General features: G+C 41.3%; 4 protein-coding genes across 9 annotated transcripts; 3 read left to right on the top strand and 1 right to left on the bottom strand.

Moving 5' to 3' along the window:
* Positions 1-23,408: 23,408 nt before the first annotated feature.
* AP1S2 (adaptor related protein complex 1 subunit sigma 2) lies at positions 23,409-54,417 on the top strand. Of its 6 annotated transcripts, XR_009485478.1 has the most exons (7): positions 23,410-23,574; positions 24,542-24,720; positions 31,865-31,973; positions 32,773-32,910; positions 40,743-40,836; positions 41,160-41,375; positions 48,724-50,182. XR_009485478.1 is itself a non-coding variant. In XM_059839815.1 (6 exons), exons 2-5 carry the CDS (start codon positions 24,542-24,544, stop codon positions 40,785-40,787), a joined length of 471 nt encoding a protein of 156 aa, XP_059695798.1. In that variant the 5' UTR covers positions 23,410-23,574; the 3' UTR covers positions 40,788-40,836; positions 48,724-50,182. The 6 variants fall into 6 exon arrangements, 5 of the variants coding, with proteins under 5 accessions (XP_059695795.1, XP_059695798.1, XP_059695797.1 ...); XM_059839815.1 differs by lacking the exon at positions 41,160-41,375; XM_059839814.1 differs by lacking the exons at positions 41,160-41,375; positions 48,724-50,182 and adding an exon at positions 52,495-54,417 and having other exon boundaries at positions 23,411-23,574.
* Positions 54,418-54,483: 66 nt separating this feature from the next.
* Positions 54,484-73,468, bottom strand: ZRSR2 (zinc finger CCCH-type, RNA binding motif and serine/arginine rich 2). The gene is made up of 11 exons (XM_059839811.1): positions 73,375-73,468; positions 71,503-71,582; positions 71,252-71,348; positions 70,841-70,949; positions 70,450-70,536; positions 68,208-68,246; positions 65,967-66,082; positions 62,763-62,976; positions 60,450-60,505; positions 60,163-60,272; positions 54,484-59,520 (listed from the first exon to the last, which is right to left on the bottom strand). Exons 1-11 carry the CDS (start codon positions 73,419-73,421, stop codon positions 59,033-59,035), a joined length of 1,443 nt encoding a protein of 480 aa, XP_059695794.1. The 5' UTR covers positions 73,422-73,468; the 3' UTR covers positions 54,484-59,032.
* A 6,158-nt stretch (positions 73,469-79,626) lies between these two features.
* On the top strand, positions 79,627-103,676 carry CLTRN (collectrin, amino acid transport regulator). The gene is made up of 6 exons (XM_059839810.1): positions 79,627-80,084; positions 80,442-80,500; positions 86,650-86,735; positions 93,757-93,873; positions 96,982-97,176; positions 101,242-103,676. Exons 1-6 carry the CDS (start codon positions 80,018-80,020, stop codon positions 101,390-101,392), a joined length of 675 nt encoding a protein of 224 aa, XP_059695793.1. The 5' UTR covers positions 79,627-80,017; the 3' UTR covers positions 101,393-103,676.
* A 4,506-nt stretch (positions 103,677-108,182) lies between these two features.
* Positions 108,183-138,481, top strand: ACE2 (angiotensin converting enzyme 2). The gene is made up of 19 exons (XM_059839809.1): positions 108,183-108,327; positions 111,652-111,964; positions 114,925-115,083; positions 117,005-117,098; positions 117,728-117,871; positions 119,233-119,345; positions 119,844-119,952; positions 120,647-120,744; positions 122,253-122,422; positions 123,466-123,692; positions 124,488-124,632; positions 126,115-126,213; positions 126,850-126,972; positions 127,308-127,480; positions 128,376-128,434; positions 132,849-132,949; positions 133,901-134,017; positions 135,249-135,443; positions 136,081-138,481. The coding sequence occupies exons 2-19, from the start codon at positions 111,776-111,778 to the stop codon at positions 136,199-136,201; spliced, it is 2,436 nt and encodes an 811-aa protein (XP_059695792.1). The 5' UTR covers positions 108,183-108,327; positions 111,652-111,775; the 3' UTR covers positions 136,202-138,481.
* The last annotated feature ends 5,222 nt before the right edge of the window (positions 138,482-143,703 follow it).

Below are 143,703 nucleotides of genomic sequence, written 5' to 3'. Positions count from 1 at the left end.
AGAAAGGAGGATACATCACTCCACCGTAAGGGCTAGAGTGAAAACTCAGGCCCCCCACTAACAGCAGGGCGGGTAAATGCCCCTTTGTTTGTCCTATTACTTTTAGGCAATAACCTATTCACATAATTCTCTTCCAAGACTGGAGAAAGAGAAAGGACACAGCAAAAGAAAGGACATATTCAGGGACTGGATTTCACAGCTGCAGGTTCCATAAAAAGACAGATGTATGGCATAGTTAATTAGCCGTTTTTTTTTTTTTTTTCCATAGGAGACATAAATGACAACCCGCTAAACTGAAATGCCTTTTGTTTTTGTGAAAATACACTGAAGAATAGAGGGATTCTCTTTTCATTATGGTATTTTGGATGATGTGCAATTCCTATGATAGAGCTACTTGGGAGCTTCTGCAGCATTACCTAGTGAATTTACTGAGATTTTAATTTTTTACAATGGATAACCAAAGAATGCATGTAAATTATGAGCCTGACATGAATATAGTATTTAAGTATATTTAAAATTGGAAAAGTAGCCCGAGACTTTCTTTACCTCTGTTTTAGTTCATCTTTTGGAAAGAAATAAATTCTGATGTTTAATTATTTAAAGTCCTAATGGTGTTACTTGCCACTAATTGCTGAACACAGATAATATTTTATTTATAGATAAAAATATCTTATGTTTGTTCAGGAGTGGTAGAAAGCATTAATTAAATGAACTCAATATTTTCAAATAAAATAAAAAAAAATAATAACTGAAGTACAAAATTATGTTTATATTAGCAGAAGAATTATCTCCTATTTGTGACTAAATTTTCCCAATAATATATTACTATTGCCTTCACATTTTGAAATGCAAAATCAACTTGCCACTTCTGTAGTAATTCTTTACAAAAGATGTATTAAGGTCATGTCAGAATTTCTAAGTAATCAAAAATATTTCACAATGGCAATGATTAAGCATTAGAAACTAAAAAATCCAGCTACAGGATGACTTTACAAGAGCCGGTTCTGGTCACTGAATCCAGAGTGTTGGAGCCTGTTAAATATTAATAGACAAGTGCTACGAAAGGATTAGCTCAGACTGTGAGCAGGTACAGTGAGAGACAAGCCCTTCCTGCTGGGTCTGAGTAGGACTGACAGTGTTTGTTACACTTCTGAGCTGAAAGCAGAGAAGTGGATGCCTATTTGATATTCCAAATGGTCAGACTTTTTGTCAGAACATAAAATAAGTGGGAATAACAGGAAATTTTCCAGTTTGTAAGCAGTGTCCCACGTATGGCAGTTTTAACACTGTAGATAAATATTATTGAATACTTCATTTAAAATACACTTTAAAAAATTATTTAACAAAAAAATCTGAATATTGGTTTGTGATGGCTTTTTTACCCAAGAAATCTTACTAGTGGGAACAAGAATTCTGTTCTAGCATGTGGGAGGATGGTAATAGCTTATGAGTTTTCAGTTAATTGTTCTCTGTTTTGATCTTTCCAGGAGTGTCACTTCAGACAAAGTTACTGAGATGATACAATGGTGTTTTGTTAGTATCATCCATGATGTTAGAGTTGCAAAATAATCCTGACCAGCTTCTACAAACTAAACTGTAAGCAGGGAAGCAGGGCTGGGTCTGGTACAAACTCTGTGACTACACTGACACAGGTTATTTTGCCACAGGAATCTCCCCTGAGAGCTCTGGAGGGTGTCTGGATGCAAGAGGCTGTGGGTTCTCCAGGCTGCTGTGTGCTGGTGGCACACAGATGAAGCATTTCTCTCCATTTTTGGACTACTAAAAGCTTCTTAGGTTACTTAATATGGCTCGTGCAAATTTTCATACATCATAGAATCACAGAATGGCTTGGGTTGGAAGGGACCTCTAAAGGTCATCTAATCCAACCCTCCTGCCCTTGGTAGGGACAACTTCCACTGGATCAGATTGCTCCAAGCTCCATCCAGCCTGGCCTTGAACACTTCCAGGGATGGGGCATGCACAGCTCTTCTGGGCAGCTTGTTCTTGTGCCTTACTGTGGGAGGATGGATTGTAGGAGAAGAGAGATAGTGCTGAAGGCAACCTCAGCCCCGAGGAGTTGCAGCTGAAATAATTACCAAAGAGTAGGAACAGCCCTGCCCTTAACAGGACACAGCTATGTGCAGTAAGGATGGGTGTATAAAAGAGTGGGTTAGCTGGCTGAGGTGAGAGTTGGGGATTGTTGGCTGTGATGTGAGGAGGAAAGGTCAGGCAGTTGCTGTTGTGCAAGGGACACGAAGGAGTCAGCTGGCCCTGCAGAAGAAAGAGAAAAGGAGTCAGTGTTGTGAGGAACTGCCTGTGGGAACTCACAGAGAGAAGGTATGAAAGTTTTACATAAACTGGTAATGACAGCCAGTTTCTATCCACCATTGATTGCTGCCAAGCACTGATGCCAACACTTGGTGGCCCATAAAGGGATGAGTCCTGACACCTTACCACTTCACAGTTAGAAATTTCTTCCTAATATCAATGTATAAGTGTGAACTCATAATCAGTGACAGGATATTGGGATTCAGAGAGAAGCAGCAATGCAAACTTCAGGGGCTTAGCCTGTTAGAGACCACCAGGGACCAAGGCCTGCACTCACAGCTCTGCATGACCAGCCAAGGAAGGACTGAAGATGTTACAGCGCGAAAAGAGCTCCAGGCCTGGCCTGGGGACAACCACCCTGCTGCAAGGCAGCTCTGTCTTTGGAGAGACTTTGCACCCACCCTGTTGGAGATATGTCCATGAATCTGTGTCAGCGGAGGGAACAGACTGCTTCTCACAAAAAGCAGTGAGGTGGGAAAGGGCTTCATGAGGGCTGCAACACAGAGGAAAAAAACATAAAAAGAAATGTCAGGAAGGTTATATTGGTTCTCTATGTGGCAACTGTAAGGCTGCTGCTAGAATAGTGTATTGTCAAGGATGATGTTGGAGGGGGGAGATTCAAAGAAAGGACACAAAAAAGGATCTAGAATGAGGAAGGTATTCTTAGAACTGAGCTACTCAGCTTTTTTGAGAAAGGGTAAGATCTCTTACCCTCTTTTAGATATATATCTACATGTGAAAAAGCAATGGTTTGGGGGTTACTTTTACAGGCATAAATTAATGGAAAAAGGGAGGAGGAAAACTTTAATAGAGTTGAACCCACAAATTTCCCCTTCCTCCCTGGGAAAGTGGAGCAGCTTCCCCAGCCTGGCTCTTCCATTCTGCAGACAGCAGGTTACCAGGATTAAGTAGCTAGAAGCTGAACTCTGCCAGATAAACTCTGATTTGAAGTAGGACAGAATTTCCCTGAAATAAGGTAATTAACAGCTGGAATGATTTGTCAGGGGAAATACACAGGCTCCTAAAATGAAATTGTCTTTTGAAATAGGCTGTAATCCAGTTGGAGAGAACAGCTTTATGGCCTGTTTATGCAGAAGACCACAGTGAAAAAATACAGGGGTTCCTTTCACCTCTATAGTCTATGAAAAATGCACCTGATGTTTATAGACACTTCAGTTCCTGATCATGCTGACTTTGCAGTAGTGTGTGCTCCCAAGCTGACTTGAGGCAGGATGTGGTGCTGCTCTATTTGCTACTTGTCAGATTTGACAGTTATAGGGAGGAGGGGAATGGATCACTTGCAAAAACTAAATATGCATTTTCCTCTCTTTTCTTTTCAAAAACAAATCAGTGTAGCAGCTAGTTAAAAAAAAAGAGCAGAGAGGAAAAAAAAAATCTAGTGCAAAATTTCATGCCTGTTTGGTAAAATTTTTAAAATAAATGTGTGGATGTTGAGAAATTCTACAGAAGAAAGAGGTCAGTCAGATCTCAATAACCCAGCTCTGGCAGTTTGCATTTCCTTTGGTTCCATCCCCTTCTATGTGGCATGTCTGAGCAAAGCCCAGAGAGCCAGTGGCTGTGCCTTGGCTGACAGGGATGAGGATGCATCCAGGAGAAAGGGAATTGCCATTGGGTCCTCCACTTTCTTCTCTGATCCTGATGCCTGCTGGCTACGACATGGTGCTGTAGCGCTTGTGCTATACACATACACTGGCCAAGCTTTAATGTGCATTCAGAGCAAGCTGTTTTCCTTGGTCATGCCAGCTGCAATGCAGAGTAAAAGGGAAGGCAAACAGGCACTTATATGGGCTTTGAAGCCCTCATTGCAATGCAGTGAGAATAAAAGCCTCTTTGCTGCCAAAAAAAAAAAAAAAAATCAATTTGCAGCAGTATAGAGGCTCTTTCTTCACTGTATCCTCAGCTTACACTCACACTTATGTTCCTCCACATATTGACACCAGTTAAGATGTGGCAGCACGTGTTGTCTGGCGCTATTACATGGCTGGCCTGGGAGAGCATCCCACTCCTCCACTCTCCTAGCTTGCCTTGATCACCTGCCTTCCAGCATGGAGGTGGATATGACATGGAAGTGGCAGGACCTTCCTGCATCCCTCTGCTCACTTGGAGCGTGAGGTCAGGTGCTGATTGGGTCAGGGGCACCAGTGGGAGCTTGCTGCAGGTTCCACTTTGCACAGGTGGGTTTTGGTCACAGCACTGCCTCCTTCCCTGAGCCTTTGCCTTTCTCCTCTCATCCTGCAAGCTTCTCAGGTCTGGGGTGTCTTTTCCTGTGCAATGTGCAGAATTTCACCAAATAATAAATAAACAGTCTATAAAAATCCATGTTGCTCTATTCCTCCCCTGGCTGCAAACATAGCTCCTCTACTACTTGATGTTTTTGCACCAGTCAGTCCAAGCAGGTTCCTGAGCACAGGACCACAGATGTCTACCCTAACCTGCCCCGTTGTGGCTGAGCGAGCACTCCCCAGAGCTGCTTCCAGACATGGTCTGGCAGTGAAGGCAGCAGGGGGGCCCTGGCTAGCAGGCAGTGTGCCCACAGCCACCTCCATCTGCCAGCCAGATGGTGAGCTGGCACAAACATGGGCTGTCCCACAGCAGGCAGTCCTGACTCCCAGGGAAGTTTCTGGGCATGCTTCATTTTTGAGTCGAGGCACGTGTCCATGGTCAGCGTGCCCTGAGTCCGTTTAGCCCCAACACAGGCAGTGTCTGACTGCAGACTGTGCACAGCTGCACCCCACAGCAGGTCCAAAAGATGTAAACTGTTTTTTAGAATCAAGCTGGACTGAGCTTGTAGCCCAAAAGGAGTGGAAAGTAAAGCAGCCTCATATCCATGTTATTGCTTTCATTTCTCAGCTGTTCCAGAGACTGGAGTTGTTTTTGACATAATTAGGGCTCTATGGCTCTGCCTACAGAGCTTGTGGAGCAGTCCTTGTGAAGAAACCTTGATAGCAGCTATCCTCTATTGCTAGAAGATTTCTGCAATCATACCCTTGGCTTTTCCTTCATTTACTGAAGAGAAAGGAGTAAGAAAGTATATCTTTCTATTGCACAAAATATATGAGAGGTCTGGGAGTAGCATCTCAAAAGCAATAGATTTTAACTTCATGGGCAATATTTGAATAACCAACTGGACAAAAATCTGTGTTTAAGTAAGTATTCCCAAAGTCTATACTTTATATTCCTGGCAGATTTTGATTTTGGTATTCTTATTACTCAGCTTTGTACCTGAGGTTGAGAAGCTAGGTGGAAAATATGAGGTGGTCCTAACTGCTGTTTATACAATTTTAAATTATGGAAAACATAAGCTTTCTCTTGAATAATGCTTGCACTACCTTTTTCCAGGCAGCTGCACAAAATCATTACATTTTTCAAAATTAATATTTTTGCTCGATTTTGGAAAAGAAGAATTTGCCCATATCAGCATTTTGTTTCAGCAACTTAAAAATTATCTCCAAATGTCAGATTCTACATGATGATTAATAGCAGGCAATTTTACCTCAACACTGTCCAGGTTTTAGTGTAAAAGTCTGTAGGTCTTAGTGAAGGACTTGAGTTCATAATGAAATCCAAAAATGCAAGTTTAATTATTTTGCATTCTCAAGCTGTCAGGATAGTTGAACTTGTTTCTCGGAAAAGCAAGCTCAGGTTTGGGAGATGAAAATCCAGCCACAAGATGGCATCTCGTTCTCACAGGAACACCTAGCAATGGGCAGGAATATTGCTAAAAACAAAATGAAGCAGTGAAAGGCATTTCAGTAAAACAAAACCATTTTAGACAGGACATTTGCTGATAGTGCTGCCCAGAACAGGGCTGGCATGAGAATGAAGTAAAATGTGGAGCAAAGAGTGTATCTTCCTCTCACCCCACCCAACCTGTGGTTGTGATCCAATGTTTTTAATTGCTGCAATTGAAAGAGAAAAAAAGTCTGAATTCACCATGAACATAATACAGGCACTTCAGGGCTATTAAAGGGAAGGTGGATCACTGAAACTGGTTTGAGAACCTTTTGAGTTTGAACTACTCCAAAAGACAGTCTGTGGCTAATGTTCTGAACAGGAAAATATTTTGTCACTCTCAGGGATGAGACAACTCTTTCCTATAATTCTTTTTTTCCAGTACATGCATAATATGTGTGGTATGTTTCCAGTTATCAAAGAGTGATGAGACACAAAATAAAGCTATGGGCTCAGCTGAGAACTACTTTAGTAATATTACCACAGGGAAAATGTGACTGGCTCTGGAATTGATATCGTATAAAAGCTAAATTTAAAAACACACAAATTTTAGCTGACACTGCAGTTTAAAACAGACGGTTCCAAAACATAAATGTATTTTATTTCTTATGTGTCCTCTTAAGTAGAACCTTTGCAGTCTCAAAGCACTGTATTTATTAAAGACATGAGTGTGGGTCCTCTCTGGCCTCAGACATTTGTTTTTCCCTGAGCAGCACTACACACCTCTGCCCTAGAAGCAGGACCCCAGGGCCCCCAGTGCCTTGGGGAATGTGCCCCCAAGAGCAGAGGGAGAGAAAAGGCAGCAAGGTTCCCTCCAGACTGCCCTCTGCTTTATGGCAGCAGAAGCACATTCATCACCATCTGGTTTCAGTTAGGGTTTAAACGGGAGCCATGGGATGAGGGGCATGGTAGGGAAGAAGCAGTTGCCTGCTTAGCCAGAAGCTGCCCAAAATCTCCCTCTTGGCCTGGGTCATGCCTCTGTGCTGGTGGTGGATGAGGTTACAGGCAGCCCCAAGAGCAGGGGAGTGGGACCAAGTGGACAGAAAGCAGATGAGCTGAAAGGTGAACAGAGTGGCCTGTGATATCCCCAAAACCAGCAGCATATTTGGGCAAGAGAGTGCCTTGTAAATCATGGTTCTTCCAAAGGCTGTTCCTCTAAGGGTGCACGTATGTGAGACCTTGCTCAGGCACACTGCCCTACTTGCTGCTGCTGTTCTGCTTGCTCTGAAGTGAAATATTTTGTAAATGCTCTGTAAATCATAAGCTAAGACAATACTGCATCTGTCTGAAACTGCAGTGAGAATTTCAAGAGTCAGGCTGCTGTCATCTGTATTGGATTGACAGCACCTCTTAACAAAATTTTACATGGGCCCTCTAAAGACCATGGGAGGTCACAAACCCCCCACAATGGTTCATCAGGCAGACAGCACCATGATCCCCAGGAAAATACTGAGGCTTCAGCTCATCTGCTCAACCCTGAATATTGACTGCTGGAGTACCTTTGTCCTACTGAAGGCTTTCACTAATACAGTGGACAAATATCCTCTGCAATTAGCATCTGAAATCTAAGAAACAAAAGCACAGCTCCCTTCAGCTGTGGCTTGGAGAAATGCCTTATCAAAGTTCTCCCAAGGTCTGCCCCTTTTGTATCTGTGTAAGAGACAAAACATTACCGGAATGATTGTGTATTATTCCCATGTTTATTAATGGAAGGAAACACTTTCTAAAGCTTTGCCTGTTATTGAATAGAAAGAGCCATAAAAAAAAAAAAAAAAAAAAAAACAGTTATGACAGGAGTTCAGGAAAATATCAGGGAAAATATAATTGAAATTGTCCTTTTTTTCCCACATTGAATTCTGTCTTGTTTTTATTCAGCCTGTTTAAAAATGGATGTGTTCTGTTTGCAGTGGAAAAACAATAGCATAGATAATTTACTCAGAACAATCACTTATTTGAGATCTGTTATAGTCAGAGAGCTCCAACAAAACCTGTGTCATCATGGAAGCTCATGAATGCTATTACACATCTGCACACACAAAATGTGACATTCCTGACACTCCACTGCCATCTGAATAGATGAAAAAATACTTTAGGACACACTTCAGAGTTTAGAGCATCTTGCAAGAGCTTCCATGATTTAAAACATTGAATCAAAGGGGTTTTTTAAAATTAATTTTGAAAATTGTACTCAGAATTATTAATATTTTGTTTCAAGTACTGTGGCATAATTTCAGCTTTCTCATCAGCATTGCTTTCACCCAGGAGAGCGATGTTCCATCTTGTGCTGCACCAAAGCCCTGACACTTGGAGAAAAGCCCACACTGAATGCCACTATGCTGGCAGAGCTCCCCAGAACTGAATCTTGCTCAGGTAGACATGACTGCTTTGCCTACGTACCATGAGTCTGAACTTCCCAAGTCAGAGAGGAAGCAGAAAATGAGTCAGATTTGAGATTTTTGCTCATGGTCTTGCCAGCAGCTCCTCCATTTACTTGAGAGCTGGGACTTCACAATAAAACTGTTTAGCCCTGAAGATTACCCCTGCTTCCAGCTCTGTTACCAAACCTGGGCACACACTGTAGTTCTGGTACCTGAACCAGAGCAAGCACCAGTGATGAAGTGGTGTCTCTCCTCCACTCTGGTTCCCATGGACAGAATGTTCTGATGAGAGCTGCAATGTATCTGCAGGTAAGTACAGGTGCAACTTCAGCTTAAATAGCTTACATGGAATGTTGTCCCAGAGGTTCAATAATATGAGCCCATGTTCTAAAAGACATGTAACATACATAGAATAGAATACATGCAGGCTTTTCAGACTCCAAAATTAGTGGATCTTCGCTAAGGTTATCCAAATAATTCAAAGAGATAGATTAAATAACAAATGCAACATGTACATTCCTGACTTAGTATGTCTTCAAGTTCAAACTGGATCATTTAAGATATTCATACAAGTCCCATAACTCCCTTTCTGACCATTATGCTTCTTTTGCCATTGAACATTAGCCTTCCTGACATGGTGAGTTCTGAGGTTAAAAGATCTGCCTGCTCATCATAACTCCTGCCAAAACAAACCTCTTGACTCTCCCTTTATCCACAAACTCCTCCTGTGGCTCCACATGCTGCAATCTTCTATAGATTTTTGATGAGCACACAATGAGAACTATGTACAATGAGAACTGCCAGGGCCCAATGCAGCAAAACACCCAGCTTCTACCTTGGGCCAGAGTAAGGTCTGAATTGGCAGCTGTCAGAGGTTTGGGAAGGTTTGGGAAGGGAAAGGGAAGGGAAAGGGAAGGGAAAGGGAAGGGAAAGGGAAGGGAAAGGGAAGGGAAAGGGAAGGGAAAGGGAAGGGAAAGGGAAGGGAAAGGGAAGGGAAAGGGAAGGGAAAGGGAAGGGAAAGGGAAGGGAAAGGGAAGGGAAGGGAAGGGAAGGGAAGGGAAGGGAAGGGAAGGGAAGGGAAGGGAAGGGAAGGGAAGGGAAGGGAAGGGAAGGGAAGGGAAGGGAAGGGAAGGGAAGGGAAGGGAAGGGAAGGGAAGGGAAGGGAAGGGAAGGGAAGGGAAGGGAAGGGAAGGGAAGGGAAGGGAAGGGAAGGGAAGGGAAGGGAAGGGAAGGGAAGGGAAGGGAAGGGAAGGGAAGGGAAGGGAAGGTAAGGTTTGGGAAGGGAAGGGAAGGGAAGGGAAGGGAAGGGAAGGGAAGGGAAGGGAAGGGAAGGGAAGGGAAGGGAAGGGAAGGGAAGGGAAGGGAAGGGAAGGGAAGGGAAGGGAAGGGAAGGGAAGGGAAGGGAAGGGAAGGGAAGGGAAGGGAAGGGAAGGGAAGGGAAGGGAAGGGAAGGGAAGGGAAGGGAAGGGAAGGGAAGGGAAGGGAAGGGAAGGGAAGGGAAGGGAAGGGAAGGGAAGGGAAGGGAAGGGAAGGTTTGGGAAGGTTTGGGAAGGTTTGGGAAGGTTTGGGAAGGTTTGGGAAGGTTTGGGAAGGTTTGGGAAGGGAAGGGAAGGGAAGGGAAGGGAAGGGAAGGGAAGGGAAGGGAAGGGAAGGGAAGGGAAGGGAAGGGAAGGGAAGGGAAGGGAAGGGAAGGGAAGGGAAGGGAAGGGAAGGGAAGGGAAGGGAAGGGAAGGGAAGGGAAGGGAAGGGAAGGGAAGGGAAGGGAAGGGAAGCACAGTACAACCTTGGCAATTCTGCCTTTCTAACTCCACATTTCATACTGGTATCACATCAGTAGTTACAGATTATAGTGAAAATCTCAGAAGCCAGAGACCAGAAGACCACCCTTCCTGACCATGGCAGTAGCCTGTCAACATAATGGGGCTTCAGCTTCTCACCTTAAAAGTCACCTTCTGGATTCATTTTCCCTCACAGATGTTTTATCCAGACACTTCTTCCTATAGAGAGCTTGTATTTTCCCTTCCTTATGCATAAATTCATTTGTGGTACAAGACTTGCAAAGGTTTTAATATTTGTTCTGTTTGTACATGGTCCATAAGCACATTATTGTGACACAGAATAAATGTTTCAGTTCCAAATGCGTACAGCCTGGGGACAGATCATGGACACAGATGCATCTCAGATATATACCAGAGACTGGCAACATTTACTGTGTGGTTAGCAAGAAAATTTTCTATTTACAGTAGATCCTTCCTAACTTGGCTGCAAAATTTTTTAGAAGAATGGGATTTAGGAGATGGTAAAAATGCTATTGTCATAATCAAAGAACATCTTTAAGCCTTAAGGTGCTTGAGGATTGCTCTGGTTCCACAATGAGTAGATCTAATAAATTAGTAAAATCAGTAACAATTCTTCAAAAGGATGTAAGGAACCCTTACCAAATAGCAAATGCAAATTGGTGGCATCAGACTGTACTACAGATCAATTGGCCTATAATCTATTCTTTTCCCTATGGAACAGGGAAAGGGAGCACCACACTGCCAATAACAGAAATATTAATCCAATGCTGAGACTGCTTTGCCATGTCCACAACATACAGTTAAGGAGAAAAAATAATGTCAGAAGACCACTTTAAATGGAAAACAAGAAAGCTTCTCTCTGATTCACTTCCAGCTGCCACTCCTATGACTTCATTTCAGTGTTCAGAATGCAGTTTTCAATCCAAGGTGCAGGTGTTGCACCAAAGTGGTGGTGAGGATGTCCTGTATGATGCCCAAGGGATGGAAGCATGGACAGCAAACCCTGCAGTGCAGGCTTCTGCACTCACAAAACCAGCATGGATCTGTTGAACACCACTGGATACAAAAGGAAGGAGACCATGAAGCCCAGTGCTCTCATATCTGAAAGAAAAGTATGAAAACATTTCATTGAAACCCTGATTTATCCTGTAAGCATGCAGACAGTATTTACACAGTACCTAACACACTAGGTTTTGGAAGGTCTAGGGACCAGAAAATAACACTATTTTTTCCTAGATAAGATTTAAATAATCATTATAGAACTACTTTAGCAAATTTATTTATTTATTTATTTATTTACTCAACATTAATGTGCTGAGTATCTTCCTTGACAAAATTAAAATGACCTAATAAAAACATCCAAATGTTTCAGATGACTCTCTGGGCCTTAAAAGAGGATTATCATGTGACCATATTATTTAAGCATTTTTCAGGCACAATTAAGGAAACAGTGATGGGAAAAGTATCCCAATTGGGACAGATAACATTTATATGGTGTGTGGGCTGATGGGAGATTTAAAAGTGCTGTTTGTTACGCTACAGACAGTTATGAAACAAATGATCTGGCTCTAACATAAACTGTTAAACTGAAAATATGCCAGAGGGAGACAGCTGCCAGTACATTAAAAAGTCATTTTCTCAGACAACAAAGACTTAAACCAATCATTTTATAAACATATTTCTTTCCCCAACCAGATTTTGGTAATTCTAATGGTTTGCCTACCGCACGGATAAATAAAGTAAGCTTTTGCTCATATGATTTGTCAGGAATTTCTGATTTGGAAGAACAGATGTTGCTAAAAAACTGAACAGGGATAACAGAATTATCAGGCTTTCAACTACAAAATCCATTCTTTCCACATGTGTTTAAAATAGAAGCAATGCATATCATAAGCCTCTGACCACAGCCAAGCCACAGTTTGCATTTACTTGGGAACAGTTTCCAGTGTTGAAGATCAAAATTTGGAGTAATGTTTTCTGGATTTGTGACAAAGATTTTGAATTATAAATTAAAGACATGGCTAAACTTGCCATTGGTGCAAATTTGGAGATCCCTATTAAACTGCTGAATGTCGGGATTTACACAGAATAAGGACTCAATGCCACACTTTCTAAACAATCTATGCCATATTTCATGCTGACCCAGGTTACTGCCTGGACAGGTCTTAGGGAAGTTGAATATTGAGGCAAAGGTCAGAGCACTGTCTTTTCCCCAAGAAAATTTGTACTTTCATAGCATCACCCAAACAATTTTACAGCACAGTACTGAGAGTGGCAGGTGGCAGCTATGCACAGACACAATCTGTTAAAGCAATAATAATGATCACCACTCAGCATTCCTCTCTCTCCAGAAGTGGCAACACTAATGAAAATGTAATCTGATCCATTTTAAATATGTCATTACCAGGAATTTCTGAGACAAGTCTAACAGCACTGTCTGCATCCACCAGCAGCAAGGCCCACAGCTTCTGTTTCCTAAGAGATGGCAAGGCACTGGCTCCACTCTGCAGCAAAGGGAGAAAAGGGCAACCACATAAGTCTGCCTGCCTGGTGTCTGGTGAATCTGCCTTTTTCTGGTATGGACCCTGCATGCCTGGCTCTGCCTGGTTCCAGAGGTACCTGCCCTGTGTGCATGGGAGAATATCTGTGGAACGTCCAGGAATCAAGAGTGTCACAAACCCCAAAACTCACCCCGAACCTCAAAGCTCACCCTGAGCCCCAGTCTGGCACAGCCTCTCAGCACAGTGGCATCCCTGGCATGCCTCTCCTGGCCAGGTGCTGCTCATCCCAGCTGAGCAGGATGATTCAGCACTCAGTAGAAAGTAAGCAGACATGCTGCCAAAGTCTCCAAAGTGTCGATGTCTACACTGGAAAGTTATTCAGGGCTCCTAGCCAGTTTCCAGCCTGCACACACCCATTGTTCCCTCCTCAGTCTGGCAATTTCAGTCTGAAGCCGCTTTAAGACCCAAAACTAACTAACCTAGTGTCTGTCTGTTTCTAGGACTGGGTGGATCTGCAGGGAGGGTTCAGGCAAGCCAGTGTCAGTAGTCCTGCATCCCTGACCCACAGTCCTGTCATTCCCAGGCATGCCAGGGCTCCCATGGGTGGCACAATGGCAGGTCCTGGCACACAGAGAGCTACTGGCTCAATGCTCCAGTACACACGAATGGGTACAGCAATAACGAGTCAATGGGAGCATCCGTCACGCTGTGACATGGAAATGTTCCCACGTTGGGCTAATGTGTAAGCTCAGAGCTCCTCAGCTCTGAGGGGGGACCTCAGCAATGTGTGCAGTGGGCAAGCATCACATCTAAGCATGCACACCTTGGTCTTAAATGAACTTTCTTGTGGAACATGCCAAGTCACACAGAAAGGATCTTTTAAAGCACATCACTCCTAATTTAGGAAATTTTCTCATAAAAATTGTTTTGAGCACACATATAAATGAAAGATAGAAAAGGAATAAAAGCCCTTTTATTCTCAGCATTTTAGTAATTTCAGCCTAATCAATTAAATCAATATAAACTACAACCATTTCCAGTTCAGACTCCACCTGGTTTGCATGATGTTGTACATTGTCGCTGTAGATAGAATTTTCCCAGGAAGGAACTCATTTCCCAGGAAATGAGTGCAAATGTACATTCAATAACACTTTCTCAGACACAAATGTGAGCACAGGCTCAGCTCTTGCTGAGCATGGCTTTCTGACACCAGACAGCCCCTGAGGCCTAGTCAGACAGTGAAATGATGGTGGTACACTCTACTCTGAGCCACCTGCAGTGACATTCTTCTTAACCAGAGACTACCCTTTTCCTTACCACTTTCTAGAAAAGAAACAGGAAAGTCAGCTTCACAATAAATGTTTACAAACAAGCATTCCTGTTTCCATTTTTAAATCACTGTTTACTCATACTGTCCTTCCTTTTATGGCGATAAAATTGATGCTTTCTTCTACCTACAATGGCATCACAAGTAGTTTCGTCCAGCTGCCTATGAAGAGATAACCTTTATTCTTGAATTTGTGAACAAATTAGGTATCTAAGAGAGAGCAGCCCAGCTCTCTGTTTCATTAGGAGGTATACAAACTGTATATTCTATATGACAATTCTAAATGCAATATTCTTAGGTGTGAGGCCTTCTTTGGGGGGAATTAAACTGTGACCCTAATTTCTATCTCTTTTCTTCAGACAGTATTTTTTTACCAATATATAGACACCCATACCCAACCACAGACACCCCTCTGAGTACCCACCTTCACCTGTCAGCCACTACCTCATCTAAGCCACCTTGGCTGTTATATGAAAATGAGGGTAATGTGGGGAAAGAGCAGACTAGCTTAGTTCATCTGCTAAATATGCTCTCTTAAAAACAAAGTGGTGAACTAAATGATCCCTAACTAGCACCTAAGGTAGCTTCTGCATCTGTTGTCTTTGCAAGCTGTAATAACCCAGGTACAGTGTGTACATAGGAGAGTGAGAAATCTTCTGAAAATTGCTATGCACAGAAGTATCTCTCAAAGCAGGCAGCTGTGATGGGGAAACCACTGATCTCTAGCTTTGGACAACCATGCTGCTTTCCTGGTTTTGCACTATTTCCTTTTTCAGCTACTTAGCTGTGATGAATTGTAATGGGAGCCATTCTGGGTAAGGCAAGTGAGAGTGGGCTGAAGCAGGCAAGCTGCTACATAAATTGGGCTGTTTGTTACAGCTTTTAAGTTGCTTAAACAGCCACACTGATGAAATGTTGGTAACCATCTGCTACAAACATTTGTAAATAAATATAAACCAACCTAAATATTTCCTAGCTTGTTGCTCTGTTTCAGGCATGGGTCTCTTGTCTGTGGAACCTTTTAAAATTTACCTGTAGTTTATGCACAGGCCTAATTTTTTCAGACTGTTTAGCTACTTGGGGGTGATTTCACTACACTGTTTTACATGAGTAATTATGCAAATTACTCATGACTGAATGGAGAGGAAAGATGCTTAATTCTGAAGACAATGATGATGATGATGATGATTATTGATATCATTTATCAGTGTCAAAGCAAACTGTTAAAATTTGAATTCTTCGTGGAAGACTGGTTAGAGAATCTAATTTTAAGCTTTCTTTAAATCAAATTTTTCTGTAAATCTGAGCAAGTGGGATCTCCTTACAAAAGGATCCCATCCAAAGCTCAGCTGTGTTTGGCTCTATAGAAATAAGGGACAGAACTTTGAATGTCTGAATCTTTAGTTTCAGCCTTACGTCAGGGTCAACTGTGTTATACACAACACTCCTCGTTTTAATGCATCCTATTCAATACTTCCTCTCTGGCTTGTGATCACAAAATATCTCTTTTGTTTCTATAACAGATGCCTAATGGGAAAAATATTATTATGAAAACTATACTAGAAATCAGCTATTGGATACTTCTTCAAGCATCTACCACAAAAAATGTTACTTGTTGACTGTCACTATGATTTTGCACCAGACTGCCCCAAGGAAACAGATCTGCTCACTCTCAGATCCACTTTCTGACACCTTGGCCTCTGCAACAAAAACCACCTCCAAGCTAAGAGTGCTCTAAGCAAAATCCACAATTTGTGGGGAGTGTTTAAAATATGATGAAGAAATGAAAGGACTTCTTGAAAGCCAGATTTTTCTGTTAGAGTATTACTTTCTGACAAGGGGTAGTTAAGGTTTACAACATGATTTTACAACTCCTCCAATACAACAAGGACCGTGTTCATTTTAGACATCTTTTCTCTTTTATTGATGATCTACATTGAGTTATCTCTTATGTGAACAAAACTTCTAAATCAACAGGTCAGATGTAATGTAGTAGAAATGTCTCTCAATCTTTTTTTAAAAAAAGGTTCAATTATTCCTTTTCCACTAGAGAACTAGATCAAATATGAGCATAGCTGTATTATTTTGTACAAACCAGTGGTCTTTTTATTTCTTTTCTTGCTTCCACATGATTGCAATGCTTCTAAAAGCTGCCAGGATGCATTAAAATAATTCATGAATTTATAATAAGGGCCTTGGGTTCCACACGGCAAGTATTTTGCAGTAGAAAGGATACACTGCCAAAGGATTCATCCTTGTTAATAGCATGCTCTCTACTTGTGAAACATTGGCCTTTCAGACTTGAGCAAATAATTGAATGTCCTTTTGGAAGTGTTCCACTAATGACCCTCTGGAATAGCACAGAATCCTAAAGTCAGAGAGTAAATGGGGCCCCTTCTTACTGGTCTTCTAAGTGTATTTGATATTCTGCTGTATTAAATAAATCACGACTTAACAAAAACGTGAGGCTTGCACTTAAACAAAATGTTCAGGGGGGTAGGAGGAGCTACTTGTTTCTTTTACAGTGATTTGAAAAAAATATTAAATTGGCATTAATGGAGTGAGAATGGAAGTGTGTGTGTGTGTGTGTGTGTGTGTGTGTATGTGTGAAAGTACCAGAAGAAGTTGGATGTGTTAAAAAGTTCTGTGGACAGAGAGGAAGAACAAACTGACTTAACGATAAGGTATCAAACAAGAGAAAGAACAAGTCCAGGGCAAAGAAATACACAAAGGCAACACACATTCATGAAATTCATTGATTTGTGAAAAGTGAAACAAAATAGTGAGGCAAAATATCCCAAACACCACTCCCTCCCAGAGAATATAAAAAGCAAGCTCAAAATCAGGTCACTTGCCAACCAAGAAATCCAGAGGCACAATGAGGAATAACAGACAGCATCCTTATTCTCTGTATGATCCCACAGATGATCTTGGCCAGACCAATCAAACACACACATTTTGGTATTTCCCAGTATGTGGGTGTGAAAGCATAAGAAACAGTCAACAGTTTAAAGAGATTTTTGTTTATAAAATCCCATTCCACAAGACACTATACTGAGCCTTATCACACTCATTCCATATTCACTCTAGTTCTTCAAAATCTGTCAAAACCTCAAGTTCCCAGGTAAATGATGCACATATCCCCCTGGCAGAGATGTTTCCTGTATTGCTGTTCTGCAGCTTTGTGGAAGACTGAGGGTTGCACTGCAAAGACTGGCTTCACAAAGCCATGGCAATAGTTGTGGGTCTAGGCAGCTTGAACGAGAATTCACATGGATAAAATTGTCACAACTGGATACAGCCAGCACAATATCTACGCATCATTTAAATTCTTCTTGAACCTTTAAAACTAGGCAGTAAATAGATTACAGGCTTTGACTATCCCAGTTTCATCATCTTAAAACACTTCAACCAAAGAAGAAAACAGCAGTAAATGAAGACCTTATGGATTGTGTGGTCCCTTTATGGAAGTGGCAGAACATGCAGTATATTTTCTTTAAAACAATAGAGAAAGTTATACTGAGTCTTCCAGAATGATTTGAAATGAAAGCTTAGTGTAAGACTATAGAATCAGTGTGTAAGTTTGGGAGATTGATGAGTTTGATAATAACATGAAAAATTCTGGTTTCAGGTTGCCACCTTAAAGTCAGAGCAGTTTCCAAGTTTTCATTAAAAGTTTCTATGTGCTGAAAATTAAGACACTTGCTGTGGAAGTCTGTATCTCATGGCTACGCAAAGCCATGAGACGTGCCAATCCGGGAAAGTCAGAGGTTGGAAACTGGATTATCTCTTTGGTGCAAAAGGCAGTACCTCCTAAGGTATGTTAGATCAGTCTCCACACACAGACTAAGAGGCCTTACGGGATCACCAGTTGGGTCTGTCTCAAAGCAGGGACCAAAGTGGACATAGATGCCTAAATGAGGTCTTCAGTGGATTTTGGATGACCAAAGTGTGTACCAGAAAACCTGTTGCAGTGTCTTCCTCTGCATGTCTGACCTCCCCAGTGTCCTATCCAAAGTTATGCCCTGGTATATTAAAAAAAAATCTTCATCCTGGGAAACATCAAGTAGTTCTGCACAAGCCTGTCCAGATACTCCTCCATATAAGGGGATGGATACAGCAAGCACATTAACCTGCAGCATCAGCTACTTCAGAAACCGCAGTGGCAGCAACTGCTTTCTTAGGATTGCCAAAGTGGGAGCAAGATATACGTGAGGTGCGATATCGAACAACTCTTTAAAGCATTGATGCAGTCTCAGAAATCCCAGCCTCCTCTCCTTTCCTCTCTCCATTCCTCCCAGCCACTTTCTTGTGAGGCTAAAAATTCAGGTTTCCTCACACACTTCCTTCAGAATCTGTTCAGTTCTTTGCTGCACTATGGCAGAGTTTGTAGCAGTGGAAGAGGAGGAAGCATTAGCAGTCATAACAACTTCTTCATAAATGTCTGCAGTGTAGTTATTTTCTTCACTTTTGGGGCCTCTGAGCACTACTCCAATATAAACATGGATAAGCAGAAGATAAGAACATGACCTAAATAAGAGGGAAATCTGCAGCTCACTAACCTAACACAGCCAGTGCTGCCAGCTGGTTTGTGCATGTCCTATTCAAATGACTCCTGTGTCTTGCACCAGACTGAGGCTAATAAATACGGCAGCTAAGAGGAAGCCCTCACTGACTGGCATCTACCATACTCCCTTTCCTCATTTCTACATATCCAGATACTTTCAAAAGCAAGTTTTTATTTTACAAAGCAAAGGACACGTGTAAGGCATGGTTTAGACTAATTCTCATAACAAGGGTGCACACTTCAACTTCAAACTATTCCTTCAGCTCTGAAAATTCAGCTTCAGGGATAAACCTCCATGATAATCATTTTGGAGCTGTGCCTGTCACACATGTGACCTGGCATCTGTGTTTCTGAGAGCCATATGTGTCTGTTGAAAACCAACTGTGTTTAAAAGAAGACAGGCAAACTGGTAACCCCCACAAAGAAAAGACAGAGGAGTAAGGACACCAGCCACGATCTGATGATTTAATAGCACCTAGCAATCAGGCTACTAGATTGCACTTAATAGTATTTCATCAAGAGGGATTGCTCACTGTAAAAAAAAAAAAAAAAAAAAAAGAAGAAGCAGAACAATGAAACTGTCCTTTGTGGTCTCATTTATACTTCCACTGGTTCCACTGGGATTAGTGTTCTGCATGAATCATAATGGGACACTGATAGCTTGGCCAATACTCAGACAGCACATCAGGGAAGGGAACTGCATACAGTAACGTAACATCCTGTTTGGAGGCTTAAGAGGCAAAAATCCAGCAGCAATCACTTCCAAGGGTAGTTACTCAATTCTTATTGCCTTCATAATGACTCCACAGTTATTCAGTCGATGAAAATGTAGCCTGATATTGAGCATCAAGAAGATAAATTAACAGTAAAGTGAGTCTGACTCACACATCCACACCCTACTTCAGTAGAGGACTGCAAAAACACAGCATGTACTCCCAAAGTATGTTGCCCTCCTCTGTAAGAGGCTGAAACGGATGAAAAGCAGGCAGGAGCAAACCTTTTCTTTACAAAATACTGTGTGAAGAAAAAAAAAAAAAACTGTTTTAATTTAGTAAGCGAATTTTCCATAGCAATTATTGACTAGTTCATGTTATAAAGTTCATGTTACCCATCATTTTGGCTGAGAGTGAAAACACAACAAAATTATTTTATGAGCGTCAGATTTGGCAATAACAACATGGATGAAGTGCCAAATACCAGGAGGTTATGGCATTAATTTTTGTATAAGACCCACTATTACAGACAAAACAACTATAGTCTAATTAAATAAAAGCAAACAAACAAACAAATCCACCAAAATTGACATAAACCATACCAGTCAAACCCAAGCAAATTTAATCTTGTTTGATGTAAGCTTCCTTCCTGCCTCTCTCCCCAGCTCCAGGCAGTTCTCTTCTGTTTCTCAAGTCATGCTGGAAATAATTTACAAAGCAAACTCTTGGCTGAAGACCCCAAATGTCTTATGGTCAATGAACATATCTCCCGAAGACTTACCTTACATCTAAAATGGAATACAAAGGATTCTCCAACTATACAAAGGATTCTACAACTATTAGCAGCTAAAAAAAAATCCATCCAAAATAAATCAGGGGATTATTATCAAGCTGGATATAAGACAATGAACAAAAGCTAATGAACAGAAGACTCACTGTGTCATGTTAAAATTAGACTGCATTGACATTTGCACTGTCACGGGTTTGTGGAATACTCAAAGGCACATTATTGTTGCAAGCATCATATATATCTTTATCAATTTGATAATTAGAGCTAATTCAGTACATTTCTAGCTCAATGGGCAAGTGACAGGATAATGTCAGAGGAAAAAATGATAGAGTTGATATTAAGAGGCACAATTAGTACAAATTTTAACACTAAAAAAAAAAAAATGTGAACAGCAAGTCTTCTGAAGTTCCTGAAAGAGACAGCAGGAATAGAAGGGACAGCATTACCTTTGTCACTGTCCCCCAACACAGGTGCTCAGTCCTGAAGCCAACTCCCTCAGTCACCTGTACAGCCAAAACAGCCTTGTTGGCAGTAGGAGATGAAGCAAAGTGCCAGAACAGGAAAAAAAAAAGGGAACACAGAGGTGGGAATGGAAGGAGAGGGTGGGAGAAGTTGGTGTTTAGATGACCTGAAACTGACATGGAATCACACCTTAAACTGCTTAAAATAAGCAGGGTCATTTTGAAAGAAATGAGTTAAGGAATGATCATATAAGTGGTAATCCCAGCAGGCTTGAGAACATTGCATCCTCTGTCTGAAATAGGAATGAGGAGGCAGTACAGGCTGTGGAAGACAGAAAGCTTCTGCCAAGTTGCGCCCGGCTAGAGTTTCCACCAGTGCATGTAGCACAGGTCTCACATGCCTTATCACAGCACCCAAAACTGTGTATAGCAGAGTGATTCTGCCCAGGTTAGAGTCTGAAGAAATCCAGCCAAGTAGAAGAGCGAAGGGAGAAAAGTAGTGGAACAATTGCCCTTTTATCACTGTATGAAATGATACACTGCAAATGAACAGTAAAATCTGGCAAAAAAAAAAAAAAAGAAGAAAAAAATATGCAGGACTGAAAAACAAAAAAAAAGAATCTGAAGCTTCAAGACATTATGCCACCAAAACACAGACATTTCTTGAACTGTGTAGTTTGATTTCAAACAGCTATGTCTTTGAAAAACGTGTGGTTTGATCCATATGCAGAAATATTCCACTGAGCTGGGAAGTGACAAATCATAACACAGGTCTGGTGTAACTCCTTCAGAAATTCATTTTAGAGCTCCCATTACCATAACAATGCTAATAAACTGGACGTTGCACAGACAAAGAGAAATAAAAGTTGGTTGCCATCTTAAATTATGATTTAGAAGTCTCAAAGCCCCTGAAGTGCACATGCACTCAGAGAATCACCAAATACATGTTGCTGAATTCAAAGATGAGCAAAGTGCTGATTAGGAAAGAGATTGTTTATGAAAGTTTTCTGAAAAACAGGGTATTTTAGACCACGGAATAACCTCACAGGAAAGAAGCAGAACTGCAAAGCCTGGCAACTGCTGAGGACAAAGTAACAGCCTGGTGTAAGGGCAGCCTCTCTGAGGTAACAGATCCACGCACAACTGTTCCTGTGCTTGATGAAAGGCAGGTTAACATGAGAACAGGACAGCTGCTCAACGAACATTAAATGTGACAGGAACAAGCCCCTACAACAGCAGCTCTCATTTTCTACACGACCTCTAATACTGCAATTGCCTGATCCATTCAGCTTGGTTTCACATATGCCTCCTTGTCAGCATGCCACTTCACTCTCATAATTATAAGCTCTTCTATAAAATCAGGAATACATCTGCAGTTTTCCTCAAGTACAATTGACTATAGCATTCCTTGAAACGTCAGAAAATTGGCTTTCCTTTCAGACCATGCACATTTTTACACAAAAGCATTTCCAGCCCCAGTTTCTGCTGCCATAGCCGTTTCGTAGCCAGAAGAATGGGCGCTAATTTAAAGTGTCAATAATAGAAAGTAATAAAAGCGTGACACATCCTGAGGCGCTCTGAGCTGCTCCTCAGGGAGAGCTGCTTTGGGAGCACGACCCTTTCCCGGGTTCTGTCGGTCACTGACACACCATTACCGGATCAGCTCGGTCAGGGCGCTGCTGTTCATTTACTGCTGGGGGGTGGTTGTGAGCAGCGACGATGCTGAGAGCTTTAGGTGCTCGAAACATCGTTTTTACAATAAGGGGCTCCGACTTCGGCTTGCAGAGACACCGCTATGTTTCTTCCAGCTAACTAATGCGTTTTCTGCCCATCTCCATTAGAATTTTAAAACCAAACCAATCCACAACAAAACCAAAACGGGCCAACCAACCAAACCCCAAACTGAGCTGTTTCAGCACACAAAACCTCTGCAGACACACATGAATGATATTTTTAAAACCAAGCAATAATGAAACACAACACCGCTAAATCACTGTCGGCGGCTGGTCCTGCCAATCTAATTGCAGCTCTCAATTAAGGTGACTTTAGGGGAAAAACTTCCCCTTGCAGGGACAATCCCCTCATAGGGTCGATCCCCTCAGAAGGACAATCCCCGCAGAGGGACGGTCCCCTCAGGAGGACAATACCCTCCCAGGTTCGGTCCCTTCCGAAGGACAACCCCCTCACAGGCTCGATCCCCTCACACGCAGCCCCACCGCTCCTGCCCGGCGCGCGGCCCCTCAGCCTCCGCCCCCCGGACGCGCACGTGCTGGAAGCAAACACCACGCGGCGCATGCGCGGTTCGGCCGCCCCTCCTTTAAGCCCCCCAGCTCGGGGCTGGCGGGGCCGGGGGAAGAGCCTCAGTCTCCGGGCGCCTGATTGACTGATGTCATTTCCCCGGCTCCGTGCCGCGCCCGCCCATTGGCTGCTCTCGGACCGCTATCTGCACCGCGCCGCCTGGTTGGCTGTTGCCGCGCCGGCCGTTGCCTTATCGCAATTCGGGCCACGCGGATTAGGGCATCTAAACCCCGCCTCTTGCTCCAGCCCCTCCTGCCGCCAACACCAGCTCCGCCTTCCCCGCCTTTTCCTGCTTCTCATTGGTCCGGGACTGCTTCGCTCCTCCCTCCCGCCCGCGCGCTGAGCTCTCCGATTGGGTGACGGCCGAGCTCTCCCCGGTCCCCCCTCCCGCTGTCGCTGATAAAGTTTTGTCCTGAGGCTCTCGGACCACGCCCTCTCCATCCCGGCCCCGCCCCCCCCCGCGATCCCGGCCCCGCCCCTGACCTGCCCGAGGGGGGCGGCCGTTGAGGCGCGCGCGCGCTCGCGGCGGCGGCACCTCCCGTCCCCTCCCGACCCCTCCCTCAGTCCCGCTCGGCGGCCGCGGCAGTAACATCGCGGTACCGGTCTGGGCAGAGCTGCCTGCTTCTTCTCCGCCTCAGCTCCACTATCCCCCGGGCACGGTGAGCACAGCCGCGCGGAGCCGGGCTCTCCTCCTGAGCCGCTCGCTCCGCGACGGGGGAGCCGGGGCGGTGCTGGGGCCGGCGGGGAGGCGAGGCGGGATGTTGGGAGGCTGCGGGGGCTGCGGGGCTCTGCCCCCGCCCTGGCACCGCGGAGCCGCTGCGGGCGCGGCCGCCGCTCGTCGCGGCTGGCGCTGGTCACGCTTGTCACCCGGGACCAGGCTGGGCTTTCGCATCGTATTTCATGTCTGTCATAATTGCCTGGGAAACTTCTCCAGCCCGATACAACTTCGAGCAAAAAGGCAAAAGAAAAAAGCCTGAACCTTTTCATTTAATGTTACCGCTGCTGGAAAAACACAGCCCGGCAAGTTCCTCTTAAAATATAATTGCAACATCACTCCTTTAGAGGAAGCGAGACCGCAGGGAAAGCTCTTAATCTCTCCTTTTGTGTAACGTGGGAAAAGACTGGGCTTTTCTGTGCCATAGGACTCTCCGCTGGGAGGTTTGATGTCTTTTAAAGTATTCCGAGGCTTTTCAGAAAGATTTTAAGTGCAAATTGCTCCTCTAAGGCTCTAATCCGGTGAATTGGAAATGAGACTGGGTACTGGAAGAGTCTGCTGTGCTGTTTTTCTGTCATTTTGGGTAGAGAACGCAAATGAAACCATAGGAGTGCTGGACGTGGCTGGTCTGAAATTGGGGTGTATTCACTCCCAGCCCGTGGTTCTGACACCTTTCTGAAACTTGTGTGCGCTTTCTACTGCCTTTGGCTTGACTGACCTTGCTCTGCAGAATCCTTTGTATCATTGCTACTTCCAAATCTTGTGTAACATCTGCCAGTGCTATAGAAATATGTAATGTAGTTAGGGTTTTGGATGTCCGACTTGCTTCCTGCTTGGTTTTTCTCAGATCTTTTTGAAACTCGGAGACTGAGATTAATGCTTTTCTTTTTTCCCCTCCTTCCATTCAACAGATGCAGTTTATGTTGCTTTTTAGTCGCCAGGGGAAACTGAGACTCCAGAAGTGGTATGTCCCATTATCTGACAAAGAAAAGAAGAAAATCACAAGGGAACTTGTTCAAACAGTATTAGCCCGCAAACCGAAAATGTGCAGCTTCCTGGAATGGAGAGACCTGAAGATTGTCTACAAAAGGTGGTTCTGTCTCACTAACCTCGTAATTGCCGTACATTACAAACTGTGTATTAAGTAGCACGAAAATAATGAAGGTTGTTCTTGTTTTGTTGGGTTTTTTTTGGTTTTTGTTTTCCTTCCCTCTGCTGGTTACAGAGAAGACTGACTTTTGCCTTGCATCTAATTTGATAACCAAGCAGGAGTCATTCATGTGTGGAAAATCACTCATGCATTTAGAAATGTACTGAAGAAATGAGCTTTCCTCCTATTTTTATAAGGAGTGGCAGTTCTTGGTAGTCTGTTTAGGTTCATGCAGTACGTACATGCTTCATATTTGTACACATTTCAGATTTAATAAGTGATAAAAATTTTGTAAATATTTACCTCAAGAAGTGGCTTCATAAATCACCTGAAAATGTAACTTGCTTTTAAAGGGTTCTAGAAATTAGGCAGTAGTTTTTCGTAGTATTTGGTTTGGGCTTTGTTATTTTTTTTTCCCTCTGTATGTACAAAAAGCAATTTTTCATTATTGAAAAAATCATGGCTAGCTTTCTTTTGGTGGAAGTACTGTATGATTTTCTTCACAACAATTTCATTTTTCAGTTGTTCCCTAACCTTTGTAGGAGTATTTGGCACGCATTTTTTAGCTTTGTGCTTGTCTTTAGAATGTATCAGAGTGTAGTGGTGTGACCATAATTCTTCTCCAGAAATAACAGTAATCCTCCTCCTGATGTGGTATGCTGCATTTCTTCCAGCTAAAGGTGGTGCTACAAAGCCTTGAGTTATCTCTCCTCCCTAGTTAGTTGTAAACCTGAGAATGTTTATGCATTCCTGTTTTCTTGTGGAGATGGTAGATAGTTTGTGCCCCACAGTAAATATTGTTGTATTCCCTGTAGATAGGACAGAAAGGACTGGATCAGAAATGAAGAGTTTGTAACTCTTCTCCAGGATAACAAATGGGTAGTATCAAATATGTTTAGATGTTCTAAGTGCTGCTCTCATATATACATTGGTTTGTGTAAAGGTATGTGTGTGAGTATGCACATAGTTCTTCAACATGAGGAGGAAAGAGGAGAAACAATGCATGAAGCTATGCTGATAGCAGACACAGTTTTTTCTGCTGCTTGATTTCCTCACAAAACTCTTTGAACATGTATGTAGACAAGCTTGCTCAAACACTTGCTGTGCTTCCTTCCATATTAATGCCTGCAAGTGCCTTTTCAGCTGGGCATTCATGGGACTAAATCAGGAAAATGTGCATTAGTAGGCCTGCCTGTTTCCTTCCTTACCCAGTCTTGAACAGCAGTAGTTGTTCTGGGGATGCTTCCACACAGCTGCTTTCCCTCCCTGTTTGTTGCTGTTAACAACTACTTGCCATGTCCTTTTGTGTCTAGGGAGCTGGTGGAAATTGGGATAGGACTCTTTGAATTGCTAAATGTTGTGGAGTTCTTGCATCTCAGTGGTGTGTTGTGGGTCCTGTGGTCAAGGAGAGCAAAGAAATTTGCTGGGAGACATCTATGTCTGGCTAAAAATGGTCTAAATACTGCAGTCTGTCTGCTGGACTGCTGGTGTGCACAGCTGACTGCAGTAGCTTATTTCACTGTCTGCAGACCAGTCTGGCACAGAGAGCCTATGAAACTGCTGAAGATGAGATTGTACCAAGCTAATGAACACCTCAACTGTTTTTTTTTTGACTGAAACATCACCAGAAGGACTAGGTGTAAAAGTTGATAGTTTAAATGTCTGTATCTGGTAACACTAACAGCTCTTAGGTTTGTGGGACTTGTTCCCATCATTGCATCATAGTTTAAGATGGTGAGCACCAGCTAGTATAATTTCTTTGTAAAGGGTGACTTTCTGTAGCTGAGAAGGTGATGGCTAAAAGCAAAACCCACCAGAAGGAGCTCTGTGGCTTGTGAAATTGCAAAATGTGCTTGCAGTTCCTCTTGAGCATCTCTAGAGGATTTCTGCTAAGATTTGTTCTTGTCTGATCTATTGCTGGGAATGATCAGAACCTGCTGGTGCAAATGTTTTGTAATATAAGTTCTAAAAGAATGTGGCTATTGCTATTTAGCGTCTTAAATTCTTGAAAATTAAATGCTGGTTTTGTTTTTAGAGTGTGTTTGTTGTTCACATGTAGGAGAATGGAACCTAGATATTGCAGCTCAAAGAATGATTGGCAGTATAAGAACTGTATTCAAGGGTCTCATCATACCTTTTTGAAGGAATAAAATGAACTTAAATGCAGCAGTTGGCAAGACAGTAGCTTTAACTTCCTTATGATACTTCCATTTATTAGAACTGCTGGGCTATTTTGATTAGCCTCCTTAGCTGTGTTGCATTTTGTCTTTATAGGATGTTTTCTGAATTTTCAAGGAAATAGATCTTAAAATTCATCTAAATGTAGGTGATGTAGCTTTTATTTCCCTCTGTTCTGTACATGTACCATTTATAATGGTTGCAACATCGGCTCAGTCATTGCCTTCTAAAGTTTTTTTTCCTTCAGCACTATAGAGCACAGAAAGGTGCCCAGCTTTTGTCATGGTGCATGAATTGGCTTATATGTATTCTGTAGCTGGTTTGGAAAATAGTTTTTCAGGCTGATAGACACTGGAAGATTAAAAAGAAGATGTGAGCTTCTAACTTCAAGAAGCATAGAGATATGAAGTGACTTGCTGGGAAAATACAAAATTAAAAATGGGAAGCCAACCACAATTAGCTTTATGAAAATAGAGGGGGAGTCATCTGCAGACAGCTGATTAGAAATTTAACAAACACAGCTGATGTTTTTGCTCTTCACATTTTGTCATTTAAAAAGTAACATAGGGGGTTTGGAGCATATAGGGTAGAAGTTCATGCAGCTTTCCCCCTGTGACAGAAAAAATGTGTTAAATGTGAAAATTCCCAATTTTTTCTTGGAAGACTTCTTCTGTTCACCATTTTAGCTTCTGGCAATATGAGTTATTTTCATTGTGCAGTATATTGCAGTCAAAGTCAGAACTTGGAGAAAAACTTATTTTATATAAATTTTACTTTGCTAGCATTTGTTTAGCTGCATTCCTGGGACGTAGTTTAGTTATTTAGTTATTTGATTAAGGATTGTGGCTTTGCTTTTATGTGTCAGTTTGGAACTGTATTTGGAATATGATATGATAAAACTACAATAGCTTTTGCTCCTCTTGATGTGGCAGTTGTCTTTTGCACCACATAACCATAATCAGAGGTGATGTTAAAGACTTAAAACAGAATAAGTTTTAAAACTTTCTTTCTACCACTGAAGAAGCAATGAAAGAGCCCATTGTGCCGGTATTGTGTCTCTTAAAGTGTTGTGAGCTGAAGGTACAGCCATGTGGCCAGTGGGATGTGCTCAGCTAGGCATGATCCTTGTTTTTCTTTATGTATAACTTAGCAGCCAGTTGTACCTCTTAAAAGTATTACTGTGATGTAAGTTAGGTAGCTTTGTAAAACTGGCTGAATGCAATGTTTTTAGTGAATTAGATACTTGGACTTGATAAATTTAATTAGATCAAGTCTTCTTTGTACAGAGTTTTAGTTTGTGTGGCGCTAGGAGGACTTCAGTATCGAGAAGCAACAGTTTTTTCTTAGAGAATTAGCAGAATCAAATCCTTGTTCATTTTGAAGCTGCTGGGGGCTATAGCCTTGCTGAAATAGAAAGAAACTAGAAAAGTGCTTCACTTTGATAGACTGTGTCCTGGAGCCTCAGAAGTTCATGTTTTTCAAAGAAATGTGTAAAGTTGTGGGACAAAAAAAAAATTACGTCAAGCACAGCTTATTAGTTGTACCAATTTTCATTGGGTTAGCTATCAGCAAACCACAGATTCTTGGGCTCATTAAGCACTTGTCTGCCTCCTCATTGTCATTTAGAGTTCAGTTCTGTTCTTACCAAGCCTTGTAAGCTTTAAACTTCCACAATTAGGATCTACATGCAAAGCGACTTAGATGCTGACAGACTTATGGCTTGTTTGCAGGCTTATCTGGTGCTGAACTTCAGGGGTGACTTGAAGCAGGTATTCTCTCATCTAGAAGGAGAACACCACTGAGCTGGTAGGATTTGTAAGTTGTGCTCTGCCCACAGTGACCTGATATCTCAGCAGAGTTACTGAACCTGGCTGTGAGAGCAGAAGAGGAGAACTCTGCTGAAACATTGCCTGCCTGTTTACTGCTGAATTATTGCAACTCTTGATGGGAAGAGGCATGGAGTTGTTTCTTATCAAAAAAGAAAAATCTCAAGGCCATCTGTCTGAAGGCAGGAATTTGCATAAGTATTTATACCTGCTGTGTTACATTTTTGATCTTTAAATCCTGTATTACATTTTCAGGTGATTTGGTTCAAACAGTTTTTGGTCTCTCTGGTTTTGGTCTCCTTTCTGATAGGTGAAGGATATTTATCATAAAATATTTTCCTAAATGAGGGTAAGCAGCTGAGTTGAGTCTGACAATTTTTTTCATAATATTTAGTGAAATAAAAAAGACCAGAACTGCAATAGGAATAAAAAAGGCAGAATGTTTTTATGGACTACACTTTATTTACTTCCGAGTATGTACTTTTCTATCAGGGTTTGCCTTTTCATTGGGTGCATATGAAAGATTGCTGTCAGGCTCGTTAGGAAGAAACTGTTTCTGCAGACCAGAAATCTTTTTGAGCCCGAGTAATCTACTTGTCTTTGTGTGGATACTGTCCGTGTAAACTTCTGCACTTGGCAAAACTTCGAGTGTCTGCTGTGGATTATAAGTGAGCACTTTTTTTTTTTTTTTCTGAAGCCCTTCCTGCAGGGGAAAGAAATTAAAATAATGCCTCTGAGAATTTGGATCTGAAGCATTCCTTTGTAGTATGCTCATGCCCTTTGGTATGACTTGTTTTTACTCTTCTGCCTTTTGCCATTCAGGCTCATTAAATCTGCATTTGTTTTCTTTTGTTGAGTAGTGATCCATTAGTTGTGGTTGCTACTTAAAAAATGAATACCAAAATATTCTCTGTGTATAATAATAGATACCCAGGCCTCCATTTTGTGTCGATACCCACTGAGTAGTTTTTATTTCTTGGTCTTATTTCTCCAGAACTGCGGTTGGCAGGGCTTGAATGTGCAGTCTACTTGCTAGCTGCCAAATACGGTCTTTTGAAAGTATGTTTCATGCTCTCTTAAATGAGGACACTGAGAGCAGACCATGTTCTGAGAAAGTATTTTGTGTTGGACTCCCTCCCTCCCCTCCTCCCTTCTTTTTCCATGGAATAGTTGTGTGTCAAGAGAGACTCCTAAGTACTTCAGGAGCAGAGAGGGACTGTCCCATGTGGATAAACTTAAAATATTTGGGTCAAATTTGATTTGATAAGGTCTGCTGGTACATGGTTCAACTTGAGTTTAAGCACTATAAGGAAGCAGTTGAACTGTGCTTCATCATAATCAGTGCTGATCTTCTGCAGGTGATGAAAGGCTTTGTTTAGTGAGTGCTGGTGATTAGTGTAAATAACAAATAATGTGTCAGTGCTCTTTTTTGCCACAGTGAAATATGATAACATGGAGCTTGACTTAAAAATTCCTCAGTAGTTTGAAAGCATGTTTTTTCTTTATAATATTTCTTTCCAATAATTTTAAAAATAGTTTAGGTTCCTTATACAGATTGAATGTTGCAAGCTACCACAATGACTGTAAATGTCCTTGAAAAATTAGTGAGGCATAAACAGAACAATGTAAAATCAAAAGAACTGTGCTCAGATAGGACTTCTGATGAGCTGATGAATCCCCGTGGTGAAGAGATGAAAGAGAGAGGGAATGAAGGTGTCCTTCACTGGAGGTGTCTTCCTCTCTTCCCCCGTCATGTTTTGTGGTAGGATAGGCAATAATATTTTACAGTAGTTTAAAAGATTTTGTATAAAACCTTGTATAAAAGCTATTCTGATTAATCTTTCATGTTGAAGCTGTAGCAATTTGATTTGGAGCAGTCTGGGAGAAGGGGGGATGTGTTAAGATCATAAATGGTACTGGATAGGTGTCTTGGAGATGAATTTCAGCATAGCTGAAAATACAGTGGGGTTTTTTCAGAACTTCTGACTTCTAAAAAGTCTGACAAGTCCCAGCTGATAAAATGTGTTTAATGTTTAAAAGATGGATGGATTTCTCTGTATGGGAAACAATTATGCACCTTAAACTAGGTGTTCAAATCTGAACTACTTATTTTTCAGTAGGGCTGGCTGCACAGGAGTGTTTAATGTGACCAGTTGTCCCCTCTAAAGAGGCAAACAAAAGCTGTTTCTGATGCAAATTAGCAGTTACAACAGGTGGTACTTGAAATCTGGTTTGTGCCATGTGTGACTGAAGGGCATATGGTTTTGGCATGTTAGAAAAGACTAAATGGGGTTTTCAGCTTTCATTCCTGCTTTGTTTTTGGTTTTTTTTTTTTTTTTTTTATCAGGTTTCTTTAAGCATGGCTTGAACAAGAATATAATAGAGCACAGTAGAATTGGATGGTCTTTTTCTTAAAGTGGAACTTGATCATATCTGTAGTTATGACTTCCCTGTCTTCCAAGATGGAAGTGGATTGCTAGAAACTATTTGATGGCCTCTCGTCAGTCTGATGCTAGGACAGTTAGTAGGGATTGCATTGTTGACTTGGTATTAGTTGGGGTGGATGACATTGGTGTTGGTTTTGGAGTTTTTGACTTTTTAAAATTCTCTATAAAGACCAAACTCTAATTACTAATTCAGTCTATGTTTCTTGAGGCATTTTCTATGGTTTTTATTATCTGTGTATAGCTTACATGATGAAAGTTTAATAGGGGGTCAGTTGATTAATGTTCCGGTTGTATGGATGTTACAGAGAGAAGGTACGTCATTTCAGAACTCTGCCATGATGCCATAAAATCAAATATATTTAGTTTTCCAACCACCTTTTTGGCTATTTTAGTTCTGTCCGTTAAAGGATGGCAGAGAGTGAAGTCATGCTTGACTCAGAGACATTACTCCCATGGACACGTGTGTGTCTTCGGGTCTTTCAGTCATTCTTTGGTAGGACTTGCTTGGTTGTGATTCGGAGTACCAATATGCTGAACTTGAGCATGAAGGACTGTTGAGAATGTGATACTCCTCAAGTACATTCATTTTGTTTATGCGTGTATGCTAACCTCAGGATTATTTTGTTATTACAGATATGCAAGCCTCTATTTCTGCTGTGCTATTGAAGATCAGGACAATGAACTAATAACTCTGGAAATAATTCATCGCTATGTAGAACTTCTTGACAAGTATTTTGGCAGTGTGAGTTAGTTTCTTTATATTTTGTCATTTTGTTTTATGCCCACTGCATTTTTACAAGAATATAACCAACTAGTAATTGAAAAGATGTATTTAATACATTTTGTGTGGCTTACTTGGCCAAACTAAGCTGATGGTTGCCTCTATTAAAATACAAAATTAAATTACTGATTTGTAGAAGAACTTTCATTAATCTGGTGTTAATTGCCTGTATTTGTTTCATTTCATAGTAGTCTCACTTGGGATTATATAAAATCTTGCTCTTAGCAGGAAGCTTTTTTTCTCCCTGGCACTGCTCTGGTGTGAGCACCTCTTACATCTGCTTCCAAAGGAGGCAGTTGGTTGTGAAGTGGCAGAAATGGTAAGGAAAGATGTGAGAGACATCTGCTTACCCAGACAGCAAACACAAACTGCTACAGTAATGTACATGAACACTCCTAGAAAAAACTGGTGCTCATTCTGCCTTCCTTTGTAGTCCTTCTGACTATGAAATGCACAGACTGAACAAGAAATCTGAGAATATTTATTTTCATATCTTTCTGTAAGATTGCGTGAGATGCCTTTGCATACTGCAGGCAACAAGAGAACTTTTATAGGGAATGTTCTCTTGTGTCTTGAGGAGCTGTGTCTTACAGACTGCTGTGAATTGAAGCTTTTATTATTGCCCCAGTCCTTATGAGGTTACAGCCTTAGGCTAACATCTTGATTTGGTGAAGCTGTGAACAAGTTAAGTTTTGTGAGAGGATATACCTTGAGTGAGAGTGTCCTCCCTCTTTGCAATAATGCTTGATGTTCTTTTTAGGTCTGTGAACTTGATATCATCTTCAATTTTGAAAAAGCCTATTTCATTTTGGATGAGTTCCTTTTAGGAGGGGAAGTTCAGGAGACATCCAAGAAAAATGTTCTTAAAGCCATTGAACAAGCAGATCTTTTACAGGAGGTAAGCACATCTAACTTCTCTGTCAGCATGGTAGGCTGTGGCTCAGAAACCTCCTATTCCTCAAAGCTTCTAGAAGATATTTTTTAGCATGCTTAGCATGTAGTTTCAGCTGGTTGTCCTAAGTGTGTAATAGGATGATGTTAGCTGCTGTTTTCATTTGGTTTGGCATGTTGATGTTGTGACCTACTGTGACTTCATGTTCTGCTAGTCAATGCAAGTGGCTGTTCTATGTTTATACCTAGATAATTGTAGATCCTGTTAATTTAACTTAGTGTTGTTCATGTGTCTTTCATTCCTTCTTTTTATTTATTAACCACTAATTTTTTTCTCATACCTTATGCATGTTCACTTCTTTACTTTTTCATTGCTGTAATCCAGAAGCTAGACTCTCTTCTTTGAGACTTGTTCAGGTATAGTTCTAATTAGTTCTTAGACCCGCTTTTCTGCTATAGGCTGCTTACTGTGGACCATTTCCAAGCTGTCAAAGCAGTAATAGTAGTGCCATAGAAACATACAGAATAAAGTATAAGAACATTGTTTTTTTACTTTGAATGCTTTTGTTGTTTGTTATTATCATTGAAGAATGATGAATTGCATGTCTACCATTAAAAAAAAAAAAACCAAAAACATTTGATGTGAAGGCATTCAATGGTATAGAAAAACTTATTATAATTTCTCGATATTTCTCCATCCTATGCTGGTTATTTTTCATTTATCTGATTTTATTTGTTTTTTTTTTTTTTTCCTTAAATGTACACCGTTAAGGTCCTTGAATGTCTGTCTGAATGGGAATCAAAAATGCTGGTGTGCTGGGGGAATCATCAAGTTTTGTAAGCAAGTCAGTGAACATATGCTTTAACAGGGAGAGTTCACCTTCAAAAAATAAAGTGTACTGAGGTTTACTGCCTAGATGCTATGTAGGTTCTAGTTGCTCTATTTCCCTCTATGTGAACCTTCAATTTGTTATTTTATTCTATGAATTAATTGCTTAATTCTCTTACAAGCCCTCTGTGTTCCACCTGGTAGTTTTTTGTTGAATGTAGTATTAGTATAATGGGAAAACACAAGGTGTTTTTTACCCTGGTAGCTGTTTTTTTTTTAATCCCTTCAGAATACATGCAGATCCACTGCACATTAAAGTTCTTGTCATGAGCAAGGTCAGCCATTACACACAGATTTGCTACCCTATTTTTCTAGAAAGGAAATACATGCACTTATTTACTTCTGTGTTCTGATTCAATTTAAGTTCTTCTTTACTCTTTGTAGGAATTACCTTAACCAGAAGTCCTGTTGCAGTTTACAAAGAGGGGAGAAAAATAATCTGTTCATTCTCTTAAAATCTTTTGCTCCTTTTATGAAAACAGGTGTAACATCTTAGTTATATATTCCAGTTTGTCTTCTGCAAATACAGATAATTGTACATAAAGTAGAATAACTATATTCTTTCTCATTGTTACTGTTTTTGAACGTTATTTTCACTACTTTTGTGGGGCTGCTCTAAGGAAAAAATATATTTCTAGGACTTCATTAATATTTTTCTTTCCAAGCAACAAACATTCTTTTTTTATAGAGAATATAATTTCATATTAATATAACGTCAAGTTAGAAGTCTTAGGCAAAGAGAAATATCGCTTTTTCAATGTGAGACTTTTCCTTAACCCTGGTAGTTTACTCTGATTACCCTTCCTTTCCCCATCTTTAGGAGATTTTATTGCCAATGTTTATTAAATAATTCTGATTAACTTGAAATGTAGCTGTTTATCACAGCACCACTGGAGTCCTATGTTGGGCTTCTGTGTTTTTCATTCTTAGCTGTATTGACTGTTGATCAAGTATAAAACTACTCCCTATACCTGTATTTTAACTTAAAAACCCTGTAAAAGTCTGGGTTCATATTTAAACTGAGCTTCCGATAAATTTGGACTCTTTTCTATGGAAATTTGGTTTTGTATCAACTGCTTCTATGTAAATGCTGGGTTGGATGAAGAAAATTGTTAAAATAAGTTTCTCACATGTGGAGACTTTTTAGTATTTTGAGTTGATATCTGCTTCCCAGAATACTTCAGAACTACCAGACTGAAACATGGTGTGATTCCAAACGCAAAACTTATTTCTAGCAGGTTTGTCATGGGTTTGTTTTTGACCATTCAGATTTTAATTATATGCAACGAAGTAATTTTTATTTGGCCCTGAATACTCATATTGCCAAACATATATATGTACATATGTACACACATACATATATATAGTTAAATATACCATATTATTAATTGAATATGCAACATTATTAATTAATAATCCTACGGGCATTGGTGTCTGAAGTACCTTAAAGATGAAGAGCTGTGCAGAATACTTATACAAAAGAAAATCATTGCAGATCCATTAAGTGACTGTTTGTGTAATGTTGAGGAAATACGCTAAGGTGCAAATTGTTGAGTAGTGAATTAGTTCTTAACAGCCTTGCCTACTTGTATTTTTTGTTGAAGTTTTCCAGGATGTGCTTCTGTGTCTGAGCACCTGCTTCAGTTTGTCATAAAGTTCTTGGTGCTGTGAGGTCCCTTCACTAGCTGCTACAGTTTGTGTGATGGAAACACACCAACTACTTTAACCCCTCTCACCTTCACGTTCTTGTTAGTTCTTCAGGAATGTACTTAGTTCAAGTATTCATTCCCTACCCCCTCCCCCATATTTATTACCACCTGATAACTTATCAGTAGTCAGTCATCAATACTGGCAGTGGTACCCAGATGAAGGGTAGTAAAAGGTGATTAACTCCAGTGCTTCCTTGTCTCTCTGTTGTAGAAATGCTTCTGTTCAAAAGAATGCTGATGATTTTATATCTTGTTTGCTAGAGAGATTTTAATACTTTACTAGTGATTACAAAGGTATGCACTGCTGAAAAGGTGGTTTTTGCTTGTGTGAAGAACTCAATTATACTGAAAGAAATTGGTCAATGCAGTGTGTTGTTGCATGAATTAAATATATACATGTGATATGTGGAACAGCTGAAAGATAAGCCTGTGCATCATATTGTGACACTTGAGTTAAGGCGTGTAACTACCAGTGATAGATGCACTATACAAAAGAGAGGATTTGATTTATTTCTCTCAAAAGTCTAATTGCTCTGGATTTTCTTTTTTTGATGGCTTGACTAATTCAGTTTGGTGCTTGGAAGTTTGTGGTCATTTCGTGTGCTAAAATGCGGAAATCAAGGAGTTAATAATTATAATATTTAAACTGAGCAGTCATGTATATATTTTAAAGCAAATCTGTTCAGACTTGTTCTGCTTCATTTGAAGTAGGAAAAATTTCCTAAACATTGGCTATGAATGAAAATGGTTTTTGTTGATTATCCTAGGTAAATTTTAGAAAAGTATTTTGGAAATTATCCCCATTTTGTTCACCACTGTTCTTTTGTAGGATTTTTGTGTATTTTTTTAGTATTTGATTGCAGAACATCTAAATACTTTAAAATACATATTTTTAAAGAGGTTTCTAAATAAAAAGGCCAGTGATTGTTTGTGTCAAATCAGACTTGCTTGTTTGTGTCACTACTTCAGTAATGATCAAAAACTTAAAAACTATGTGAATGGATTTTTTTCCTTAGGCTCTTGCAGTTTGGCCTCAGGCAGTATTTACTAGTCCTTCCACATGAAGAATAAGAGATAAGCTATCAATTAACCTTATTTTCTTTGCTATTTCAAGCCCTTGCCTCATCCTATATCCAGAGGGTGCTGACAGTATTCATGTTGGCTGAGTTGCTTTAGATTTTTAAGGGTTGCTGCATAGATTTAAGCTTTTTGGTTTAGAATGAGCATCTTTGGAAATGAAACTCTGGTGAATTTTCTGCATTCTCTTTGAGAATTTTCTTATTGGAAATGAAATGTGCTTATTGAAAACCATAGGTTTGAAAGTATGCATGATTGTAGGTATTAGGTTGTTCTTGAGATGTGCCAGAACTCCTTCATTTTGTCATTAGCACTGGCAAAATTCTTACATTTAAGCCTCCAGTGGGCTGGAGTGAGTGTAAGGGATTTTGTCTGGTTTAGGAAACAGCCTTTTTAAGCACCTTTTTATTACCATTTGCCTGAGAAACTGACCACAACGAATACAATTAATTCAGTCTTCACTTACTGTTTTTTCTTAAATATGGACTGTTGAAATAGACTGCCTTCCTCAGCTGGCAGTGGCATTATTTGCCTTGGCTGTACCTGTGTTCCCCTGAATGTGAAACAAGAATGAATAATGGAATCTTTGTTATCATGGAGATCCAACTGCCTTGACTGCAGTCTTCACATATAACTTCAGTCTCAGTTTTAGGTGGTCAGCTTTGTTGATCAGTTGGTCACTGCAATTTTAAGACATGTATCTGCTTGATTTTAGGCACAGATAAGGATCCACAGTTACATTTTAGAAGATAGATATATGTGGGGACCTATGAGAGTTACTGTGAATGAGGAATGATAGATTGTTAGTTCATTATTTAGGGATTAGGAAATAGCTATGATTTTTATGGATTTGGAATCCCTCCCAGCTCACAGAGAAGCAAGTTGTAGTGTTTTGGTAGCTGATGCTTTTGTAAAATGTGTTTCAGAACTCAGTCTCTGGAGATGTATTTATAGAAGAAAGGGGTTATAGTGCTGTTAGAGTGTTTGGCACTCTCCATGACACTCAAAAACGTCATGGCAGTCAGATGCAGTCCCAGGTGACTGGGAAAAGGGAAGCTTTGTACCCATTTTTTAAAAGGGTAGAAAGTAGGACTCTGGAAACTACCAACCTGTGGCATCCTGACTGCTGTCCCTACCTGGAAGGATCATGGATCAGATCCTCCTAGGAGCTGTGCTAGGGCATGTGGAAGACAGGGAGGTGATTTAGGACAGCCAGCACAGCTCCACCAAGGGCAAGTCCTGCCAACCCCTTCTATGGGTTTTCGTTCTATAATGGAACAACTCTATCAGTGGGCCAGGGGAGGGCTACAGATGTCATTTATCTGGACACAGTTCCCCCTACAATTGCTTTCTCTAAATTCAGGAGGGGTGGATTTGGTGGGACAGTTACATCCAAAGGAATAGCATTCAGTGGCTTGGTGCCCTGATGAATTTCAGTGGTGTTCCTCAGGGGTCAGTAATGGGACCAGTGCTGTTTGATGTCTTGGCTAATGACATAGAGGGATTAAGTGCACCCTCAATAGATGTGCAAGTGACATGAAGCTGAGTGGTGCAGTTGACACGTGAAGGATGGGATGCCATCCAGAGGGACCTGGACAAAGCTGGAGAAGTGGGCTCCTAGGAATTTCAGCAAGTTCCACAAGATCATGTACAAGATGGTGCACCTGGGTCAGTGCAATCCCTGGTATCTGTACAGGCTGTACAGAGGATGAACAGGTCAAGAGCTGCTGAGAAGGACTTGGGGTGTTGGTGGATGAGAGGCTGGACATGACCTGGCAATGAGTGTTTGCAGCCCATAAAGCCAGTTCTACCCAGGGCTGCATCAGTAGCAGTGTCCCAGCAGGTCGACGGAGGGGATTCTGCCTTTCTACCCTGCTCTGGTGAGACCCCACCTGGAGAGTTGCATGCAGCTCTTAGGAACAGCCTCTAAAGACTATAAATTTAATTTTAACAGACAGGTCTGTAAGCCTTGATATTTCTTTATTTTTACCAGATAATTTTAAACTCTCCTTCTTGTACTGCAGAGTAGGCTTTCCTGTAAATACTGACCAAATCATACTTTCACGTTTAAAGCAATAGAAAGTATTCCAGAAAATGAACAGTAGAACCTGCATCTCTTTTTCCCAAATAGTAATGGGGAAAGAGGAGGTTAACATTTTAAGATTTAAGTATCTTATTGAAAAAGTGGCACTGAGTATCCAGGAAGTTAGCATTATCATGCTTTGACCTCTTCCCATGCTCAGTCTGATTTTTTTAGTTGTTGTTTCTTTAAGTGTGTATGCATGTAAGATGTGACTAGTTCTATTACATCAAAGAAATCAAAATTAGAAGATCTTAAGACTCAAGTTGAAGGAGTCTTTCATAAAAGTGTTAAATGTGCATTCATAAGCTTTGCAAATTGAAACATCAGAATGTTTCAAATAAAAATAAGACAAATTAGCATAGGCAGTCCTTGCTGTCTCCTGACTATCCAGTACCCTCTCTGATGTGAATTCCATTACTGATCAGTTAGCAAACTGTGAACTTGATCATTTATTGATATAAGCAATTCTTGTAGCACTGTTGAGGGTATATTAACAATACACTGAACTCTTTGTAGATTATAATTCTAATAAGGATGTATTTATTCTGTACAATAAACTGAGAGATTCTTTTCCAGAAACATTCTTCTGTCCTCAGCAATAGAAGCACTGTGTCAGGGTGATGCAATGGAAGTTTTAGCACTGCTGCATGTGCCATAGCTGTTTTCAGGACTTGAGTTGTGTGCTGCTCATCAATTAGCATAGTAAATTCAGTGAACAATTGCAGGAGGCTGCTTGAGAGTAAGGAGTATCTTATCTTCAAAATCGGGTGCTCTTTCTGAATGCTCACATTAATCTGCATTTTAATAGAACAAGTTCATTGGATGTGGCAGGATGTTGAAAAGATCAATGTTAGTGTTTGGATCTCGAGATTGTGAGGAGAAAATACCATTTTTACTCTGTTGTCTGAGATCTATCATGTTGCAGTGCTACTACCGTTTCCTAGAATTTTCACTACCTGTGAGATGGTCTTAGAATGCCAGAGAATATTAGGTGAAAAGAATATGAATGTCCCCAGGAGGCATCGTGTTGTGTTTGGTTTTAGATTCTCATTTCTTTGTGGTCTTCTCTGTGTGTTGTACAGATGTTGGGGCACATTGCTGGTGTGTGTTTTAGGGCTTTTATTTATTTTTAAGGGAGAAGCTATATTTTTTGTTGCCAAGCTGTCTAGCAACAGTAGTAGTTTCGGTGATGGATATCAAGATACAATAAAAGTGTGTTTATTAAATTTTATAAAGGCTCAAAATTTGATATTAAAAGGCAAAACAAAATCTGAGACCTATTTTTCACAATTCTTTGAGAATTCTAAGTATGTTTGATTAATAGATGGATGGATTAAAGTGAAAATGTTGAACTTTTTGCACTAAGCAATACCACATGAAAGTGACTACTCAGCAAGTAACAATGGTGACTTAATAAATATTTTGAGTTAAATTGTGAAATTACTTTGAATTTTGAATTAAATTGTTAAATTACTTCAAGGATGATAGGTTGAATGAAACTTCATTAAACAAGTCTTATTTTATTATTAATGTTAATAGTAATATTGTGTGACAGTTAATCAGTGGATGAAATATATGTAAATTTTGTATTCTGTTATGCTCCTAATCTGTTCCAGTAATGAACAACTGCTCTTTAAAAAAGTAAAATCTTTGAATTAATATTCCTTCATGCACAACTGAAGCTTTCTAAAGAACTCTTTACAACATACTCTTTTAAGGTACCAATATCCTGTACCCAGTTAAGAAATGAAAAGTAAACTCTAGAGTTTTTTTAATGCATCTCCTTGAAGCCTTTGAACAGATGTTTTCTTCTGGTGCATTTCTATTTGCTTGCTTAACCGTGGACTTCTAGGAAAACCTATTAAAATTGTATTAATCTAAAGAATAACAGTAGCTGAAACAGATTTAAGTGAAATAACTGAATTTACTTCTGTATATCGTTTAGAGTATTTTTAAGTCTTATTTGAAATGTAAATAAGCTGTACATGATTGGGTGAATGTTGGGTTTTTATTTGCCTTTTTTTTTTTTTTCATTTAGTAGTTGATACTACATTTTCACTGCTGCTTGATTTTGTTTGTAGAGCCAGAATGAAGACTGGGGAGGTTTGTCTGAGGATATCTTATGATTAAGAGCAATCTAAGGCATTAGCCCTTTTGACCCCATCTAAATGATTGGTAACTACCAAGTTTACCATTTTGGTGGCATGGATTAAATGGGTGCTATGCAAAGAGTGCTGCACGTGTAATTAAGTCCTTGCAAGGGTAAACAGAAAATGGGTGATGGGCTTAACTTTCTGCAACACTTGCATGATGGTCTTTGAAGAGTGCTTTGAGTGTTTCCTTTCATTTTCCTTTTATGTACTAACCGCATCAACCTGAAATCTGACTTCTACTGGCTTTCTTTGGTGTTGGTAATTACGTGGGATAATGCAAGTTAGAGAAATGGATACCAAAGCTAATAACTAAACAGATGTTTGGCTTTGTTTACTTACAATCAGCCCATATAAACATGTATTTATTGGAAAATGAGCTGTTTACATCTGCTATGCAAAGAAAATGGGCCCTAAAAAGACTGGGTGCTGCTGCAATTGACCGTGTATCAAAATGCCGGATGCTGCATGACAGAACAAAGCTTATTTGCATATATAGTGCATTGCAACATATTTTTGTCCAAAGCATAAGTGGAATACGTTGTGGCAGTCCTACTAATAAAGGTAAGATTTTAATTTGCATAAAGCAAGTTTAAAACATACATGAAAATGATTTGCTGGAGAAAACTTAATTAGTCTGCTGCTTATTTGATATAATGATAAACAAGTAGTTCAGTAAACAGATTGGCTTTTGTACTGTGGAACTGTGGTAATAGATCTAATTTCATATGCAGCTTTATAAATACCAGGATTTAGTTTCCAGATAAAAGAAAACAATTGTAGTAGGCAAAAGTATTTGTAGTATGTTCAAAACCAAATTCAGAGCTGGTGTATGAGTATTTTTACCGTTTAAGAGTTTCCTAGTATATGATAGAGCCATTGATATGTGTTGGGAACAGGAGAGCAGCCAATGATCTGCTTGCATATTAGACCCAAAGATTTAGGGCAGTCAGCAAGTCATTCATTGAAAACAATTTCTTTATGAGCTTGGACAGATTCTAAAACAACTGTAAAAAAAACCTAAGTGCTCAAGCTTGATACTTTCCACGTTCTGCCCCCCCCCCCCCCCCCAATTTATTGCTTTTTCTGTGCTCTTCATGATAACAAGTTCATGTACAAAGAGTATGATTCTCATGGTGAGGTTAGAATTGAAGCTGTGCCTATAAAACTTGCCTTGTGATTAGAACTTTAAAAAGCTACCTACATTGTTCAGCACCTGTGCTATGAACAGAGCTTAGGAGCCCTAATCTTTTTTTTTTTTGTGTCTCAAATGGCTGCAAAGACCAATTCTGACACATACAAACTCAGGCTTAGATAATTGTGTGACTCCAGTTTACTTGCCTACATTATGTCCCTGGGTGAATTCTGTGTGTGGACATAGTTTTGGTTGAAGAAATGTGCTTTGTCCCCATTAAATTAAACACAATTGTATTATCTGACGTCCGTGGAATGCTGCCTCTTGGCCTGTACTGTTCCTTGGAAGGAGTGAAGGAATAGTTGCTGTGTTCAGACCCTAATTTACCAGGTTGTTGTGGTTCTGCAGGATATGGCATCTACTGGGCTGAGTGGAGAGGGAGAGATTGCTGATTGCACATGATCAGAGATGGGGAATAGTTAGCCTGCAGTAAGGAGATGCAGGCTGTAAATAGGAATGAAGATCATCTGGGTTAGAGAAAGATCTGAGGTAAAGGAGGTTTGCCTTAGGGCAAGGGGAGGAGTTTGGCTCAGAGCTTGGGTGTTAGGATTAGCCTGATGTTTAACTAATTGGTTATACAACTTTAAATAACTTTAATCCTTGTTACTTTGAGGCATAACCAAGCCTAGAATGAGTAGGACTTTGGTTTTTTTTTTTTTTTTGTTGGCTGTTTTAGAGAGATTTTCTTGTAAACTAGGGTGCTTAGTGTACATCTTCTATGCGGCAGTTGTAATAAGCCACATATTCAGAAGTAGTTGGTTTCGTAGATAATGTGGTGAAATTTATGGTAAGCCTTGCATAATATTGAAAAACCACGTGAAATCTTGTTACACATTCAGATTGTTCTGTGTAGAAATTCTGCTTTCTACTGAGAGCATTGTACAGTGGTAAAGTCATGGTCTTGAGTCAGAATGCAGGTTGCTCATCACCCAAACTCATGCTGACAGCAACTCTTGTTGAGGAAGCTGGATCCATTCTTACTGCCACCTTTGTGTTGATCTGCTTGCCCTATGGTTCTGGGGCTCCTCGATTTTGTTAGCCAAAACATTAGCCCCTGCAGAGGGAGCATGAGGGAAGTGCCAGGAGGAAAAAAACAGTGGCATTAGAAGTAAAAAGCAGCTGCTTTTGGCAAGCCAGGACTTTAGCAAAAGTTGATAGTACAGCTTAAATTACATCCTATTTGTTAAAAAATCACAATATCTAAGTGCTTTAAAAAGCCAGTGTTCCACATATCTTGTCCTGACTCACTGTCTGCTGTGAACCCCCAAAGTCAGCCTGCAGAGGTAGGGTCTAATTTACTTGTCATATGCTGCACCCCTGCTGTTGGCCTGAGTCACTACTAGGAGTGTAGTGAGGAGCTTCAGCAGCAGTATTGACTTTGGGAGTTTTCAGCTGTCCTTTCTCTCCCTCTTTACTTGTGCCAGAAAAACTATTTATGCAGCCATTCTAGAACTGGATTTCAGATCCATTTTAACTGAACCAATTCAAATTGCTTTTTAAAAAAAACCATAACAGTCAGCAGCTTTTCTTTTCTGTGTTTACAACTTGTGCCTGCAAACATTTGTCCAAACAATTGTAAGAACGCAAAGTGCTGCAGTACCAGGAAGGAAGGGGGATGCTTAAATGCCATTGCCATGGAAGCTGAATAGTATTGGACGTGACATGGCTTGTCGCAGCAGTATATTCTGGTCAGCTCTTCAAAGATAACAGCCCTGCAGTTTAAGAAATGCTTCCTTAAGCGAAGGAGAGTAAGTGATGCAAACCTGTATCTGCAGTGCTGAAAGAAAACGTTAATGAATCCTTATGTGCCTAGTTTGACGGTTTGCCAACATACAGACTCTGTCAGATTATCTGATGGAGAACTCAGTGATTTTTTTAAAATAATTGTGGCTCTAACTTCGCAATACAAAATGTTTAGCCGTAAGATGTGCTTAAAGCATTTGTGTTTTTGTGGTGGCGAGGTGGAGCCTCTGATGGATTCTAAAACCATCCTTACTGCTGAAGGCTGGGCTCTCGATTGTTCCTGACTCGCTGCATAGCAACTGATTGGCACATGTGGAGGAGAGCCTCCCAGAGCGATTATCACCTCTAAGCTGGCAGATCAGAGCAGCAGCTAAGAGGCAGGAAGCGCCTACTATTATCCGGTTATAGTGCACAAAGCTTCACCTGATCTTTGTAGTGCTTTTGGGAGAGAGGCAGGCAGGCCACTGCTGTCCTACCCTTCTGCTCTGGTCTGTTGAGGTGATGCTTTAGAGCTGAAGTCTGTGCATATGCTTGGGTGTTTTGCTGAGTAACATTTGCAGGGCAACTTGCTGTTTCATATCCTAGTTGAGAATTCTGTCGACCGGTTTGCATCAATCTTGAAGATTTTTTGTTTTCTCTGTATAGAAAGCTGCAGACAAGATCTTGACTAGGAGTTGGTATTGATGAAGCATCCTTTTTATTTGTTTGCTTGTGGTTTTTTTTTTTTTTTGTTGTTGTTTTTTGTTCTTCTTTTGTAAGAGCATTATAGTTAATACTTTGAAGATGTTCAAAAGTTGTTTGTAAGTGTTTCTAGGTTCTCTGAGATAACACTTGGGTCTTCTTTGAAAGTAAAAATAGAAGTTCATAATAAAAGTGCCGTAGTGGGAAATACCAAGGCCGGACTGGATGGGCCCTGAGCAACTTGGCTTGTTGGAATGTGTCTGCCTATGGCACAAGGGTTGGAACTAAATGATCTAAAATATCCCTTCCAACCCAAACCCATCTTTTTAATAGAAGTCTCTGAACAGTTAGCTAACCAAAGATTGGGAAACAGGTACTGTCCTGTTTTGAAATCCTTGAAAAGGCAAGTGTACAGCAGCAATTTCCTAAAGCAGCCGTTCATTAGAAATATTGCCTAATAATGATTCAGAAGTAGAGTGTGAAAGTAATTGCTTTTGAAGCATTGCTAAGGAAGTACTTGTTAAAGCTGAATTTCTTCCTACTGCAAAAGCTTCATGTTTCTAAACATAAACCCTCATCCTCTGCCCTTGATTTCCCCATAGCCTGCTTCTGTAGAACTCTTCCCAAACTTCCATGCACTCCGTGGACCCACATCTTGTATGTTGTTTGAGCTAGGGTTTTGTTAGATGCTGAATGAGGAAAAAAGCCAAGTCTTTATCAAACAATGGCAGTTGTAATTTTTGTGTGCAGTTTAACATGGCTTGCCTTCACAGACTTTGTGCTGGGTTTGATGGGAAAGAAATTAAAGTAATAATGTAAGCAAACTCCCTGAAAAAGAAGTTGAGCAATGTGTTGATGAAGTCTGTTTTGCTGCCATGAGATGTCATCAGTAAAATGGCAGCCCTGCAACACGCTGGACTTGAGACAGTTTGGTATAGACATAAAGAATTTCTTTTCTCCTTCTTGCCTGAGGAAGTAGCACAGTTTTTTTGTCCGCTACAGACTTAAAATACCTTAAATTGCAGCAAATAAATAATTCAAGGTAGATGTTAGGCAAGTTTTCCAGTGGAGATGATAATGTAGCATTTAAGTAGATTGCCTGAGGCACAATAAAAAGGCATCACTGGATGCCTTTAATAGATGAACTATCTCTCAGGAAAGTTACAGGTATACTATTTGGGGGACTGGATTAAATGAAGTCCCTTCTAATTTTATTTTGGCTATGATTTTTAATTAGTTTGGGTCATGACAGAGTTGGCTGAGAAAATGTCAGCTGGGTTGGATGGGCTAAATAGTTCTGTTTGCTCAGATCAACTCTACCATTTTTCTAATTTAAAAAATCTTCAATGACTCAGGCTGACAATTTCAGAGAGTATTATTAGCTTTTTAAAATGAGTTGTCAACACAGATGTCGTTTTGAAGAAGATTAATTCTAGTAACTTTTAAAACACTGCAATTCCACAATGTGCAGCTTGTGTTGTAGAGCTATTACTTTTCTGGCAGTACCAGGATGTAAGACCTTTTTGTTAAAGTCAGATAAATGGTTTACCGACAAAGTTTTATGTGATGATTTTTCAGAGGTGGTATTTCATGTTAGTTTGCCTTTATATTTTACTGTAAGGATACCATTGCCTCTTCCCTAGCTTCTAGACCAACTAATTTATAAACTTATTCGATCTAAATTGTTATCTTAAACAACATCTGAGCCTGTGAAGCATGTCCTTGAGGTCTGCACATTCCCACCAAAGGAGAGCAAGGCAATGTAGATATTGATTGTGGAATTTGACAACTGTCCCTTCCCCATATTGTCTTTTCTGGTAATCAGACCAGCAGGCCAGTTCCTCTGGAGATAGTGTAGTGGGAGGGCACAAAAAAAGGTCAGTCATAGTTGAAACTTGTGAGGTGCTGTAGTTCTGTGATGGCAAACAATTTGTCAAAACTTCATGTTCCTTTTGGTTGCTTGTCAGGCTACCCACAGTGCCAGGCCCTCTGTGTGGGATGGTCCTGGGCGTTCTTGGTGGGGTGCAGAGGCCTCCCTGGAATACCAGTTTTCCTTCTCAATATTGCTGTGTTATCACTTGGTATCTCCATTGCTGTTGTCTTCCATTTAATCCTTTAGGTTCACTTCTACAAGGTCAGTTTATTGCTAGTCTAGTTGCAGGTGGTGTTTACACATTCTGTAAACTAAAAAGGCGTGAAATAAGCACTTTCTTCCTATTGTTGTCTGACAATGTGTTTTGCTTTATCAGTAAACCATAAGTTTCTGTGAAGATGAGCCACTAATGCCACAACAGTAATGTGAGTCAATCATCTTAATTTTGTGTACCATGGTTCTAACATCAAAGAGAGTGAATTCCTCAAGGTATAAACCATTGAAAATACAAACAGGGTTGGGAATATCCCAGACTTTGTGGGACTGTGCAAGTTGGGAAAGTACATGAAATGAGCACTTCCATGGACTTATTTGTTGATGTTTACAGTTATGTAAAATAGGACATGGTCAGTGTTTCCAGGGCAAAGAGGATGCTTAAGAATGTGTACACACATAATCCTTAAATACAACAGTAGGTTGCAGTCAGCTTCATAAGAAAGAGAATGAGCTGCTCTCATTCTTCTTTCTGTCCAGAGAGCTAAAGTAAAATTAAGGAGAAATCTGTTAGAAGATTTGATAAGCATTTCAGTGAAAACACCAACTTTGATGGCTCCACATTTCCAATGGTATACACTGGAACACAAGAGTTTTTTCCAAGGAAGGGGGGGAATCATATGTATGCTTATATAACCCAGATAAAAATTGGGTACTTTAGATTGTTACAGTATGCCTGTTCTTCATTTGTCTTCGTGAACAGTCACCATTGTAAGTAAAGCAGAAGTTTTCCCTAGGGACCTTTCTAGGAATATTTGTCTGTGGGAATTCTAAGGTTAGTACTTTATTCTTTTTAGTCAAAACTCAACTCCCTAATAACATACACTATTACCATGCAGTGCCTTTTGCAGTTAGGAATATGCCTTAGCATTTTGTTTTTAATGTAGACTGATGCTTTCTACTTAGGCCATGTGAGAGGTGTTAAGTGTTGAAATTTACATTTGTAATTCTTTATTATATACCAAATTCTTTTCAATCTAAAAATCATATAACTTACTTGTAACTGTCACAGAGTTATAATAGTTGCTCTTATTTTGTGAACTACTGGATTTGTAGTTGGCTTGGTCAGGATAATTTAAACTACTGTGACATGATCTTCAGATTACTAATACTGAAAAACAGTATAAAAAACTGTACAGCTTCTGGAATATTTTTGTTGTGCTTTTTTTGTCATTTGAGAATAGAATTTAAAAACATGCAAGCTTGGGCATGCAAATAAACTGAGATGGCACAGAGGAGACAGTTTTAAAAGTCCATGGGAGCTCTCTCAGTTCTCTTTTAAAATTTCTGTCATTCTGGGAAGTGGGATACTAAAATAGATTGAAGATTGTAATTGGTACAGGATCAAAGATGGAAACTGACATGCAGAGAGTTGAGTTTTGTGTGTTTTCATCCCAGAAGAAGTTAATTTGGCATATATGGGGCTGATGCCCCTCAATTACTGTTACTCCATTATTGAGTGTTGCTTTCTTTCTAGCTCATCTTTCAGCAAATTGAATACTAATGTTCATGCCAATCATTCAAGAGTGTATTGAGTTCAGCAGCACAGTCCAAAAGCAAAGAAAACTTTGCCTGCTTTGAGAGGTGTATCAGAGGCCTCCATTTTTCTAAACAGACTCTCTTTCAAAAAAAGGAATTTTTGTCACCAGTAATGTCACAGCTGGACTACCCTGGCACGGTGTGCCCGCAGCCATGTTCTGGAGGGCTAGTATTTCTAAACCTGTGTTTTATTAGAGCAGATGCAGGGGGTGCTGTCAGATGCCACTTAGCTCAGTGCCTGTCTCTGACAGAAGCCAAGAGTCAATGCCTGATGCAGAGACAAGTTATACATAGGGTGGCCCATCTCTGGAGCTTCAAATTTTTCGGCTAAGAAGAAACGCTGAGCTTATGTAATAAAGTATTTATGATACAGAGTTTTTCTGTCTGTTGTTGGACACAGCATGCAAGTATGGGGAGGGGGTAAAACAATGATTCTGCCCGCTACTCTCACGCCCTGGACTTCTAGAGTAGTCAAAAATACAATATTGTATTTCTATATCAAATGTCCTTTTAATGTCAGAGATAAAATAGAGAGGTAGTATTTTTGTTTTCTTGCATATCTGTCCACCTTTCTGTTATGTATAAGAATATGTACATTTCTTTTGTAGCCACGTCATGAATACTTTAATGTACCAGTGTACTAAATGGCTTCATTCATCATGCATGCAGAATTTCAGAGGAGATAGACCTGTGACTTACTCATGACAGAACATTATCATCAGCTTGCTGAATCCAGTCATCCTGAATCTAATAGAATGCCACAACCATTCTCTGCTGTTGTACTTTCCTCTTCCCCCTCTGTTTTACAGTGTTGTCTCTTCACATGTCTCATTTCAAAAAAACTTGTGCTTGTTGCCATATGGTTTAACTTTATTGTGTGTAAGCTTGAAGTCTTATGCTTAAGAGTTCTGTAGCATATTCTGAGCTAAACATCTATATACTGCAATACTTATATTGTAACATTCCTCAACCCACATTTATCTTTTAAATAGGTTGTGGTGGTATTTAAACAAATTCTTAAATTAAGCCTGCAGGTGAAGTTAAGACTTACAGAGAAAGTAGTGAAGGAGAAGTATCATGTGAAATGTGTATTCACAGAAGTATTAAATGATGCTGAATGAAATTCTATGTAGACCATGCATCTTACTTAAAGGTGCAAATAACACTGTGTCCCTTTCTGAAGACTGGCACGATAGTGTGACTGACCTTACAAAAAGGAGAGGGGCAGAATTGATTAGGTCAAAGAGAATGATGAGCAAATCTGAAATTAAAACATTTGTATTTAAATGTGCAGAATGCTCTCGTGAGTAATTTAAGTTACTGCCACTGAAAGAGAGAACAATACCTTTGCTTGACAAATGAATAATGTAATCATAGAAACATTAAGGTTGGAAAAGACCTCTTAGCCTATTGAGTCCAGCCATTCATGATGAGGGTTGGAAAGATCCAAGTCCATTTAACAGTATACTTGCAATATGCCTTCTTAAATTGGCATTTCCAGTTTTAAATGCAGGCTGCCTTGTGTATGGGAGAACTGCCACGAGGGTGAATCTAAGTGCATTCAGTTGAAAAGTGGGCAGAGTGAGAGGGCATGTAATGCATCCTGTTTGTAACTGAACACCAGTGCTGATTCTGAAAATTGTTTCCATGAATTATCAAGGAAGCAGTTACTAAAAGGAACCCCAAACAAGCTAGTTCCCTGTACTATATGTGGTAATGCACTACCTTCCCAATGTGTTAAACTGACAAAAAAATGGGAGATTTAGGGGATTAGACAAAAGATTTGGATTGGATTTGCAGCATTCTGAAATCTTAGAAAACAAGATCATAGGAGTGGTTTTCCATTTCCAAGTTTGCCTTTTTTCTGTAAGCCATTAACAATGTGTTTGGATGTCTGGTTAATGCTGCTTTAGCCTGCATTATTTCATGCCTGTTGGCTTAAAATGCTGTGCATTGAGCTGTAATGAGATGCTGTTTTTCTTGTTATCTGTATACAGCTGCTTGCTTCTAAATGACTAGGTAATGAATTAGCTTTTCTGGCATGTTTGAAATAAAGTATTGCATGCACTTTTGTCTCATGTGAATGACTTTTTTCTTCATCTGTGTTCTGATATTTCAAATTTGTTGTTTGCCTTGGGTGATTCTGAGCTGCAGGTAGTATATAACACTGCAGAATGTTTTCCCTAAGAACTGGATAAAATGTTTGACACTTAGTAAAACAAATAATGTGAACAAAACATAATTCATTCTATTTGCTTCTTAAAAGTAATAATTAATGAAGTTATTTTTCTAGCAAAAGACATTAGCCTTTAGGTGTTCCTTGAGCTTATATTGTTGATGAGGAAGGCACATCTGTCTCAAGATTACTGCTTTAGTAATAAAAACCATTAAAATATGTCTGAGTTCTATGGGTGATGTATCTGTGGACAAGTAGCTAATGTCCTTGAAATAGGTTGCTTTTAATGGTTAGCCAAAGACCTTGATTTACTTGAAGAAATGTAGTGTTTAAGTATATGCCTGCTGAAAATTGTCTCAGACTTCGAAATGGCAGTGAAAACAGCAATACTTAACTGCTCTAAAACCGGCGGCAGCACTGCTCTCTCTCTCTCTTCACAGCTATAAAGAGCTTTGTTTTCAGGTAACTTTGTAAATATCCTGTTGCACTCCTGAGTAACACTTAAGTGCCCACTGCTGTCTAATCAATTTAAAATTAAAAAGTGAACTTATTTCAAATATTTTGAAGACCCTGAAATGCTTGAGAAGTTGTATTCTTGTAGAATGCTGCTGAGTTCTGGTGTCATAGTTAGCTAACAGTATAGGATTTCTTGAGTAAAATGCCTTACCTTGGTGGATAGGGGAGGTGTGTGTCTTCTAAAATGAATGCAACAAAGTAATCTAGGAATATAATATGAAAAGTTATATTAGAAATGCTACATAGCCATTTCTTCAGTCAGTGCCTCCTTTTGGGGATTCGTTAAAATCCACGAGTAAATCTTTAATCCTGCCATCCTGTCTGGCTTTAAGGTCACTGTAGGTTTAAGAATATTTAAATATTGCAGCAGTGAGGGGAAAAAACCAAGCCAGCACTACATCTTTAATACACCAAGTATCTTGTTTTCAATTTTAACTTGCCTTTTTATTGCAGTTTTTTTTTTTGCAATTTTTTATTTTGCGCTGGATTTTAGAAGCCATCTCATTATGCCTGTTCCAAGCTCTGACTGATTTTTGAATGAAGTTGACTTAAAGTATCATAGCTTGTTGCTTCACTGCTGAATCACCTTATACATGAGCTGAATGATCATAGTAAACTTGATAATTTTGTGCCACATAGTCAAGGCTGATAGAGACAATATTCTGATGTTATTTGCAAAGTTTGAGGTGTTTAATTTTGTGTTTTACTGACATTATTTTTCTAATAAATATTTGCAAAGCAGTTGAAAAATAATTTGTTGGCTGCCTTAACTGTTCTGTGCCTTTTTTTTCTGCTGCATGACATGTCTTGTTTTAGGATGCTAAAGTAAGTTTATTCATACTCTTGCTGTTAAAGCTATTGTTTTGATACGGACACAGTATCCCCTTTTATTTATCATGGCATTGTTAATAGTTACTAAAAAAAGCTTAGCCTAATGTTTCTAGTTTAAACCATTTTTTTTCAGAGGCTATGGAAGTAATGAATACAAAACTGCTGATAATTTTTTGGAATTTGGTATTAAACAACTTTCTGTGAATCTAAGGAAAACTTTTTAAGATTGGAATTAACTTAAAACTTTATGCCTGGTGTGGAATAATAAAATTCCTCTCCCAAAAACTCCTCCCTCTTTGAAAGGGATCGATTTGACACCAGGCATACCAGGTACCGTGACCTGCTTTTATTAATTAAAAACATGGGATCACTGTATAAAAAACCAAACAAACCAAAACTCTTTTATAAAAAGATTTTAAGGGATACTGTATCTGAGTTGCATCTGTAGTTTCACTCATCCACTTATTTGTTACTCCCAAAGAGATTTTTGAGACCCTTGAAACAATTCACCACAAAATTCACTGACTCCATTGCAAGCTCCTTCCCCATCCCTCCCCAGTTCCTGTCTCTGTTACTCACTTGTGATTTGTTCCCTGCTGGTAGATCTAAATTGTATTATTTTTATTATGCTTAAGGGCAATAAAATCTACCAGCTATTCTTGTGAACCATGGCAATCTAATTAACAGCTCTGTGAAAAGTGCAGCTAATACCATGTTTGCAAACTGCAGTGCTTCCATGTTTTCATGTCTTTTCAGCTTGCTTTTTCAATTCAGCATCTTCCATACTAACTCATGTACAGCGCTGCTCAGTAGAAACAGTGTTCATTTACTGCTGTCTCAAATTTTCCCTCCGTAGGAAGCAGAGACCCCACGTAGTGTACTTGAAGAAATTGGATTGACATAAATCTTCTCTTCAGCTGATGCCATCTCAGTGTTTCATACTGTAAATGTTCACTGCCTTCATTGTAATGTTTAGCTAATGGTGTAAGATGCTGTTTGTCAGTATTACTGTTTTGCTAAGCTGCTTCATTCAGGCCTACAAGAAAAATACAAAAATACTTTTTTTTTGAAAAGGGAACAAGAAACCTAAGTTTAAAATTTATAAATGAAAGGGAATTAGATTTAAATTGACTCAGCGTTTCCCTTCACTGCATTTATAGGAAAATTGCATTTGACTTCAATAAGCCTACTGTTTTTTATAAGCTAACTTGACTTCAGGAAATAAATGTATTATTATGACACAAGCATAGCCTACCTAAATGAAAACAAACTACATGGACAACTCCAAAAATGAAATTTTACGGTGTAGAAATTGTTTATGCAACCAAAGAATTTGTTCATCTACATTTTAGTCACCACTTGTGATTATTCTGCTTATTTCAGTTGTTGCATAATGATTGGAAATATCTGTTTACTACTGAATTTGTCATTATACCAAAGAATCCTGCCAGGATCTGCATATCAAACTGGTAAAAAACTGTTAAGGTGATAACTGCTTTTTTAAGAAAACTGATCAACTCACTAGACATGAAGGTGTATTTTAGAGTGGCTACCTTGAGCAAAACTGTGCAAGTTACTATACTTCCAAGGGAATGCATGTAGCAGAGAGGGAAAACCAACCCAGGCTGAATAAGGAAACTGTTTTTAGGTCTGGTATTAGCTTACTTTGACCATGAACACGAGAAAAGGAGGTCAGCTTTCTAACTGAATAGAGAGATGCAGAATGAAAATGGAATACTTTCAAAGATGGGAAAGAAGAAGCTTTACAGAAGGGACCTTTTATTATTTTCTTTTGAAGTCTGCCAATTAATTTGTATTTTTTGGTGTTTTGTAGTTATGCTTTATTGGGTGTATAGGTACCTTTAGGACACACTAAGTGTCAAAGTCATTTAACTGATTTTCTTGATCAGCACATTAAACATGTGATACATCCCTTACAATACTCCTGCGTGATGTAGTTGAACCAACTGATTTGCAGTGAGAGCTCTTAAACATTAGATTTGTATAGTATATTCACTACAAATCATGTGAATTGATAGCCAGTAATATTTAGACACTTTTGAGCAGACTCTCAGTAATTACGGACTGAGCCTGTTTCACTAGCAGAAATGTGATCCCTGTGTGATTTTGAGGGAGACAGTGGGAGTCTTCACCTGGGAGAAGCCAAGTTCTGTTGCCTGTCCCCTTCCTCTCCACTCAGACACCTTCCCCTAGGAGTTTTTGGCTTGTTCACTTGAGTGGTGCCATGCTTTCACAAAGCTCAGCTCTGGCAGTGGCCAGCTGGAGAGTGGGTTCAGTAGTACCAGCCAAAGGAAAGGTGCAGTGCTGCCACTTCTAAGGCCCCTGATCCAGACCCCAGCACCAATACTTGAGCCAGTAGAGCAGCCAGCCAGGCCCAGGCTGTGTGTGCCACTCCTGGGGCAGTACCAGCATGGTGCCTGTGAACTCAAGCCATTAGAACTTACCTGTGGATGCCCATTCCACACAGATTCCAGATGACCAGAGACTGTTTTTGTCCCAGGGCATTTCCCCAGTGCACAGTGGGCAGGGGTAGATGAGGGTAGAGGGGTAGCAAAAGAACCCTGTGTGTGAGATTGTAGTGGTAAAATGGATTTAAGTCAAACCAGAAGCAATTTTATATGTATTAAACATGTTTTTAAAGTTTACACTGTCACTTGTATGTGCTTGGCTGGATTAAGCTTCGTTGTGATTGTGACAAACTGTTTGACTTCTGTCCGTCACATTGGTTTAGTTGTAATAAATGTCCATTTTTACACCATTGCTGTGTTTCTATGTAATTAGTGCCTGTGTTCACAGAGGAAAGAAGAGACCACTCAATGCTGGCTTAAAAAAAAAGGGAAATTTTATTACAGTGCTTAACCTGTTCTTGAGCACTTCATTAAAAAAATGTTGAGGATACTGTGTCCAAGTTTAGTTATTTACATCCATTTAAATTGTAAAGAAAGCAATAAATTAGCAAGTTTTTGGAAAGCTTGCCACATTAAACATGAAATTTATTTAAGTGGATGTTAAATTGATGGGGTAGTACCACTTCATTTGAAAATTAAACCACATGTTGAGAGAGATTTCTGGACAATAGAGACTGAATATTCAGTTCTTTTCATAGAATTCTGAACAAGTCAATGCAATGTTTACAGTCCTGGTCTCAACCAAAAATATGTCAGATGAATCTGTTCTCCACCTTTCTAAAATAACTGGACTGCTTGATGTTACTAGCCAAAGCATGGGGAAAAATTAACATCTTTGGGCATTTCTGAAATTAATTTGAAATGAAATTCCAGTTTTTGAATTTGCTGTCTTGTGCAGAAGGGTTGGGGAGAGCTAAAGAATAAGTAGGAATTTCTGGATTGTTCAGGCAAGTTGATTGTTGTCTTGAGTGTCTTCAGCTTCACTGACTTAAGTCTTTAACTCGAAGAGGCCTTCCTGAACATCTGCTGTTCCTTTTGGGGTAAGGCCCCAGTCATGGTCACCCTGTGGCTGCCTCTGTCAAGTCCCCACATACCAGGTTGCAGTTGTCCAGCTTGTTTTGCAGTCTGTCCCACAGCTTGACAAAGTGTTACCTGTCCATGCCACATCAGTTTTGGTTTTCAGTCATAGATACTCAATTCACCTGATACATCAGTGCTGAGCAGGCGTATATGTGGAATAAATGGCGTTCATTTTAATTACAAGCTTACAGTGAAAGCAAAAGGAGCTGCACTCTTTGGATGATGTAAGAAAGTAAATTAAGCTTTTAGGTTATTAATTATCATAAACTTTCAACGTTCATGTTTTGTAAGAAGTGCTGATCCAGGACAGGAAGCAATAGCATCTTTTAGCAGGCTCTTGCATGTCTTCAGAAAAAAAACCAAGTTATTTAGCGCACAGGAATGTCACTGGTAAACCGGAGGGCAGTTTCCAATACACTGAACGTGCTAAAGCAAAACTGGATGCAAAACAGCCATGCTGCCATCACAGGGCATAAAAGTGGGAGAGGAGTCACTTGGGATGCATTTTGGACAATGTGCCCTATACACAAGGCCTGGGTCCAGAGAGGGAAGGCCTTGTTGGGTGTCCACAAGAAATGCCTTGCATTCAACACACAGACACATGCCACCCCTCTTCAAGCCCTGATGGGGGTTTGCTACTCTGGACAGGCAGACAGGGAATGAAATCCCACAGAAGTGGCCACCAGCTACTGTTGGAGGGAAGGCACTCTGCTGCAAGGGGGCAAGCCCAGTTCCCAGTTGCCTTAATTCTGCTGGGCAGCAACAGTGCCCATGCCTACAGGGGTTCCCCTTGTGCTGCTGAACAAGGCAGCGCTGCTGCCTGGCTGGGCTGTTCCTCCTCCACCAAAGGGCAGGGGCAGCACCTGCTCCCCATCCTGACTGAAGTAGAGTGTCTGGCAGGCCCTGGCACTGCCACCCTGAACCTCTGTGTAAATGCCAGAATTACTCCAAAGCACCTCTGTGATCCCTGCGTAATTCACAACTGAAAGTATTTTGAAATACTGCTTTTAAATAGTCATTGAAGACAAAACAAAACTTGGCCCATATTAATTCACTTTATAAGGTCCTTTTCTGGGGAATAACACGCAATGGGAATAGGCTGTTCCTTACAAATTTAAATCCTTTCATGTTCTTCTGGGTTTTTCCCCTTTGGGAAAGAAAATAATTAAGCTTAACATTGAAATCTTCTAGTCTGTTTGTCTCTCCAGAATAAAATAGCTCACTCAAATAATAAGGAAACACAAAACCATGCATATAACACTACTTAAGATTATGAAGCAGAGAAACAATACTTAAAAATACAAACTCCAAAGTTAGAAAACTGGTGGAATCCCAGGTTTCATGCTAACAAATGCAAGCTAAATGTCAGATCTACAGCACTCAAATTCTGTGTAATAGACAGTGTGTGAAAGTGCAGGGCAATCAGGGCTACCAGTCGTACACTGTACAGGTACAGCCAGCACATTTAGGTCCAGACCTCAAGAAAAACAAGCTGAAGCTTCAGCCATTGTAGTAGCAGAAATAAAGTATGTTTAAATTTTTCCATGCATTTCTGAGCAAGTTTTTTTTTTTTTTTTTTTTTTTTTTTAATACAGCCACTTAGTTTCCAAATCCTGTTGCAAAACTGTGGGGACAAGGAGCCTAATCACCTGTGGAATTCTCACATGGTTGTTAGTGGGCACTTAGTTTCTAATCCCATGGAGGCCTGGTTTGCTTATTTCACCTGACTGGTCACAGGTTCCCACCACCCACACCACATTTCCTTGAGCTGAGCAGCTGATTTTGCTGGGCTGATGCTCCATGACATCTGTCCGTGTGATGTGCGGTGCACAGCATCTGCACAGGCACAAGCCAGCTCTCCCACAGAGAGCTGTAGGAGGCAGGGCAGCCCAGGGAATGGAGGATGGAACCAGCCTGCTGGTGGCCAACTGAACCAGAGTTTGCCACATGCAGTGCAAGTGACCCAGCGAGACAACTGAGCATCTATAAAAAAATAGAAACCTCAGGGAAAATTTGTCTAAGGTGTGAGAAAAAGGTACATTATAAGAAACTGGCAGTAACAAATTTCTCAAATGGAATTAAAAACTTCGTGCTGTCTATCCTTTGAAATATGCCTTTTAAAAAAGTTATTATTTCAAAAGTTATGCTAATTAATTACAATTCCTACATCTGTTAATAACTAAAACATTTAATCAAATTAACTAAGCTACAGCTCTGCCTACAGTTATGACAATATATCATGAAAGTTGGGTTTGAACTGAACATCACTTTTGTTGTATTACTCCAAAGTGGACAAGTTACACATGAAGAAAGAAGGAAAAATATATAATCAGCATGCTAGGTGCACTATGCATTTAGAAAAGCAAAAATATATATATCATATCCAGAAGCAATGTTCACTTGATCTTAACTATCCTGGGGAAAAACATTCTTGCTGTGAGGAACGCTGTTGGTAAAGTTCAGATAACCTAGATTTTGTAAAGGAGTTTATGTTACATTGCTGGGAGTTGTAATGAATTCCTATTTGGGAGCACTTCATGCCTGCTTTAGGCTTCTAACTCTTGGGGCCTGATTGGTTCTCTGAAGGCAGGAGCCCAGTTCTTTGGAGAGGCTAACAACAGGGAGGTATCTCTACAGACCGTTAAAGCACCTGCACCTTTGGTGGTACAAGCTCTCTCAAAGTGTCTGAGGACACTGAGGTGCCCAAGTTAAAACCTGAAGATAAACCATGTGAAATACAGTACATCTAACAGCACAAATCTTTTAAATAAAAGTGAAAAAATATCGGTAAGGATTTATCTAACTGCAGGTACTTTGCTAATATAGCTGTCATTTCAAGGAGGTTTTGTCCCAGTAATTTCATTTTTACGTACCCTACTCTTCACCTTGGCTGTAGGAAAGAAAGGCAGTAGGGTGCCTAAAACTATTTGTAAAATAAACCTAAAAAGGCTCTAAGTCAAGTCCTCCTCTCCCAAAACCATGAGATAGTCTTTCATGTATAAACCCTTCCGTTTCTTCAGCCACTTGCAGCTATCTTGAGTGAGCCTTCACAATCACATCTTTGGTTCCCTGATGGACACTTTCCACCCCTCCAGCACAATTTAGGCAGGTCCGTTTCACCTACAAATGGTGTGCAACCAAGAAGTATGCAAAGTAGTTCTAACCTCACGCAAGGATTACAGTTGCATGGTCTCCAGTCTTACTTGGGGATTAAGGTACTGAATAAACTGATTGTTTCTCTGTGTACTTTCTGCTTGGTTTTAGTCTACTGCAATCCCTACAAGTGATCAGCTCAGTAGCTCAGTCAGGGCTGAGAAAAATCCAACACTCGTGACCAAAAAGCTCCTACTGGGCAAGTACTGTACAATCAAACACTGATGTCTTCGAGATCCCTTTTCTCCAACTCGTAAAACGATTATATTTTCTTTGTCTAGAAAGCAATTTCCGATAAAACAGATGAAAAATACAAATGGCAATCATCTACACAGACCTGGATCTGCAGTGTGCTGGGGTGTGAATTTACTGCACACTGGCTGTTCTGTACTAACTCCTTACAGGAACAGTAAACACTTAACATACACATAACAGAAATAAGCATATACCAAAGAGGCTTCACTTCTCTATTTGTACTCAGTGTGCATCCAGGTGTTGCAGCTGTTCAGAGGGACAGAGTAGCTAGAGTACTTGACATTCACACCTTCTATAGGACTGAAAACTTTAAATTTTCTCAAGCTTCGCACACAGTAAACTACGTTCCTTTATTAGGAAGAAACATTTTAATGTGCAAGAACACTTTATTTGAAATTCATATATATCTGGTACCCTATTGGGAAGATTTCTTTGTCAGCTCTATTTTTATCAATTAGTGATTTCTGAAAGTAATTCTCACTTTGTTTTGGGAGTTTCACTATTTTTTCCTCTGCTGCTTGATCTCTTTTTACCCCTGCTCCTGGATCGAGAGGAGCTCCTGCTTCTGCTCCTGCTGCGTGTCCGACTGTGACTCCTGCTGCGACTGCGGCTGCGGCCTCTCCTCTTCCTGCCCCTGCTGTGAGACCTCCTCCTCTCTCGGCTCCTCGACCTCCCCGAGCGGCGCCGCCTCTTGTTTTTGCGGCGACTCTTTTTCCTCTCTGATTCTCCGTTTCTGCGGTAGGAATGGTCTGGGCTCGGGCTGCCCCTTCTCCTGGAGCGGCTGTAATAGTCGTCACGATGGCTCGATCGGTTTCTCCTCTCAGAGTTCTTAGACAACTGATGAGTCCGTTCAGGAGAAATACGTATGTCTCTATTGGCCTCCCAAAACTCGTTGTTTGGATTTTTGAATACGTGAAGAAAGTTGCAGTGTTTCCCTCTTGGACACTTCTGCCTTTCAAATAAACCTGCAACAGATTAGGGTTTGCTTTTTTACAAACCAGACCTGTTAAAATATCTTTCTTCATTATGTACCAACTGGAAGAAATTTAATAAACTGAATTTTGCTTCTCCAAACAGAAGAACATGCATCTGACCACCTATCAATTTAACTCACACAAGATTAATTTTCATTGTGTACTTTTCTTGGAATTAGCTTTTTAACAGCTATGAAGATTTGGTTTTAGCTTAGAACAAACTTAACTTTTAATTTCATTAAGTTTTATTTACCTTAATCTAAGAAGGTAATTAAGTCACATGTTATATTTACTGCTTAGAACTGCTGATAGCTCAGAAACCGCCGTTGCTTCTCAAGAGATGAATTAGTACTTCCTGGAGTTTCACCTTAAGATTATTATTTCCAAAGACAGAATCCAATCCTTTTTTTTCTAGACCATGGTAAATCCACTAGAACAATTCAGACACTTACATGACATGGTGTAATACTCCCTTTCTTTCCTGGATCTACACAAGCAAGTTAGCACATTTGTCTTCCAAACAGAAATGAATACAACATTAGACAGATCTGAAAGCTACAGCCTAATCCCTCTTTTTCACTTCCATGAGAGAGTATTATTTCAGTAACACATATTCTCTTTTCTAAGACTCACCACATATGGCAGTTTTCCACCTCGTCACAGGACAGAATTCACAATGAAGCTGTCTGCCTGCATACCATCGTCCACTGAACAGAGCCAGAGCTGCCTGACAGTCCTTCTCCCTTTAAAAAGTAAAAACAACAGATGGCATGACCATCACACAATCATTTCAGACACCCCTTACCAATTCTGGATTCCCACTACAGTTTGAGAATGAACTGCATGGATGATACAAACACTTATTCATTACTTGACTCTGGAGTTTAGCTCTAACCCTTGGTAAGACTGTGAGTACTTACGACTGGTACTGGACGTACACGTTTCCTCGCAGGTGAGGCTCATAGTTGCAGCTGACCTGAGGGGATGGAAACATGAAGTTAGGGCAGTGGAAGGTTTATGCTGTACAGCAGCTCACATATTTTGAGATGGGCAATTCTCATTTAAGACAGTTCATCCATATAAAATTAGAGATTATGTTTTTGAAAACACTTAAGTGTTAACCCCCCCAAAAAAACCCAAAAAACCCCTTTCTGGCTGATGTTTAAATTATGCTTTGATTAACTCTGGGACCTTGGCTTCACTTACTCCACAAGAAAGCTTGTACTCCATTGTCTCGCACTTGTCTGGGCCAACCCTACTGTGCAACAGCCAAATCCTGCTCTGACAACAATTATTAGTATCCTCACATGGAAATGAGGGATTCATTACCATAAGAAACTCTAGAGCAATGCATTTTCACAGCATCCCTTTAAAATGGCTTAAAAAAGCTGATGACACCATCTTTCACTGTACAGTTCTGAAAAACCTTTTTTGTAATAATTCAGCATTCAAAGTAGATCTAAAGCTCTCAAAAATTAACTTTGAAAAAGCTTGCTACTAGTTACAAAAGATTCCAACAGGCAGGTCCAGGCAGGTGGAACCCAGTTCTCCAGGACAAACTGTGATTCCAGCCTCTGTTGCCCGCAGGCCTCTTCCAATATCTGCAGCAAACAAAGTTAGCGGCTCCTTTCATCCCTGAACCCTGACTGACCCTCAGGGAATACCTCTTTGTGTGCTGGATCAGCAAAGGGCTTCAGCAACAATAACAAGCACTTGTATAATTAAGTATTACAGGATAAAGAGTCAAACTATTTGAGATAAACAGTGTCAATACAAGAACAAGTGAGAATGATTTTGCCATAGACATTTTTGGGTAGGAAAAGAACCCTCGTGTTCTAAGTTAGTGTTTTATCAGGATCTTCCAGATTCTGGAGCAGCTTCCCAGAAAAAAGCAGCCAGAATAAAACCTTGGGCTACACTGGAAAAGTAAGTAAGCTGACAGAGGGGTGTGTATAATCTGATTCTAAATGGTCACAGAGGCTCAGCTCACTCACAGTTAAGATCCCTGCAGCCAACATGTTTTTCTGAAGCATCTCTCATGTAGTGAAAATGTGCATGAGAATCATCTTGCTATTGCACAATTGCCTCAGCAGCCAAGGAATGGCACACTAATAGTCACAGGGACCCAAGCAGGTGCAGCTTAGCACACCTGCACAGAACCACAGTACAAAGCTAAGGACCTGACTTTGCTGATAAGGCTTTTCAAGCCATGCTCCATAGGGAATCTGCATCCTGTTTTCTAGCAGAGGACAATAGGCTATTATTCCATGAGTCAAAATATGGAGGGGATGCTCCACTTCTCCAAACAAGTGAAGGTTTCTTACCTATAAAGCTCATTATACAACTACTGAAAACCCACTCCTACTTTCCTCTCGCTTGAAATGCTAATGCCATCTCAGTCCTGAGGCAGCTGTGAGTAGATGAACACAAAAGAAGAAAAGGCACTATATGCCTCCTGGTGACTGCAGGAAAACACTCAGGAATGGCAAGAAGAAAGGGATGCTGCAATAGATTCAGATACAAGGAGATGGCACCATCCAAGCTGCATATTTTTGGGGCAACATGGGACTGTTAGCACACATCACTCATCTCTGAGGTCTCCATTTACAGATCCCTCTTTATCCCCATAAGAAACAACAATATAAATGGGAAAAAATCAGTACAAAACACTGAGCAAACCAAATGCACAAACTAAGGATGGATGACAAATCTCAAAACAATTTATATATCTTACCTTTCTACAATTCTTCCTACTGAAATATCTGCTATCTTTTCAGTTCATTGTAATCTGGTTTTATTTTATTCAGCCAGTCCTAAAATGACATTGTTTGGGTGTACATTCCAAATGCATTTCATACCCCCAGTATTTAATTCCTTAGGCCCAAATACAGTAGCTCAGATCTATTTATACTGTCCAGCAGTCTTAATGGACCCTCTGGGACTTTGCACAGGATAAGAAAAGAAAGGAATATGAGATAAGTGGACTGTTGAATAGTGTGAATAAGGTGCAATATAGAAGCCCAAGCTTTTGTAACACTTCAGAAGAATGGGAGAGAAGATTCACCCAGAGTAAGATGGCGCTCTGTAAGAGTAGTGACAAGTTTACATGTGCCATGAGAGATGCACAGTTTGTTTTAAGGACACAGCATAGTTCCCTAGTGCCCAGAGGATTTAGCTGGGGCATGCTGGACAGAATTCCTCGTAAGGCTCATAAGCTGCATGTAGATGCATACCTTGAACTGAACCACCTTCCCCACATTCTGAAATTCGGGGAGCACATCCTCATAGAACTCCAGGAACTGCTGGTAGGTCTCCTCATCACTGTACTCCAGACTGGCATCTGTGTCATAGTCATCCCTCCGGCACTGCTCCATGCCAAACGTGATGAACATCCCTCGCACAAGCAGCGTCTTGCTCGATGTGGGGTAGTTGTGCTTGCGAGAACACCTGGACAGGTGTAGTGAAGAAAGAAAAGTGGAAAGATTGGCACTTTCAGCAGAAGATACACTTCTTGAGGCTTCAAACGTGTAATTTTCAGTTACAGTTACTATAAAAGAAAATTCATTAGTGGAAGATCAAGATATTTCAATTACTAAACCAAATATTTTGGAGTGAGTTTGTACATAATCTTAAGGCTTCCTTAATGCCATTAACAAACACATTCTTGCATAAAAAAGCAGAACTGCAAAAGTTATAGATACCAATGTCACAATGAGAGCTGAAGTAATTTCTTTTAGGCTACAAGGGTTAATGTGTTCCCATTTTCTGAAGGGCTTAAAAGACTGTCAGGAGTCTTTCTATAAGGAGATTTTAAAGTAAGTCCCTGCTCTTCTTTTTGCAAACGGAACAACTTTTACTGACGTTGTTTTCATCATATGGGAGTGGAAGGTGGGAATGTGGGAAGAACAGCACATCAGCACATTTAGACCTGCACCTAGATGAGTATAAGACTGGTATTTTTTCCACTTCTAGCAAAAAAAAAAACCCAAATGAAAACAAACCATCTACAAAAAAACACAAACACAACAAAAAATCCCAAAATTGCCCCCCCCCAAAAAAAACTAACAAAAACCAAAAAACAAACAAACAAACAAAAAGATTCAAAGATTCTTCTAAATCAGTCATATCTTAATCTGCAGCTTCTTGGCAGCCATAAAGTATTAGATCTTCCTCACCATCCATCATATTCAGGCTACCTCGCTAACATGCTGAAATACAGTTCTCCCCTAGACACCTTTAGATTCATTAAGAACACAGATGTTCTCCATGTTTATTTCACTGTGCTTTATGACTCCCATTCAATATATCCCCAAGCAACTGGGTCATGCACTCTCCCAACACTTTTCTCCTTTTCATGACATGACCAGAAAAACATCCAGACTAGTCTAGTCTCTTTATGTCACTGGGCTGCACAGAACTGTAGGGAGGTCAGGTCTCAAAATGGACAGTTACAACCCAGACTTCAGCTAGGAAGTTCTTCTGTACCCAGTCAATCAGAAATGGACTCTCACCTTCTGGTTGGCCTCTTGGACTTCAAAAACCAAACAACAACAACAAAAAAATGCAATCTCCAAACCCAAAACTAAACCAGGAAACAATTAATTTGATTATTATTGTTTTTTTACATTTCAGAAGCTCCCTCCTTTTGCTGTTCAATTTCAATAATAGAACAGAAAATATTAAACACACCTAATATTGTCTGTACACAAAATGATATATTCACATGACAGAACAAAAGGAACCCCAAGGAAAATGAATGACCCAAGAATCCAATATTACTGCAAAATGTTAGGGTTTGAATTACTGGGGAAATTGGTAGTAGCAAACTCAGCCAGTTTCAGCTTATCCAGGACACAGTGAGCTTTGACAAGATTCAATAGTTATTTGTTGATAACACTGGCTCTTAGTTTTTCCCAACTCCTTTCAACCCACCCTTCCAGTCCTACCCTAGCTGTACCAGTCCTTTAACTTAGACACAGCACCAGATGTAAAAATGACCCGATTATGAAGGAAGGCAGATATGTGAAGAAAAAGAAGGAGGATGAATGGGAGGTAGCTGAGATCAACAGGGGTGAAAGAGGAAGGGCAGAATATGGTGTTTCTCAGTATTTATTTTCCAAGGGTCATTCATAGTTCAAATGCAAAGTTCAAAGCAAATCTGAGTTTTATGGAATCCATAAATAATCCATGGAAGTTATCTCCATTAAAGATCACTACAACAAAAATACTGCAAAGACTACAAAGGCCGAGACATTTGAAAAAAAAAAAAGCTGTCTGCAGTGATATAGCTGGTGAAATTTTTATTATGGAATTCAACACATATTTCAGAATAGGAAAAAAAAGACGTGAACTTGAAGCTTCCATATAGTTGAATTATAATTATCTGCAATATACATCACACTGGAACAAATTACTCCCAGGATAAAGAAAACTACAATAGCTAGACTGCACATGTTTCAGTGATAGAAGTTAGTAACATAACCTTGTAAGTTTTTGCTGATGATTCATGTAATAAATATCAGAGTCCTTCCCAGCTAAACTGTTGTTTCTCCTTAGCACAAAAAAAAAAAAAAAAAAAAAAAAAAAAAAAAAAAAAAAAAGGGATTTTCAAACCAGAAGCTGCATTTGGGTCATCATTGTTCCTGGTTGCCAATGAACATGTACTCCATAAACTCATTTATACTTCTGGTTTCCTCTATGTGCTCTGGGAACAAGTTTGCCATTTGTTTCATATGAGAAAGTCTTTCCTTTGTCAAAGCTGGTAAACATTCTGAGACACCTGACTAAATTGCAAATCATCATTCCCACCCTACTCCTGAGTTTACTGCTCATCTACCACAGTCCTCTTCCATCCCCCTGTTTGAAAACAGAGTCTGGATTTGTCAGCCACTTCTACAGAGGTGTTGCTCATCTCTCATCATCCTGATGAGCTTCTCTGTTCTTCCCTTTTACTACACTTCCCTCCTGCGGCAGGGGCACCCTGACAGCGTACCAGAATCAGAACTGAATGCATCACACATTTAAATAGTGAGAACTCTGGAAGCTACCTAACAACCTTCCCAAGTGTGCAGATTTACCTTAACTTACTTTCTTTAGTCCATTTGGGATCTGAAATATGCAAATTAGAAAATATAAAAAAACTAGCATCTGGCATATCAGAACTGTACTAATACCAGACCATACAATTCTATCAGAATATATCTGTGCATGAGCCTAAGCTAAGAAAAACCAATGTATTGAGAATGCACCATCAGTAATATGCCATAACAATAAATAGCTCAATTCCAGCCAGGCAATGCTCTGCTCTCAATCCACATCCAAATACACAGAAGTATTTTATGCAGCAATTTTTCCTCAGTTTGCTTATGACCTAATTAAGCTGCCTCTGTTTTATCTCCCCAACACACTTCTATTCTGGTAAATATTCAATGGATTACCTGTCTCCAAATCGGCAGGAACCTGTTTTAATATAAAATGGGCAATTTGCTCTATCCTTCTCTGTTCCCAGATTCTCTGGGGGCTCTGGGTTATGCCAACTCACACCATTCTCCAGCTGTGGAAGAAATATTAAAATAGACAAAAGTTAGAAAACAGTAAAGAAACAAAGTGTCAAAAATAAAACTTAACAACTGAATTCACATGCAGTTATAAGCACTATGTTTCTACAAGGCAAGCTGAACCTATTGAAAGCTTTCTTTTTCAAAGCTGCCCTGTGCCTTGGGTCTCACTTTATACATCTGTATCACGGTTTAACCCCAGTCAGCAGCCAAGCCCCAGAGAGCCACTCGCTCACAGCCCCACCAGGTGAGATCAGGGAGAGAATGGAAGGGTAACAGATATAAAACTCATGCATTGAAATAAAGACAGTTTCACAGGGAAAGCAAAAGCCAGGCAAAAAAGCAAAGCAAACCCAGGAATTAATTCATTGCTCCCAGGGGCAGGCAGGTGTTCAGCCATCTCCAGGAAAGCAAGTCCTCACCACATACAACAGTGATGTGGGAAGACAAACACCATCACGCCGAATGCCCCCCCTTCCTTCTTCTTCCCCCCACTTTATACACTGAGCATGAGGGCAGATGGTCTGGAATATCCCTTTGGTCAGCTGGGGTCACCTGTCCTGGCTGTGTGTCCTCCCAACCAACCATGCACCCTCTGCCTCTTCACCAGTGCGGCAGTATGAGAAGCAGAAAAGACCTTGGAAGAAAAGGCCTTGGGTCTGTGTAGGCCCTACTCAGCAATAACAAAAACATCTCCACATTTTCAACCTTATTTTAAATGTACATCCAAAACAAAGCCCCATACTAGCCACCAAGAAAAAAATTAACTCTACCCCAGCCAAAACCACCGCAACCTGGCAGAGAGAGAGCTGAGACTGTTTACTTATTTTTCTCTGCAACAGCCCAAAGCTCAGCAAGCTCATCATTATCACTGTTATGTGCATCTAGAAAAGGCTAAAATAAAAGTAACCTGCCAAAGGACAGAATTTAAAAAAATTAAATTCATAGTTAGCACTGGAAGCAAAAGTGTCCATACTGATCATCTTGGGTCATTAAAAATTCTCTAATTCAAAATGGTCTCACCAAGTTGCAAGCCTAGAATGACTACAACCAAGACACATATTTTAAAAGAAATTTTCATTCTAACCAAACAATCTGTAAAGCTGACTGGCCTAAATTCTCATTTTAAATCAACTGAAAATTCTTTTTACTCACAAGCAGCATTTGACCCAGCTACCAATTCTGTACATGACTTGCAGCCATAATTTTCTATCACCAGAACAGCCCTGTTATGTCAGCAGTAAATGAACCCTGAACTGCTACTCTAATGCAGTCTCTAACATACCACATTTCTGATATTCCTTTGCAGACATGACTGCTAATGCATCTTGAACTCTGGCAGGCAGCAGTTCAGAGCAGTTTCCTACCCATCTTATGAAACAGATTCCCTACCTAAAGAACTGTTTAAACATGATTTGGAACCAAATGTAACTCCAATGTAGCTATGACAGTCAATAAACAATGGATAACTAGATTAAAACTTATTTTTCAGATTCATGCAGTGGTTTAAACAGAGCAAGACTCTTCACAAGTTTAACCACATGACTGGGATAAAAATCCAAATTATTCTTTAAGGCAACCTCTAAGAGACACATAAAAACTGTAACTTTCTTTTGTACACACTGCCAGCTTGAGATCCATGCTCTTCCAGGCATCCAAGCAGTCAAGCTTCTACCTCCCCTACGTTTTTTTCTTCTCCTTAAGGATCTGTGCCCTCCTCTCCCACTGAATCCTCTTATTTAGAGCCTGACATCTGCTTAAAAAGACAAGTTTATCCTGCCACCCAGGACTGACAGATTTATTTAGAATTGCAATTCACAAATAAACCATCATGCACAGTGGTTTTTAACAGCACACAGCAGTATTTCCAGGTTCATTTTGACTCAGACCTCCTGAACAGTCATCAGCATGCACAACTGCACTGCCACCAACCAGCCAGAAATATGCTTAATTATGTTCCACCCAGTAAATAATTGTTTACAGCTCATGCAAGCCACTATATATTAAATTTATTCAGGCCATTAGGTTCTGGAGAGCAGATGGACAGCATGCTAGAAGGCAAACACTGGATGGAAATTAAATTACTTTTCAGTTCTTTTTTCAGAAAGTCTCTGAGCATACCTGGCTTTCAGCTTGATCCAGCATCCTCTGCACAGCTGCCTATAAATGGTGCAAACACAGGACTAGTGAAAACCCTGAGGATACACAAAACATCTGGTTTCTTTAGTTAAGAACCTAATTTACAATGCTCAGTGATTATGCATAATGAAAGTGTGATGGGGTTTGCTTTAAAAACAGGAGATTTACTTTGGCTCTATAGCAATTCATGTACTACAAAGCTCTTAAAGGATACATCAGACAAGACCCTCATGTAGATGATCTTCTAAACTAAATGATAGACAACATACAAGTTTAATTTTCTCTTTTAAAACTATCAGTGAACTATTGATGCTTAAATCTATCTCCTGCTCTAGTACACAGCCTGGTTACAGGTAAGTCCATAATCGTTTAGTTGCACAAAATGTTTTAACTTACACATTTTATGGAACACACAGAAAAATGCAATGCTTAGTGAGCCTCTGTTAAAGCAAGAGATGCAACTGGTAAGAAACTTAAACATTGTAAGTTAACCATATCTAGCCTTCCAAATACAGGAAAACAATGAGGATATTCTTTCCCTTCATTTTTCTAAATGGGCTGAGCATAACAATACCACTCTCCAAAACTGGCTGGACACTACTTCTAATAAATTGCTCTATGAAGTTCCTAGAAAAAAGATATTTTAACATAATCAGTACAAGAAAATATGCTAGGACTGGAAGAGAAGAACTAAATTTTAAAAGAGCAAATAAAAATTAAATTAAAAAATGCAATTAAAGATGAGGACCCAGACAGCATCTGGTACTGATCACCAAGGATGTTAGACAGTACCCACCTAATAAAGAAAAATGAAACAGAACAAACATAACTCCCTGAACCACACAAAGAAACAACCAAAGCCAAAACTAATCCTTCACCCTCTCCAAAAAAGTCTCTAACCACCACCACCCACCAAACCAGAAAATCTGTTTCTTCATTTTAGGGAGGGAAATTAGTTTTTTTATTGTATCACTGTTAGAACTTGATTAAACTGCTGTTTCAAGACATAAGCAAAACCAATTAAACAACTTTCTGCTGCTAAAATGGGTGGCTCTGCTTTTAGCTGGGTAATCAGTTTCCCCCTGGGTGCCTGTCATTGGCCTCTACGAGCCAATTTAATTCACTATCCCCATAAATAATAACCCAGAAAAACAAAGCAAAGAATCCAACAACCAAATAAAAAAGAAAGCTGCTTCCATCTAGACTCCTCTGAGGGCTTGGGCACACTCAGACACAAGGATAGAGGGGAGGAATAAAATCCTGCTCTTATCATGGTTCAACTCTCTCCAAACTGCATCTCAACCCTAAATAAAGGACATGAGCATAGTTTTCTCTCCCTACTCTGCAAAGACAGAAATGGACACCTGAACACCAGAGGAAGTAAGACAGGAAATACAGTAAGTGCTGTTCTTTGGCATCCCTAATTCAAGTGTTACATAATCAGTGGCACAACCAACTATTCACTGCAGACAGCCACAACTGTCTGCTCATGGCTCCTCTCCTGCTGTGGCTATCAGGCACAGCTCCCAGTGAAATGACTGAAAATTTTGTGACTGTGAAGAATCTAAAGTGACCAGATCCTAGAAAGCTGCAGTCACTCGTCAATAAGAGGCCAGTCCTCACACTGGATTACTGTACATGACATCTTACATCCAGGTCACTGAACTTGTAAAACTTAAGACAAATGTATCATTAACAGAAATGTCATCAATTACTTGTATCTTCAGTCTCATTTTTATTGCACCCAAGGAGCTCTGAAAAAAGATACGTCCTGTTGGATGAGTTGGGTAAAGAAGAGCTGTAACACATCTTTTGATTAAGAACAGTGTTAAGGAAGAGCAGCAATGTACTTCCATATTCCATATCCTCTTTGGGCATTTTCTTCAGCACTGACTGTGTTTAACTGGGACATTAAGGAAGGATTATGTTTAACATGATGCAGAAAGTGCACTTATCAGAACCTGCACTGGCACAGTACCTTTGTATTTACCTGATGTAAACAATTACATACTGTGAACAACCAGAAGGGTTAACAAGAGGTACACTTCAGTAAATGCACCCCCTGGATGCTCTTCATCACTGAACAATGGTTTAGTGTTAGAAGAATGGGTTAACTAATGGATTTGCTAATTATAAAAAAATCCCTTTTCAACATGCATAACTGTTGCATCTGATCATGTCACAGGACATATAACATGTATATCTTCCCACCACCAAAAATCACCTCTCTCTCTCTCTTCTCCTGTTGCTTCTGCTGTGCCACTTCTCTCTCTTTTCTTTGCTGCTCTTCCCATTCTTCTTTGATCTTCCTCTTCATAACAGAAAAAAAAAATTAAGGAACAGTGCTTTACAATCAAAGTCAAAAGCATCATGTTGCATACAACTCCTTGACCATTAAGTTTTCATCTAGTCAGAAGCAACTAAATCTGACAAAACACCCTTTTAAGAGCTGTTGTTTTCTTCTCTTTTCAATTCTCCTTTTCTATACAGAAGAGTGGAGAGTCTATGCTTTCAAACACACCAGCATCAAGAAAAATGGGTCCATCACAAAATAAAGTTACTACACTAAGCTACCTTGTTGCCTAGCACAACTGTAAGGTTTTACATCTTTATACCTCTTCTTCCTCTTGACGCTTTCTTGCAGCCTCTTCTTTTTCTTTCTTTAGCTTGAACTCTTCTTGGGCCTTTTCTTCTCTCAGCAACCACTGCTCATGTAGTTTTTGTCTACCAAAGAAACCAGACACCACTTAGACCACCACCTTAAGGACTACCCATGACTGATGCAACTGTCATAAATACAATTCCATATTGTATTTATTACTACAATAATAACTGCAACTTACCTAATCTTATTTAAAAGAGAAATTTCCATAGGAATCATTCAGGCTTTAGAGGAAAGGACTGTGTAGCCTGACATATTCAATCAAGATTGTGTTTCACAGAATATATTTGAACTTTTCAAAGTACTGAAATGGAATTGATTACAAAAGTGTTTATTGCATATATGCCATTTCTAGATTTCTCACCTTTCTGCCTCAAGTTTTTTTTCTTCCTCTTCTTCTTCCTCTTCTTCCACTTCTTCCTCTTCCTCCTCAGACACAGATTCATCTTTTTCTGCAGCTTCTGAAAAAAAGCACAATTCAACACATCTACATAACTGCATATTACGGCCAACACAGATACACAAAATGATATCTTTAAAAAAAAAAAACAACAAAAAATACCCAATCACCCAATCACTTCTAGTTTCACTGACAGTACCAAGTACTTCAGTTACCTGAGTCCCTTAGTTTGGCAAGTGCCTGCCGCTTTTTTTTCCTCTTCTCCTTCTTCAGAATAGCTCTGTACTTTTGATGGCTGAGGATGAGAGAACATTACTTATGTTAAAACAGACAAGCAAATAATTTTTACTGTCATACATGCACTTAATTTCCTTCAGCAATACAAAATCCCACAAATGGCATTTATATGAAACAGTAACTCCACAGCAGCACCTGATGTGACAATGAAATCTGTAAATCTGTGGCTCTGCTGTTCAGACTTGCACATGGGCAGCAGCAAGAAGATACCTCACATGGGGTCTCATCTTTTTTGAGCTCTGCAGTACTCGACATCATCATCAACTCCATGAAATCTCCTATAGCTCCTGAAACTTGGTCATTACATAAGGGAGAAAAACTTGGGGATCTCCTACCCTACAATTTTGGTACAACTTTCAGCACATTCTATGCTTTCTTTTACAGGACATGAAATTTCAAGTTCTTTCTTTTCTCCTTTGTTATTTTCCACAGGCAGCAGTCTCAATGCACAGCTAACAAAACACAGTCCACAGCCCCCACAGACAATGCTCAGCACTGCTCTTCTGCTACAGAAGCTTGGCCAGACTCCTCCTTGCTTGTCTGACAGCTCTGAACAGCTGCCTACAAGCAGCACCATGCCTTCACTATGGTTAAAATGCCTTTAATGTCTAAAAGCCTTTTCACATCAAGCTCTTTTCTGTCAAGTTTCATTCTATCTTTCCTCTTCCTAGCCAGGTGATAATGGAGAAAAAGGAAGGAGGGATCATCTTCTGCTCTTGTCATTGTACCACACCAAATGCTGGGAGATTATTACCTTCCCCTTTTGGAGTGTGTAATTTTAAAAGATTCCACAAGTGTAACTCAGCCAGCCAGAACTTCACCCACATCTCCAATCCTGGATGTGATTGCTCACATCCTCACCACCTGCACACCTGTGCGTGCCAAGCTGACACCACGGTGCCTGTCCCGACAGCAGCGCCTGCCCGCACAGACCAATGTCGCCACCTGGGCCCTCTGCCTCTGACCCGGCCAGCCTGGCCGCTTCTCACCTCGTATCCCTGCCTGAAATGGATCGCATCCCTCAGCAGGTGCCTGGGGCTGACAAGCGAGAAGCTCCTTCCCAGTTCGTGGGAACTTCTTTTTCTTGAAACCCAAGGAAGGAAGGGACGGAGGAACTTCCCTTACTCCCGGGCCAGCACGGGAGAGGTGGGCACACAGCTGACGCGCAAGGAGCAGCGGCGCCCAAGCCGCTCCAGGGCTGGGCTTCGCCTCTCCCTCGAGCCGCACGACGCCGGAGCGAGGCCTGGGCACACACCTGCACACCCCGGCCGGGGAATCCCCTTGTGAGCATGGTGCCCTGGCCCACGGCCTCCGCGGCGGGGCTGGACGGGGATCAGTCCGGGCACGTACATGCCGCTGCCTCCCCGGGCCACGACCTCCGCTGTTTCTCACATCTCCCAGGGCCGCCGCTTTCCCGAGCGCGGAACGCTGTCCCGCCCCGCCACAGGCAGGGCGGGCCGGCACGGCGGCCCCGCTCCCCCCAGATCCGACAGAGGACGGGACCGGCAGCTCCCCCCGCCCGCGGCTCCGCCGCCTCCAAGCCCGCTCGCCGCCCCCAGCACAGCCGCGTTCCCGTCCCGAGAACCACCGAGCCCAGTTGCCCCCGTCCCGCCGGGCCACGGCCGCGCAGAGCTGCGCCACTGCCGGGCCCGGCCACGGGGCGGCCTCAGCCGCGGCCGTCGTCCGCTCGGGCGGTCCCGGCCAGGACGGGGCCATGACTCTCCGCAGGGACCCGCGGGCCCTTCCCCTTTCCCCGGGGGGTCCGCGCCCCTGCCCGACCGCGGCCTCACCTCGGCTTCCCCAGGGGGGGCTCGGGCACCAACATGGGCGCCGCCATCTTGCGGGACCGACGGGACGTCACGTGACCCCGCGGCGGAAGGGCGCGCAATCGGTTCCGGCGGCCGCGCGCGGGTACGGCCGCGCGCCAAGGTCCTGGGACTGAGGGCGGCGGGGTCGGTGCGGGGCTGAGGGCACGGAAAGACGGCTCTGGGGGCACGGATAGGCGGCGGCGGGGAGCCCGATTTACCGAACTCTCCCAAGGACCGCAAGCGAGCGAGTGCAGAGAACGTTCTGTTGTCACGGAGTCACAGAGTGGGTCTCGTTGGAAGGGACCACAGTGAATCATCTGCTCCAACCTCCCTGCTCAAACAGGGCCATCCCAGGGCGCAGGGCTGTGTCCGGACGGTTCCTGAATATCCCCACTGAGGGAGACTCTACACCCTCTCTGGGCAATCTGTTCCAGTGCTTGGTCACACGCAGTAAAGAAGTTCTTGCTCATGTTCAGGTGGAATTCCCTGTGCATCAGTTTCTGCCCGTTGCCTCTTGTCCTATAGTTCGGCACCACCGGGAACATGGACCCATCCTCTGACACCTCCTTTTTAATATTAATATGTGTTGATGAGGTCTCCTCTCGGTTGTCTCCTCAAGGCTGAACAGGCCCAAATCTCTGAGCCTCTCCTGACTCTGTGCGATGTTCTCAGTCCTGGTGGGTACCTGGGTGCCCGTGCAGTGCTGTCTGAGCTTGCCTGGGGTGCTGCTGCACATGGCAGTACCGGGCAGTGACTGCCCACAGCCTGTGCTCTGTGTGAGCTGTCTTGGCTGTGTTGGGAATTGTGTGTGGGAGCGGGCTGTTCAGTGTCTGCCATAAGGTGAGCTTTCAGTGTGTCCCTTGGCTGCTGTGAGCATGGCTGCCTTGCCCCACAGCCACTCAGAGCTGAGGGAAAGTCACAGTTCCAGTGCATTGATCAATTTAGCTCACACTGCTGATGTATTCCCATCATCATCTCTGAGGTATTGTACCTGACCTGATTATAAACGCATTTCATGGCAAGAAACTATTCCTCACAGACCCTCATGGGTGTGATGGGTGGAAATATGCAAGTTGTCAGTAATCAATTCCTCTGTGACAGGAGTGATAGATTGCAGCCTTCAGAGGCAGTGTGCTTGTAGCTTTCATTTAGGCATGTCTTGCATAGCTGTTAATAAAGTGCATTGTTGATTAAGGTCTAAATTACTCTCCTAAACCACAATGTAGGAGCTTATTTCTTACATCCTGGAGGTAGTACACTGCGGAAACAGCCGGAGCTGCTGACGGTGAAGCACACCACAGCAGGCTCTGTCAAAATCTGACTAATTGACTGTGCTGTTCATTAACAGCATAATGAGTATCCTCTTTCTCACTCTGAAGCTCAGTGAAGTTATTCAAAGCAAGCATGTGACTGCTGTAGTCAGCAGTTACATTTGCCACTTGCCAATGAATATTCAGACCATGACCTCTCTGCTGTTATGTAACCATGTGCCAGATCCTAGACTCTCTTAAAATTAAGGAGTTGTCATCAGTAGTACTTCCACTGCTCCTTGTGTAGAACATACATGTAAAGTAACATATAATTTGCTGTTCCTTGGATACAGAAGATGGCAGTATTGGGCATTTAACAACTGATGAACCATTAGCGCCCATGAAAGTTTTGAAAAAAACAACCAAATGTGTTTCATTATCTTATTTCATTAAGAAATTATAACTATAGCTTTCATCCTCTCATCAACAGAGGAAATGCTATAATATTAACCTTCCTTTAAGCTATTTATGAGTCTAAATTTATAAATTCTATAATTTCTTTCTTTTGGTATGCTACATTTCATCATGGCATTTTTCCAATGTTCTTGGGGAAGGCACCATCTTAAGCTTATATATTACAGCAATTAATTTTAAGAAAGCACAAAACATAACAGCTATTACAAATATCCAGAATGATTCTGGAAACAGCTGTCATTCTTTTCAAAACAAGGACACAACAGTTGCATTTTTCTCTGTTTTGTTTATTTTTCTTAGTTTATACACATATAGCAGCTTGGTTTTCAGGTCTAGGTGCAGACTTCCTTTCAATTTAATTGATAGATTGTTAGAAAGAAAAAGATAGGGCAATTCCAGGCAAGAGCCAGTCACATATCCAAAGTAATACTGCATTCCAGTCACTAGCTGTTGTTCCTTACTCTGGAATTCTAGACCCCAGGCCTTCACAAGCATTGTTTATTTTTGTGGCAACCTTCAGGTTTTGGAGCTCACTCTTCCATATTTTCTAAAGAAAAATACTCCTTCATGGTCCAGTACCACATGAACCCTCTCATGAGAAGGTCAATACTGGATGCACAGATTGTACTGTGTGGGAAGCCCGGAACAGAGAAACTTTTATCTTACAACTTGTAGTTACATACCATGCAAGTAGTAACGACCATGCATGTCCCACCTTGCACTGTAAATCTCTGCGTGTCTTTCCAGATGCATGCACAGTAGAGCAGCTCTGTGGTAAAGTGCAGTGACTTTCTTTGGCACACATTTGAACTTCCTTTCCCCGTGGCTCTTCTGGTTTGCATTTCTTGTATTTTCTGCCTGTAGAGTAACATAAGCAGATGAGAAGGGTTCACTCTCTTTGTTGTATGCCCCAGCCCTCTGTGGAAAAAAGAAAGATACATTTGATAAGCATACAAATTATGTAAAATTGTCCTCATTATAATATTTGCCATATGCTCCAGGAGGAGAGCGACACCTTTCCTCGTGGAATTGTACATCTATTTGTTTTGGTTTTTTTCCTGGATGATGTGAATGGAAATAAGAGAATATGAAGGGCAGTCAAATGGCAGTCAAATCACTAGCTCAGATTTGTCAGACCCAGAAGATATGTGCTAGGTAAGAGACGGCCAGGAAGTGTGGGTTTGGGATGGGTCAGTTTTCATTGACACTTCTTGGTGTGTTTGTATAATAAACGTGAAGATGAAGTGGTGGCAGCAGCACCATCCTCCCACTCCCTTCATGCTGGAAGTCTCTGTTTGCTCACTCTCAGTGCCAGCCCCACTGTGGGCTGTCCTTGGTGCTTTCTTCTGCAAAGTGCCCTTTCCAAGGTGATATATGGGAATGCTGGCAAATGCATCTTTCCCCTACCTGCACTACCTTCTGGAGAGCTAAATGATTTCTCACACTCTGTCTGCTTCTGCAAGCACTGATAAAAACTTGGTGACAGCCAAGTCACTTCTGCACTGTTACAGTGATGACTGTGGTGGCAGTTCTTATTCAAGACCCTGTTCCCCCATGCCCTTTTGGAAAGGGCAATGGAGTGTTTGTCATTTCCACTGCACCCAGGGAACTTCACAGCACTGTGCACAACTGCAGTTCGGGTCTGCAGTTCGCCAGGTACATTTCCATGGGTGACTAAAACTGACAGTCACACATTGACTCTTTCCTTGTAAGAATTGGACACAACTCTTTGAGACTAAAGATTAACTTCCTTAGAGTTTAAAACTGTTAATTTGTCAAATTTGAAAACTGAGGTTAAGTTTAGCCATAGTTGTTAATTAACTTATACAATAGCTATCAATATTTTACTTCCCTGGGATTTTCCATTTCAAAGACAGTGAAAGGAGCAGAAAAAGTACATTGCTAATCACATGGAGAGGATTGAGGGGATTTGTTTGTTTGTTTTACCAAGTCATATGCTTTCTTGACTTTTCAGCAAATTTCTCCTGATTTGTTCGGTAGTCCAAATTTTGATGTATTTTTAAATATGTGCATACAGATTATAGATGAACTTCTGTAGATCAAAAATACTGAAAAAAAATTACAGAGATACTCTTATTTTCAACCAGGCAGACAAATTCATTTGGTACAATAAGGAAATAATTATTTGCACTAGTTCAGTGATATTTCTGGAATGCAGATCGTGCATCAAATTCTTCATGGCTGTGACCTGTAGCTCCACAGTAGTTAGGAAAAGCAAAGATACTATAAAAGAGGAACTAATTGGAAATCTAACACCTCACAAAGTAGTCAGTTAAAAACATGCATTGCATATGTGCCTGAAGATTGTAATTTATTCAAGCAAACTGATGCCTGACTGATTAATCAGTGGCAAACAAATGCAGACATGCTTAAACAGTGCTGTATCTGGCCAAAATGGAAGCAGAGAGGCTGGGCAGAAAGTTATCCATGCATGTAGATTTATTACACAGATACAAAGTGGCAGAATGTCTGTCTGTCTTTTTAGATTATACAGATATACTCCATTTGTAAACTGAAAAGTTTCAGTGCTTTTTAAGACAGTATTTAAAAATACCTTTAATTTGAAGCAAAGTTATCTTCCTGCTAACACCTGGTGTATTCTTGCATGTCCACCTGTCTTATTTAAAAAATGTGCTGGCTTTGGGAAAAGATTTATAGATGTGTAGCAATTGGTTGCTTATGTGCAGCACTCTGTGCATGTACAATTGGATATGCACATGGGCCTTCAGCTGCATGCATTTGGCACCACATCCACGTTTCTGTACATGTATAAATCAACTGCATGATGCTCTCCCTGTGAGCTCTGAGCTGGGGTGTTTATCACACTGCTTCTTCTCCTGGCCTCCTCCCCTCTCTGCTGGAAAAAATAATTTGTCTTGCTTCTTGCCAGCAAGACAAATTGAGAAAAATCAGCCATCCTGGCTGGAATTCAGCAGCTCTGATCAGGGAATCCAGTCATGTCCTCTGAGTTTGTTCCTGCTGGGTGTCGTGTTGCTTTGCTGTACTTTGACACTGGCCCCATGCAATTCTGAGGGGAAGAACTCATCTGTGGTGTTTTACAGCAGGGAGAAGTGGTGATGCTGTGTATCACACTCAGTTCCATTTGACTTCTGGCAGCAGGGAAAGAGTGCTTGGCTTTTCTTTTCTCTTCCCAAGTTCTTCAGTGTTTCCCCCAAAGGTAGAAAAAAGTTCATGTGTTTGCCATTGAAGCAACGCACATGAGTTTGCCATGAAACTGACTGCATTCACATTCTTTTAAGATTTTTTTAAGTTACAAATGCTACAGATACCTGATAGTCCTTCATATATCTGTACATTTTTCAGCGTGCTCCTTTTGATGTGCATGTGCACAGCATGGTAATTTAAGCTGTCATTAGAAATGAATGCATCACTTTTTTGTTTTCATAGGCATAGATTGAACATCTGAGCAGATAATGTATCCAATAGTTTTGTACTCAGACTGGGTTGCCTAGTGAGAGCAAAGAAGTGCCTGGGAATCAGGTTGGTGAATGACTTTTAAAGTTGGGCTATCAAATCCTTTAACAGTGGCCTCTAAAAACAGTTTCAATTACTGAAACAGTAAGTTCTCTGTTACCTGAAAGTCTGCGTATCTAATGCAGTAAATATTGGTTATTGTTTTTCTTAAATTCAGTCCAGAGTTAAGTCAGATTTTATTACTGTTTGTCATTCATGTGAAGCTCTTCGGGTTTGCAGTCTCAAGACACTTCTTGGTGCTAAAGGACCAAACTGAAAGTAATTCTGAAATGATCTTCAAGGTAGGAACTAACCATTAATCAGAGTGGCTACAGGGGGAATACAGCAACATAATGAAATTAAGTAATCCTGTCTTGCTGCCTAGATTACAGACACTGTTCAAATACCTGCAATAAATTTCAGTTTCTGAATTCTTTTTCCTCCACATTTATTTATTTGTCTTGGTAAACATTTGATTAATAGTGCAGAGTGCATTAAAATATTTCTACATGTGTGTGTACACATATACACAGTGGGTCATGTCTACAAAACAAAAATACATTCCTTTTCAACATGCTTCCTACTAAGTCCTTTATTGCACCTCTGCTTATTCTAGTTGCTACCATAATAAGCCTCTGACAGGAAAAAAGTGTTTCTCCCTACATATGACAGTTCTTTTCATGCAAAGCAATGCCTCAGATGTAAGGTGTTTTTGTGTAGAGCAAGGCATTTGCTCTGCTAGGCTTGAGCAAGGACACAGGAATGGGGCTGGGGGGACATGGCATTGTGCCCATCAGGCTGGCTCTTCACAAGGGCTGTGAGTTCAAGGGCAAGTGAGGAGCAATGCCTGAGCCCTGTTTTTTGGGTCCAGGTATTTTATATTCATCACACATTTCTTTTGGTGCCCAGTCTTTCTTTATCCTCAAGGACCCTCAGTGGGGCCAGATAGTTTCCCGTGGAAGACAGGTGGCAGCTTCCTTTGGGATCTAGTGGCAGCCGAGCTTCAGATTCGCCTCCTGTGGGTAGCAGTTGCCAGCTACTCTGGTGTGACATGCCACAGACACTTTGTGTGTCTGACACTACACCTGTGAGAAAAAAAGATTGGCCTGGAACACTCTGTAAAAGTTTGTATTTTTAAAAAAGGAAGAAGGAAAATTACATACTTGTTGCAGTTTTTTTGTTTTGTTTTTTTTTTTTTTTTTTTTATGACAGAGAAAGGTAGTAAATAGCTAACAGACGACAGTTGTTTCTAGTGCCTGTTTTTAGCTAAAATAACGGGGGTTAATTATTAAACCTTTGTCGCTCACTTGTGCTCCTGATGCTTTAATCCTGGGTCACACAAAGTTTAAGAGTGCTTTACAGGGGAGACTCACTTCTTTTTGCCTCAGCCTTTCCATGCTGACGGGATGTTACGGGCTTTACTGCTTATACTTTCTGTAGTTGCCATTGCTCATGCTGAGCTCTGCAAACCAGGTAAGACTTGGAGCTGATTCCCATCTTTCTTTAAGTAAAGTAGCTATCAGTTTAAACTACAAAGTTGCCAGCTTCTAAGATTTTTATTTTAACTGGTTGTCTTCACTTTGAAGATTGAAATGCTGAGCATTCACTTCTTTTTTTATGAGTTTGCAAATTAAGTATGGAAGGTGGTTCAACCTCATTGAGATTCTGTTGGGCTTTTCTTTCATGCAAGTAACTTTCATTCTCCTAAACGTGTGATTTCTTAAGACACATTTAGAAACTGACAATTGGGAAATAATCAGGGAAGCAAATGTCTTACAATCCTATTTTGAGTGGCTAGCAATATATGTTTGCTTTTTTCTCTTTTGTCAGATGCACAGAATGCTTTCAAAGTACGGATTAGTATCAAAACAGCTTTGGGAGATAATGCAGTAAGTAAAATATCTTCATATATTCTTCCTAACTCAATATCTGCCAAAATAGAAGTAATGTATACTATACAATTTGTGAATGCGACACAAGCAATTTATTCTGCAATGTTTATTGTAATAGTTTGCTCAAGTCATGATCCAGGCCTCCATTTCTTGACATTTGACTAGCCCACTCCTTAAAATGTCATCCTTTAGGAGAAATATAAAGCTTGTTTGTTCATAAAGATAATTTTCTGATCAAAGATTTTTTTTCCCCTGGAAAAGCAGTAAGGATGTTACGCTTTATGCATGAGAAGTGCTGCATAAATCTAAGTCTGTATTTTGGGAAAAGTACTTCTGCTCAGGAGTGCTAATTGTAAAGTCAAGCATGTCTAGGAAGAGAAGCAGGAAAAGATTTTTAGGTCTTTATGAAATGGGACTTTATGTCAGGCTCTCAGACAAGCATTAACTTAGAGGTCATTCAAGCATGTCTCATCAATTCCCTGCTAATGGAGGGCTTCAGATAGTGGCCTTTCTTCTCTGCCTGTGGTGCACAGGCTTGTCTCATGAAATGCTTTGGCTTAATTCAGATCTTTGGGCTTAATGTAGAAATACTGGTGTGAACAATGAGAGCTACATAAGAGATTGGGACATTAGATGACTGAGTGGTCCTTCCTGATCTAAGGCACTATTTAATATGTCAGAGCCAGTACTTTGTTAGTAGTTTTGAATACTTAGAGCAAATTTGCAGCATGTTAACAGGGCTCGGCAGAAAATTAAGTATGAAACATCCTGGACAGTCATGTCCACTGTAATTCGGATGTCTGATCATGTTATGAGCCCTGGGAAACAAAAAGCAGTAGGTTACATGTTTTAAAAGACTGGTGATATGAGAAACTCCCTATGACTGGAGAAGCTGTTCTAAAATTACCCTGAAGGCTCAGGTAATTTAAACTAACATTAGCAGGGACTGAAATTTCGGTGGTAATTTTATAACCCAGACAAAGTACAAAGAAATATTCAAGATACCTGCTAAAGTAAATATCTCACAGTGAAAAAAATTCACAGTGAAGTCAATTCTCTTGGGTGGGAGACTTTAATTAAACAGTAGTGCAAGCCAGGTTTTTTTAGTTATTAAAAATAGAGTAATACTATGGCTGAAAATATGTCAAAATAATTATTAAAGCTCCTCTTGATGATTAGTGCTAATATTTTGATTTAATCTGGTTTGACATAGTAACAAAGAACAAAAATTGCAGTTCCTGGTAATGCCCTTTTTTAGTGCCTTTTCCTTTTCCAGCTGTAGTAAAATAAGGGGATGTTGTTTGATGATTTATAATTTTTTTTGTTTTTAACTCAAAGAGGATATGAGACAAATCATTACCCTTGAAGACACTTTATATTGCTTGGGAAAAAGCCATAACTGAGGAGTCTATTGGTTTTTTGCAGTTGTTTATGTCATAGAACAAAGTGTGTGAAAGCTCAAAGAATGGGACAGTCAAGAACAGCATTTTAGAACAACAGCTTGCTGAAAGTGGTATGATGCCATAGAAAGTCATCCACAAATAATAAACAATTTATTGAGTACGCAGGTGGTAGTAGATCCTTTCCATAGCCATTGCAGTCTTCTCTGTGAATGACTGAAATTAAAAACTGAAACTACTATGAAACTGAAATTAATTTTGTTAAAGAATTTGGGGCACTTTAATTCTTTGTGTTGTTTATTTATCAAAGAGAAGTGTAATACTGTCATTGTGTCACAGCAGGACATGGTCAGCTTGGTTCATTTCCAGGTCACTTCAAGCTCCATGATAACAGAAAGCCAAGATACTGTGGAAATTTTTCTCTAGGAGTGGCAAGATAACTCCGGTGTACATTCAGGGGCATAGGAAATAGGTTGGTGCAGCTTTTCTCATGGTGTAGTGCATGCCATCCCCTGTGTGGGAGACTGATGAAAACAGAACACAATTTTTTTTATTTGTTCACCAGGTAAGCTGTACTCTGAGGCAGGGAGTTCCATTTGGTGTATTTATTTAGTTCTTATCACAATGGAGCTGGAAAGACCAGCTCTGATGCAGTAGGTAATCAGCTGTTATCATTTTATTTGCAAATAATGGGTGTACTTGACAGAGGTGTTGTTTGCTGATCTGTGGGAGGAAACCTGGTGCCTTTAGGCCTAAATGGAAGGTGATTTATCAGTCTCTGTGAGGATGGTTTTGACTTTATGAGTGGCTTCTGGAATAGCTGCTAGTCACTAGTTGCTTTCTGTTCATGGAGCCAGCAGAGAGATGGAGAGTTAATTCAAAAGAGACAGAGGCAACTAGAGAGTGAGAAGAAGTGATGGGCACTGAAAAGTCTGTGTAATTTGGTGTCATCACTCATTTTCACCATAAGAGTCAAAGAGTTGGCTCCTCAGGGGCTGCAGCCAGATGAAGTAGACGGTGCACTTCCCTTCAGGCTCATGTATTCAGGCTGCTTCCAGGGCAGACTATGAAGAGGATGAAGGCTGACATGCACCTTGTGTTTTGCCACCAGATGGGATCCAGAAGTGTGTTTGTGTGTCTGTAGCCACTCTGCAGTCTGAGTGGCTGTAAAGTTAAGCACAGAACTGTGATGGTGATTGCAGGGGTGCCAGGAGGAGGGAAGAGACAAGAAAGTTGACTCCATGTTCAGAAGGCTTGATTTATTATTTTATTATATATATTATATTAAAAACTATACTAAAAGAATACAAGAAAGGATTTAATCACAAGGCTTGCTAAGAATTGAAAATGAATGAATAACAAAGGCTTGTCTCTGACTGAGAGGGTCTGGACAGCTGGACTGTGATTGGCCCTTAATTAGAAACAAACACATGAGACCAATCACAGATCCACCTGTTGCATTCCAAAGCAGCAGATAATAATTTTTTACATTTTGTTCCTGAGGCCTCTCAGCTTCTCAGGAGGAAAAATCCCAAGGAAAGGATTTTTCATAAAACATGTTGGTGACACAGAACCAATCAGGAGGGAAGAGATCTTGGATGGTCTCTAGTCCTCACCTGCTCAAAGCCAGGTCAATGCTGAAATCTGGTCAATTTGCTCAGAGGAATCTTGTAATATTATATTCTCATATCTTAAATTTTGTCTTTTGCAGCACTATTACAGCATTTCACCCCATGTGCAACCTTCACTCATCATCTTTCATGCATTATGTCATCATCTTCTTCATTCAGTAAGAGGCATTTAAGACTGCCTTTCACAGTTAGCTGTGTCCAATTCTGCTCCTCCTTAATGTATAAAGGATGGCAAGTGCAACTGAGCCAACATCTTTGTGTTGGTTCCTTTGTAGCACAATGAAGATTGTAAATTTAACAGTTCTGATACCATCATGTAGTGTTTCATTCCTAACAGTTATGTTTACAGCATATGGTTCCAAATTATATTTAAATATGGTTGCAAATGATGTTTATTGTTTCCTCTAGAGCAGCAGCAAGTGTGCATCAATAGCTGCAGTGCACAGGGAGATCATCAGTCATCAGCTGTGCTCCAGGCCTTTGCATCTGGAGGATAAAGATGAAGCTGATAAAGCCCTGTAGTAGAATAAATCAGGTCTAGTGGAAGATGTCCCTGCCCATGGCAGGGGGGTTGGAACTAGATGATCTTCAGAGTCCCTTCCAATCCAAATGATTCAAGGTTTCTTGGCACCTCTGATCAGAGAAAGCTGCTGATTAGAAAACATTTTCTGGAAATTCATGCCTGCTCTCCTGAGTTCATACAGTTTGTTAGCTTAAAGTTGTTCTTGCCTTACTTTTCCTCCTCATTATGTTGCCTCCCCCTTGTATATTCCTGTATGCAGTCATGTGCTGATGTTCTTGTTCACCTGAAGCCCACAGCCATGTCCATTTCCTCTACTTCTTATTTAGTCTCCATTTTCCTGGGGCTTCTCTCCCTTCTGCCGAGGAGGCTGTCTGCAATATCATCTCCTGACTCAGGCAGACCCTTGATTTCTGCTGAGCTTTCTCTACCAGTCTCCTCCCCTTCTTTCTCACAGTTTTCTATTTATTCTCTTTTCCTACTCTTTTCCTACTCTTAGAGTGCCTACTCTTTCAACTGGGCCTGGAATTCCTCACTAAAAATTATCTTCCCTGATTTGAGATACCATTTTTGTTACTCTGACTTAAAGAAGTGCTAAGCTACTGCATTATTTATGAGAGCTGTGACAAATTGTGCGTGTATACGTGCATTGCACTAAACATAAACATACTGAGTACATGCATTTGGTAGTGCTGCATTGTATTTGTGTCCATGTGAGCATGAAATGGAGTGTGCTTCATCATTATCTATTTTGAAGACAACTGATTAAATTATCTCTACAGCTGGTTTAATTCACTGGCTAACAAATTACATCTTTTCTGTCCTTTTGGACCTGTGCTCAAAGACTGCAGATGGCATGTAGGGATTCAGTCAATTGTGCCACACAGAAAAAAAAAGATCTTCCCTTTTAGTAATGCAAATTGTGCTTCATGGTTTAAATACAGATATCTTTAAAATGATGATAAATAGTTCTATGCTCCAATCGGTATTAATTCCTTTACTACACACTCTATTTCTTTCAGTACTAGTTGCTCTCATTACTCTCACATTTTCATCAGTGCAGTGGGATCAAAACACATATTTTTATAACTTTTTTCCAAGGAGTTTCTCTCTGTTTTTTTTTGTTTTTTCATTTTTAGTTCCCAGGTTGGCAAGCATTGTCACAGTATACTCACAACCCCCTTCATTCACAAGGCAAGAGTGGTGAGTCAGAACCCAGGTTCTCAGCAGTGCAGCTTCACTTTGGTGCTGCTCAAGTTGTCTGCTGCCTCAGCTTTGATGTCCCTGTCCTATCTCATCTCTCACTCAACATTCATGTAGGGATGATAAATAAGATCACTTTCTGCCCTTTAAATTACTCCATCCTTCCCTGTTCAGTTTCCCAGGATGCCAGTACAACATGAGGGCTGCAGATACCTGAAAGTTGGATTCTCTTTTTCTTTTTTTTTTTTTTTGTGGAAAGATTGCATCTCCATGCACCCAAAATCAGAATTTAAAAACCAAAATTAAGATTTGGAGTTTTCAATGCTATCTACTGCTTTTTGGTGTACATTGCTGTTTTTTTGAATGTGTTATAAAGGACCATGAAAAAGTAGGTCCAAGTTGACAACAGAGCTAAGTGTCCACACCACTGGGTTTCTGGCTTGGATGGTTACAGAGCAGATTTTTTTAATGCTGAAAGTTGAAGATTAGATTTGTGTTCTGATTGACTGAAGAAAGCTGTTTCTAACCTCCCTTAATATAATTCCAAGAAAATAATAATCTTTGTAATCTGCTGAAAGGGGAAGAAATTCAATCAGTATGCCTCAGTCATGGCTCCTGTTATAAGAATGTAATAGATGCAGTTCTTACAGGTCATTAGAATTGCATATGTGATTGAAAGCCCAAGGGAACCCAGTGAAGCTGTCTCAGAAAACTTAAATTATGAAAGTATGATTTTTCATCAAGACAACAGAGAACAGTTTTTGGAGCCTACATTCTTATTGAGGTAGTAAGGATGCTATTTTCTCTCTTTTATCTCACATGCAGTATAATAATTTTTAATATATTTGAGTCTTCTGGTAATCAGGACAGTGTGCAGCAATAAGGCTTCAATCTCAGTTTATTTCCTGGTGTCCTAATGTCCAACTCCCAGAGACCACCTTAAACAATGTTTTTTTATTATTATTTTCAGCCAGAGCTAAATAGTCTTAGAGGGTGGATTTAAACCTTCTACTTTAACTGAGTTTCTCCAGCAAAAGAGGCAAGGCTAGAGTGCAGCTGTGTGGGGAGAATTCTAATAATATGTCTAGTCTTTGGTATAATAAACTTTACATCTCCAGTTTGGTCAGCTTTCAGAAATATTCAGTTAATTCAATTTTTTGAAACATTCTTTCCAGTTTATATTATTTATATTACAGTTTCTATTACACTTTTTTTTTTCCATTAAAAAAAGTCCTTTGTCCTCACTAAATAATGGGCATTTATTTTCTTAGCACAACCAGAGAATTTATTCATTTTCTTGATCAATACAGCATTTCAAGTTCAGCAACTCTTTTCCCTCTTGTACTGCCAGCACTGGTGCTGAAACTAATTATTTTTCATCTCCCTTTACAGTATGCCTGGGATGCTAATGAAGAGTACCTCTTCAAAGCAATGGTGGCTTTTGCAATGAGAAGATATTCCAGCAAGAGCACAACTCAGTAAGCATCTGCTTGGATTTGCCTTATACATATTAACAATGCTGCATGTAGTGACCTGTCCTCTGTTGTACTGAGCTGTAGAAATCATTATGTAGAGATTCTAAAAGGAGGCTGTTCCACTGTACTTCTGACACCCAGATACATATTCAGCATCACACTGTCTCCATCTTCAACAGTGTTCAATCTTTGAAACAATGTCCCTGTGGATCTCAGTGGGATGGTGCCAGTTCACTTGCAGCAGAATGCAGCAGGCAGTTTTGGCACCTTCTGGAGGAGGTGAAGGGACACCCTGGGAGGTCAGGAAAGGCAGCACAGATCTTTGAGTAAGCAGCTCTGGTGCATCCTTCCTTAGAGCTCAGCTTCAGCAGTGTGCTGAAGATGAGCTGACTCAGAGCCCTGGGAGGTGGATAGCTATGCCAGTGCTGTGCTCTGCATTCCCATCCCTGATATCAAAACCCCTGAGTTACCTACCATCACGAAGTCTCAGATGTTGTAGTGCAGATAGAAATCAGCCTTTAATTGGTTTTGGGATTAAATCTACCCTGAGGTATTGAGTGTTCTTTGCCTGCCTCTGATCCTTTCTACACTATGAAATTAGATACCAGATTAGACAGAGCACTTAGCAAGCTGTATTTTCAGGATGCTCTTATCTTTCTTAACAGAAAAACCTTGTAAGTGCATTTCCATAGGCCTATTAGTTTTTTTATTGTTTTTCAATTTGAAATGAAAGATTGACAGTTCTGGTAGTCTAACAAGGATAAGGTTTTCAATTTACTTAAAAATAAAATTGCTTCAGGCTGTCATTGCATCAAGTGAAGCATACTCCACATTTGAAAAGATATTAGTTAACTTTAGTCACATGATGATTATTGGGGCTGCTGCCTTTCTCTTAAATAAAAGGGGATTTCCCTCTCCATGTGACAGGAGTGTTCGATTCCTGCTGTTTCATTTTTATTCCTCAGAGGTGGTCTCCTTTGAGCAAAAGAGCTGTTGCATCGAGCTTAACAAAAACAGCCAAGTGTGCTACTCAACCCAATTAAAATGGCACTTAAAAAAATTAGTTCAAGATACAAGCTAATTACAGATGATTATGTAGGTTTTCAAGGCAGCAGACTTTTCATTCAGCATCTACTCCATAAAGATTCACTTTTGTATACTTATTTTAGTCCTGGGTCCTTTTTTTAAATTATTCTCTTCCTTCAAAGTCATGCTGCTTTCACACAGCAAAAACCTGTGTCAGGAGCAAATGATCTTTTTTCTCTTCAAGCACTGTGGTTTTCTGCAGATTAAAGTAAAGTTGCTGCAGGAATGGGAAAAAATCAAGCCAGTATGGAAGGAGTAGAAGTTTTAATGGCAGTTATCTGTACCCACTCTGGGCAATCATAGAATTTATACTCATTAATTCAGTTTCCTATCTAGAGAGTTTTTCCTAGGGACAAATATGATGATGCCAGTGTTACTCCAGTTTGGAGGTGCTGTTGCATACATCAATAATTCCCTGATATTAAGTTGGTCAGAGAAGTCAGTATAATATTTGGAATCAGCCAGCTGTGGGGATCTTTACCTCTTTTTAGGATGGTATCTGACTTTCTCATGGGGTTTAACTTGGGTACACCCCTCATGAGGTGTACCCTCATGTTATATTGGAGGTATAACTGATAACTCATGTAGGACTTAGAGACACCTTTGGGGTCATTATAGACAGCATGTCACCTGAAGGGGAGCTGTGCTGCTCTGAGATCTGACATAACTTCCGAGGCAACAGGCTGAAGAGTCTCCTATGCAAAGATCTCTCTCAAATCCCAAGGGACCTCAGAGTCCCTTTTTAGTGATGGAGAGGCTAGATGAACCTCCCAATACACCTCAGATAATCTGCCTGTTACATGGGAGCAGGAAGGCTGTGAAAGCCTCCATCCTGTTAGATTTCCTGGAAATAACACACTGCTTTCCCCACCCTTGGGGCTGGCGGCTGGAAGGAAGGAGTTCTGTCCTGTTCCATTCCCTCTGCAGCAGGCATGGAGCTATGGGAGCAGCCAGCATCCCAGAGGGAACAGCAGCATGCTGTGCACAGGAACAGCACCCTGGCAGAGCTGGTGAGGAGATTTCACTGTGGTGAAGAAGGAGGCACAAGCAGGAGCTTGTAGCAAATAAATTAAATTGCACTGGTGGCAAATAAATTGCATTTCACTACACGAGCTTTTGCAGGAAAATGTCAACAGATTTTCTTCAGGAGATGTAAAAGACCAATGACCAATTATTCTGTCATATAAGGACAAACAAATTGCTTGTGACTGCATTCTGGTAGCATCTAAACTTAAGGTAATTTTGCATCTGGTTAATTGAAGGTTTTTTATCAAAATAAAATCTATGAAAAAGATCACTATTATTTTATGTAACTAAATACTGATGCTGGCAGGGTATAAATTATGCACATGGCCATAGTTTGGATGTGACAAACCTCTGCTTTAAAATGCCATGAATTTCTAACACACCTGCAGCCTTGAAGTAACTCACAGCCACAGCTAACTTCCACATGAGACACAAATGCCATTAACTTCAGCAAACTGTATCAAGCCCCAGAATAATTTGTCTGGTAGATCAGGATAACCATTGTTGCAGTCTGCCCCACAATTTTTGATATTTGAAGTCACCTCTTGTTAGGTTTCTGAAGGTGGATAAAAGCCAGGCTGTGGTGACAAGCATTTCAATGTGCTGCTGCAAACAGCTGCTGATGCTGTTGCTGCCCTTGTGTAACCACTGAATGACCCAGCACAGAATGGGGAGGATTGCACGTTACATCTCAAGCTCTCTAAAGTTAATTTCCAAACTGAAATTTAATAAATCATGGAGCAGTGTTTAATGTTTGAAAAGCCTGTCGAATTTTCAAGTTTGCACAAAGCAGAAGAAAGCTACAATCAATCACATTACTCAGTAAATATTAATAGAGTTACAAATAAATATTTCTTTTTCAATGCAGAATTAATACCCCATTATTTCCTGCTTTATATATGGCCTTTCAATTGATTCTCAATTCATGTAGTCATGAGCCACATAAGCCAACCTTTGATCTCTCAGTGTTAAAAAATGATTGTTGTAGCCTGTGTTAGTAACCCTGGTTTCTCTAATCTGTGACTCATTTGAAATAATATGCATTTCTTCTGGGCCTGAGACTAGTTAATCTTTAGAGCAGAAAGAATATCAACACATTTGTTTTCATTCAAATAACAGAATCTACTTTTGGTACATCTTTCTCCCATTTATAGTTAAAAAAAGCTGAAATTTTCTTTACGAAATGAGCAGAAAAAAAAAATTCATTGACATTATCCATCTTCCTAAGACAGGCTATTTTTTGATACTAAAAATATTGTGACCATTTAGAACAAAAAAAAAAAAAAAAAGAGTCTGGAGTAAAGCTGTAAAATCAAAGTAATCCCATGGCTGCGGGGAGGAAAATAATGTTCCTTTGCAGATGCATCTGCAGGGCCCAGTGTTGGAAGAGGCGTAATGCTTTTGGGAGAGCTGGAGATAGGCACCTGGGACTTGGGGACTGTGGTTCTTCCATGAGCTAACAGCCATTGTGGGCACTCAGCTCCCTTTGACTCTCTGACAGCTCTTTCTTACCCATAAGCAATCATTTAAATCTCCATAAGGAGCAATTATGGTGTTTCAGGCCAAGGAATTGCCAGGGTTTCCTGCACTCTACTCACTGGTGTGGTATAGGAAATGCAATTTTGGACTTTTGCCATGGTGCCATAAGGCCAAACCAAGATTTTGTCAATTTGATGATAACAGTCTCCTATATAACCCGTGTCAAAAGTCTATCAACTGCTAAGGAAAGGAAAAAAAAATCCACATATATATTTACAAATACACCTAATTAGTAGTATATTTGTAGTAGCCTGGAGAAGCCAGTTTTCTCATATCTATACAGTGTGATGGCATAGTTGCAATGGTTCTCTTGTTGTGAATCAAACCTGCAAACAAATGGCATAGGAGGAAAAAAACTGCGCCACTGCACAGAAATTGCCACATGGGTGCTTGTTGAACCAGTCTGTTTTGGTGTTTACTCATTCCCTTTGAACTTCTCATGAGTGGGATTATTCTCTTTGGGGCCTGGAAGGGTTTATGGCATTTGTATTCCCCTGATGAAAAAGTGATGGGGCTGAAACCCGAGTTTGGATGCTTGTAATTGAGAAGGATTTTAGTAACAACAGGGAAAAGAAAAGAAGCCAAATTTACATATCTTAGTGCAATCCTTGCTGCCCCTTGTTTCAGTGCTGTTTGAGAGATGCTACCCCTGTGGTGACTGAATGCCTTGTCTCCTGCTAAAAACCATGGCACTTTAGGGAAGACCCTAGCTTGAAGAGTCTTTGAATGAAGGTATGACAGTCTGGATGTTCTGCCAGTCCTTGTCTGCCTTTATCTTTCTCTTAGGGGATCAATCTTTCTTATCCCATTTCAAAAACATCTGCAGGGCAACACCAACTCAGATTTTCCACCTGGCCTGGTTTTTGATTGCACTGCAGAAGCTGCAGCTTTAGGAACTTTGGAAACATGGAGTTTTGGGTCCTACTGTTATAAACACCGAGATAGAAAACTTTCTCTGCGGTTACAATTTTAAATATTCTGTGAAGTCAGCAAGAGTTTGTCAGCCACCAGCCAAACGTAGGCATTTTACCCCTCTCCTGTAAATTTTGTGCTTTCTTTTTGTTTTGCAAAGCATAAATCTGCTTTCATCTTCTGACTATTGCCAGCAGCTGATGTGAACATATTTTCAAATTCCAGAGGATGGCTTTCCTCTTTTATCCATAAAGATTCTCTGTAAAATTGATGCTGTTCTAGAGAGGTAAAAGTGGTCATTTTGGCTCTGCAAAATCACTGCTTTCCATTTTACTGCATATCTCTCTGGAATGGGTGCTTATAGCTTAGAAAGCCAACTGCATCCTGGGCTGCATCCAAAGAACTGTAGCCAGCAGAGCAAGAGAGGGGATTCTGCCCCTCTGTTCTGCTCTGCTCTGGTGAGACCCCACATGGAATGCTGCATCCAGCTCTGGGATCCCCAGGAAGGACATGGAACTGTTGGAGCGAGCTTCAAAGAGCCAAAATGAAATCAGCTCAGTTGGAGCATGGTGCAAATAATGCCAAGGTTGTGACTTTGATCCCTGTGTGGATCACTCCCATAAGCTGGACTCACATTAAGTTGGACTTAATGATCCTGGTGGGTCCCTTCCAACTCAGATTATTCTGTGGTTCTGAGATTAGAGGACTGAAGCACCTCTCCGGAAAAGATGAGACAATTTAGTTTGCTTAGCCTGGAAAAGAGAGATTTCTGGGATGACCTTATAGCACCTTCCAGTACCTGAAGGGAGCCTATGAGAAGGATGGAAAGAGACTTTTGACTAAGGCATATGACAGGACAAGTGGGAATGTCTTCAAAGGCAAAGAGTAGGTTTGGATTAGATATTAGTGAGAAATTCTTTACTGGTGGTGACTCACTGGCACAGGTTGCCCAGAGAAGCTGTGGATGCCCCATCCATGGCAGTATGCAAAGCCAGGCTGGATGGAGCTCTGAGCAGCTTGGTCCAGTAGAAAGCTCACTGCCCATGGCATGAGGGTTGGAATAAATCTCTAAGGTCCTTTTCAGTCAAAGCTCTTCTATGATTCACGAGATAGATAGATAGATAGATAGATAGATAGATAGATAGATAGATAGATAGATAGATAGATAGATAGAAGGATGGATGATAGATCTCTGTAAAATGATCTATCGCACTACCTGGGGCATCCAAAAAATCACTCAAAAAATGTTTTCATCAGGAAGTAAAACATTTCTACAAAATACCCATAATGAGGCACTGTGACCTGCCTTACAAGCAGATCCCTCCTCTCCCTCTCACCCCCAATTCCCCCAATCCCCCCAGTCCCCCCAGTGCCCCAAATTCCCCCAATCCCCCCAGTCCCCCCAATCCCCCCAGTCTGCCCAGTCCCCCCAGTGTTACCGATCTCCCCAGTCCCCCTAGTCCCCCCTAATCCCCCCAATTCCCTCAATCCCCCCAGTCCCCCCAATGCCCCCAGTGCCCCCAGCCCCCCCAGTCCCAGTCGCGGCTCCCGCGGGCCCGGGGCGGTGCTGCCCGTGGCCGGCAGGTGGCGCTGCGGAGCAGAGCGCGGGGCACGCCCGGGCCCTGTCCCGGTCCTGGAACGGGACGGCTTTCAATTCCTTTGCTTAAATATTCGTGATTGTGTCATTCCAGGAGGGTTTTCTGATGTTTCCACCATTTACCAGAAGAAATCTGAAAAGAAAATCGCGTTTAAAAGGCATTTCGCAGGTTATTTTCTTAGTATGCCATGAGAGGCTGCCTGCCTGTGCCCCTCCACATTTAACTTCACATGAAACTGAGCAATCTTCCTTTAAAATAGATAATATAAATGTTTGATACAGCACAAGCTAAAAGGAAGAGACCGATTCCAGTAGAAATTACTAAATTTAGCTTGTTCCATGCACTCTGTGCCTGGCTCTGTGAACAAAGATGTCAAAAACTATAACATCAGTTCCACCGTTCTTCTCTCCAACAAATGTAGAAGAACTGCACTCACTTAACAATCACGTGGGCAATTCTCAATGACTGCTTCCTGTGGTATTTGCTGTCAAAACCAGAATTCTTAGTTCACCAATGCACTTACTGCATTATATGGCCTTTGTCATAGCCAATGATGATTGTTATTTAAATATATATTTTTCTATTTGATTGCACTAAATGTATGTCCAAGACCATGAAAGTCTGTAGTAGATTTAGAAATTTGTTTGAAGACTCATTTGGTCTTCATAAGCTTGATTTCTTTAAAATCATATGGGAAACGGGAAATGTGTGAGTGGTATTTCTTTCTTGAGTATTAACTGTTAGCTTTTTTAAAAATAAGACATTTTTCCCCCTTTGTTGAGAGAAATATTTTAAGAAAGTCTAAAATATTTCAATAATTCCTTCCATGCTTCTTTAAAAATGACTTTTTTAACTGTCTGCAGAATTTCCAATGTGCTGCTCTGCAATGTGACAGACCGGGTGTCCTTTTGGTTTGTGGTCACAGACTCTTCCAAAAATGTGACAACTGTTCCTGGAAGTGAGGTAGAGGCAGCCATCAGGTACAGTCACTGCTCTTGCAATGTTTTCTTCCTTGTCTACTGAGGATGTTTTTTCTCTCAGGGCCTTTTATGAATGAGCTCTCTGCCTCTTTAAGGATGAACTAATCCAAGTTGCTAAAACACTGAGGGTGCAGTACTCTTTAATGAATGTGAGATTAGAAGATGCTTAACAGTCCCACAGAATGAAAGGAATGTGAGCCTTGGAATTATAACTTTGGAAGGAGTCTCTGTTGATGCTGGAGACTCTGAAGAAATCTAGTCCCTTTCCAGAGCCCTACCTGTTATGTGCTGTCCAGTGTGTGGCACACTGCTCTCATCCAGCTCTCATCACATTTCTCAGTGAGACAGGTAATGGAAGCGCACACTTTCTGGGTGGGATTAATATAATTTAGCTTTTACTGCATGCTACATGCACATCTACACCTGGGCTAATGACCATGGGCTCCCTTTCAGTGCTTCTCGCTGACAGTTCATCTGACTTAATTCAGAAGTAAGTCAGCTTCCACATGAGAAGTGCTCCTGTGAACTCTACATGAGCAGAGCTGGCTGTGTCCCAGCCTGGCTTAAGCAATCTTGTGCTCACATTCTTTTCATACCAGCTCCTTCTAGAATGCCAGTCAATATCCCAGCTGAGCATTGCTTGTACAAAATACAGTGCACTACAAATCACTTTGCCTTCTACTATCACATTCTGGAGCAAGTAAAAGGAAGAATGTGGAGCTGACAAGGCAAAAAGAAAAAAAGGGATAGTCTGACTTCAATGGTCCAAAATAACCTGCACCAGGGGTTTATAGGGATGAGTCCCTCAAGCAGCATAACACACATATATTTCTCAAGCATGGAGTGGAAAATGGATCTCTTTGTTTTCAGACATTCTGTTCTGTCTTGAAAATTTGTGTTATCACTATGGAGGTGTAATGCCTAATTCCTGATGAATGAGTATGCGTTCTTTTGGAAAGATTAATTTAAGCTTATGAGCAGATTAAACTATTTCCTACAGAGACACCAAACAATAGCTTCATAGCATTAGTGGAGGAAGCAGATTATTTATTCACTGAAGCTCTCTGTAAGAGTGCTGGAATGTGGGGGTTTTGCATTTCTGTTATTCTTTGATACATTCAGTAGCGTAAGCTGATTTATTTAAATCTTTTATGTGCCCTGTTTGGCACAGAAATTGGATGGTGTTATTGTTTGGTTTTTAAATGTTGTCTGTCACCTGATAAAGAATATGCTATTTATGAAAAGTTTTAATTCCTAACTAATTTAAAAACAAGAAATGAAATGGTCTATAAAACGAAAGTGCTTTTTGTTCAGTTGCTTCTGATTGAGGCTTCCATGTAAAACCTTTATTACAATTCTTCATGTTAGGGTAGCACATAACGCTAGTCATGGACTACAATTTTGTTGTATGAGATTCCTACAAAGTAAGAATAAAGAGGAAGGTAAACCATGTCAGATACTCAAGATTTTGCATAAACATACACAGCATATAGTTATGCATATACAAACATGAAATGCACTTGTAGTTGCCTCCATGTGTTTCAGCACATAATTCTGAAACACAAGCCACTAGATGAGGGTAAACAATGCCTATTTCAGCTGTTCACAATGATCCTTTCATATCAGTAAGGAAATCTTTTCTAAATGGCAGACAGCTTACGGCGTTATGAGTCTTAAAACATGCCCTGGCTTTCAGTTCTGTCCAGGAATGCTGACTTTCCATTAAGGCTATGAACTTCCTGTTTAAGGGACAGCCAAACATTATGATTTCCAAGAAGAGAAGTTTGTTAAATTTTACCTGTATTTCCCGTACATCTTTTCTAAGGAAATATTGCTTTGTGGTAAATGAATTCAATTAGGTACCAGAAAGAGCTGTATTAATTCATACGACTGCTATCAAAAAGAATCTCTCAAGACCAATATATGTAATCCATTTGCTTAAAAATTTTTAACATTTTGAAAAAGCTGATGAAAGATACTTCTAAAGCCTCTGAAACCTGCTTAGATTTAGATCCAGAAATATCTTACAGGCAGTGAAACACTTACAGGCATTGAAAATGGGTGAAGATATCCAGTAAGGATAGCAGTTGTACTGCTTCTGTGAAAAAGCATATTTCTAAGCCTTACAGTTTCTCATATGGAAATGGAAAAAATATAGAAAGTACAGAACTCTTTAGCTTCATCCTGCAGGGAAGAAGGACATGTTGGGAATGGGTGTGGATTCTTCCAGACCAGGTTGTGTCCTGTGCCTCATGTATCTAAGAAAATCTGCAGCAGCAGGGGCAGATGTACCAGCCCATAACATGCAAGATGGTTCAGTTTGAGGGACTAGGGGGCAGCTGTAAGTAAATCCTGCAAGCATTGAAGGGTAGATCTGCCACTCCTGTGCTAAACCTGACTGCTGCATGAGCAAGACAACAGAGCCAGCCTTACAGCTTACAACCTACTATGTCTTCAGGACATGATTCAAACCAGAAATAAATAATAATATCATACATCAAGTCTCATCCGTATTTCCCAGTTTTTCAGATAAATGCATACAAAAGTCTGGTGTTCAAAATGTTCTTAGTGTGTGGATGTCTATGGATTACTGAGGTCTCTGTTATAGTCAAGGTCTGTGTAATCTTGCCAACATCATAGAATCAAGGAATAATAAAATCATGGATCACAGAGTCATTTAGGTCGGACAAGACCTCCAAGGTCATCAAGTTCAACCTTTGACCAAACCACCACTGTGTCAAGCAGACCATGGCACTAAGTGCCATGAACAGTTGTGTCTTGAACACCTCCAGGGATGGTGACCACCACTCCCTGGGCAGCCTTTTCCAATGCTTAACCACTCTTGCAGTGAAGAAAATTCTTCTGTTGTCCAACCTGATCCTCCCCTGGTGCAGTTTGAGGGTATATCCTCTTGTCTTGTTGCCTGAGAAAGAGGCTGATCCCCTAAAGGTGGAAAACATCCTTTTCTTCATCATGCTGGATGATATTCAGCCCTGCCTAACTTGGAGCACATTCATGAAAAATCCTTTTATTTTCTACTATCTTTTTAACTTGTAAAATACCTTTATAAAGAGTTGTGATTTTTTTTTTTTTTTTTTTTCCCTGAAGGATGAACCGGAACAGAATCAACAATGCTTTCCTACTGAGTGACAAAACGCTGCAGTTCCTGAAGATAACCTCAACCTTATCACCTCCTGTTGACCCTCCTACACCTGTCTGGCTTATAGTATTTGGTGTTGTTCTTTGTCTCATTGTGGCTGGGATTGTTTTCCTCATTGTTTCAGGGATTCAGAAACACAAGAAGTAAGCAGCCTAGCCTTTCTTCTGTTTTAATGGAATACTGATTAGCTAGGTCAGCTGAGCTGGTTTTGTGTTTCAGAGCAGCCTCAGACAGATTAATGCTGTGCATCCTTCCCTAGCTAGGTAAAGATAACCCATCTCTCCTTTTCTGAGGAAAAGAATTATATTTTTTAACTGTAAGGCAATAGTAATTTTGGGATGTAACGAGGAAATGGAGAGTGTAAGAATATGAGATGAGCTTTAAATAGACCTAATAAGAGATGAGCTTTAAACAGACAATTGATGTCATTTCTTGGAAGGTTTCTTGTGCCAGGGGTGAGTCTCCTCTCACAGACCACCTACATAGCTACCAGGAGAGGGAAGGCTGGCAGTGACTGTGTCCCTTCCAGGGCAGTAGTGTCAAAAGCTGGTAGGGCTAAAAAACCTGTACTGCTGCACCTTGAGAAGACTCAGTAGAGCACACAGTGATTATTAAAGTATGGCTGAAGAGGGCCTGCTCACTGGAACAGAGCGGGGCTTCACTTACCATCCATGACTTGATGAGCTCAAAATACTCAGCCCTTCACAGGTCCATGGGCAGATCTCCCCATGAGCTTAAGAGTTTTTCTTGTGGCAGGGTAGGAGAGAAATACTCTCTTTTCCTCTCTATTTCTGTCCTGGTGGCACTGGTGAAAAAGAGAAGGGTATTCATGCTTCCTTGGTGTGAGCATGTGGGAGCAACACAGAGATCAGGTGGAGTTTTGATCCTGACATCTCTGCTGGCTCTGAGTTGAGCATAAGGAATAGGAATTTCTCAGCTGAGTTGAGATTCTGCCATAGAAGTTCAGCTTCTGCCATGCTTTTGGCTGCTACAGAGTTTAGGTTTAGTTTTGTAGTTCAGGCTACAAAATTATGACTTCAGCAATAGAATCCTACAGGAACAGCAGAAGAACTGAAAAAGGGTAAATTCCTGCTGATAACCAGATAATATCAAAATCATTGACTGTATAATGGATTATATCCCCAAATATATCAGGAAAAGGAATTCATATATGAAAAGTGGTGTGTTTCAGAGACTTCTCCTTCCTGCCTTTTTATTACCTTGAAGAATGTTAAAAGACCTCAGAACAACACTTGTGAAGGTTAAGTGCTTCTCACAGAGAACCTTTAGTAGTGTAATCAGACTCCCTTCAGTTATATTTTGCAATCAGAGGAGTTACATGAATTTCCAAAAGGCCTTTCTGTTTTCTAAAAAAACCCCACAAAATTCAGCAAACAATAGATAAAAGATACTGTTGGGGAAGGAGTCTGGGAAGATATTTGGAGTCTGTGGATAGTTAAAGCCCCATCACAACCATGTTGTATGGACTGAATTATTTCATGCCCCAAACATAGGCAACTTCTTCTGTAAAAGTGAATGATGTTGCTACCTGAAGCCCATACCTGCCCTCTGTGGTATCATGGCTCTGTGTTTCTTTATAGTGCCTAACTTTAAGGGGGTCTTTGAACATTTCACATAAGTGTAATAAAATAAACTAGCATTAATAGCTGGGATTTTTCTAACTAAAATAATCGCTTGTGCTTCATATCATGCTAAAAGACGGGATTTCCCCCTGTATTTTCAAAATAACTCAGCTGAACTTGAGCAGTTCCCCTCAATGTGGTGCAAACTGCATGCTCTTATCATCACACTGCTGTTAATATGGCTTGTTGCTGCCTGCCTGTGCTCACTTGGCACCCTCTCTGTCTCATGCTCTTGTCCTTTTAGTTACTATGTTTTTTTCACTTCTCCCTCTGTTTCTGTACTCTACCATTACATAAAACCTTTCCTCAGAGCAGGTCCATCTGTGACTGAACTGTAACCCTCCTTTCACATCAATAACAACTGCAGGCAGGGGTGGGGAAGTAGGAGAGAGGGTAAACCAAGAATATATTTCTTCTATCTACTGTTGCAAAGACTGGAGAGGTAAAAGGGATGGTCTAGGTTATTTGGCTTCTTGGAAAAAAAAAAAAATCAGAGAAAAGGATTTCAAAACCACTGATCTCTTTGTCAGACAATGAAGTAAGTGACCAGGTTTTCAAAGGCTTCAGCATGTTCAATAATTAGTTTTCTTAGAAGCCTGTCCAGAGCTTACGTAATGGGAACTCTGTTGCCTAGTAAGCTGTGATGGAAATCTGATCCCTAGGATGGCGTTGGCTTCTCATAAATCTGGCATTTTGTCTTTAAAGGTCTTTAAAATACTGTGTAAATACCTCAGTTCAGATAAGACCAAAAGCACGTGCTCCAGGCTGTCCATGCTCAGGGTGTCAGGGAAGGTGAGTTGGCTTACAAAGGAGTTTCAGTATTGAATTAGACTCATGCATCATTTATTGAACTGAGAGATTTGCTGAATTCAGTGCCTACAGTGAGCTGCATCAGACACACTGTCTCCCAGCCTTGTGTTTGTTCTCCTATCCTTGCAGCAATAGGACACCTACCCCTACAGCAATAGATTTGCCACATGCCCAGGGCAGGATCATCCTCTGCAGTCCATCCTGAACTAGCCCAGAGTCTCCCCTTATCGCCCAAAATCCCATCTGCAGCAGAGACCATAAAAATTTGCCTTGGGAAGTGTGAAAACAGAGTCAGCACAAGGTCTTTCCCTATATTATTTCTCCAAGGAATTAATTTGCAGCTGTTGGCCTTCCTGAGCTTGATTTGGTCTACTTGTATGTTTTCTCTTCCCTTAACTTTCTCTTCCCTTAACTTCCCTTAACTTAGAGCGTTGAGTCACCCCTTGGATTCATGGAAATTTTTAGCTTCTCTGAATTCCTCTGGTAATGAGTTTCACACACCTTCTACTCCTCTCATTTCTTTTGAACCTCCTTCTTAGTAACTTTTATGTTCTGTCCCCACAGTTTTGTGTTAAAGAACACTCCTTTTTATCAGTGTGAGAGCAGCCAGAGGTCAGAGGTTTCCGCTAGTACACCCCAAGTTTATTTTAACAAGTCTTTAATGTGAAGAATCTCCCAAAGGCCTATAAAATTTTACTATTATTGATATCTCTGTCATTAGCAGTTACTCTGAGTCAGATTTTTACAGTTTTCCTGAGTCAGATTGTTACAGTGCACATTGTGAGATAGGAAGAAGCAGTGCACCTGACCTTTGAGTTTCTTGTCCTCTGAAACTGCTGATGCTGCAGGCCATAAAGTACAGCAGGTTTTTCAGCTAAGAACTAATTGTTCCCAAGGTCAGAATAAATCTGGAATTGAAGGAACATCATGACCTGATATTTGTTTATTACATCTTCTAATGATTGTATTTTAGATAATATTTTTTAGGATGTTTTAAATGTAAATAATTTTATTCAACCACTATTATAGTAGGTTTTTGGGACAGCTGGAGTCTGGAAAAGCGAAAGCCATGCAATTGTTTGATCTAGAAAACAACAGTATAACGTACTGGGTAGGAAGGTGGCTGCTAATGAAGTTTGAAGAAAAAAAAATGTAGATTTGCAGCATTGAGATTACCTAAGAAAGCAATTATTAATGTTCTGAGGAAGGTAATCATGGATGTCATGGATGTCTCCACATTTGGAGGCTATAGTTAGTCTAAGACTGATCTGTTTCTAAAACATATGTTTTATTTTGTACCGATCATGGGGTGTGATCTATGACATATATTGCAGGGTCAGACTACATTCTTAGTGTAGACCTTCCCCATGTAAAAAAACCCAAACAGATTTAGAGATTTTTTTAAAATTTTGTTTTGCTCTAGCTTTTCTTTTGCACCTTCTAGTCATTTTGCAGAATAAGAAGGTGAAATAATATTTAAAACGTACTTGAAACATGTCTACTTAAGGTTTTCTGTTCTCCAGTTCTGAGCTCAAACTGATAAACTGGGGCTCCCAACCTGTGGGTTCCCCAGCTACTGCATTTAGATACACGCATTTGGTGTATTTACTACAACAAGGAGGTACACCAGATTGTGCCTTTGTGAGCATAACCTATGACAAACTTCTCACTAAATATGCAATTTTCTTTCTGTGGAATCATGGTGGAGTGCTGCAGGTCAGGAGAATAAGATGATCTTTTCTTTCTTTTTTTTAGAAAGAATAAAGAGTCAACAGAGAGAGAAAATTTAGAAGAGAAAGTTGAAGTGACACTAGAAAATGGGATTCCTTGTGAAGCACTGGATTTAAAAGCAGGCCACATTAATGGAGTCTTTGCAGCAGATGATGACCGGTTCACATCCCTATGAAATGCTGCCACTGCTCTCTGGTGGTTTTCTGAAAGACTCCTGTGCCTGCCTTTTCTCATCACTACTCCTGAATGTCAAACATGAAGACAAGAAAAATGTCCTTTCACATGATTTCCATTGAGAGAACCTTTTGCTTGGGTGAACCTCCATTACAGTTCTTTTTCTTGAGCAATGCAAATAAGAAGGCCTCAGATAATATCCAGAAAAGATTTCCAGAAGATGTGTGGCAGAACAGGGTTCAAACCTGCCTTGTGCCAGGCATCTCATTTTTAATGATTATTTAAATATGTTCATTGTTTGTTTTTTCCTGATATAAATGTGAAACTGCATTATTCCTGAATGTCACTGGGGAGATCATCTGTCATTGTCAATTCTTGATGGGTTTTTTTTCAAGCCATATGCAAAAGTTTTTCCATAAAATTACTTCTGTTTGCTGCTATGTAGTATGCCTTTAGATGGAACAGTCATCAGTGCATAAAAGTTTTCATTTGTCGAGAAACAAAAAAGCTTTCACAGCCTCTGTAAGACCAGGTCAAAATACCTGGACCATGTGTAGCTCTGAGGCTAGCAAAAATCTGGTACTAGAAGTGTTTTTCACTTAACTGTCAAGGTTACAGATTATGTGAGCTGGAAATTAAATTTGCAAAACTCTGAAATTTGTTGAAATTAAAAGTTGCAACAAAGGCCAGATTTTCCACAGGTGCAGTCAGTGTTTTGTGGCCCAGCTCTCATTAAATCATAGAATCACAGGCCAGTCTGGGTTGGAAGGGATCTTAAGACCATCTTGTTCCAATCCCCCTGCCATGGGCAGGGACACCTTCCACTAGACCAAGTTACTCAGAGCCCCATCCAGTCCAGCCTTGAACACTTTCAGGGGTGGGGCATCCATTCTCTGGGCAACCTGTTCCGATGCCTCAAAAACCTCATAGTAAAGGATGTTTTCCAAATATCTGATCTAAACCTGCCCTCTTTCAGTTTGAAGCCATTCCCCCTTGTCATGTCACTACGTGCCCTTGTGAATAGTCTTTCACAGCTTTCCGGAAATGTCTTGCTTACAGTTTTTAATAATAAAACTAGAGTAGATTTCCAACATAGGCAGCCTGGGGTCAGATGAACTTTCATGTTCATGTGATAGGTGGACAACTTTTGAAAGGATTCAAGGTGGGAAACACCAGCTGCTGAGTTTGGTACACCTGATCTGGATAAGTAATAAAATTCTGGCTGTCTTCAGAAGCACTGGTCAACAGAAAAGGGGAGTTTTGTGTGTGGGTAACTGTAAAAAGATGAAGGAAATGTGTTGAAGCAAAATACAATATCAGCAGTCACTAAGTATCTGCCCACATCACTGGAGGCAGGATTTGACCATTAACCATCCTGTTTCCAGTGTCATGTCTAGAGGCATTATTAGAAAACATCTTTGCTTATTAGGATTATTTCATCAGTCTCCTCACCAATAGGAACAGGCTCAAACAAAGTAAAAGATGCTTGTAAATGACCATCCAGTGTTCTGAAGGGTACAAAGGTTTCTTGTTTCCCAGGGTGGAAATCCTTCAGCCTTTTGGCTGTATTGAGCACCTTTGACTTGTCTCAGTACTGGCTCTTAGGACCAGTGTCAGCAGAAAGGGAGGAATGGGAAGGAGAAGGGAAAGCAGCAGGGTGAAAGGGGAAAGCTGAGCAAGGGAAGCCCAAGATTAGGGGAGTCAGGAGAGAGGAAGGCCAAATATAAAATAAAACTATGGAACCCACTAATCATTTGCATAATGTGGTCTCATTTGTCTCAGTTGTCTTTGATGTCCTGCTGCTGGATCCCTCTGGACAAGGACTGCCTCATCTCTGTGTCCCAGTGTGTGCTGCTCCATTCTGGAAAGGATTAATAAAGTTGGTTATTAGTGATAATATCTCAGTGCTTCAAAATTAGATGTGGATGTATTTCTCACAGGAATGTTGAAGATGAAGCTTGCCAATGTTGGAGGGGAAATATAGAGTACAGTGTTATTATTACTTCTTCAGTTGTTGCTCCAAGGTCTCTCATGCAAAGTTTTATTTAGGTAATTCAGATCCCATCATTTCTAAACATTCACACTTTTCCATTCTTTGCATGACAGATAGCTACACCTCAGTGTGACCACAATGGATTGTTGTGTCTGCAGTACCTCTGCAAGAACCTGTGAAAGATTTTGGTGAGAACAGCTTAGTAGTGCAAGAGCAAGCTACAGATTAAGAATTGCTGTTTTCCTGTATTGTACTATATGATACTGAAATAAAATTCTCTTGAGATGAAAAAGGGCCAAGCTTATCTGAGTATACTTCTCAAAGTCTGAGTGAAGGTTCAATTGAGCCCATGGCACTGGCCACCAATTTGAAAACAGATTGAAATCCTCTAAACATGACATTATGCGATGTGGGCTGACTGTGGTGGTAAGTATTTAATCAGTGTCTTCCTGACAGCTCACCTTTTACAGCAGTTTGGCTTAATTTTCTGCTTATGATGGTATGGGAATCACCCAGAGCATACATCTAGCTTGCCTCTCTGCTGACAGAAAATGGCTTGAGAGAAGCAAATGATACATGAGCAGCCATATACTACATTTAGCAACATTTTGAAGTCAGCATAGGTTTTAGCTCTTTCACTGAAATGGATACTACAGATGAGGTTAATCAAGGTCACAGTGCTACAGAATAAATAAATCCATTTTCTAGTCTGTGCAGTAGGATCTTATTAGAAAACAAAGGACACATTGATTTGGTACAGCCTGTCCTCCTGTAAATGGTACAACAGTTTATATCCCTTGAGGATCTGGCCCACATGTTTTATGTAACTTCCACTTTTTTTTTCTCTAAACCACCTACATCTAACCCATGATAATAAACAGGAAAGTGAGTAACAAGCAATATAGACTATGTGGTGAACTGCTTCCCAAAACAATGAGTTGGTTCTGATTTCAGTTACATTTGTACTATGCCAAAGAATCTTGAAAAAAGGTACGTGGTGTGCCCAAGACTGAATTGTTTGATTTTCAAGAGCTGTATTTAAGAAAAGAGAGGAAAAAGGAAAATTAAATTAAATGTAGCAATAAACCCAGAGAAGTTCTGTTTGAAGAAAATCTGCAACATTTATCACTAGCTCCACATCCCCAGCAAGCTGACATTTCAGAAAGGACTTTCACAGTTCTGTTCAGCTTACTTGGGAGAGAGCATTGATGCCTGCGCCAGAATGAGCACAAATCATGCACGAGTAAGTTGTTTACACTGTCAGTCATCAGCCAGACATTTGGAGTGCTGAAGAACATTGGTATAAAGAGTCTGTCTGTGATACTCAGCCCTAGACATCTCTATCAGCCCACCTTGCAGCCTGGTACTCACAACTGGAAACCTGATATTTCCCTGGAGCTCAGCCAGTGCTGAAGAGCCTGCAGGGATGAGCTCAGGGGCCTCATGCACACTATATGCTCCTGTTTGTCCAGGTACAACATTTGCTTCTGTCATACTGATCTTCATGGACAACCCTTTCCTGGCTGAGCCTTCATTAAGTAGAACCTTTATTCTACATTTTGAGGAAAGTCAGTCCATTGTTTCTGCTGTTATTCACAAAAGAGATGGGTGAAATGGGCTCAAGAAGTCTCAGGGCAGTCTCAAGCCCTGTTCCTTCATCACTGTGAGTATGAAATAATTCCCAAATTATTACAAATCACAGTATTAGCACAGGAGCTTTTGGTTAGATAATTTCTTTCAAGAACTGGGTGCCAGTTTTGACCAACCAAGGAGAATTATCACACCTTGACAGAAAGAGTTTTTCATCTGTAAACTCCCACATTTGGGAAAACAAAGGAAATTACTTTTGAGGTCAGGGAAGAAGTGCAACAAAGACGTGAAACAACTCAGTGAAAAGTGGGAGTCTGTGATTCTAGATACTCTTAAAATATGGCTCAGATGCCCTCAGAAATTTGGTCAGTTCAGCAGTGCAGTAACCTGTGACTCATGAAATAAGCTGCTTTAAATACGCCAGGTTTTAATAGAAAATGCATTGACCAACTGTCCACAATCCATTAGCAATGAACAATCTGTGCTCGGCTTTCTATGAGCAGCTCCTTTTGGCCTCTCCTGGTTTTTGTTTCTTTTTAATGTGGCATGAAAGAAGGGAGGTGTGCAATGGAGTGACACCACAGCTTCCTATGCAAACAGACAATTGCTAATGAAAAATTTGCACAGTTAGATATGCCTAATTTGATGGACTGAACTTGCTATTTTTCAAACCACATTAAACTAAAGTACATTGACAGTGATGAGTGGTTCACTCTTGCCAGCACAAACACATCAGTACGTTCAGTTTTGTGAATACATTAAGCACTGTGGATGCACTTCGCATGAAAGCCTTGTGTTTTAACTGGATGTTTTGTGTCTGCATTGATGTTTGCATCAGTCCAGAGTAATTTTACCCTTATAGTCCAGATCCAGCTTTGTTCTGAGTAAAGTAAGCAGGTTCAATAGGAACTGAATTTGATCTAAGATCAAAAAGTAAAATTTGATTCTGTTAGTCTGTCCTCTCCCTTCCTACCATGTTTCCCTTTCCCTTAGAGGTGGCAATTTGAAGCTGTTAAAACATCTTGCTAGCTACAGCAATGACTAAATGGAAAGCATTTAATTTTGGGAAAACTGTAAGTGTTCTTGCATTATTTCTCTATCACCTTTGCTTTTCTCCTATAATTTGAATTATAATTACTACAAATGACAGTATGTAGCTTTTATCAGTTGTGGACCATCAGGAATTTTATACTTTGGACTAACATTCTGGGTGATATTGTATCTAAACAACTTTGCAGGTGCTGATGTGTGAGCACATGGTCACTGTAAAATGAACTGGGACCACTTGCTTAGTAAAACTGAAGTGAGAAACATGTTACCTGGATGCAAAGCCACGTATCAGAGGATCAATACCTTTCCCTTCATTGTTGGGGCAAGGTGTTTTATATGTAGAGGGCAAGGTGTAAGGGATGCAGAATATTGTGCACCTGAGTGGTTGCCTCTCCTCTGCCTTTATAGTGTATGGTTTTGTTTTTTACTGTAACCTTCAAAGTAACACTTTATGATATCCTGATTTAACCTGCCAGTTTGTACACTCATCCTCCTAAAAATCATTCAGCTTCTAAGCTTTCTCCTAAACTTTGCAAACACACTTTGGTTTCCTGACGCTTCAGGGAATTGACAGCATCTTTACCCAGCTCCTGATGTCCTTAGATCTGAGGCTGGCCTCTGTGCACGGGGCACTGTCCCTTGGCAATGCTGAGCACTCTTTGTCTTGGGAAACAGCCATCAGCCTGTGGCAGCCTCGGAGTGCAATGGAGCTGTGTGGAGGTGACAGCTTTTTTAGGTCTGAAAAAGAAAAGCAGGGAGCAAATGGGGCAGGAGGTTATGGAGAGATGTGGATTAGTTGTCCAAGGCATTGGTCCCAGGCTCAGACCAGTGGGGTACAAAGCCCCCTGTGCTCCGGGAGGTCACTGGGTGGCGGCTGGCAGTCGAACCAGGTGAATGCTCTCCAGGTAGCAGCCTCCCCTTGCTTCCTCCCCTCACAGACAGAGGTCCTGAGTGTGGTGCAGCAGGCGGGGAGTCTGTGTGCTCTGCACTTGCTGCCTTTACCTCCATTGCTGCTGGGCAACAGGGAATTAATCCGGCCAGCCACTCATCTGCCCTTTCTCGTTCCCACAGAGGACGAGCCAGCTAAGCCCAAACCGCTGATGCTCGAGCTGAGGCTTGGTGCTGGTACTGCCCTTGGTGGCCCTGATGGAGCTGAACAGGCGGTGTGTGCCTGCAGAGGAGGAGAGATGCCCCCCTCCCTGTCACACAGCTCCGGTCCCCTTGAGAGAGTGGACACGAGGATGCAGACAGGGATGTGTCCCAGAGAGGGCAAAGCTCCTGTGGCATGGGCTGAAGCTCGCAGCTGGAGAGCCAGGGAGCAGAGAGTCAGGGAGCAGGGAGCCAGGGAGCTGGGCAGTCGGGAAGGCAGGGAGTCAGGGAGTCAGGGAGCCAGGGAGCCAGGGAGTCAGGGAGCCGGGGAGCTGGGGAGTCAGGGAGTCAGGGAGCCAGGGAGCCAGGGAGCAGGGAGCCAACATCCCAGTGCCAGCACTTTCATCTGAGAGAAGGCAGATGGCACGCATGCAGAAGAGTTAGTCATGTGGGAAGAAGGCTGCTCAGGGGATTAAAAGGACTATTTGCCCAGCCCCCCGTTCGAAGCACGAGGAGGAGGAGAGGATGGGGATTGCCCCCGGCGATGCCCAGGTGCAGCCGAGGCAGCACGGCTCCTCGCCAGGCGCTGCTGCAGGGACATGTGCGGAGGGGCTGAAGCCACCCCTGGGCTGTTCGCTGCCTCCACAAAGCCAGTTTACGGTAGTCCTCAGAGCAAGGATTTGCCAGGTGTTCCACTGAAGAGAGCTGCTCTTTGGCACAGGGCAGAGGAGGGGCAGAGCGGGGCGGCCGCCGCCTTGCGCAGGCGGTGAGGTGGCCCTGCCACGGCAGCTCGGTCTCCCTGGGGATGCTCCAGGACAGGCAATCCCGACAGCCTCAGCCTTTCAGAGCCCTTCTTCTCAAAGTGGCCACTGAGTAACCTGTCCGTCTTTTATGTGCTAGACAGAACTACAAAGTGTAACAGGGAGCGTAAACAGTGCTCCTGTGTGGAAAAATTGCCCTGATAATGGTATTTAAAGCCATTTTAGGGGTGTGTTGTGCCCAATACACAGCACAGAGGGTTTTTATTGAGGCATGTCCTAACTGCAATTCTCTGTTATTGCAGTCCCAGTTTCATAGCCCAGCTCAGCCAACAACATGAGTGGTGAGGCAGAAAACTGCTCTAACAGAGCCAGAGTACAGATGAACCTCGGTGGGCAGCTCTTTCAGCAGATGTCAGACAGCTCGTACCCTGGGGACAGGACTGGGAGTACCAGGTAGGAGCTGGGAGCCACAGCTCCCGCTGCAGACGGGAGGGGTGGAGGGGAGAACTGGCACCCGGGAGGAGAAGGAGCCTGTGTCAGCATGTCAGGTTACAGGCAGCCTTTGTGCTGTGGCAGTGGCAAACTGACACAGCCCTTTGCTCCTGCCAAGCAGGCTGGCTGCCATCACACACAGCAGTGATTTCACTGAGACACAGTTTAATCCTCCCGCTGCTCCTCTATCACCCAAACCCACGGCTGCTGCCTTGCTGCCCTTGGAGGTTTGAATTTCCTGAAAAAGCTCGAGGTACTTCCCTTTCTCAGCTATTTACTGTTTCCTTTTTACTGTGGTACAACAGTCTTCGTGCTCTCATCAGCTTTCCACACCGCAAGAAATGAAGGTCCACCACAAGAAATGCTCCTCATCCAAGCATGGATGGCCATCACCATCTCTGGCTGTATAAATCACTCCCAGCTAAGAGCCTGGCCACCCTGCAGAAAGCCTGCTGTGTTAGTAAGGCTGGCACAATCAAGTCTCTATCAGCCCAGAGGGTGGCTGGGCACCGGAACAGGCTCTCTAAGGAAATAATCACAGTATCAGCCCTGTCAGAGTTCAAGAAGGACTCAGATAACACTCTCAGGCACATGATGTGAGCCTTGGAGCTGTCCTGTGCAGGGCCAGGAGCTGAACTTTGACGATCCTTGTGAATCCTTTTGAACACAGGATATTCTAGGATTCTATGATTCTACAATCTAGTGTCTCCCATATGTCTTCTCAATGGGAGCAAATCCATCCATGAAGGTTTGATGTGCTTGAGGCTCAGTGACTCCTCACAGTTTTTCAAAATGCAACTTTGTGCTAATTCATATCACAGCTTATTTCTTCTCTTGTGCAAAGGGCGTGGCAAGAAAGGTGGAGTGTAATTATTGTATTATTCCTCATATATGATATCAAGGTTTGCATTTAGGTATGCAGTAAAAACGAACTTAGAAATAGGGCTGAGAATTTGCAGCATAATTCAGCGTGACTCTGCCTGCTCCATTGCCAGCTCACTACAATGCTTGCACACACATTTAAAAGCAGGTGCAGAGGCAAGCCCTACACAGCTCTGCCCTACTGATATCCCCTAGAAGTATCCTGCTGTCTGGGGGCTCCTGGGTCGTGCATGTATCCCTTGGGGCTCCAGGCTGTGCACGGACAGGTGAGGATGCAGCAGGTGGGAGTGAGGAGCAGAGGTGACTCCTGCACCATAGCAGGGAGGTGACAGCTACCAGAGCTGCCTCTGGGCAGACAGAGCACTGTAAAGAGGGAAAAATAACACCTGCATGTAAAAAGGCAGTTTTGAATCAGCCAGCCCTGTTTCAGTACCCTAAAAATACCCAGTTCAGTGATTGTGCAATTAACTTGCCAGCACAGAAGAGAAAATAGGAGAGTTGAAGTGAAGGGTCAACATAGTTCCTCTTCTCTACTGAAGAAGAAGAAATCAAGGTAATAATAGGCATAATTCTCTGCTCTGAAAGGCAACAGCTGAAACAACAGCACAAAAACCTTTCATCATTTCACCATGTGACAGTCTCACTGGCAAATTGAGAAGCGATGAGCAAGACAAGAATCACAAAAGGCACATAATTACTTAGAAAACAGGCTTTGTGGTTCTCAATCGAGAATAGGGGCATTTTAATACCTCTCCTGGGCCTTACTGTATGCCATATCATCTGGATGTGAGAGGAGAATATCTATCAAAAAACCAGGGGTTTGGGCATTGCCAAGCACTGCCAAGGGAGTGCTTCAAAGGATTACAATTCCAAATGCTCATAAAATTTTGAAAAATGGACTGAAATCAGTGTGATGTTCTTCAGCCCAGACAAATTGACAACGCAGTAATTGGTGCTGCCCTAGAGCCAGATGTACAGAGACAAAAAAGGGAATGGCTGAGCAAGGAGCACTACCAGAAAGGTCTCAACTGGAATATGAGTTGGTGTTGGCTGATGTCACCAGAAAGAAGGTGTGTATCAGAGAGGCACTGCATGTAAAGCATCCCAGTGATTGGATTCCTGGTCGCTGATACAGTTTCAGTTGTTTGCAGATATGAGCACCATCACTAAGGAAGCACAAAACTTGGCAAGTGTGGATGGCCCCAAGAAGGCCAACAGGAAAGTTAGGGAACATGACCTCTAGGGAAAAGTTGAGTGAATGTTGTTAACTTTCACTCAAAAAAACAGTTGTTAGAGGATTGCACATGGACGAGAGAGATCAGTCCCCCCTGGTCCACAGGACGTGGCTACCACCAGATATAGAAGAGGGCTGTTTCCTCAAAGTCCCTGGTTTTGGGCTGTGCTTGCCAGATGCTTGTGGCTGCTGGCCCTGCTGAGGCTGTGCTGGGTTCCCAAGGGCTCCTGAGGGCTGGACCTCCTCTCCAGGGTTTGGCAATGAAGGACCAATTCCTGCTGCTCCCATGGAGGGAGATCATGGTGGTTTCAGAGAAACTCTGCTAGTAACAGAAACCAAGCCTGTGGATGTGGCTTCAGAGTTGCATCTCAAAACAAGCCCTGACAAGACCCAAAACAAACCCATCCAAGTGATCCTGAGCATAAATTGGCTAATTTAAAAAATACTAAGGCACTGTCTGATCGATAACACTCAACCCAAGCTGCATTTGCAGAGCTAATTCATGCATTGATTTTCCCATTGATTTGCAGTAACTGCTGGGTTCCTAGCTAGATTAGCAAAGGTATTTAAATATTAAGATGGAGTCATTTCAGTAGCCTTAGTCACCTTAGTACTTAAATCCAGTTGATTTATAGTTCAGATTAGGTCTCTACACAAGATGCTGTGATCCCACAAAGTCTCTTGCTGCTTTTTGATGGCTCAGTGAACACATTTAAAATTCAGGTTTTTTATGCCCCGATTGCTTTGAAAATGAGGTCTGTTCCCCAAATCCCCTGGGCTTTGCAAAGCTTTTAAAAACATGTCCCTAAACACCCAGCCAGGTACCCTATCTCAGACTAACTGGGGTTTCTTCCTGCCTGGGAGTTAAGGTTCTTGGCTTGGTATTCCAGTGAAGTTTCTAAATATTTTTACAGCTTGTCACCAGCCTGTTAAAGGATTGACAGATTCTGAGCTACCAGAGACATGGGTAGGCTATAGATAAAGTGACCAGCTGTATCATTGACAGCACGTTTGTAAACATTAACCAAAAGTAAAAGCCTTTTATAAGACGGCCATAAAATGGCAGGAGTAATTATGTTTTTCCAAAGTTAATCATTGACTTTTGTTTATTTGGCTTTTTATAAAAAACTTTTTCCTTTCTCTCCTATAATGAATAAAACCTATAAAAGGTCCAGCAAATTGGATTCAGCCTTTCTTCTTCACGGTGGCCATGCTTGAAGGCTGATGAGGCAGAGGCCAACAAAGAAGCTTGCCTGAGGAAACCTACTTCATTGAGAGGTTCTCATCCTGAACATGAATATGTTGGTCCACTTCTGGCTTCTCTGTGGCCTGAGCGCTGTTGTGACCCCTCAGGATGTCACACAACAAGCCCAAAAGTTTTTAGAAGAGTTTAACAGGAGGGCAGAAGATATCAGCTATGAGAACTCCATTGCCTCATGGAACTACAACACCAACATCACTGAGGAGAATGCCAATAAAATGGTGAGTGCTCCATCCTGCATCCTTACTGTTCTCTTAGGAATCTGTCACTTTCTGGTTTGTTTTGGTTCCACCAAGCTTGTCTGAAACTGGAGTGTTACTTCTCTGGTAGCTGTGCTTCATTTTGGGGCTTGCTTGAATGTAGCAATGCTCACTGGATGTGCCTGGGCCACCACCAGCATCTACAGCCTTGGGTTAGTACCTGGAGTGCCTGCTCTGCAGAGGCATGTCCAGAAGCTGGGCTGTCCCTAGCCATCACTTCAGATCACTCCAGTGAGTGGAGGGAAAAGGGAAGGGAGCACTGCATGTTCATCCTGAAAATCTGTGTTGGATGGAGAGAGATGCTTTCTTCTGCTGAGTCCAACACCACCAGTGCCTCCTGGTGTAGTGCTTCTCTGTGGGGTTTCCCTTTCCAAGAGCAAAACATTTCCCTTTCCTCTTGGAGAGGGCATATCCTGAGGGTGAAGATCCTCTCCAAGGGTCTGGGGTAGGTGCTGTCTGTGGTGCAAAGAAAAAGGATTTGAACCCTGCACTCACATGAGCTCAGGTCTCCAACTTTCCCTAAGACCAGACAAACACTGGGCTTTTTACTGACACGGGCAGTTGTTTTACTTCTCAGTGAATATGCAAATATTTCCTGGATGCAGGCATTCTGTTAAATGTTTGCTGATGGATTTATAGGCCCACACGAGTTACTCAGTGGTGGAAATTTCCCCCTGCCCCCATCACTCCTCATAGTCAGGGCTGTTGGTAGACTGCCTGGAGGTATTAGACCCAGAAAAATGAAGTGAGATCACAGACTAGCAAATGCCAGCTGTGGAGTTTCTATTACAGCGGTCTTGCATGTTGGTCTGAAAGTCCATTTCTATCTGCAGGAAGGACCATAGGACTTTCTATTTATGCTGTCTTCCAACACAGTTCTTGCTTCTCAACACCAGCCTCTGTCTGCCCTAGCCCTGGGGGTGTCTCTGGGCAGGAACTTGTCAAGAGCAGGCTGCCATGGTCTGGCTGGTTGCTCATATTGCCATGCCCCAGCTCAGTATCTTATGAGCTCAAAGCCTTTCAAAATGAACAAAACCACCTTGAATTTTTCTTTGTTTTGAAGCATCACATTTTTAAAATTAAGTCAAACCTCAGAGAAAACAATTCAGAGCACGAAAATGAAGCTGAACATCCTACATCTATTTTTGCCTAATGGCTGGTCTTTCACTTTGTGGTCATATAACTTAATTAAAACATGTTTTAATTATCATATTTCTTAATTAAAGCAAGGAGACTGGTTGCTGGAAGAAATCCTAATGACTAATCATTGTCAATCTGGAATTTTTTCCAAGGCACCAGACACTTTAACTGTAATGTTTCCAAACACATAAAATGAAAGCCCTATATAGTATTTTCAGCATTAATGAGATGATAATAAAATACATGAGGAGATACCAGCAATAAAGCCAATTAGTCTAGTGTTCAGAGAGAACTTTTTCTCTCTCTCTTGATCTCTTCAGCAGCGCTGGTAAAAAACCCACTGATTCCCCTCCTCCCAGTTCTGCTGGAGGAGAGTTAATGAATACTGTCCCTTCTGGCTCCCTCACATCCATTTTCCTTGTAAATTGTGTCACAAACCCTACAACTATTCCTCTGACTTATCAACCAATTCCTCTAATTGTGGAAATATCAGACAGCAAGACAACTGCTTTCCCCTGGCTTTTGTAGCCAGCCCTCTTCTGCCCTGCCTCTCTGTTCCTGCTCAGGACAAGGAGCTCAGGAGCACACTGGCACAGCAATGCTCTTCTCTGGGTGCTTATCAGGCTCTTTCCCACTCTGCAAGCTGCTGAGGAGTGTCAGGAGTGTCCCACGAAGGGGAGAGTTTGGAAAGCCTCCCAGTGAGGGCTGCCCTCCTGCAGCTAGGATGGAGGAGACATGGAGATGGGATTACCATGGGTTATACCTGTCACCACCCCTCTGTGCTGGAGCCTGGAGCAGTGGGTGCTGTGCCCCTGTCACACATGGGGCTGAACAACTCGTGCACAGCCCTACAGAGAGTGTTGGCCTTGCTGGTGTGTCTGCCAGGGGTGAAGGGTGCCTGGACGAGCTCCTCAGGCACAATATGACATTGGAGTTCCCTGATGCCTCAGCAGGGAGAGATGGGTGTTACAGGTGTCCTATCCACAACTTGGGAAGCTCTGGCATAAGCACAATTAAATAAACTCTCCCAAGGACCCAGGTTAATTAGTACTGTTCTTGCTGTCGTTTGGAATAGCTGCTGATGTGTTAAACTGTGTACAAACACATTAGAAAAAGGTGAATAAGATAGTCCCCACTCTGAATTGTGTTCTAATGCTACTACTTTGTGAACTGAAATTTGGGGGTTTCAATATTATGGTCTGAAATTGCAGAAGTGTTAAAAGCAATCTCATGCAAAATGTGGAGATTTTGCACACCCAATCTAGGCACCAGCTTAGAGCCTCCTTTGCCCAAGCATAATCTTTTATTTGCCAGCATTTCTGAAGAAAGTGATATTTGCCTTAAAAACAGACTCAGCATCACTATCTTGGCAGCTGAGTGTTCCTGCTACTGCAGCAGAAATGGGGATTGACATCTGGGTCACACATCTCTTTGTGCCCTGGCTTATTTCTTCACATGTGGGTGAAGAAAAGCACTAAGGGAAGAAAATGTGATTTAGAATAGCAGGAGTCACAGCAAAGTGATGCTGGATCAATTATAAGAACTAAGGTGTGAGTAGACAGTCATGCTTTTTGCTGTTCCCAAAGAAAAATGGTTATCTGGATGTGTGAATAAAACAAAGCCAAAAAGCTCTCTAGCCATTTCACCAGGTGGGGAAAGTAAGTGCTCAGCCCGCAGTCCATGGGTGTTCTTCACAAATGAAGTTTTTCCTAGAAGTGATATTTTTGTCCATGGAGTGCATCAGTGGAGGGGTTAATTCAGGTTGTGTGAACCCCTTGCAGAGCGAGGCGGGCGGCAGGTGGTCCGTGTTTTACGAGGAGGCCTCCAGGAATGCCAGCAAATTCCCAGCAGACAGCATCACGGATGACCTCACCAAGCTCCAGATCCAGATTCTCCAGGAAAGAGGATCATCTGTGCTGTCAGCAGAAAAGTATAACAGAGTAAGTTGCTGAACCTAGTTCATCGTTTCTGGGGGTGAGTTCAGCTGCCTCTCACAGCACCCTCAAGGCAGGGCATGGTGCTGTCACCACCCTGCTTGTTTTGGGATGATGCAGGGTATGGTATGGAAGTGTACCTGTTCTAGGTGTTCACAGCAATATTGGACTGTGGGTAGCCTGGCCTAGGAAGCTGGTTGCCATTTCTGTCAGCAGTTTTGCCATGGAATAAATTTCAAACACGCCTCAGAGCAGTCCTTGCACTTATAGCTGGATTAGCCATAAAACCAAGAAAGGACATGGGGTAAATGCTTGGTGAAGTCCAGACCTAGGGCAATGAGCAGAAAGAGATGGGTACAAGGCCATTCATTGAGTCAAAAAGGTGGAGGTGGAGGAAGTCTTTCTATCTCTGAACATGGTACATTATTACACTGGGAAAAAGAGGGAATGTTTCATTGCATTGGGAACCCTGGGATGCCTGAAAATGGGGAGGGTTCCACAGCAACCTGCTGAAGGCCAGCAAGATTTGGCAAGAACCATAATGAGACTTGACATTTGCACTGACAAGCTCACCTAATAGGCATATATATGGATACATGAGAGGCATATATGGATAACGACTACGTGTGAAATTGGAGCGAGCAGCTATGCAGACTCAAAAGGGATTTATAACCAAACACTTGAGAGTTAAATTACTTTCCCTTTGCTGAAGATCAAATTGAAACATAGCACTGAATCATGGGTACCTACAGCCCAGGATCCTAGAGTCCTAATTACAGGAGAATCCTGAGATTTTTCTGCTAAGGTCAGCAGTGCTAATCGCCATGCAAGGGAAGCAGCAGATTGGCTGGATCTCTTGTTTGATTGAATAAGATGCATTTCTGAAAAACAGACTGTGTTGGTGGGAATGCTGGCTGTTCATACAAACAAATATTTATTTTGGATCACAACAGTGCACTAATGGTAATGTTGTCTCTGTTGAGGAGATATGTTCTTCAGTACCCTCCCTGTTTAGACACTTAGAATTTCCTAGATAATGGCCTTTGGGGCTGAAGTTGTTGATCCATGTTTGAAAAGCAACGTTTTTTATACATCCCGATGGGGTTCCATAGGAATATCCAAGTATTCTTCACTGACACAAAAATTTGCCTGGGCACTGATTGATTTTAATGCTGACAGAGGTGAAGTTAGAGGTACTCACTAATTATCCCTCCCACTGATAGCTCTTCAGAGTTCTGATTTAAAGCTCTAAGTAAGAACTTGCATAGCCCTAAAGGGAAAGATAAAAGTAGCACATGTTATCCTTGAGGCATGAAGATGTGGAAACATTAAAAAATATTTAAAACAAAGCCACGTAGCATAGATTCTGAGATACATCTGAACGATTTCAGGTGCATTTTGGCCTTCAGCTGGCCCAAGACGTGAGCCATGGCTTCTCTGTGATGGAGTCCAAGCAGATCCATGCAGTCAGTGTGATGTGAACACCCACAGGCAACAGTCAGCCTGGCAGCACCTGCCAAAGGGGCCCTTTGTGCTGCCACTGAAAGCCACAACCTCCTTGCAAAGTTTATGTGTGCTCATGCTTATGGAAGCACATGGATAAACTTTATTTCTTTATTGCTGCTCTGTATGGACAGCTCTCTCGTGACAGTCAGTGCTCATTGACTCCAGAGCTCTGTCTGACTGGATATTAAGAACCTGCAGGTTATATCATATATTTGGGAGATTATCTGTCTTTTCCAGCTAGATCTGGTTCAGTAATGCATTTAGGCAAATTTTTTCATTAATCTCTCCTGAGCTCAAACATATGCTTAAATATTAAGCTGGTGGGTAAAGTGTTGATGCTAGCTTTTAAGGAATTAGCATAATTGGCTGTTATTTTGCACAGAGTGGGTTTCTAACAGGCTGTCTTGCATCTAACTTTCAGCTGAGCACTGTGCTAAATACAATGAGTACCATCTACAGCACTGGGACCGTCTGTAAAATCAGCAATCCATCGGAGTGCTTGGTGCTGGAGCCAGGTATGACACCAACCACTGCCCCTACTGTCTTCTTCACCCTGAGGGTGCAGAGAGGGAAAGCCAAAGAGTGGATCCTGACTGCAAAAGAACAGACCATAATTTCAACAGATACTTCCTGCTATCTGAAGCTTAGTCATAATTTAATTGCACCTTGCAGTTCAGGCACCTCTCTGCCCATGAGAAATATTGTCTCCTGTTTGTAGCAAAAAAAAAAAAAAAAAAAAAATTGGGGAGGGCTGCTCAGCTTGTTTGGCAGCCAGCCTGTCACCTGGGGTTTGCCTATATTATAGAAAAGCTATATTTTATTCCCTGCCTTCAGTCATGTAGGACCTAATGTTGCATTGAGGCCAGTCCTGAGAATTCTACCAACTTAAGGGAAGCTAATGTGGAGAGAGCATTTGAGAGACTATGAGTCTATGAGACTATGGATGTGCTCCCTACTTCTTAAAGACAAGGGGGAAACCTTAAATTAGGAAAGGATGCAGTGAAATAATGGGATCTTTCAGTATATCAAGTACAAAGTGTTTTCTTCTCTGTTCATGAATTTCTTTCACTTTGGTTTGTTTGCCTGTTATGAAAGAAAAATTCTGCTTTTTCTAAGCCTAGCACCTACTTTTTTGTTCTGACAGGTCTGGATGCTATTATGGCTGACAGCACTGATTATAATGAGAGACTGTGGGCCTGGGAAGGCTGGAGAGCTGATGTTGGCAGAATGATGAGACCATTATATGAAGAGTATGTTGAACTTGAAAATGAGGTTGCAAGGCTTAATGGTAAGTCAATTTTTGTTTTCTTTTTGTTTGGTTGGTTTTTTTCTTTCCCTTCTGGCTTCCAGAACCTAGTAAATATACTGCAGTCTTACCCAATTTTCCCAGGAGTTCAGAACACATACATAATGTGCACATTATTTGCTCTTGGTGTGCATGTCTCAAAGTAAGAGGCAATGCAGACAACTGCCATTGACCAATTCAGAGGTTTCTTCCCAGCCTGGAACAAGAGGCACCTTTTTGGCCGAGTTGGCACCCTTCCTGGTCGGCACTTTTCCCAAAGGCCATAATACATCATTGCCCCTCATTACATAGCACCCTGAACTGCACCATTTGTGTTTTATGGACAAGCACACTCCATTTAAACAGCTTCTGAGTGTTGCTGAGTTTTAGCAACATCTCCTTCCTATGGGCCTTGACCTTCTTGCAGCAGCCACAGTCATTGGTACATTTGTAAGCATTATTCCCTAGCTGGAATGATCAGATTTGGTAGGCCTGGGACAGCAGGTGCAGCTGGGTGTTCAAAAAGGATTTTGTATTAAGGGAACTGTGCTTCCAGTCTGAGATCTCCCCATAAATCTTATGGAACTCTTTTCAATGAACAGTAGCAGCTGCCTTCTAATTTTCTTTTGGGGTCTTCTAAGGTAGCTTCTGAAGTAGCCACATCATCTGTCTCTTGGCCGGACTGCAGCTGTATCACCTGCTTTCCCATCCTCCTTGTTTTGCAAAATCTGTCAGGCTGGAGCTGGGTAAGAAAATATGGCACAAATAGTGAGACAGGGAAAAAAGCCAAGCATTAAGAAATGGTCATGATGGCCTTCCTCTGTACCACTAAGGAAGAGACTTCAGTTAGGAGCCATTTTTACTCCAGGATTGATGGAGCGGGGTGGACTGGAAGATGCAGTGGAACTGGGAGCTGAATTTCACTGCTGGTGTCTGCATCTGTCCTGGTGGTTTATTTTCTGGAAGAGGGGGCCCATATTCAATGTCCACCAGTTTATGCCTTCTGTGAGAACCCGTTAGCATCCAGCCTGAGCAGAGGCTGCTGTCCCTCATAGCCCAGGAGCTCCAGTCAGGATTCCTGATTTCCTTTGACCTCCATCTCCGGACTGAATGACCCTAACTAGCAGATAACCATGACATCAATTTCTGAATTTCTTGGAAATCTCCCACACCTGCATGTTCATGAGAGAGACCCTCAGGGAGGCTTTTTCCTCTCTGCTAAACCCAAACTATCTTGAATTTTGCTGCTTTGCTCTGGGGGAAGGCTGCAGGTCTGCATGGGATCCACAAGGAGCTGCACTTCTCCTGCAGACCTAAGCAGTGCCACTTGTGGTGTCCTCATGTGATGCATCCATGCTTTACAGGTTATTCTGACTATGGAGACTACTGGAGAGCAAATTATGAAGCAAAGTCTCCAGAAAATTACAAATACAGCCGTGACCAGCTGATTGAAGATGTGGAGAAGACATTTGAGCAGGTAGAGGCAGGAAGAGCTCTCATCTGGGTCGCAGGGTTGTGTTTTGAAATGATGGGCTCATGTGCTGATGTTATGAATGAAGATGGAACCTGCTTTAAACTGGCTGATCTCAGTCTACGTGGGTTTAACAGAAACAGATGTGAGGAGACACATATGACTTTTCTACCTCTGTGTCTGTTCATGAACCAGCTTGGTCCCCAAAGGCAGGGAAAGAGGGAGCTCTGCAGGTCCATGGGGTAGATGGCATCCTTGATACTCCAGCTCGAAAGTTAGCAATGCTCCCTCCCTCATACCTGAGCAGGACTTCTGTGGCTGGAATCTGGATTTGGTGCCTGAGCTCTGAGGCAGGGGGCAAAGCTAAGCTGCGGGTTTGGGGTGCAGTTACCTGCCAGGGGCTTTTTGTCAGAGGGAGCTGCAAGGCTCTCTGTTTAAGAGTAATGAGCAGAATAGAGCAAAGTGAAAAATAAAGATGGTTTCCTTTTCCTCCTCTGCCTCCAGATAAAACCTCTGTATGAGCAGCTGCATGCCTATGTGAGACACAAGCTGGGGCAAGTGTATGGCCCCCAGCTCATCAGCTCCACAGGAGGACTCCCTGCTCACTTGCTGGGTATGTCAACACATCCATGGCGTGCAACTCTGACTTTATACACAGGACTGTCACCTACAAGGCACATGGGTGGAGAACCATCTGTTTAATCAAGATATTAACAAAAAGGTTACAGATAAAAGAAGGGTAGAGGAGAAATGGATAAATTCCTAGCAAAGATGACACAAGTGCTTAGCAGCAGTGGCAGGAAGGGAGGGCAGGTATTCTCATCCTTGCCAAAGCTCGCATAGCACCAAACTCTAGCACTTGGCTGGGACATTTCCCTCCCCTCTGCAGCACTTCTCTTCCTTAGAAATGAGAGTTTCAGAGAGACTTGTTTTTCCTTTCAGATTTTACTCTAAGATCCCACATTTCACAACTTGGCTTTCAAATCATGCAGCATTAAGCTGCCATAAGTGTTGTGTGCCTGAACACGGTGCAACAATCATGTAGACCAAAAAAATGGGAATGTCATTAGTCCTGAAACCATATTATCCAAGAATTGCTGATATTGGGTAATAAAAGGATCCTTGATCTGAGTTTATCCTATGTATGACCTTCCCGAACTGCTCCCCTTCACATTTGGATCAGGCCTGGTTAGACGAATAGGAGTCCCTATTTTTGATACTGCACGATTTATAGACCTGTCTGGCACCTTTGAGCAATACAAAATAAAACATTTAAAGTATTCCTTTGTTTCTCTCTTTTTCTGAAGGTGATATGTGGGGTAGATTCTGGACAAGTCTGTATGCCTTGGCTGCTCCCTATCCAGCCAAACCAAACATTGATGTAACTTCTGCAATGGTTGAAAAGGTAAGACATGCCTTCATGCAATATGCATTATGTAACAAATCTAGAAGGTATAAAAATTATGTACCACATATCAGCTGCTCTCTAGAAATCCATGGCTGCCCTCAGGCAGACACACTGCCAACAAAGTGTTGCTTTTGTTGCTTTTTGCATCGTTTTTTTTTGCTTTTAACTTTTAAGCATTTATGCATTTTTCACTGTACCCTTGGCTGTTCTCTGTTTTCCTCCACCCTCTTTGACCCTCTTAATCTTGTCTCCAAGTCTATTTTCCTCAGAGACTCTTATCCATTAAGAGATATATTTTGTACCTATAAATATTCCAGGACTCCTGGAGTGGGCTGGTATCAAATATGACCTTTGCCAGTCATTACCATAATCAAAGAGTTTGTATATCACAGTTTGTTTTATTTTTGTCAGTCTTGTTTATTTGGATACAGATAGAGAAACTGCAATGCTGCCTGTTATCTTCTGATAAGTGCATAGCAGCATAAGGTCTGTGTTTGAGATCTGTAGGGCTAACAGCTGTGACACCACCTTTACCAGACCAAGAACATGAGTGAAGATGATTCCCTGTAGTCTTGCCAAAGCCTTACTCCTTTTTTAAACTAAAGGGAATTTGATGGAACTAGATGGAATTTGATTTCTGAAATGCGATTATTAATCTGAAATCTACTCTCCTCTCGTAGGCAGCACTCCCTGAAAATGTTATGTTGGTAAGAGAAGGAATAGTTGAATTTGATTCCTTAGCAGTTTGCACAGGTCTGCATTAATCTCTCCTCTGTTTTACACTACTGACCCACTTTTAGTCATAAATATGTGTCTGTTGAAGTACCACTGCAAGAAGGGAAGCATTATTGACAAAGCCTTTGAGCAGTGGGTGGGCTCATCCTTGTTGGTGGGTGTGCCCCATTTGGGATTTTCATCCAAATGAGCTGTTTGCCACCCAGGTCTCTGTGAGAGCTCATTTCAGTAAATGCAGAGCTCCTGCTGGGTAGAGCAATAAAACTGCTGAATGGCAAAATTATCCTGAACATAACCATGCAGTTTTTATCTGATAAGCAACTCCCATAGATACATTCACCAGGTTTTATGGTTCTGGCTGAAGTCTCTCATGCTCATCTGCTGGGAATGTAGCTCCTCTTCCTCAAATGTGTTGTCCCCAGGTTGACTGAAGTGACTGAAGGGTTGGATCGCAGATCTGACATACAGGAATGCATTCTTTATCTTACTTTACCTTTTATTGAGAGCTTCTCTGGTCTGGATCAGGTACTATCTGCTGAACCTCTGAGTGCAGAAGCCTATTTTGTTTGCAGGGAAAACACTTAATTCCAGTTCCCAGCAGAATTCACAGAAGTGCCAAAGGCAGACACTCCTGACTTACTCTCGATAGGCCAGGTGCAGGTGTGAAGCTCCTGGGAAATATGTGAAGTCAGCTGCCCTGCATCAAGCAGAGCGTTGGGAAACAGGCTACATGCAGAAGCAGAGGTTAATGGTGGCATTGTCTCTTTCAGAAATGGGATGCAATTAAAATATTCAAATCTGCTGAGGCCTTCTTTGCTTCCATTGGCCTTTTTAACATGACTGAGGGCTTCTGGAATAACTCCATGCTCACAGAGCCGACCGACGGCAGGAAGGTTGTCTGCCATCCTACAGCATGGGACCTGGGCAAAAATGATTACAGGTACTGGAATTGCTATGACCCCTTCCTGTACTGCCTCCTAGAACAAACATATTTTCACTAAAGGTTCACCATGCTGTCTTAAGTTATAATTTCTCCTTTGCTTTTTTTTCTGGCTGAAAAGAGGGGGAAGGAAGACAAGAGAGCAGGGATCCTGTGAGACTGTAAACCTTTCTGTTTAACTTTTCCTGTGAAGATCTACTCAAACTTACTTGTAGGTCTACTCAAGATCTACTCTCAAATTTTAGCTGAGAAGTGACTAATACTTTTATGAACTAAAGAAATAATGGCTGTGTTCTAGGGCTTAGGGGATAAGCAGAAATGCAGGTGGATACCAGTGAGATTTATGGACAACTGCACATTTTGCAGCAAGGGAAAATCTCCTGAGAGTCCACTGTCTATCTTTGGCAGAGTTATAGAGCTTCATTAAAATCCATCAGTCTCTTCCATACTTGGGAAAGAAGTGGGACAGCAAGTTCGCACACAATGCATACTTCTTGCAGAAATTCTGACCCCTCTTGCAGTCTGCACAGTTACCCAGGGAAAGACGCTGGTGCACAGCAGAGCCTTAGAAACACATCAGTGTCCCACCTCAGCAGTCTGGGGAAGGTGAAAAGAAACCCTGCTTGGAAGACATTATTTTAGTAAATTATAAATCCTGCATGAGGATAAAGTAGCAGGAGTCACCAACACACAGGGTTTTATACATTACTGTCTCACTGAGACTGGTGGTGGTTACTCACTCCCACACATACAGGGAGTTTATTGCCAGGTTTTAGGGAACAGCTGTTCTCACAAAACAGCAGTTTTCTCTTACTCCCTGGACAATTTCAAGGTGGCTGAAGGTGTTTTGCTGAGTTCCCCATGAAGTGTTGCTGTAGCAGGAGGATCTGCACTGCATACCAGGATGTAGCTGCCCAGGTTTTGCAAATGGCATTTGCAAGCTCTGGAGGGGCTTTGCCTCGTGGCTGTGGCACACAGGACTCAGTCAGCCTTTCTCTGGGCCACTCTCTCTCTAAGCACAGGCACTTTATTCTGGTGTGTAGGATCAAGATGTGCACCAAGGTGAGCATGGATGACTTCCTGACGGCGCACCACGAGATGGGGCACATTGAGTACGACATGGCCTACGCGGGGCAGCCCTACCTGCTGAGGAGCGGCGCCAACGAGGGCTTCCACGAAGCTGTCGGTGAAATTATGTCCCTCTCTGCAGCCACGCCTCAGCACTTGAAATCTCTTGGTCTCCTAGAGCCAACATTCCAGGATGATGAAGGTAAATAAATGCATAAATATGAAAGCGTTTATGTGAAAGCACTTTCTGTCCTTATTTTGTAGCAGAAGATTGTGCCTGCAAACTCAGGAATCAACTGACGGGCTTCTGAAATCTTACTCCTCCAGTTTACCAGAAATACTGTTTTTTTTTCCCAAATCGCATTGTGAAGCAAGGATCACTGCTTTACAACGCTGTTACATAATTTAAAAAGAAGTAGCTAGCACTTCACTACCTTCAGTACTGAACAACTCATCCTTAAATCTTCATGGTTCATTTAGATTAGTCTCCAAAATTCTTTTCAATCTCTGTTGCATGAATCCATACATATCTCTATCAAGATATGTATTTAGCAGTTCAAATGAAACTGAAACCTTGAGATTTACATCTCCCACTTAAGTGAATATTGAGTGAACATAGGTAGGCCCTCATTATAATGCAGTTCATCTGGCTTCTGAGCACTGCCTTAGATGGATGAAGATGCACATTTTATACATTTTGAGATGTCTTCAGCTCAGAATTCCTCAGAGACTGGAGAGGTTCTCAGTGATGGGTAACTAAATGTAAATGTCAAAGGACTAGGTTATTTATGAGTTTGTGGGAGAGAGACAAAACAGTGTACAATTCCTAAATTATCTTATGTTTTTTTCAGTAGTATTCTTCCTTCCACTTTTTCCTTCGTGAAAATCTGTAATTCAAACAAGATGTAAGCATTAGCTGTTAAAGGAAACAACTTTAGCCATCCAATCAGATACTAATTGCTACCATAACCATTACCTTAACTGCTTCTCTCTTCAGAAACTGAAATCAACTTTCTGCTTAAACAAGCACTAACCATTGTTGGAACAATGCCTTTTACTTACATGCTGGAGAAGTGGAGGTGGATGGTGTTTAGGGGCGAGATTACAAAGCAGGAATGGACCAAACGATGGTGGGAGATGAAGTAAGTTTGAGAAACAAAGGGGATTTTTTTCATATGAACCTGCTAACTTAACCCTGGTTAACATACTGAGGTGTTTGTGCCCCCATAGGGATCTGTGTCTCTGGGTTTTTCTGTAAATACCAATAGAGTGCTAGATAGAAATACCCAACTGTGGTGCAGACAATGTCTCATAATATTTCATGTCAGCTTCTTGATAAAGACAGCCCATGGCCTTTGCATGGCCTGTTCCAGATCAACACTGCTGTCTTCCTGACACATTCCCCAAGACATCTTCATAGCTAAAGTACAGCCCTTCTCTACGTCTCATTGGTCTCATTGTGCTCTGGTTTGCTCCCCACATCCTTAAGGACAAGTGGAAAGTGAGGGTCATTGTACCTGCCAGCCAGAGAAGCATGCAGAACTCAATCCACCAAGTATCTGAGCACACTTCTCTGCTTTGTGTTTCCTTCCCACTGTGCAGAGCTTTTGGAGGCAAATTGTCTGAAAGATTTCAGACTGAATCTTTCCTTCCTTGTGTACTAAAATACCACCTTTCTTGGTACAGAAAATACAGTTCCCTTGGCAAGTAACAGCCAGAGGTGCCTTTTCAGATTGTGCCCATCAATCAGTCTCTTTTCAGCACCTTGGAGCACAAGATTAAAAATAAATGGGATTCAGACTGGAGTTTGTAATTTCCCAGGTTGGTTTTAATATGAGGGCAGAAAAATGCAAAGAAACCAAACAAGCCCCACGCTGAAAATGGAGCCTGAACTCTAACACGAACATGAACAGCAAGCCTCCATCAGCAAACAGAATCTATAATAAAAGATGATATATGCAAGCCTCCTGACCCACTGTAAAAATCAATCAGCTTCAATGTATTCAAAAGTAGCAGAGATGTCAGAGAAATAGAGAATGACAAATTGTTTAGGGAAGCTTATCACATCTGTTGCAGTGGCACTGCAAAACTCTCTGCTTGAAATACAGGTTTATGAAAAATATTTCCATGGAAGCTTATTACCATTTCCAAAGCTCAAGGCATGGGTTTGTTTCTCAGGAAACACAGTCTCAGGAGAGGAAAATAAAGAGAAATCTTATCTTCAGCACAGTGGCACAGGAGGCCATCTACCTTTTGGGCTGCCTAGTCTCTGCATGCCCTTGCCAGAAACGAAATACAGGTCTCTAGACTTGGGATGGCCCAGGGCATGAGGTGGTTGTGTGAATCTCATGTCTTGCAGATTATTTCACACCACTAATTGATCCCTGCACACCCTGCCCTCATACAAATCCCTTCCTTGCATTATGAGTTTCCAAACAGCTTCCTCTCTGTGGTCCCCAGCTGGGGAGCAGAACTCGCTTGGGGTTACTGGGAGCTGTATGAAATTCTTCTGTCTGCAAGCGAGAGGTGTCCATATGTATCAGACAAAACAGAAGGAGAGCTGAGTCAGATTACCTTTGCTTATTGTCTATAACAGAAGCCCTGTGTTATTCCTTCATCTCCAGGAGAGCCATAGTTGGTGTTGTGGAGCCAGTCCCTCATGATGAGACCTACTGCGACCCTGCCGCGCTGTTTCACGTGGCCAATGATTACTCCTTCATAAGGTACTGCAGTTTAATTCATGACTTAAGTTTTGGCTACAGAGCAAGCCCCAGCTAATTAAAACATCTGCTGGATAGTCTCAGGACCCAATCTTATTTTGATTAAAGCCCAGACTGAAGGTTGCTGATTTCAATGGGAGTGTTTCTCTGCACATCAGGGGTCGTTCCATAATATTCTCTGAGCAGTGAGGAGGCTGCTGACCTTCTTGCTGAACAGGAAAGTTTCATGCTGCCATCAAACCAGCAGGAGCACTTCTGCATGAGGTGTTTGCCTCCTGGGGGATCACTGTGCCCCATGCCATTTGGGCCATGAACATGCAGCCCTGGATGTCCACTGTGTCCCAGCCACCTCATTTTAAAGGGCTCAGAGCAGAGAGCTGGACCTTAAAAACTTTACTCTCTTCTGATTTATGTGGCAACAAACAGATTTGGGGCTCTAGTCCACCTGATCTTGTCATTTTGCTAGATTTGAGTTAGCCTAGCCTGTAAATATCAGCTGGCCTGTGTCCCTGCCGTGCAGTCTCCCAAGCAGGAGAGACAGCTGATGCAGCAGAGCTTTCCAAAGGCCAAAGGCTTGCAGGTTTCCTTGACAGACAGCTAATAAAACCTGTGCCTCCCTTTTCCTTGCCCTTCCTGTAGGTATTACACCCGCACCATCTATCAGTTCCAGTTCCAGGAGGCACTTTGTAAGGCAGCCAACCATACTGGGCCTCTTCACAAATGTGACATTACCAACTCCACTGAAGCTGGGCAGAAACTCAGGTAACAAAGCAGATTTCTCACATGTAATAAATCAGAGTGTAACAAAGCTCCTGGAGTAAACGAGGTTGTATCAAGAATAAACCTAGCTTGGAAATGTAGCCTATACCTGCTCAATTCATTTTGACAAGTTGACTAAATTTATGTACACTAAGGTTCTAAACATCAAAGGTTTAATTACTTATTTGTGGGAATAAAATATTTTTATTAATAGGAATAGTGGGACAAAGGAGAGAATTCTGAAACAAAAAAGAACACCTTTATACTGATAACAGAGTGTTTTTCTCATCTAGATGGAACATGGCAATAACATATTACTTCTCATTCCACATATACAGACAATTGCTGGAATTAGGGAGATCCAAGCCCTGGACTCAAGCACTGGAAAGTGCAACAGGAGAGAAATATATGAATGCAGCTCCCTTGCTCCACTACTTTGAACCTTTATATGAGTGGCTGAAGAAAAACAATTCTGGCAGATTCGTTGGCTGGAAAACAGACTGGACACCATGTATGTATGGCTTGTGGGTGATTTAAGAGCACAAGTTACTCTTCACAACCCTGGGGTAGCAAAGTGCTTTTCTCTTGTAGCTGTTGGAGGCTATTCTCCCTAAAAAAGCAGGGCTATGGGAAATAAACACTGAGCTGTAAGTTTTACTCACAGGAAAACCAACTGGCTTCCTCATGGCCAGAGCTGAAGAAGTCAGCAAGTGTGTTTGTCAGAGCCTCACCCAGTTTTCAGAAATTGAGGTGTCTTTTTTTCATGATGGCAGCACTCAGAGTGTAGGATGGCTTTACAGAAGAAAGATTCAGAAGCTTGGTCTTGTGTGGCACTTTCCTGAGAGCAGAGTGCCTGTATTTCAGACCTGGGAGCCACTTGCCCAGGGAGCCAGGTGTAGGGGCAAACCAGTACAAAAAAAAAAATTACTGCTATGGTTTTGCTGACATGTGTTAGTCAAAGAGGGGAGCTCAGGGGGAGGAAGAGGAGGAGACTGTAGAAAAATGCATTTTTCAGCTTATTGTGACACTGAGTCATGGGCCAGACAGGTTGTATTTGTGTAGTCATTGCTGGCACTAGAGAGCATTGTAACTGTCACAGCCCTGTGCCAGTCTCTGATAGAGGGATTCACCTTACCAGGCACCAGCATCTGCATCTAAGCTGCTCATTCCCAGTGATGGAAGAGAGTTTTTTCCTTCTATCTGCTACAAAACCAGACTTGGGAACTGACAGCTCAGATGAGTGTGTTTGCAGTAGAGGTGACTGAAGGGAAACAAAGTCAGTCCCACCAAGCTCTCCAAGGGGAGCAAAGGAACCTGTAAGGAAGCTTTAGCCACCTCAGCATTTCCCAGGAGCAGACTTTCTGTTGCAGCAGCTCTAACATGGCCCTTGTTTCTTTCTAAACCAGATTCTAGCAATGCCATCAAAGTGCGCATCAGCCTGAAGTCAGCTCTGGGGGACCAGGCGGTGAGTGTGTCTGTGCTGTGGCACCCTCCTTATTGCTTGGGCAACGCAGGTCTTGTGCTAATGGCTCAGAAAATGAGTCAGGGGATGGCTGATCTTTGTGTCTGAAGGGTGGCATCAGCTCACCTGGAGGGTTATCACTTATAAGGTGTCTTGTCTAAGTTTGTGGTCAAGGCTGCCTCTAAAATTAGTGGAGGAATTTCCGAGTGAGCCCACCTGTTTTAGGAAAGGCATCTCAGCTAGGTGAGTTATTCTGTAGAGATACCAATCATGATTTTCCTCCTCCTCCAGAAGAGGCCTGGAGGGCTAACATTGAGGAACCTGTGTACATAAATATTTTCCCCAGATTTGCTGATGTCTCCACTTAAAGCTTCTACCTAATTTCTTCTAATTGCCATTATCATGTGGCTATGGTGGCTGCCTTCAGAAGTCATTAGAGCAGCTAACTTCACATTTAAAAGCAGGCTGGTGGATCCCACTCTCTGTCCTTAAATGCTCTTGATTTCAAACTAAAACACATCTGTTAGCATAGATTTCTGTTTGGCTGTTTACAGTAATATTTCCAGGCTCTGATATGCTCAGCTGCCTCCCTGCCCTCCAACCCTGATGCAGAGACAGCTTTGTTCTTGAGATTGCAGGGGACAGTGCAGTGCAGCTGCTTCTGTTTCAGAGGAGGCGAAGGGCTTTCATTCCCAAGAGCTTGTCTGCTTTGCCCAATTATACCAGCTGGTCCAATAAAATGTATTACAGCAATGAAAAAAATCTCATCAAAGCCGAAGATGGCTTTTACGATTTTAAACAGAGCGTTGGCTTAGCCCATCTGCTTAACCCAGGCTGCAAATTCACTCCTTATTCTAACTCTTCCTCTTTATGCTAATCTCATGGAGGCAGTGTAGAAGGTTTAAGTGCAGACACTTCTTTCCTGTTAATAGCCATTTTCACCTTGTAGGACATTAGTAATTTTCCAAGAATGAGTATGTCATCAGGCAGGCCATTTAGACCTGCGTGTTGGAGCCTATTGCACTAGCAAGGACACAAACCACAGGCCCATTTTTCGTGAATTGATGCTCTTGCTCCTATCCCTGTCTCACATGCAAGCCCCACTGGAGTTTTATTGCTTCCTAGACTGCCTAGTCGAGTTAGATACAATTCAAAACTGATATCAACAGCATAAAAAGGTTCCATATTACAACACGTTTATTAGTCATTATGGTTAATGTTTAGCTTAATATCATTTTTATGCCTGCCTTTAGCCATCATAGTCTATTGTTGTGCAATTGAGCAGCTGTAAAACAATCTCATACAGATTACCTAATTTGAATTATTGTATGGACAGTAGGTTCCCAAGCTCTGAAGAGCAAGCCATACATTTTCCTCTCAAAACCAGTTCACATCACCGACTTGCAAGAAACCTTTTCTGTTTGGTTGCTTTCTGCCTCCCCACAAATGTGGCTTTTGCTGAGCTCCTGGGGACATGGCTGATGCTGGCATGGCAGCAGCAGGAATGGTACATGTGTGAACTGGCACAGAGAATGGCAGGGGGAATCTCGGGCAGAATCTCAGCCCAGCTACACAGAGCAATGTGTTTTGGGTGCTTTGCACGGCTCACAGGGCACAGAAGCTGTGGGCAGTTGTTCGTTTAAGGTGTATTTTGAGTTGCTTTGCCCTGACCTAACAGCACAAAGCAGTCTGGATATGCCAGCAAACAGGTTTGCATTTGGGCTAGCTGGCTCTGGAGAGAGCAGGCAGGGAAAGATTCCTGCTCTGGGGCTCAGGTACAGCTATGCTGGGGCAGCTGCAGCTCGCACAGGCTGTGACTCAGCCCCAGCAGGGATGTTTAATAGCCCCCATTTCTGGCAAATTAAGCATCCAGACTCTGGGATGGGCTCAATGCCAGCTGTACCAGAGCGTGCACTGCCACAATTACCCTGCTAATTGTTTTCAGGCTGATGAGATTAGAGCTGCAGCCGCAGCATTGCTGGTTCACCGGTGCAGCTGATGAGGCTGAAACATCCACAGCTTTGCCTCAGCTGGGGCTTTATGGAAGAGCCTGCACAAGGGAAACTGCCACAAGATCCCCACTGAATGCCTTGGGGTCTGTCACATTTAAAGTAAACAGTTCCAGCAGTGCCAGCCCCTGACTGCCACTGGAAAACCAGACCCCTCTCCAAACATTAATTCAAAATTCTCTACCAGGTCAATGCCATATGTGTGATCACATTGTAAAGGGCTGTCACACAAAACAGTGTTAGAGAATGGAGAGCTGTCAGCCTGCAGGCATTTAGATGTATTTGACAATGAAAATTCCTTTTTGAATCAGAGGCCACACTTACACTTTCTTTCAAATCACATATGGGATCACACTGTAACAGAGCAGAGGTGCCTGGCAGAGTCCATTTCTCTCTGAAAGCAAAGCAGCTTCTGTAAGGCACAGTGTAGGGTAGGTGCCTGGGATGCCTGGGAGCCCTGTGGGTAATCACAACTCAAACACAGATCAGAAGCCAGCCAGGTACTTCCCATCCACACAGCCAGTAATAGTATTTATAAAGGCAATTGAGAGGGACAGTGGCAATTAGAATACATTAGACTGAAAAAGACAAAGTATATGTTAGAGAAATTAATAAATTATTAAAAAGTTAACATGCTAAGTACAGAAAGCATCAGTAGAGGAATCAAGCTCAATTAGATACTGGTAATAATAATAATAATAATAATAAACCGGCCCTGCAAGCCTAAAGATGTTGGGCATAAATAGAAAATTGAGAAACCCCAACAATAGCCTCTTAGCTGTGATAGTGAACAGTGCCAGCTGCTGGAGACAGCAGCAGTAACAAGAAGAGGAGCTTCAGTGCAGGGCTGTGCCAGCAGGGGAAAGCTGGGGGCATTTGCCTAGCAAAGGGAACTCAGCCTCAGCTTTTCCTGGTGGAAACAGCGAGGGCTGGCACAGTCCCTGCCCTCCAAACGCCGTGGGGACTGCTCTGGTTGCCGTGGCTTTGGCTACCTGTGCCTTTCCCGGGACCTGGTCCTGAATGGACCGACAGCAGTGAGTTCTTTCTGCCCTTTCCTGCCCTTTATTAATAGAATCAGGACTCTTCAGGGTGTGAGGGACCTTTAAAGATCAGCTAGCCCAACCCAACTGCAATGAGAAAGGACATCTTCAGCCAGATCAAGTTGCTGTAAGCCTCACCCAGCCTGGCCTTGAATGTTTCTAGAAACTGAGTCTCCACCACCTCTCTGGGCAACCTGTTCCAATGCCTCACCACTGTAAAGAATTTCTTCCTAGTAACTAATGTAAATCAACTCTCTTATAGTCTAAAACCATTACTCCTTGTGCTATTGCAAAAGACCCAGCTAAACAGTTTATCCCTGTCTATCCCTGTCTTCCTCATAGATTTTTAAACATCTCTCTCATATTACATCAGTGTCAAGAGGTGGACACATCTGAAAAATGCAGCTAGGTTTTTATAATGCCTGTTAAAACAGAGCTGCCTTCTACCACACCTTCCTGAATAGTGCTCAAGAAAGTCAGGAGCTGACTTTCTATCCCTGACAGCATTTATGGGCCTTCCTGCCCAGGTACCATAAACACAATCAAATCTATGCCTGAGTAGAATAAAAAGATATTGCCACAGAGTTCAGCTGGGGATTTTCCCTTTGTGCACACATGCTATTTCACAACAGACCACGCTGCTTTATCACCTCCTGTGGTGGTTTTTGCCCCCTGTACAGCTGTTGGTTCCTGCTCCAGAGAAGCTGGTTTAGGCTTCCACTGCAAATAACTTTGGACTCATAAGGCAGGCCAGGAGAAGCCTGCACACAGGCAATACATTTTTTTTTATATCACCTATCTGTTCTCCAGGGGGAAAACCCCCAAATATGTGCTTGCTGCAGAAGCACTGATGCAAAGAGTTTTTTACCAAATCAGACCACAAACAAAAATCTGAGCTCATCAAGCAAATAAATTAGCCACTTTCACTGTGCCACAAAGGTTCTCCTCCTTAACAGAACAGCTCTGCAAATAAAACTATGTGATTAAAACAAGAATCTAAATAATGAAATCTTGAAAATTCAGAGAATGTACTATATTTAGTAGGAATAGCCTTGCTGATGCCTTTTCTCCCTGTAAGGCAGGGAGGTGTGCTGGGACTGCAGCATCTTCAGCAGTCCCACATAAAGGTGCCAGAGATTGCAGAAGGACAGCATGATGTCTGGCAGCAGGGATGCCTCCTGCACAGTGCCCAGATTAACAGGTCTAAAGGGTTTGGGTTGGTTTCTGATGTGCTGTCATGGCACAAATAAATAAATAATACTGAAGTGCATGCCAAGCATTACAGTTGCTATTTCTTTTTAGAAGGATTTCTTAATGTCCCTGATTTCTTGCCCTCTCTGAGGAATTTCTCTTGTGCTGTCTCTGCAGTACGAATGGGATGAAAACGAGCTCTTCTTGTTCAAGTCATCTGTTGCCTATGCCATGAGGAAATACTTTGCAGAGGTGAAGAAACAGAAAGCTGCCTTCGAGTGAGTGGCTTGCCTAATTGTGCCAGCTGTGCCTGCACTGCTTCTGCTCAGCTAATGGCATGAACTGGTGGGATTAACTGTGCCTCCTGTCAAATGTAAGGTGACAGAAACAATGTCAAACATTGTTTGTAAAAGGCGAGATGACAGCTTGGGTATGTGAGATTTTTCCCCTCAAGAGCTTGAAGTTTAGGAATAATGTGCTAAAGTTAGGTGAGAAGGCTTTGTCTCCTGCAGCTTATCAGTGATGGAGATGAACCTTTGCAATTTGTGCCAAGCACATATATAGAAATATCTGGGAAGGCAGACTGATTAGAAACAAACATTTCTAGCAATGTATGTGTATCATACTGAATATCCAAGAGGTTTGGGGCTAAGGAAAGATAAACATGTTGACTATAAAGCCCTAGAATTTGATACAGACTTACTAATCTTATCTAGGTTCAGTTACAAGCATAAAATCTTTCACCTGAAAGTGATTTTGGTGAGAAAAACAACTCTTTTTGATTAAATATCTTCAATAATGTCCAGAAGCTACCTACTAAAGCTCTTAGATATTACTTTGTAGAACAAGTCATGTAATATCTAGAACCTACTCTAGAAAAATAAGGAAGAAAGCTATTTTTTTTCCACTTTGCACTTCATACATCACCACATTCATGAGATCAACCCCAAACACTCTCTGTTCTGCAAGTGATTATGTGCTATGGAAAATTACACCAAGACTTGTCTTAGGTATGAGGGAGACTCTCTCCAGCTCAAGTTACAAATTAGGACATAGAAAAAGGGATTCTGGCAGGAAAATAGATTTCACTTCCCAGCTGATTTCACTGTGCCCCCAGTGTAAACTAAACCTCTGGCAATGTCAATCAAACACAACTGTTCACTGGCTCGAATTTAAAGCTAATGTCATCTCAACAAAGAAAATAACCTTTTTTTCTGTTTCTCCTTCAGTATTACAGACATTCATGTTGGGGAAGAGACGCGAAGGATCTCCTTCTACATTGCTGTCAGCATGCCAGGTAATATCAGTGATATTGTGCCCAAAGCTGACGTGGAAAACGCCATCAGGTGAGATTTTGCTTTCTGGGAAAAAAAAAAATGCAAGCAACCAACTAACCAACCAACCAGATGGAAGGTTGGAAGGGAAAGCAGTGCTTAAGTCAGCTGAGGCAGAAGCAGTTACAAGAAAGTAAATTCTGCAGTTAAAATGAAAAGAGTGGATGAGAGATACTAGGATGAAAACTATTATGACAGAAAGAAAATAGTCCATCTATCAGATGGTATCTTGGGCAACAGCCAAAGTAAAGTGCTCCAGGGCATTGCCAAACACATCTCATTTGCATCAGACCTTGCCAGCCAACCTAATTGCTCAAACTTTACCAGGAGCTATTTTATATCCTGAAATACAGAATACATTAATGATGTGTGCATGCACACGTGTGCTCTTCCTCTTATTTTTGAAAAGTCAGTGCAAGAATTATTGTTAACAAGGACTTCAGAATAATGGTGTACTAGAAAGACAGCCAGATGTATTTGATTAGATAGAGGAGGTCAGAGCAGGAGCTAGTTCCCATTTACAGGTCAATGAACAGCTCTTTTATAGCATGGTATGGCACCACTGTAAGTCATTGCTATAAAAATGATAAGTAAAACTGCAACTCTGCAGAAGATCATGGGTAATGTGCAGTGGGAAATGAAGAGGGCACAAATCTAAAAGCAGCATCAACCTGAGATGGGGTTGAAGAAGCAGTGAGATACAGTGGTGAACTAAGGGAGAAGAATATGGCTGTGAAAGTAGCTCGGGTTAGCACTCAGTAGCAGATGGGGAAGTTTAAGGAAAAACAAGGCACAGATGATACACCAGGGGAAGGGGTTTCAGGGCTGTGAGAAACACACTAATCAAAATTGTGTGAGATTGTAGGAGGGAAACAGGTAGGATGTCAAAGCTGTGGTTTTATGTGGTATAAATAAGAAACTTTTCAATAGACAAGAAATAGTAAAGAGAACGAAGGGCAAAATACAAAGAGAGAAGGAGATCAGCAGGTTCATTTATATTAAGACTGAGTTTAAGAGTCCATACAGTGTCTGAACATGTCAGTTAAGCTCCAATAGGTTAAGGGTTTAAGTTTCTGTGGCTATTACTCACATACCAGAAGAAAAATGGGTTTAGCAGTACCTCCTTTGCAGCCTTTTAACTGAGATGTTCAGGGGAAGCTTGCCATGCTGAAGATTTATAAAAAACTGAAAACTGTTCCTTTCCTTTCAATAAATGTGTGAAACTCTTTGAACTTGCATTCAGGATGTCTCGAGGACGAATGAATGACGCTTTCAGACTCGATGATAGTACGCTGGAGTTTGTGGGAATACTTCCAACCCTGGCTGCCCCTTATGAACCACCAGTAACCATCTGGTTAATTGTGTTTGGGGTGGTCATTAGTCTGATTGTCATTGGAGTTATTGCCTTGATCATCATTGGGCAGAGAGATCGCAAAAAGTGAGTAAAATTTTTGATATTGTGGTCATGACTACTGGAAGATGTTCCTATAATGGAATAGAGAGGATTTTTTACAGATTAGGCTTCAGTTTACCTGAAGCAAGTTAAGGAATGAAAGCCTGTTATCCCTTTCCCATCAACAGTGATAGCTAAAGATTCATCTCCCTGTCTCTTAGTACAGGACAGCTCTGGCAGCTTAAAGCAATTTCCCCATCACCATCAGTTTAACCAATGCTTTGGCCACAGGGAGCTGCAGGGTGGCCAGGCTTCTGCCAGGGAGGAGGGGAAGTCCTGCTAGGAACATGGTGCCTTCTCCAGCAGCAGAGTCGCCCACATTCACCATTCACCAGCACCTGCAGTTTTCTTTAATCTGATTGTAGGCTGTACAGTAATGACATTTTCCTTAAATATTACTGCATGAACAAGTATAGCTTGGTTGGTTTTCTATGTCCCTCCACTAGCAGGGTTACTAAGAACATAGCAGATTTGCTACAGTTCTTCTTAAACCTAACTTGATTTCTTTTATATAAATGTTTCCAGTTAACCACAGTATTATTTACAGTCAGGGATTCTGGGGATCCAGAAGGACTTCTAACAGAACAGGGACCTTCTAATATAAAATGGATTTTCATTACAGGAGAGCAAGAGAAAGCAGAGGTGAAGCAGGATCAAATCATGGGGAGGTGAACCCTTATGGTGAAGAGGGAAGAAGCAACCTGGGCTTTGAGACAGCTGAAGAGACACAAACATCATTTTAAAAGGTGTGGGTATGCTAAGGGCTTCTGGTTTTTTTTGGTTTTTTTTAAATTTCTCTTTTAACAATAGTGCCTAGCAAAGGAGCAAAACACTATGGATGTCATCAAACAATGTCTTCTGGTTGACCATTAATCCACTGGTTCATGGCCAATAGCAACTAAATCTGCTGTTTATGTGGTAACCAGAAAACATGCATGGCTTTTCATTTTCTATGAATTATGTGCATAACATTACACACCATTTGTGCTGCTTTCATGTGTGTGCTGCATCCAACTTCTGTTTCCTGTGTAATGAGATACAAAATCTCATTGAAACCAAGACACACAAAACAATAACTCATATACTCCTGAAGAACATCTTGATCTTTCCAGATGGAGACCTCAAAAGTGTTTCTAAAGACAGTGATGGAAAAACCCTTGACTATCAGAAGAACCTTAGTGATAAAAACTCAGTTTGATATAACTGCAATTTTTGCACCTTCAAGAAATCTGTATCAATGTAAAATGGATACTGGATGAAGACTAACAAGCACTGGAAGTTTATTAGAAAATTATAACATAAGTTATTTTTCTAACTGTTTGCTTGATAAGTATTATAGAGACAAAATAGCCCATACTCCCTCAAAAAGAAAAAAATCCCTTTTATGTTGACATTAAAAATGGAAACTTCCTTAATACTAAATTATCAAAGTGGTTTTGATTATTTTTCCCTATACTTTGGCCATTGCCTCCACTATTACAAATGCTGCCTATAACAAATACAGTTGTGCTATTGCATACAAGGGGCTGTAGATTGAGGCTTGGGAACTTCTGGTTTTGGTTTGAAGATCAAAATCCTTTCACATGGAGGATAGACCAGGTTACCTGTTCTGTACTCTGGGAGAGGCTGTGGGATCTCCACCTTTAGAAGTGTTCAGAGATCAGGTAGATGAAGATATGGATGATGGAGCTGTGGAGATAATCCCTCTCTGACTGAGAAGTTTGGCTGGATGACCTCCAGAGGACCCTTTCGGCCAGATTTTCTGTGATTCTGAGTCTTTCAGATCCCCCACTGTAGCTGCAAACATGCCAGTGTGTTTTTTCTGTACACACACAGTCCCTGAAAACCACAAGGTTTTCTGATACTCAGTCCTGGATTGCCAAAGAGCCAATAAGAAACATGATCCTACATGAAAGATGCTCAAAAAATGCACGGACTCTTAAAATCAAGGGCCTCCAAAATGACCACGATCGGTAGAAAGCAGCCAAACATATATCTGAAAAGTACATCTGGGCCCTACAGGTTCACAAAACACTGTTGTAATGCTGCACATTCATTTCCTATTTAAGAAAGAAGACCCTCTAATGAAGCAGTTCAAAATGGTAAGCAGATGATACCAATTAACAGCAAGCTAGACACTAATGCAAAGGAATGAAAATACTTTTTTAAGTTGCTTATCTATACCACATATTCCATTGCCATAACAGCCCCAAACCTTAGTACTTGAGCTGAAATTTAGGACAATAAATCAACTATTTGTGGTCCTCCTACTTACTTTGCAGTAACACAAAAAAGAAATGACAGTTCTGGAGACAATCAAATAAAGTAATTAGTCATGCTTGTCCTCCCCAGATCTGTTGTTAAAAGTAACTTTTTCATAATGACAAAGCTTTGATTCCAATACAAGTAATTTTAAAAGCTGTGCTCTGTATGAAAAAACACCATTCAGAATTGTCAAAGCCACTACAAGAATATAGCAAGGTGTTGGAAGAGCATAAAAAAAAAGACAATGTTTATACGAAAAAAATCACCTGCATGCATTAGGCCACACTTTCTGTGCTGGAGGAGCCCTCCCTCTCCTGCTTTCTCAGTGTCAGCACTCCTTCCTGACCCATTCTCTGAGTCACACTCCTGGCCCAGGCTGGTCCATGGGCAGCATCACACCAAGCCCTACCCCTCCCTCCCATGCAGCCTCCATGGTCCCCAGGCCTGCACATGTCCCCAGGGATGCATTTCCATGACCCCAAATGCAGCTGTTCCTCAGACACATCTGTGACAAGGATGTGCTCTCTGAGCCAGCTCCCAGGGCTGGCACCAAGCAGTGCAGGCAAGCACAGGCGTGGGAGTCTGCCTGGCCAGAGACCTTCATTTCTCTTTCCTCTTTCCCCACGTGGCTGCACCCTGCATTTCTTGTTCCTTAGGTTCTGGTGAGCTCAAACCAGAGCTGCAGAGAGGTCTCTGCTAGGGCTGGGCCAGCTCCATCAGGGAAGGGGCAAGCAGACATCTCTTGGACTCTTACCAGCATCACATGCTGAACTAGCTCAGAAATGGAGAGAGAAAAGGATTTATTTCAGAAATTACTTTGTTTTGAAACCTCTTTATACATATTAGATCAGCATTTTACAACTGTTAGTGTCTAAGTTTAGATGCCTCTGTTATGTAGCTTCAGATGTATCTGTATCTCAAGACTTGCTGAAGTTAGCACTATTTTTTGTAGTGCTGTGCACATTTGAAAGTTGGGTGCTCCTATTTAAGCACTAACATCAGAAGCCAAATTTCAGCGCGTCAGTAGTAAAATATTTGGCTAAGCAATTATATTATTAGCATTTTCATTTATCTTCAAATTTTTGCTTCTCAAGTGTTATAGAGATCAGCAAATTTACCATTTACTGTTGCAATGACTATAGAATTCTGCAAAAAACATTTTCTTTATTTCTACCTGTTATTGCAGGAAGCAATAACACTCTGCTAGATGCCTTGTTTGTTGCTAAATTGAAAATATCCTAAATATGCAGCTTAGAATGAATTCCAAATCAAATATACACCCTGAGGGCCAAAACTAGAGTCAATAATTCTGGTGAGAAAACAGGTATAATATTTTACCTGTAGTAATTTCTAAGTAATTGAAAGTTAGACTATATCTATTTATGTTGCTGTCACTTGCAGTTGTTCTAAGTTTGACTTTAGGTGTCAGCTTCAAGTGATTATGAAGAAAAAAACACATTCAGATGAGTTATGATAATCAGAAAACCCACCGAGCATATATTTCCCTGTTTACATTTTCAGCTAAGGGCAAATAATGACAGTTTGGAGGCACTGAAGGGGTGCACATAATTGGTATATATATCTCAGCATCTGAGATGTCTTTTGAAAAAATGCTAAGAAAATAAATTATATTCTTGCACAGTATTCTTCCAAATTCTGTCATCCACACAGTGTCAGAAATGCTTTCTCCATATGCTTCATGGTCAACCCCCTGATTAAATGAGAAGAACACTAAAATATAAAATAATAAGGGTGGGTAATGTCAGGCAGATTTCAGGTTCAGCTCTGGTATAGCAGACAGGTGATGTGGAGCCAGAATGCAGTCATCTGTTTGTGAGTCTTATTTTTCAAGCTCTGTTGCCTTCTCTCAATGCCTCAAAAGAATGGTAACAGCTGATAAAAAATCAGGGTACTGTTCTGGTAACTAAATGAAGCAAAGATGATAGGTATAGTTATTTAATTTTGAAATAATTCAGAAATTGTAATTTGCTTTTTTTTTTATTTTAACATGCAGAAAATCATAGATGGTGATGTCACTACAAATTTTTGCATGCTAAAATAAAGTTGCAGGAATTAAATAAAATTTAACTTACTTTTTATATCTATCTTACATTGTGATAGTTTAATCTTCTTTCTTTGCATTAATACATCCTCTAACATAAGTCACTTTACTCATTTTTCTGGCAATTATATTAAAAAGCCCAAGAGAACATCACAGTCATTTCATAGTGTCATCAATAATGTGTGAAACAATTCTTTGTTGCTGGTTAGAAACAAGTCCTGGTCTATAGACAGCTGATCACAATTTAGGTGAAGAGGAGCAATAAATCAGGATCATTTTTGGCGCAGAAGATGCAGACCTCAAAATAAAACCAGCATGATCAGCATTTGACTTACAGCCCCTAGAAGACTCATGGATGGGGTAACACATCCTTCTGTTGTAAGGGCAGGGTTATTTCACACAGATTCAGCTGTCCATAAAACTGGAGGTCTCTTCTAAGTCTGCTGTTTGAAATCTCTGTACAGGAAGGCAAATAGCTTTTATTCTGTGGCTGCTAAGAGACAAAGGGCAAATTACCACAGGGAGGTACCAGGGATAGTCCTGTAGTTGTGGAAGAAATTTAGACAGTTAGTTTAGCTCAGCATACAATTTTTAAACTGTTAAAATTAGGTGAGAGGATTCTCATCCTGTATTTGTTGATGTGGAAATGTGTTGTGCTTAAATACGTGCTTCTGGAAAGAAGGGAGCCAACCTGCCTTTGTGCCTCATCTCCTCTATTAACCCTGTCCTGAACTAGGTAATATAGAATGTTTTACTTACAAGCAGTGGCTTTTATTAAAGGATATTTTCATGATGAGCATCAGTTCAGCTCTCAGCAGGGATTTCTAGTGTCTCCTGTTATTTTGTTTTCTCCAGTTTGTATGAGCAGATGTGCACACATACCTCATACCAGCAGCTGTCTGTTACCTGGTAGGTGATGTTTGAAACCTGCTGTGCTCTCTAAAGTCTGTATCCTTGAGAAACTTTCTGCAGTCATCATCAAGCTCATAGGGCTGCTTTCCCAAAGTGAACACCTCCCACATAAAGATATGAAATGAATGTCAATAAATACAAAATAAGTCCTTTTTCACAGAACAAGATACACATGCAGAATAAAAATGATCAGACTCTGAGAATATTGTCAAGAAAAAAAAAAAAAAAGACTGACAAGTGTGATTCTGTACCTGAATGTAAAACAACTCTTACTGCATAAGAAGATTAATTTAGGTGATAAAGTTAGTTACAAAATATATTTAATGGAGGCAATTAAATATATTGGGCTGAATTTTCTGCAGATCACATGCAAACATCCTATTAAGTATTTGTGTGTACACAGAGGGAAGGAAAAACAAAATGACAACTAGATGTATCTATGTCTTTATAAAATAATAAGAAAAAAATTACTGATTTTTTTGAGTGGGACATACTCTTCTTTGGTATGAGAAAGATTTCCAAATATTTTACAGTGTCATCTGTATATATACCTTTAAAAGCTGGAATACACAGGAGCAATAGAAACACTGAATAATATCTTAATTACTAATTCATAATTATGGCCTTGCAAGCAACAATTTTGCTTGTAACTGAATATATGTGATAAATATGCCTACCCTAAAGTAAAAAAAGTGAAATATTTTTTTCACAGTGATATATAATATTGGCTGTAATTTTATTTTTAAAGAAATTTATGGGATCTTTGATTTCACTCCAGCTTGAAGACTGGAGCATTGTTATGTCACAGTGACACTAAAATGGCATCCAAATCCCAGCTTTCCTTGATGAGAACATAAAAAACCAGGATTCTTTGTTCTCTGACATCTGCTTTGGGGATATGAATACATCAGTTCTGTTCTTTAGCCCTTTAAAGGCTCATTAGTTAAGAACAATCAAACAAGAACTGACTGATCCCACTCTCCCCTTGCTTCCACTGCATCAATGGATAGTGTTAAAATGAGAAAAATATCTTCTAAGGAAAAATTAAATTTCTCATTGAAGTTAATGCCAATATTGACGTTAATGAAATTAAAGCCTGGGGCCAGGATTTAATCAATAGGAGCAAAAAGAAAAGCATCACCACAAAATCCAACTTCTGATTTAATTGGATATATTATAAACAACTTGTTAAGGACATGAATGAGTTGTTTCTCTGCCAGAGTGGTTAACACTGGGAGGCTAGCTGAGGTTAAAGATAAGAAGCAACCCAACATTCAGAAAGACTTTTATCTGCTTCATTCACTGTGGTTCTCTGCCAAGAACAGTGGGTTGCCAATCTTTCATCAATTTGACAGCTGCCAAAATTTTCCTTCTGGAGGAGCAGACCCAGATAAGTGGAATTCAAGCCTGTTCACCAAAGGTTCCCTTTCCTTTGACACATTTGCAGGCTTTTAGCAACACTGAACAGACTCCAGGGATTTGGAAATCACAGCTTGAAACCACTGAAGTAGAAGTTCAAATGTTTGAAACTCCTGGTGGGAAGTGATCTGCAAACAGATATACTTTTTCCTGAGATTCAGAGTCCCAGCTCCCAGAGAGTCTTTTCCACAGCTGGGCAGCACTGATTTATGGTCTAGACAGACCAAGGACTTGAATTGATCTCCACTGCCTAAATTTACCATATTAAACACATATGTAGCAAATGTGGAGAGGGCAGAGTTTCTGTTTGCCTAAAAGAAGAATCCTAGGGCTAAAAATCCAACAATGATAGGGCTTGTTTGTAAAAAAATATTGAACAAGAACACAAACTATAACTCCTTTTTATAGCCTTTCAGTGTGTTAAATGTCTTACATTTCTGCTTAACAAGTTGATGAAATCCAACTGTAATGGCATATATACATACAAACTCAGATGTCAAATTCCATACATACCAAAGGCCCATGCATCTGACTTGCTGCTAAATTTGGTGTGATGAAAAACTTCTGGTGCTCAGCACTTTTGTGAAAACTTGTTTCCTAGAGAACTTATACACAGCTTATCCAGAACATACCTAAAAAGCACAAACCAAACTTGGTTGTGGCCCAGTTACAGTGAAATACTATTTACTGCTTCTTGAACATCATAAGGTTCCTAAAGAAAGCCTAGGCAGAATCTCAGGTTTCCAAAGATACCTGATAGAGGAATTACCTATAATCTAGAACAGACCATTGCTAGGGAAATGCAGAATCACAGGAACACCCGTTGTCAGGCCAATCTAGCCCAGCTTTCTGCTCCAGCTGTGTTACTCCCAACATCACAACAGGTCAGCCATGGCTCCGTCTTGCTACGTCTTAAAAGCCCCTAAAGTCTGCCATCTCCCTGGGCAGCATGTTTCACTGTTCCACCACCCTCCTGGAGAAACAACTTCTCTTACTATCCAGCTTGAACTTCCCGAGGTGCAGCCTGTGGCCAGCACCTGCTGCTACATGACCTGGCACAGATAAGATTCCATTAGCTTTGTAACTCTAAGTGGCTGTAGGCAGCTTTTAGATCCCCTCTTATCCCCCTCTTCTCCAGGCTAAGCAGCTCTCTCCCTCAGCCTCTTCTCAGAGGACAGGCTCCATGGGCTGCTCATCCTCTCCAGCTTCTCTCCACTGAGGCCACTGGTTAAGATGCTTGGTCCCCAAATTAGCTGCAAACCTGGTACTCCAAGTAAACATTGAGATTTCTTTACAAACATGACTAGAGCAATCTCTCAGCTGTGTTTGTCTTTAAGCCTTAACTTTTTGAGACAGCTGTGTGACTCTATTTTCTCTTTTCTATTCTTATTCCATAATGACTTATGGTCATTAATGGAAAGAAAACACAAAGTGCTGTATCACACCCCTGGCCAGCCAGCTGCAGCTGATCAATGCCAGTAAACTGCATATCCACCAACCTGAGAGCTTCTAATTGTCAGGCTCCCAATTCTTTCACCTACCCTGCCATCCCAAGGTCAGATGCTTTCACAGCAAGTTTGCTGTCAA

Source organism: Haemorhous mexicanus, chromosome 2, assembly GCF_027477595.1.
Source record: "Haemorhous mexicanus isolate bHaeMex1 chromosome 2, bHaeMex1.pri, whole genome shotgun sequence".
In the NCBI taxonomy this organism is placed as follows: domain Eukaryota; kingdom Metazoa; phylum Chordata; class Aves; order Passeriformes; family Fringillidae; genus Haemorhous; species Haemorhous mexicanus.
The sequence above is the reverse complement of the archived record's forward strand: the minus strand, read 5'-3'. Positions and strand labels throughout refer to the sequence as shown.

Excerpts from the sequence above, each read along its gene's own strand:
- AP1S2 (XM_059839812.1), top strand. The coding sequence starts at position 24,542 with ATGCAGTTTATGTTGCTTTTTAGTCGCCAGGGGAAACTGAGACTCCAG. Across the intron at positions 24,721-31,864 it reads CTGAAGATTGTCTACAAAAG|ATATGCAAGCCTCTATTTCT; the intron begins GTGGTTCTGTCT and ends TTGTTATTACAG. Across the intron at positions 32,911-33,675 it reads AAGCAGATCTTTTACAGGAG|GTCCTTGAATGTCTGTCTGA; the intron begins GTAAGCACATCT and ends TACACCGTTAAG.
- CLTRN (XM_059839810.1), top strand. The coding sequence starts at position 80,018 with ATGTTACGGGCTTTACTGCTTATACTTTCTGTAGTTGCCATTGCTCAT. Across the intron at positions 80,501-86,649 it reads CAGCTTTGGGAGATAATGCA|TATGCCTGGGATGCTAATGA; the intron begins GTAAGTAAAATA and ends CTCCCTTTACAG. Across the intron at positions 86,736-93,756 it reads TCCAGCAAGAGCACAACTCA|AATTTCCAATGTGCTGCTCT; the intron begins GTAAGCATCTGC and ends AACTGTCTGCAG.
- ACE2 (XM_059839809.1), top strand. The coding sequence starts at position 111,776 with ATGAATATGTTGGTCCACTTCTGGCTTCTCTGTGGCCTGAGCGCTGTT. Across the intron at positions 120,745-122,252 it reads CTTCTGCAATGGTTGAAAAG|AAATGGGATGCAATTAAAAT; the intron begins GTAAGACATGCC and ends TGTCTCTTTCAG. Across the intron at positions 126,214-126,849 it reads AATGATTACTCCTTCATAAG|GTATTACACCCGCACCATCT; the intron begins GTACTGCAGTTT and ends CCCTTCCTGTAG.
- ZRSR2 (XM_059839811.1), bottom strand. The coding sequence starts at position 73,421 with ATGGCGGCGCCCATGTTGGTGCCCGAGCCCCCCCTGGGGAAGCCGAG. Across the intron at positions 70,537-70,840 it reads AGCGTCAAGAGGAAGAAGAG|AGGAAGATCAAAGAAGAATG; the intron begins GTATAAAGATGT and ends TCTGTTATGAAG. Across the intron at positions 66,083-68,207 it reads TGGATCAAGCTGAAAGCCAG|CTGGAGAATGGTGTGAGTTG; the intron begins GTATGCTCAGAG and ends TTTCTTCCACAG.